The following is a 131,853-nucleotide window of genomic DNA, read 5'->3' on the forward strand; positions in this document are numbered from 1 at the left end:
TCCGCAACCGAGGCGTGGTCGCGGGAATTTTTTATCTCGAGCAATCCTATTTTCAACTTGATTACTTTTGATTTTATTGAAAAGCGAAAGCTTGGTCGAGATTTTTTTAGCACACTCTTTTTCGAATGTCATATGTTTTAGTGGTGTTAAAAGAAAATGTATTTAGTTAATCCACAGTTCCACTGAGCAAAAAATATTTTAATTAGTTTAAATTTCATAGGAGACTTAGTTAATTTAATATTTACAACTTTGCTGTTACCTTAGCCATAGCTTATGCCATGCACCTACAACAAGATCAGAAACACTTAGTATGTATTAAGAGAAACATCCACTTCTAAAATTCACATTTGAATTCCAAAAATTTTACAAAGGGAAAAGTTACAGTGCATTTGCAGGCATAATGTAATTATAAAAATAGCAATTAGATATATGTCTTTCATAATGTACCAAATTGTATGAAATGAAATGTTGCAAAAGCAACAATGTGTAGTAATACAAGTTCATATTACATTCTTGACAGTCAAGGTCAAATAATTGACTTGCTAAATTGATACAAATGTGAAGCAATATTAAAATGAGCGCTGCAACACAGTCAATAGAACTATAACTCATATATACAAACTACAGCTCATTTAATTGATCTACCTAAGGTTATGTAAGATATCAGGTGATGTTACATGACTTATTTATTTGTAAATTTTTGCCTTTTCCAGTTGTTGTTACATATAATTTCTTAATACAGTCAAAACCGTTTATAGCGACATCGTTTAGAACAACATACCGGTTAAATTGACCAAAATCAAAGGTCCTGGCTGAATGTTATTACATATCTTTCCTATTAATACCTGTCACCGGTTGTTACAACTATCGGTTTTTACGACTCAATATGAGTAGTCCCTTCGTTGTCGTTATAACAGATTTTGACTGTATATCAAATTACTTATTACTAGGATGTACTAAATTAATATATGTTATCTATTTATTGACAAAAACAAAAAGTAATTATATGTAATACATTCTTAGTAGGATTTAGTTGGAGGGTAAATTTTATTTTTAAAAAATTTCAAAGTATTCTTCTAGAGTGTAAAAACATTGCTTTATTAGAAAAGTTTTTAATTTTCTTTTAAATTTAATGAATTTCATTTCTTCTTTTATATCTTTATTATGTTACTTATGATTGTATGAATACTTATTGTATATAAGAGTAATTAACATTTTTCTTATAAACATGCAATCAAAGGATAATTAATTATTGTATTGATTTTGTTTTTAATATTAAAAGGTGGCAAGTGAGCAAGCAGCCATGAATTCGCCAAAATATCTAAGCGACCGCCAGTGGCCACCTTTCATCAACAGAGGAATGCACAGAAAGATAATATTTCCCCTTCCTATGCATCCCCTCCTCAGCCACTTCTCCTTCCCATCCTTTCCTTATACAAATGAGTGGGAAGAGAAAGAAGACTAAAATAAGACACAACAGTTTTTTACTTAATCATGTGTTAAATTGAATGTTTTCTGATGTAAAATATATCAACCAACCCACTTTATTTTTAAGTATTTGTTATATTTGATTACTTTAGCATATTTAATTTATCGGTTTAAATTCTGAGTATGTTAATCATTGTATTATAAAGACACATGAAAAATATGTTGAAGGCGACTTGGAATGATCCAATTCAAAAAAGACTCAAGAAAAATTGTGCTGGTAAAGTTATATGACAAAAAAAATAGATTGTGGGTAATATAAGTGACCAGTTAACTTGAATGACATAGCACAAGAATTCTCAACGCCAAACCTGAGTTGGTATAATCTTGGAGACAGTACAATATACGAAAAGCTATAGAAATAATAGGATCATACATGTGATCCCATAATGTTTTAACTATTTTAATATAAATAAAAATTTCTGTATGTTTATCCCCTTTGTTCCTTATCCCGTTGACAAATTTTGGTGTAACTAGATAGGATATTCCGTGGAAGATTTGCACGCCAACAAAATGATTTATGTTTTTAATGAAACTGCACTATGAAAATGTTTGTCATATATTGGCATTGCCATACAAGCAGGCTTGCTTTAAATGGCTTTTGTTTGTCAACCCTGTTGATTTACTGATTGAGTCTCACCACTAGTCTTAAAAAAACTAATTGCATTTTTAAAAATTATCTGTAAATACCTACATGTAACTTGCATGAGCTTACTTTTTTATTTTAAACTTGTTGCAAACAATGAAATTTTATAGAAACGTGTATTTTTGGTTACCACACCACCACATTTTCTAAAGAATATGCGATGTGTTTTATATTACTTCTATCTATGGTAATAAAAACGTCAAAGTAAGCTTTGCTTAGTCAAATACAGTTCGATAAAATGGTTTCTATGAGTTACATAAACTACAAATTCAAGTCATAATTTTAATCAGTCTAAACCTACAAATGAATGATTTTGTTGTATGTTTAAAAAGATCGATATAATTATTGTAACATGTTAAATTATTTCATGCATGCATGTAATATAACGTTCAAAGACAATGAGAGACCACACAAATATTTTTAAACAAAGCAAGGTAATCTGTCACTTATGGTGTGATGTGATGACGTATTACGAATAAATATTTATATTTAAAAATAATCAATATTACTAAGATTATTGCAATTGAATGTATTACGATGTATATAAATGTAAATAATTGATTAAAAAAGAGGTACTTACTAATTAATCTTCCCTTTAATGGCGTTAGGCTCAAAACCAACAAGGTCAAAGTAATTACTACTACTAAAGTTTAACTGCTGTATTAACTTCGTCATATTGGCAAATCGTAGTTAAGCCTTATTTGAACTTCGAAAACAAAACACGGTCAAAACCGTAACTTGGGCAAATTGCGCAGCACAAGCAAATCGTTTCACAACAGGATGACGAATTAAGACAAGTCGTGTCTATTGCTCTAGTCAAAGTTGTTGCTTGTTGGAATAAATAGAAAAGTATCTCACTTGCATACACAATGCACGTATACTTAGTACGTTTAAAATTAGTCGCTTAATACAATTTTTCCATAATGGCGGCCGGAAATGTGACGTTTCGTCAGAATGCTATTGCGCGTTTAGTTTTACGTTTTTATTTTAATGACATGAAGGATTCTTTAACTGTATTTCTAAAAATCTTTTTAATCAATAATCAATATATAATTCATATAACTAATGATAGGTTTCAATTTAATTAAGTTGAAATCAAAATTTGCAAATTGATTTTTAACTCTTTAAAACACACATAGATGTATAGTGTATTCAATGTCGAACATTGCAAGTCTTATTTTAAAGTAATCTTGTTCCAACTTCTCTTCTACCAACCATAACAACACCTGACAAAATAATCAATAAAGAAGGTTTAGCCGCAGTCAACTTATTGATCGAGCTTAAGCTTTACAGAAGGATGATACTTTTAAACGTAGTCTCTCCTATTAAACTTACCGATTGCGATAAATTAAAGAAGGCATACTACTTTTTGATGAATCGATTCTTTTAAAACTTTGTTCCTGTAACATGTAACTGAGTGCCGGTAAGGCATGTAACGTCATAACTTCACTTTACCTTCACACTGCACTTATAGAACAATACCACTTACAAAGTTTTGTTTAGTTTTTTCACTTCGTCATACATTAATAATTTTTTTATTGTTGAAGCTTCTACAATGATAAAAGATTTGGAAAACGACATTCAGGCTCGAAAGTAGACTGGCAACTAATGCCGCAGTCAGATGCTATATAATACAATATAAATGTAACTAAACCTCACCCCTCTATTTTTAGGGAACGTGGGAACAGTAGACACAGGGGTGGATTTTGCAAAAGCTCAATAAAATATTAGGTCCTTACATATGAAATTGGCGTTTTTCGTACTGGCTACTTTAATCACGAATTTCTCCTCTTTGGTAAGGAATTCCAAATTCAAATTTGTACAGCTATAGACTCATGTATTTGTGGTTCGATGACCGTCATTCATTTGTTTTTTTTCTTCTGTTTTTTTCTGTTTGCGTCACTCATTTGACAAAATGGAAAACTTAAAATATCGCATTATTTACGAGTACGAGTTCCGCCGTGGCACTAGTGCTGCGGAAACGACTCGAAGGGTGAATGATGTGTATGGCGGTCGTGTTGCAAAAGAAAACACAGTTCGTTTTTGGTTCCAACGTTTTCGTTCAGGAAATTTCGATCTGCAGAACGAGCCCCGTGGACGGCCTGAGACTCAAGTTGATAATGAAGAGTTGAAGGCTATTGTGGAAGCGGATCCATCGCAAACCACGTCCGAGTTAGCTGCAGGCTGCGATGTTAGTGATAAAACTGTTTTAATTCACTTGAAGCAAATTGGGAAGATTAAAAAGCTTGAAAGGTGGGTACCTCACGAATTGACTGAAGCAAACCGGCAAACGCGCGTCGACTGTTGCGTTACATTACTAAACCGGCACAATAATGAAGGTATTTTAAACCGAATCATTACCTGTGATGAAAAATGGGTTCTTTACGATAATCGGAAGCGCTCAGCGCAATGGTTGGATCCTGGCCAGCCAGCCAAATCCTGCCCCAAGCGAAAATTAACCCCAAAAAAGTTACTTGTAAGTGTTTGGTGGACTAGTGCCGGTATTGTTCATTACAGTTTTCTCAAATCTGGCCAGACTATTACGGCTGATGTCTATTGTCAGCAATTGCAAACCATGATGGAAAAGCTAGCGGCTAAACAACCTAGGCTGGTCAATCGCTCCACGCCACTGCTGCTTCACGACAACGCTAGACCACACACTGCGCAACAGACGACTACTTAATTAGAAGAGCTTCAATTGGAAAGTCTAAGACATCCTCCGTACTCCCCGGACCTTGCTCCAACAGATTACCATTTTTTTCGAAATTTGGATAACTTCTTGCAAGGGAAAAAAATCAACTCCGATGGGGCAGTCCAAATCGCCTTCAAAGATTTTATTGATTCCCGTCCAACTGGTTTTTTTAGTAAAGGGATCAATGAACTACCTATGAGATGGCAAAAGTGCATAGAAAATAATGGTTCATACTTTGATTAATTAAATATATTATATTAAAAAATATTCGACTTTTTGTTCGTCCCATACAAAACGCCAATTTCATATGTAAGGACCTAATATTACACATATGCGATAATCGAGTTAAACGATTCAATGGCATATAAAATGACTATCGAATATAATAATATCTATATTCTATAGTAACTTTTATTCGGGGCTCCGCTTTTTGGGTAGTTTGCGTTAGCCGTCAAAACCCTAAATTCTGAGTGCCCTAAATCCTGGAATACTTGGCCTGGTTTGACACTGCCATAAATTATGTAACTAACATAAAAAATGTGAGAAATGCCATGATTCCTTCAATCCATCAGTGCAAACGTGTTCCACAATGGGATTTTTCTGATCTTTCTTCCTATCTTTTCCCCCTTAGGGTGTTATTTGTTACTTGTCACAATGTTATCTGGTCACCAATGAAATAATTTTTGGTCACACACTTAATAATTTTCCCTAATTTTTATGGTATCACCCCGTGTGAATATTGGTAGCTAAAAGCCATGCGCAAAGGCGCCATTTCAATGACGTTCTTTGTTTACACCGCATTTTCTCAATTGATTGTTTTGTATGGTATTTCTAAGAATTCTATTATAAAATAAGAAAATATTTTGATCCCTCAGGACGTAAGTTCTTAGAAGTTTATTGTAAATATTTTTAATATATTATTTACCTGTTCCTAATTATAATTTTAAATTGATACATTGGTACGTTATAAATATGAATGAAGTCTGGATTCATTCATAATACCTAAGTTAATATTTTCCAACTATGTTTTAGTACTTCTTTTGAGTGCCGAATTGTCATTTGCGAGCTTGATACCTTGCAGTTTAAGTCAAACCTGGTTGTGTACTGTTGTTTGATATTAAATTATTATTTTCAAAATCATTTAAAAAACAAGCTTAAGTCCCATCAGATCTCATGTACGTATTCATAACCTTTGGTCTTAACTGTAGGACTTATGTATGAACTAACTTAACTGCCAAGATAACTCAGAGTTTAACTTCTATTGTAACAATAACTATTATACAAAATGTAAATTTTCAAATATAATTAGTTTTAATAGAATAAACACAGCATTTTTAAACGACTGAAAAAGATGATAATGATTTTCATACGTATGTAAGTTTGTTTTAATGGATGTGGTTTTGTATGTACATATGTATGTAAATTTCACTGTAACGACCTAAGGGCCTAAATGAGTGATGAGGTTTTTTTTACTTTTTAAAAGTTAGAATATCTCAATACGTTTTCGTCTAGTCATGTACATAAATGTATCTAAATATTAGTTTATATTAGTTTATGACAAAAACATAAATTATTAACTTGCTTATTTTTGTTTCATTTAAATTTTTGGATATCGACGTTTAATAGCAATTCCTTGTTTTCCTTTTTTTTATTTATCGAAAGTAAAAATTTATTTCACATATTGTTAGTAACATGATTTCTAATTGTTCCTTTGAAATGCACTATATGAATGGTTAGTTGAGTAATTTTACTAGGAATTTATAACAAAATAGTTCAACTAATTCGTGTTTCAAATGTTCACTTTTGTATTTCATTTAACAATATGTAGATAAAATATTTCCCAACAAATATTACAGCACTAATTAGGTAAATAGTTTCATATAAATTCTACAAAAAATTGTAAAACGAATTATTCTCAACAAGTATTTCAACGAAGATGAAATTCTTTACCCTTTTATTCGTTGCCGCTATTGGCTTCCAGGTAATTTTTTATTTATTTGTTTTTATATTTATGTACATTAGAAATGTTTACATCACGATTAATACGTTTGTTAATTACTTTTCATTACGTGTTAATTTTAATGTTTTACAGGATTTTATTGGTAATATTGCTTCGCTTGCTTCAATAAACAATTCAACCAAATCAAATTAGATTTAGATTATTAAAGTGTACCGAGATATATAATTATCTAGCACATAATAGAATTGTTATAGGTTGATATCGATAGCTGAAATAGAAAAACTAATCAGACCAGAAGACATAATAAATAGTCGGAGCAAAATAAGTATAGATGTTACTAAACATTTGAAATATTTTTAGGCTGTCTTCAGCCAGGCCTTGAGAGGCACCAGCGTCATCGCCGCACCAGCAACTTGTCTACCTACAACCGAAGTGGTATACTCTACTGCCGCTACTCCAGCTATCATCCAATCTAATGCCGTTGCCACCAGCTTGGCTGATACCTTATCTCTTCTTACTGTCAGCTCTTTACTCGCAGAGAAGCTGCCATTAGGAAGCCCAGCTGTAATTGCCACCGTACCTACATCCCCTGTATGCGGACCTTACAGCTACCTGATTTAATAAAATAAAATATACACACTCTAATAGACTAAAATTATATACATCATGTTCACTTTTTCCAATGTATGACGTTAACAAAGTTTACATGTATGAATTAAAGTTATATATTTAAAAATTAATTCATTCTTAATTTATCCATTCCAATTCTTAATTCACCCAAAAAAAGTACTTTCAAAAGAAGTTTTTCTAGAGGTCATCTTTCAATAACAAATTATCGCTTTCTTTCAAGACTATATTCTAACCTTATCACACAAACACGATACCAATTTCAGTTAATTTTCGTAGAAATCTAATGAGAATGAAAAAGTAGATAAAAACTTGGTGGAATCGTACCTTAACTTGAAATTTTTAAAATATATTCAGTAACTAAGAGATATTTTGTTTTTCTGTCTGAAAGCCAATTTCGCTTCCGGTTAAGAGAATAGTTAAAAATTGTTAATTTAAGATGTCATCTAAAATCTTTTTAAATTATATTAAAAACTCGCTGACGTGAAGATCTTTTGTTCGTCTGCATGGTCCGGATACTGTTCCGGCAGGGACTTGTAACAAAAGCTTTTTGTCCGTGCTATCCTACTAAGAGCATACTTAATGTAGCATTGTTTCCCCTGTCCTCTTAGTTTTCACTTAGTGTTTAAAAAAAATCATTACACTGTTATAAAATAAATATATAAATTATATAGATAAAGAGTCCAGGAGAAATCTCCTAAGATCTAAAAAATACAATAAGTTTTTAATTTTAAATTTTTCGGACGGCAAAACTTACAAACTGCGATGTAATAATGTAGGTATGTAAACTTAGATTTAAGTAGTATGTTATTATTTTATATACCAAGATATAGAATACTTAAATAAGAATAATATTTCAATTTCAATATTTTATAGAAACTAATTATTCTATTAATTATTATTATTTACATTAATTAGTTAACATAATAATATTTGATATACTTAAGACAACGTTAAGGCGATAAAACGATTGTTATAGTATAACGAAAACCTATAAATTTGCACATATATACATTGGTTATATACTTAATTATTAAATTACATAGAAGTATAGATAGACCGAAAAGTACTTATTGGTCTGCCCAAAGTGATAAATGACTAAACCAATGCAGAATAACATCGTGATAAGTCATTTGATAGGTAAAGGGATAGGTGGGGGTTTCTCATTTCTGTCGAAATCCACTATAGATATTTATGAAGACAACAACATTTTAGTTAATTATTTATTTAAATCGTATACTGAATTATAAAACGTAACTATAAAACTAGAAATAACAACATCACAATAAAGTAAGAGTAACATTATACCAACTAATACATACATTAAATCTGCATGAAAGTGGCTATAATTTACTGAGGCGAATTAACTTCGACTAACAAGTCTGAAAGTTTAAAAGTATGGACCACCACATCTGACTTCGAAAGATTGTCTACCGAATAAATCGTCTACTACAGCTGTACCAGCAGAAGGTAGTGCCCCATCTACCGCTATCATGCCATAGACTGGGAAACAACCACAGACTTTTATGGTCCCACCAATTGGTAAATCACCACCCATTGTCATATCTCCGTACTGTAAAGATGGTACTAATTCTGATATAGTTGGGGTGACTTGTATGTTGTTAATAAACGGTGTTGCGATAGGGTAAGCTTCCATTGCTGGTCCCGGTAACATTGTTGGTAATGCGTTCGCGCAACCCGGTCCTTGAAGGCCTACAGGTATGCCGAAAGCTTCCTGAAATTAAAAACATGGTTATTAAAGGTTCACCTCTAAAAATTCTGTCTAAATAAGGCATAAAATAAGAAAAAAATACAGAAATTAACGTGAAACAAGAGATTAAGACACATTATTTGTGCTAAAACAGCTCAACCGTCTAAATATACTTCTATGTGGGTTCAAACTCTTTAAACTCTAATGTTGTGACTAGAAATAGATACATATAATGTTTTTCAAATATATAAGTCTCTTGTAAAAGCATAGAAAATGTGCTAGCAGTTCTTACAATTTTACACTTACGGTTAAAAAATATGCTTGAAGACATAATATAGCGATTAGACGCACCATTTTCGAAGTATAAAAGTAAACTGATACTTTGCCTTGCGACCTGTTTATTTTTATATCATTTACCTTTTATCACTGTTACAACTAAGTTTTGTAATATGTTTTCTGTAAATATTATCAATTATTACTATAATCATATTACATCAATAGGACACGTAAGAAATAAAACATATTTAAATATATTTTTTTAATGTAATTAGGCGGAGAAATTTGGATATGCGCGTTTTGAAATTGTAATCTTTTTAAATAACTTTAATTAAGTCACGTGTAAAATGACTCCGTTTGCATCAATTAGTTTCTTGTGATCTTGCGAAGGTTTTATTTTACATTTTAAGTAATTAAAGTATATTTGACACGTGTAAAAATTTTTGATAAAAAATTCTGGTCTAGCAATAAGCCCTTAATTCACCTGTCGTCTTCATTATTTTATCATTAATGTTACAAATTGTAAATACGTTAATTCGTAACGTCGTGTATTACAATGTTTTTGGTACTATCCTATCCTCTACCTTCTTAAAATACCTATACAAATAAATACGTTCAGTTGCGTAGGTACTAAACTTTAGGCTATTACTTTTTTGTCATGTAAAGAAATTCATCTTTACCTAACATAAACGCATAACTACACATTGATACTCGCAATTAGTGAAAAATTTCACAAATAAATATTTTCGTAATGTCATACTTTTATAATTTTACTATGTATTTACCTTAAAAGGCTTTAAGGCGGAAAAAGAATATCTTGATTGATGCTTTGATATTTTTTATGATAATTTAACATCACGACATCAAATAAACAAGATTTATTATGATTTACGTGCTATTCCTCTTTCACTATAGAAGCGTTTATTAAAATACTAGCTGTCGCCCGCGCCTCCGTCCTCGTGTAGTTAAAAAAAAAAGCTTAGTAGCCTATGTGTTTTTCGAGACTATGTTCTACATCTGTGCCCAATTTCATCAAGATCCGTTGAGCCGTTCCGAAAATACCCTCAAATAAACATCCATCCATACATCCATCTAAACATTCGCATTTATAATATTAGTAAGATTATTCTTTACAGATATATAATATCTCATAGAGTTGACGTAAAGATCTGGAGAGAACTTTTATTCAATTAATTTAATAGGCGGTGTCTACAACTTTGACGGAGTATAATGTAACAGTGGTAAACGCCAGCAACAACATCTGTTGCACGAATTGGCAGTCTCGCTCGGTGCAATACTACGACCTCACAGAAGACAGGCGTGAAGTGGAAGTAATTCCGCTTTTTGTCTGAAGAGTGTGTGTTCCGGATGCCTAATTTTATTCTGTTTTCCCTTCCCATCCTTTCCTTATAAGGAAAGTGTGGAAATGGGAAAGAGATTTTATGCAGGCAATGCATAGGAAGGGGAAATATTATCTTTCTGTGCGTCTTCTCCTCCATCGATTAAATGTTGGCAACGCATCTGAAATTGCGGATGTCAATAGGCAGCAATACCTTTCGCCATTTCGGCGAATTCAAGTCGCCGCTTGCTTGTTTGCCACCTCATAATATAAAAATAAATGTCCTTAATATATACTTGTTTCGTGATTTCATTAATCGTTAACTCGTACGTTATACTGTATGCGGCATGCGGGCTCTAAAAACTTATAAAAACGGTTCTCCCATGCGGGCCCTATGGCATGCGTGAACAGAAATCTCTCGCACCCTGAACGTGGGCGTTAACTGCTTATGATATTGCGCTATTAGTTTTAGTCTTTTTTTTATTTTTTTCATCATGTTCTTCTTTCTGGTATTAAGTTACCAAAGCATTTATCGCAGGTAGACGTGTAAATATACCATCACCAAATGATAGGAAGAAGAAGAAGAGAGATAACATTTTTACTATTCTTTGATTTATGATTTCACATATTCTTTTACGATTGATTCATACTGCTTCCCATAGCTTTAACGTGGGATCTGCTCGTATTGGCAGATGAACTACCATGGTCATGATTTCACAGAGTGTCACGTTTATATGGGTTTTAGTAAATTATATTTACTGATTGTCTACGGCTACACCAAATCAATATTTAATCGATGGTATCGGTAGTTTATATTTTAAGGCATTGAAAACACATAAACTTGTAAAAAAAATAATTCGTTTAATTAACATAACATATTTATAACAAAATAATCTAATAAACGTAGCTACACGATGCGGGTGTCAGGCCGATTTGGGAATAATCCATAACAGGTGCGACATACATAAAGGAACCATCGGGAGATACCGCGCTGAAAATACCCACTTCACCATCTCCACATCCATATTCTACTGCCCCTTGTCCAGCTGCTGGTAACGGACCTTCTAATGCAGCAGTCCCTAATACTGGTAGCTGTCCACAAACAGATAAAGCGCCCTCTACAATAAGATTGTCAGAAATAATTGTAACGCCATTAGGTGCGATGGGTGACGCACTTGTAACTGCAAATCCTCCACCATGGGTCTGAGTACATCCTGGTAGTCCATGTGCTATGCCACCGCATGATAATGAATTTTCAGGGGCAAGTGCACCAATAATTCCATTGTAGACCGTGGCAGTACATTGACCTGTTATAGCCTGCAAAAGATAATAAATTGTGTTTGTATTTTTTTTTACCATCGATAGTGTCTTATTATCTGCACTCTCGCGCGATTTTCTTTTAGAGATTATGTAAAATTAGTTTGTAACTTTAATAACTTCAAAGTGGTCGAAATTTAATACTTACATTTAGTATAAATATAGATAAACAGATTATGAAGAAATTTGCTGACATTTTATTTGTTTGCCGCAAGGCTTATGTAGGAATGGTGACTTAAATTTATGTAAATGTTTTTATACTGAAATTGAAATAATGTTAAGTCACATTTCATTTTCAGATTGTAAAATATATTTTGTTTTCATGATTGTAACGAAACAAATCGACTTTTATATACATTTCACTGACACGATGCGGCTTATCTTTATTACATAAACCTATATTTCTAGTATTTCTCGCAACTTACAATATTAGAAATATTAAAGACCTTTTTATATGTAGTATTTCATTAATATATTTTTGAAAGTCTGTTATTACGATTACACATATTCGATTGATAAGTTTAGTAAGTTTAATTTAATGTTTTTATTTTTACTTCAATCTTGACTGATGTGTACAATAATCAATTTTTATAGTAACAAAACATTTTGTTTTTGTAGTATATTACAATTTTTATGACGTAAGATGTTACAGATTAAGCAATGACGTCATAGCATAAAGCCTGTTTTTACAGAATGCATACAAAGATATTTTTACTTCATAATTTTTCTATAAGAATTTTTTATCCGAAGTATTATAAATTTTTAGACATAACACGATCATACTATGATGCAGTGCGAAGATCGGACCATAGATATTTTGTTAACTTCGATAGGTAAACTACCAATGATGTAGACATTGGTTTCGTTTGCTTTATACTACTCGTATCATCAACCGCCATATGCAATACAATTGTAAGAAGTGTCTCTCGTAAATCGAGATACAATGTACATTAAATAAGTACATAATTAACTTTATATTTCATTGTAATAATATCACATTTTCCCTCTCGCAATTCTTCTCATTTATCTATGAGTATTCATCTCACCTTTCCTTGATTTCAATCAATATCAGGCTCTTTTTTACTGATGTGCCTTACGCAAATATTACACAACTCATTATACCTAAGTATAAGTACACACAAATCGGAAAAGGATCTTGGAAAAAGGAGCTATAACACCAGAACACTATGGGATATTATGCAAAACTTGTGTGTGATTACGATTTCTAGATATAAAACCATTGTGTTTCTATCATTTCCTATAGAATTAATTCAATTAAAATCATCATCAGCCTGCCCTTTTACCTCCGGAGGGTCGGCACAGTAACTATTACTTCATTATAATTCATCTAATATAAAGAACATTTTTTAAATTTGACTAACCTAATACTTTCAGACTAATATTATAAACGCGAAAGTTTGGATGTTTGTTACAACGTATCTCAAAAACGGCTTAACGGATGTCGATGAAATTTGACACAGATATAGAACATAGTTTGGAAGAACACGTAGGCTACTTAGATTTTTTTTAATTCGGCGCAGACGAAGTCGCGGGCAAAGGCTGTTTGAATAGATAATAAAAATATTGATATATTAAATTATTACAAAGACATGACAGACGATATCTTACTAATATTATAAATGCGAAAATTTGTACGTAGTCTAATCATAGTATAAAGACAACAAAGACGACGACAAAAATAACTACTACGACGACTAAAACTATAAAGGCGACGCTATGCAAATATGACAATCTAATCTACATAATTCACTGTATGTACGGGTCATTGAAGCGTTGTTTATTGAATTAGTGCTATGGTATGGTCATATGGTTCAGAGAACAGAGTCTATATAAAGAGTAATGACCATAGATAAAGTAACTTGACTATTATAACAATTAATGCACTTTTGCAGAATTATCATTTTTAAATAACTTATAAGTAAAGTAACTAATTATTAATAAATTATAAGTTGTAAAAAAATACGAGAGAAATAGAATGCAATACATTTGCAACGTTCAACGAAATGCATATGTTGTAAAAATGTAAAATTGAATAATTTTTGTTGATGTAGTGGTTATTAGTTTAATGACCTTCTTAGAGTTAGTCGTTTCTCTATAGTTTGATGATGTATACTAAAATTTAAATAAATTGCTTATCATGTATCATGCAGTATATGAAATCAATGAAAACCAATGTAATATTATTCTTATTTTATTGTAAAAAAAATACGCATACAAATACTTAAACTGTAATCTCAAGCATTTAATAGCCTCTGAAATTCGGTCCTATTGTTGGACCAAATCCGATTTCTGCAGGAAAACCGAAGTTACCATAACCGAAAGGCATAGCAGGTGGAATGACACCTTCATTGGTGATACCAACTTCCCCGTTCCCACATCCAAATGATACCGCGCCTCGTCCAGCTGCCGGTAATTCCCCTTGCACAGCTACACTGGCTAAGAAAGGTAATTGACCAGAGACAATAATTGGTCCTTCGATGACCAAATTGTCAGAAAATATAGACAAAGTCCCAGGTGGAATATGAGATAGGCTAGAGACGGGAAAGTTTTCTACAATCGATGGTCCATACGTCAATGGAGTCTCGGCTATGATCGGTGCACACGGAAGTCCTGCGAATGGTCCGTGGGTTAAGCCAGTGTTCCCCAAAATTAGATTTTCCGCAGCCAATCCGTTACCAATAAATCCATGATAAGGATTTGCTCCACATAACTGGCCGTTGATTGTCTGAAAATCAAAGAACTACTTTATAAGCTGACTTACTAAATTATTGATATCTTGATTATTACAGGGTTCTAGTTATAAACGGGTCAGATCAGCAAATGTTCATTGATTCCAGAAATAAAGAGGTTTCCATCAGGTCAATTTAAATTGTCCTGAATCATATAGTTAACCTATCAAAACTTGATGATTTACCTTTAGTAAAAGTGTTGAAACGAATAAAAATATAGTTTTTGAATACATGTTTTGTGTAAAATAAACACAACAATGATTAATATGTTAGAAATAAAAGTTTATATATCAGTTTATGTGGATTTTTAAGTAAATTAGTTTAGTGTGTAATACTGCTTTCTTAATTATTGCATTTAATTAGAATGTAATTATTATCTATATTTCACACGTTAAAAGAAATGAAATCAATACATATTTGACCGTGTTACCAATAGTATGATTGTTGCAAAATGAATAACGAAAGAATATATAAAACTATATATGATAGGTATCATGGTTTTGATTAAGGTTTAGTTTGTCTTGTAGAAACAATGTTCAATTTTCCAAGCCTGGTTTTGACGATCTGCCTGATTCAGGTATTTATTTTTCTTCCATAACTAGTACCTGGTACTATGTGTTAAAAGCGATCGATTCATTGTTGTATTCCTTCTTATGCAAAATATTGAAAACGATTTTTGGATAAAACCTATCTTCAAATCGACATATATACTATTTATATTTTCCAAACACTTTGTAATTTGTATTTTATTTAGCAGGTTGCATTCTGCCAGTATGCGGGTCCAGGATATGGATTCGGAGACTTAGCTTTTAGTACTACCGGTTTTGGAGGATGGGGCGGTTCAGGTTATCCTGGCGTGGGAACATATGGAGGCGTTGGTACAGCTGATATCGCTGTCGCAGGAGAGATTCCTGTAGCGGGTAGTACGGTAGTAGTCGGGCAAGTACCGGTCAGAGGCAGCGTGGGCTTTAGTGGCCCGATCCCTGCTGGTGGGATTCTAGCAGTGTCTGGAAGTTGCAACTGCGGTCTAAATGGAGCCATATTGAATTGATGTTACCAGTGATTGATTTTTTTTCAATAAAATATTTTTTTGTTACAATTTACCATTTTTATTTTTGGTTTATACATACTTCGACTTCACATGTTTATTTTAAAATTAAAAATTTAGTGTTCAACAAAGGTAGTTAAATCGTTTTACAACTAATGTAGGCACCAAAACATCGATATAATTTTTTTATTGTAAAGGAACCGAAAAAAAACCCTTTGTTTTTATGGTGACTGAAAAGTGCAATTATTTCATTTTTACTTGTAAAACATGAAATATTCAAATATATTATGAAATATTTTTTTAGATATATTATAATTAAATAGTGAATTTAAATGATAAAAAAGTGTCTGTTTTTAAATTCCCCCGCTAAGTTCCAAAACGTTTTTCTATTGGTGGAAAACGCAGTGTTGCCAATGTACAGAAAATCTACAGTAATTAATTGTTTTTTTAATTCACTTTTAAAGTTTTTTACTGTTATTACGATACCGCAACTAGCTTTTAAATAAAAAATATTCATTGATTACCATAATTATTTGTACAGGGAGTAATGAAAATTAAATAAAATATCACTCCTTTAAACTTTTGGAAACTTTGTGATTCAAACACATTTTTGTTACTGGCATGAATTTGACATCTGAGCGGAGTTCACTGACTGGTTTTTTTCTGGTTATATTCCCTGTTGTTATATTTAATCTCTTGGTGGCTAATAAAACTTATGTATTACTTGGAAAGACGTAACTTAGAGTTAACTTAGATTCACATACTAAGAATTTAAATATTCACAGTACTTACTCATATTTCTGTTATGCCAAGTAGTTTATATTGTAAGTAGATGGCTCTGGTAGTCGTATTTTAGTTTTCATAAAGTTTTACGTTAAACCTTTTTAAGTAATACATGAGCTTTCTTTTTATATATATTAGTTATTTTTATAAAGTCATGCCAACCATTTACTGTTACGCATGGTAAAAAATCTGTCCAAATACCCTTAAATTTCAATATAATATATTATGTGTTTGACTATTACTTAAAAAAAACTGTTTGTTCTGATTTGATGTTTTAAAACTGTGACTAATAAAAATAGGAATTTTCTGATAGTTTTTGGTAAGTACATATCGAATACTAGATGGCGCTGATAGATATTGCAATGTATTTATATTAATTGAAAACGTAAAAGCACAATTATAATAAAAAGTTAAAATAATAATATTAAAAAGTAATTAGACGGAAAACTGTAAAATAATAATTATTTAAGTTGCAATAATAATATAATATAAATGAATAGTCAATCCCGTACTGGCCACCGATAATGCAGTAGAAAAATATAAAGAAAAAATTAACAACGTCAGTGAAACAGTGCAAGATGTGAAAGCAACAATGTAACAACGTTTACATTTGTTACATAAGGCGGGTTATATTTTGAATTCCCATAGAACTACAGTCAATTTGGAGAGGAATTGTTTATTCAAAATACGAAATTAAAGATAATACTTTATTAAATTATTAATTAATTATAAATTATAAAATTTCCATCATCATCATATTATAACGGAGACAGACAGATATTTGAAATAAATAAATTACAAGAAAACTTAGGCTACAATAGGATTCACTGTTCCAACTTCATTAGGGATGCCCGCAGCGAAATTGTTGAATCCAAATCCATTGCCTCCAAATCCTGGACCCATTGGTACTCCGCCGTAAGGCATACCGGGCATGGGACCAACAGGACCTGTGTTCTCATTCACCATACCGACATTTCCATTACCACAGCCATAAGAAACCGCACCTTGACCTGTAGCCGCTAGAGGTCCTTCAAGGGATACACTGCCTAAGAAAGGCAATTGACCAGTAACCGCCAGTGGTCCTTCAACTAATAGGTTCTCAGATAGTACAGACAGGCCGTGGGGAGCGCCTGGTGATGAACTTGTAACTTGGAAGCCCCTGCTATTAGATGCTGCAATGTCACCTATTTGTAAACCGGCTAATTTCGGTTCGTATCCTAAAGGATGAGCTGCAACTGGTAATGTAGCTTCTTTAACTGCTAATGTATTAGCTACGGCTAAATTGTTTGCTGCTGCCATATTAGCGGTAGCTACATTATTAGCGGTTGCTATATTGTTAGCAGTGGCTATGTTATTAGCTGCTATATTGCTAGTAGTTGCGAGATTACTGGCTGCGATATTAGCAGCAGCAATATTGTTAGCTGCTAGAGGATTTCCAGATCCTAAAGGATGGCCTGATGCTAAACCGTTTCCGAGCATGCCATTGTTAAATGGTGATCCAAGGAATTGTCCGTGACCATTCTGTAAAAATATAATAATTATTAATGAATATGCTAATTTAAACAAATCGTTTAACAAAACTCACATAATATGAATAATAATTTAACAGTTTTACCTGGATAAGAAAACAAACGGAGATAATGAAAATTTTTAAAGACATTTTCTTGATGATTTGATTTGCAAGTATCAAGATTGTACACTGAATACCCTATGCGCTGCTTCGTATAATTTATACTGAACTTTATAAAAATGTCGTAATAACATAAAAAGATAGAACATTACCGTCGATTGTTCAAATAATCATGTATTGTATCATCTTTATCAATAATGTCTCAATTCAAATCGTGACATTTTATCAATCATTATTATGTTGGTTAATTTATAAGAATGTGGTAAAAAGCGTTTCATCCACCTTATCTCTATCTGTAAAAGTAATATAGTGGTATCTGAATAAGCGAGAGTAGAGCGATATTTTTGTCGCTTATGAGGTAGTTCATTGGTACCTGACAATGAATCTCGTTCATTTATCCAGGTTCGACTTTAATTAATAACTTTTGTATAAGTTTCTTTTAATGGTAATTTCGTATATTATATTATGGTACTTTTACCAAAATTAAATTATTTTACTACTTAATCTTACTACTATTATAAATGCTAATGTTTAGATAAATGGAATGTTGTTTGTCACGAGTTATCTTCAGAGCGGATCCATGGATTTCAATGAAATTTGGTATATATGTATAATACAGTCTGAAAGATCAAATAGGGTACTAGTTACGTTTCTTATTAATTCGGACGGGAGTCGCGGACGATAGCTAGTTATGACAAATATCAAATTAGTTTTAGAGTTCGTCGAGAGTTAGTTCTTCTTCAGATTTAAGTAAACGTAGAACGTTACACAATTTCTGCAACTAATTCTTTTTAAACATCTACAGAGGTATGAATATAATGGTATGAAAATGTTTTATGTATAGTAATGATATATGATATCATTCCTGCATAATTCTTTTACATACAACTGCGACTGTGATTTTTTGTTAGCCTTGCTTTACTTACTTATTTTATGTGAGACAATTAATTAGGCTCTGGATGACATGCACTGATGCATTCTGCAAAAAGTCTTAGCAGAATGCCTCTGATATATTACATATTATTGTAGTGTTTTTGAATAATTCGGTACAATATTTCGCCAAATACTGAAACATCTTCGTGATCATTAATAACTTTGCAGTGTAAACAAGTAACACTGTCTCCAAAGACTAGTTGAAGTCATAACAATTATTTTCTCATATTGATCAAAAGTTATGAAGTCTATACATTTTTTAATCTTTACAGAATGGGATACCTGTTAATCAGTTTCTGTAACTTATCTACATATTTAATTGTTTTCTTTGAGAAATGTTTTCTGTAATGTTTAAGAAAAATACTGTCCACCTGTAATTCACATGTTACCGCCGATTTAAAAATTACAATCTGTAAAAGATTTTTCAACGATACAGGGATCCTCGGGTTTTCAAGATTGTGATAGTTTAAGTTTAAATGTCTTGTCACTGAGTTGCAGGATGTTTTAAAATATGCTTGAAAAATAGAATTATTTTTTAAGAACCTTAAGTTCCCGTTTGTTTCCGTGTATTTTTTTTTTAAGATCCCGCAAAATATTGCTTCTCATTCAATTTAAGTTTGTTAGTTGTTTTACTTAATAGTATAACTTTAATTCTGAATGTTGTTGTAATTTAAATGTGAATTTGCATTCGCATAAAGCTTGTTAAAAATGTACTTCAACATTATTAAATTTAATTCAATAATAATAATTGTGATTCAATGTTCTTAATTCTCAAAATCAAAATAATCATACATAAAAATAAATTTTGGTAAAGAAAATATTGAAAAGAACATATTTATTTAAAACATTTTATTAACATTTATTATCTCTATAACATCTTTACATTAATTTTAACACAACATTTTAAATTGCTTCACATCTGTTAAGGCCATTCAAACCCAAACCGGCAGATCCCAAACCGTAGTTGGGTCCGGGGAATCCGGCTCCGTATCCGAAGCCGGGACCGAAACCAGGTCCAAAACCGGGTCCGAAACCGTTGGCGTATGCCATTTCAGGTGTGGGCAGTATATCTTCGCTGATCATACCAACATTTCCATTGCCGCAGCCGTATGAAACGGCACCAGAGCCGGCTGTTGGGAGAGCGCCTTCCAATTCCACGGTACCCAAGAAAGGGAGTTGACCGCCGACAGCCAATGGACCTGTATATTCGTTGTCAGAAATAATTGACACACCCATAGGAGCGATAGGAGATATACTTGATACCATAAAGCCACCACCGTTCGATGACGGTAGAGTGGCCGGCCCTAAGGGTGCAAATTCAGGGACAATCATAGGTCCTGGACCGTAGGGGGCACCGAAGGGAGCTCCGCAGCCAAATCCTGGTCCGGCCCAACCCATAGCTTCAGGCGCTAGACCTGGTGCGAGCATGTTGTTGTTTAAGGCATTGCCTAAGAACTGGCCAGCAATCATCTGTAATAAAAAATAGTGTTACTACTTTCTCATAATAAGTACTTACTAATAGAAGACATGTGCCAGATTCATCCATTATTTGTAGTGACTAGGTGAAAGAGCAAAATATATTTGATGATTTTTTGACTTACTTGGAAGAGTGCTGTTTGCACACACAGAAGGAAAGTAAAGGAAGACATGTTTGTTATGATTCGATGAACAGTCGAGTGATACTGATACTTGAGTTCTTCAGTCACTTTATATAGGTAAATAGATTATCAATTTCTCAAATTGTTTGTGTAAATGTTATGAAAATTTTTGTCGTTAACATTATGAACGATACGTGTCTTGATAAATATTTTATTAACAAATTATTATTTCTAAGGTGTATTTTATGTTGAAATAGATAAGCGCGTAAACTTGAAGAAATTATTTTTTGACCGTTTTTTTTTAATTTTGATATAAAGTTGAAAAATTGCTTTTTTTTTCCTCATGTACTTATAATTGGAGTCGAAATAATATAGTTAGATATATATCTGTAAAATTCCAAGAAAAACCAAATCAAAACTTCCTGACAAAACCATTTTTTAAACCAATACAAAGTGTTCAAACCCCTTCAAACTTGATATAAAACCATTGAACTCTTATTACATCTAAAAATATAGAAGTTAAATTTTTAAACACGTAAACTACAGAACAGCTGTGGAAAAGCTATTAGCGCCATCTATTAAAATAAAAAATACATTGAACAAAAGCATACTGGTGATGCCAGTTGCTTCAACTAAAACCATACGCATTAAAAGTTTTCGCATCCAAACTCGGGCAAATTTATGTTTTTAAGTTAGTAGCTAGGTGGCGGTATTCTTAAAACTAAACCAAGAGACCAGTAAAAGAGAATTAATGATTTTTTTAAACGTGATTAAATCTAAAATCAGCGGTATCTGGACCGCCGACGCTGGTCGCCGCCAAGGCCACTGACGAGAAGCCGTAGAGCTGAACCTGCGGGTGCTACAAGCAATGAACTGACAGGTGACGGCGCAGGTCAGGTGACTGACGATTTCTTGTTGCGAAGGCCAAGACCCGCTTTGGGTCGGTACGCCAGCGGAGTGGTAGTAAATCTAAAATCTTACTAATATTATAAATGCACAAGTTTAGATGGATGGATGGATGTTTGTTTGCAGGTGACTCCGTAACGGCTTAACGGATCTTGATGAAATTTGGCACGGATGTAGAACATAGTCTGGAAGAACATATAGACTATTTACTAAGTTTTTTTTAATTCTACACGGACGAAGTGGAGGGCGATGGCTAGTCCATAATTTATCTTGTAATTGAAAAAAAATGATTTGTAAAAATTCCTTTACGCTATGAGATACATTCATACGTGGTAATGAAATCGTTGTAATTAAAAACTTAAATCCGTTGCGTGTTATGTCTAGAAATGAAACATGTAATCTTAAGTTAATATTGAAATTATTAACATAATATTTAGTATATATAGTTGTGTTAGACTGACATTACAAAGTTTTACTTGTAAACGAATCAGTAAAAATGATTTCCCTTTCAGTCTTTCTCTTATGTATCCAAGCTTATTTATTCCAGGTATAATGGAATTTTTACCTTATTGCCCTTTCTTTTGCCTTGTTACTGATCTCTTTATTGCTTCCAGAGATCATTGAACATAACTTAAATTTAATATTAATTTTTTATTTTCAGAATGCTCTTGGTGAATGTTTAGAGCCAGCTCTCGGTCTCGCGGTGGGCTTAGCACCAGAAATGGGTCTTGGTTATGGACCGGGACTTGCTGAAGGATATGGACCAGGTTTGGCTCCAGGCTTTGGTTATGGGTATGGTTTTGGACCTGCGCCGTACGGTCCTGGTCCTTATGGCCCTGGTCCTGCTTATGGTCCCAGTTATGGAGGTGCCGGTGTAGGTGACGTGGAGATTGCTGGTGAGATGCCAGTCGCTGGTACCACAGTGGTGGCAGGACAAGTGCCGATACTTGGTGCGGTTCAGTTCGGTGGTGATATACCAGCTGGTGGCGTGGTCACTATTTCTGGAAGATGTGGTTGTGGATGCAACGGACCATATATGTATTAAGTTAGCATGTTTCATGTGTAATTTAATGTATCTTTACAAAATAAAGAGTTTTTAGTTATTTACTTTATGGATATTTTTTCATAGTGACATAAAAAAATATTACAAAGAAATCCTATGCTTTCAGTATTTACTAAATGAGAAATAATTATCATGAAACCAAAAGTTTTACACTTAATCTAAACAACAAATTAGTAACTAAAATCTAACACGTTCAGTATTTTAAGTATTTATACAATTAATAAAATTTGATTGTCTGACTAAACTATTAAAAAAACATTTTCCTCGAACATGATTTACTTAAGTTCCTTTTTTGCTCCAATTTATAAAACTTTTGTTCGTCTCTCAGTCTGTTGTACAACTTTTAAATCGCCATATTATGTGTTAGTAAAGAAATCCATGGACTTCCGTTGAAAGTAAGGTCTATTCATAAACATGTTAATTTTAGAGTATAATGAAGCATAAGTAACTATATTTTTATCTTTAAAAATTATTTAAAATATTGGTATATAATTAAAAATGTTTTTGTCACTACCCGCTATTTTAACTAAGTTCAGTGAACATCCTACTAATATTACAAATGGGAAAGTCTGTATGTTTGGATGGATGTTTTTTTTAGAAGGTATTTCCAAAACGGTTCAATGGATCTCGTTGTAATATATCATAGATGTAAACAGAAAATAGCCTGGAAAACATATAAGCTGCTAATCCAGTTTTTTTTAATACCAGGACACTAACCAGAATACTAAACTGAATGTTACTGAAGTTATTGTTATTTCGACCGCAACGGCAGATTATGGATTAAGTATTAAAATAGATCTTACAAATTTAGAAAATAAACCTAGACATTATTAATAGTCTCCTAAAGTCTATACATTCAATGCCCCATGCTTCATATTTGATTTATTAGTATTGTAAATAATGTTTTGTTTTTGCTGTTTTTTTGACTTCTATAACTCTACTATGATTACATTTTATGTAGATTAATATCGATCTTTTATTTCTCTAGGAAAATGAAATCGCTGTCGCTGTAACATCGTATTTAATAAACTATGTAAGAACTACCACTGGGAAATCTATTACTATATTCAAATTTATTGACTAAAAACAGTGTAAAACTGATATTTTAAGCAACATAGAGCAAATAAAATCAATGAAAATATAATTTAGAAACTTTCGTAGAAGAAGCATATCAGCAAGTTGTAGAATTACTTTAAGAATTATAAAAATTATTACAATCATTACAATGGGATACTTTACTGGATTTATATTGCTCGTTTTTCTGTCGTATAGTTAAGATAGTAAAGTTGAAAACAAGAAAGAATATCATAAGAAAGTATTAGTAGTAGATTCCATGTAAAGCTCATTCCAAATCGGTTCTAACCAAAAAAATCAGTAAAGACAGTAGACATAATTTTTAACAAAACTTTATTTGGCTTCTATTTAAAATATTCTATTAGTACATGTAAGGAGCACCGCAACCGCAACCGCACCGGCCAGCTATAGTAACAACACCGCCAGCAGGCACATCGCCGGCGAACTGCACAGCTCCAAGGATTGGCACTTGCCCAGCAACTAGAGTGGTGCCGGCGACCGGCATCTCTCCGGCGACGGCCACGTCACCCACGCCGGCGCCGCCGTACGCGGGGCCGACGCCGTACGCCGGGCCCACGCCGTACGCCGGGCCTACGCCGTACGCCGCGGCGGGACCGTATGGCATCGGGCCAGCAAACGCTGCCGGACCAGCGGGGCCATATCCATAGGGTCCAGGACCGAGAAGACTGGGGGCTAGGCCTGGAGCGTAAGCCACTTCTTCGGCGAGCGCGGGCCCGCAGCCGAGCTCATATTCGGCACCAATAGTCGGGGCAAGGCCCACTCCAAGTCCAGTACCTACATATTGCCCACATGCAATCTGAAAATAATCAGGGAAACATTTATTAATATTAATATTTGTAGTAAATGTGTAAATAACATGTTATAATAAATTTAATTTTACCTGAATAACACATATTTGTGCGCAGACAAACAGAAGAGTTGTGGTTGACATTATTTTTGAGTGTTTTAGGATAGAGTTAAAGAAAGAATACATTTATCGTTTTCAGTTGCGACTTTTATATGCATTTAAAACGTTCAACGAAGTTAGTTTCACAAACAACAATTATGTGCGTTAAGTTTGTTACAAATGATTGCATGGGCTTTAAATTGGTTTAGATAATGACGTTTTTTACATATGTTATTATCACTTAGTCACGTCACAGAAGAGTAAACTATAGTATGTTGTGTAAAAGTAATGAAATGTACGCTGCGTTATCTATTTTTAAAACACACCCTCGACGCCTTGCCTTGCCTCGACCAGCGGCGGTGGCTTCGCCACTTCGAGTGCCTCGCCTGTCCTTCATGGGGCTGTCTGTGGCCTTTGACAATGCTGTCGAAGGCATCCTGGCTGTCGGAGGGACCTACCTTTCTTGGACACAGTGGGTTTGGGGGGCGCTTTGCCGACAGCTGGCGCGGGGGCGGTGTGTTATGGATGTGGCAGCGGGGTAGTGGGTATGTTGGCAGATGACGTCGCGCCTTCCGTCGCTGGATGACCTCTTGCCGCTGGGCTGGGCTACGGACTGGGATGGGCTACGGACCGGCCTGGGCGGGAGGTCTCGGCTGGGCCGTTCGCGCCGCCGCTTCCTTCGGCTGAGGCTATGGAGCTTTCTAATATATTTATTTTTTAAATAAACTAAATAAAAAAGTACTTTTCTTATACTACTGAATTATCATACGTATAGTAAAAAGATATCATCATTTTCTAAGAAGAAAAAAAGGTTCAAATGATAAACCAACTTCGTCGTTCGTTGCACGTTTTTCTGTTCCGATCTTTTTTGTTCAATAAAATATTTAGGTTACATATACAAAAAAGTAATCAAGTTGTTCTGTTTTTATTATTTCACTGTAAATTACAGTTTTGAATCTAAACAAATTCTTCGCACCTAAGATTATCTTACTAATTACCTATAAATGCGAATGTTTAGATGGATGGATGGATGTTTGTTTGAAGGTATCTCCGTAACGGCTCAACGGATCTTGAAGAGCAGATATAGAACATAGTCTCGGAGAACACATAAGCTATTAATAATGTTTTTTTTTTATTTCTGCGCAGACAGAGTCACGGGCAACAGCTAGTTGTTTATACATATGGTCAAACATCCATCCATCTAAACATTCGCATTTATAATATTAGATGTTAACAGTGGTAAAACCCACAATAACATCTTGCACGAATGGGCCAGCTCCCACGGTGCAATACTACGACAATACCAGTTTCCAGTTACAGTTACAGTCACCAGTTTCTTCTTATGTGTTGCGTGGCGGAGGCGTAATTTTAGTCCTCTTCTACTTCAACCCATTTCGTACAAATGATGGGTAGGAGAAGTTGATTTGGCGGAAGAAAGAATAGATAGTTAGGATAAATCTCCTCTTTCTGTGCGTTCCCTACACTATTGATTAAAGGTAGGCAATGCATCTGTAAATGCGGATGTCTGTAAGCGGCTTTTATTTCGCTATTTTGGCGAATTCTGGTGGCAGTTTGCTTCGTTTATTACTTTATATTAGTTTTTAGCACTGTAACAGAATTTAATGTCATTGAAAGTATAAAATTACCAATTTTAATTATGTAACATTTTAATAAAAACGTCGGTAATTATTTTTATAGAGGTATCTAAATAAATTCAATTTTTAACATTTTGTATGAAAATCATAAGAGATTGAGAATTTTACCCTTATTATATATTTCAATTTTGCTTAAAATTTTATAAATCTATAGATGTCATTCAGCAACAACTCTGACTGTCGCATTAAATCAACATTAAGGCGGTACGTAAAGGTACAATTTCATGGGATGAGGCAGACGGCATATGTGCCACGAAATCGCATCTCTAGCAAAACTCTGAATAATACTCTCACATTTTCAATGTATTGTAAAACACATTGACTAATTTAAGTTATTCTACTATCTCTTTTTTAAGTTATGCTTGGATGATTCTTTCCTTAAGATGGAAAGGCAACTTAGGAACAACTGACGCTTTGCTATAGCGTCACACTGTGACCTAACCTTGGTTTATCAAATATAAATTAATAATACATGTTTAAGTTTAAAGAAGTTTATTACAAGTTTATTTACAACACATTACAATATATCAGTAAGGAGCCCCACAGCCGCATCCAAAAGGCGCCATGCCGCAACCAGCCCAACCTAGACCGCCGGCCCAATTAGGTCCGTAGCCAAAACCAGGCCCGAGTAAGCTGGTTGCGATAGGAGCAATTTCTTCAGCAACAATACCCACAGCGCCATTGCCACAGCCGAAAGATACTGCACCTGCACCGGCGGTTGGCAGGGCTCCTTCCAGTTCCACTGTACCCAAGAATGGCACTTCTCCTCCAACAGCTAAAATACCTTCGATAGCATTGTCAGAGGCTATAGACATCCCAACAGGGGGAATGGGCGATGCACTAGATACAGCGAATCCTCTGGGAGCTCCAGCGGGTCCGTAGCCAGCCCAGCCGGCCCCGAAAGCACTGCCGGCACACGGTCCCGCCTCTATTAGTGGGCCTTCAGCTAGACCTGGACCCGCCCAACTTAAACCCTCACCGGCCCACCCTGTGGGCCAAGCTGTATTGAACGCATTGCCCCAGCATGCTCCAGTGATAGCCTGCAATTATTTTTTCATTTAGCAATAGAAAAGTTATTACATAAATTTAAACTTTTATGCTATCCATTTATCTGAGGTTTGTTTAGTATTCGCTAAATTTTAGTTAGAATCTCCCAAGGACTTCTTCCTTATTGCAAGAATGACAGTAGTTATGTTTTATTCGTATGCAATATTGCAATTATTTATATAATTAGTAAAATACAATGTAATACCTGAACGAAAAAGGCGTTGATGGCAATTAGGAATACTGCTTTGGCTGACATGTTTAACTCTGTCTTGAACTAACTGGAGTATGAAAATATTGATGTTATTTTGTCTTTTTATATGTCTGTACTTAATCAATAAGTAGACATATTTGTTGCGAAAATTTCGTCTTTTTTACGTTATCAACAATGTCATATTGAAAAATAATAAAGAAAGCACATTACACAGATTGCACAGTATCATTACTTAAGTACAGTTTCATTACAATTTAGAGTTGTTTATTTAAATTTTATGAATTTTCGAATTTAAAAAATTATCTTTATTTCTAGCTATGAGTACGAATTGTTATTGGATCATATGTGAATCAAAATATGTATATCAGCCATAAACTTTTACAAAATCTTTTTAGTACAAACAAGCTTTAATCTTATCGTATCACGTTTTTATCTCTTTTTCCTTTTCTACTCTCTGTTTTTTTGCAAAATCAATAAATGTAAAACTATTACACAACAGTCGCTTATTTTAGTGAATTTAAAAATTTCTTTTTCAGATTAGATTGTTTTGCTGGTTACTCCTATGCTCAGCAAATTCAACGCAATAACAAAGGTCAGAGGGTTACATAAATGCCTATAAAACTTTAAATAATAAATGGTAAAACAAAAAAAAAAATTAAATTAAACAATTACCATGCAAGTTAGAAAATAGATAATTTTTTTATGTCTTAAAATAAAATAATATACGATAACAGAAAATTACACATTAAGTACAAATTAATTACTTATGAAACGCTTATTACAGTTTTTTGTTCAGGTATAAATACGACAAACAAAATGAAATCATACATTCAGTACTTGACTTGCACAAATCCATAAACATGTCTTCATTCACCTTCTTAGTGATCTGCTCTGCGGCCTGCTTTATTCAGGTAATAATTATTTTTCATTTGACAATTAGTAAAAGGAAGTTTTAAGATAAAAAAAAACATACTGCTTTCATCTTGTTCTCTACTTCTTGATGTAAATGACTGATATTTAAAAATAATTAAGGCAAAACTAAACATATTTAACAAAGCTTTTAGTGTTGTATTATATTAACATAATTATTTTCAGATCACATGCGGGCAGCACTTAGGCGCCGCAACCAGTTTAGGATATGCGCCCGCTCTTGGTGTTGAAGCAGAGCTCGCCTGTGGTCCCGGACCAGCCGTAGAAGTAGCTTACGGTCCAGGTTTGGCCCCTAGTCTTCTCGGCCCTGGACCCTACGGATACGGCCTCGCAGGTCCAGCAGCGTTTGGTGGTCCGGCGCAATACGGTCCTGCGCCATACGGTCCGGCAGCTGCATACGGCATAGGCCCGGCTTATGGCGGCGCCGGCGTGGGAGACGTGTCCGTCGCTGGGGAGATGCCGGTCGCTGGTACCACTGTTGTGGCGGGACAAGTGCCTATCCTTGGTGCCGTGCAGTTCGCTGGCGATGTGCCCGCTGGTGGTGTTGTCACTATAGCCGGAAGATGCGGTTGCGGTTGTGGAGGACCTTACATGTATTAATGAAACCGGTCAATTAATGTTATTTTAAATAAATTAAGCATTCATAATTACTTTCGTAGTTTTCTTTTCTGGTATTTTTAATAGACGAAATATATTATTGCAAGTTGGGCTTTTCTCGCGTCTGTTGCGCAAGTTCTTTCTAACCACTGACTTGTACCTCACATACAGTCAGATGACGTTTGAAAACATCTCTGTAACTTTAAAACTGACTTCCAGATTACTCTGTTTCAATTCATAATAAAATACAGATTAGGCAGCCTGGAGTCAGTCATAGAAACAAGATGTTTGCACCATCTCAGCTGTTTCGAGATGAGCATAGCCTCTTATTCAGACATCTTAGTCCTCTGCAGTAATTCTAAGTTCGGTTCCCGGTACATAAAGCAATGCTGCTAATGCAAACGATTTGTAAAAACTAATTGATTGATATGACTATTTAAGGAATGTCGTCAGAGAAAATTTTTAATTGCATGCAAATCGTCTTACTAATATTATAAATGCGGAAGTTTAGATGGATGGATGGATGGATGGATGTTTGTTTCAAGGTATCTCCAGAACTGCTAAAGTGATTTCGCTGAAATTTTGCATGGATGTTGAAAATAGTCAGTACGAACACATGTGCTACTAATTAAGTTTTTTAAAGTCCGCGTGGACGACGTCGCGGGCGACAGCTATTTAAAAAGTAATACCTTCGTTATCCTATAATTCAAATACATAACTACCTATTACAACGTTTCCTTTGATACATTTTTTTTTTTAAATCTTAATAGGTACTACTAAGACATTGTTCTAGGTAACCATATAGCGATTTTCAGCAACACAACAACACGACCATAACTTAATGCGAGACAGACTAACAAACAGTTTTCAAATTCCCGCCATAATCTAGTAAAGTGTAAACTAAATAAGCTGAATTACGAAGAAAATCTGTATCGATTTGATTGATTAAAATCCGAAATAAAAATAGTCTCATGATATTTAGATCAATAGCTAATTTTTAAAAACCAATTTCAAACAAAATGCACTCAAAAGTAACATAAAAAAACAATTTTAAACAAAATGCATTCAAAAGTACCATAAAAAACAATCTCAAACAAAATGCACTAAAAAGAAACAAAATAATGACATGAAAACTTCTTTTTTTCTTTCTTCTCTCTTTCAAAAACCCTCTAAACTCTAAAGAAAGTTCTCTTCTTTCTTGTAACATGTCTATATTGTATAATTATTGTTATTTCGCAGTCGGTGTCGGCCGAAGTAAATATAATATTATACATTTTATATTTGAGATGTATGAGACATACTTACGTTTATGTCCCTACTTAGGCCGAAACCGACTCCAAAATAACAATAATTATACAATATAGACATGTTACAAGAAAGAAGAGAACTTTCTTTAGAGTTTAGAGGGTTTTTGAAAGAGAGAAGAAAGAAAGAAAGAAGTTTTCATGTCATTATTTTGTTTCTTTTTAGTGCATTTTGTTTGAGATTGTTTTTTATGGTACTTTTGAATGCATTTTGTTTAAAATTGTTTTTTTTATGTTACTTTTGAGTGCATTTTGTTTGAAATTGGTTTTTTTAGGTTACTTTTGAGTGCATTTTGTTTGAAATTGGTTTATTTAGGTTACTTTTGAGTGCATTTTGTTTGAGATTGTTTTTTTTTTGAAGTCGGCTATTTTTTTTTCTTAAAATTTTTGTTTTATTTCACAATTTTTAGTGAATTTGAAGTTCAATTACAAATTTCCTTAATACATATAAAGACATAAATAAGACAAATAAAGAAAAGGACTTTCCTATTTCATATGTGTGTACTTCAATTCAAAAACTAATTTAGAATGCAGCAGATAACCACTTATCCTTTAAACAATGAAATAATTATCAAAATCGGTATACAAATTGAAAATTAACGAACTAATACATCGTAGCGTGCCTTTAATTTTGTCCAGCCGCGCGCCGCACTAGCATTTTTCGAATGCGCGTAGTTTTAAATTATTTAATATCTCCCAAACTATTGATCAGAATTAAATAGTTTAAAGGCTAATGTAATCTGCATTTAATACTCTAGCCATCAAACATATTTATTTGGATAAGGATTCATATCGAATATAATATAATAGCGCCGTAAGCTTACGACGCTGTTTTTCGTGTGCATTTTAATCGACGTTTGTTCACAATAACATGGTTTTTGTGAGACATCCATAGATGATAGATATATGCCACCGAAGACTGTTATTTAGCAAATTTAAGGATCTATAATTACTCCATACATCATTTTTATATAAGTCATATAGTTTGACCCACGTAAGCCCAGAAAGCAAAATTGTGCTTTTCGTGTAGCATTTTTCGTTTCCGCGTAATTTTATTCTTACGATATCTCCTAAACTATTAGACAGAATGATATAGTTTCAATTGCAAATATAATCTACATTAAATTCTCTTGATAATGAACATGTTTATTTACATAAGGGTTAATACTGAACTCGAATAATAGCGTCGGAAATAGGGCATGAATTTAACACATTGATGGACAGTAACGTCTGTGGGCGTTCCTATAGTAAAAAATGATACGACAGAACGCCTTTAGTCGTAATAGTTTATACTCGTGTCACGGCAGTACGGCTGAGGGCGTTTGATTTTCAATACTTTTACAAGGAAGAGAATGTTGTAGTGTCACCGCAAAAGTAATGCGGCTTTCCTACTGTCATCGTACATAGTTCTACAACACGTCAAGGGACACACACATTGACAGAATTCCGGTACCCCTCCCCCCGTACAGTACGCCCGTGGGCGTCATGTTTTCATACATTTAGTCACGTAGTGCGCGTCGGCGGTGGGCTTCGTGTCACCTCATATTTTCGCGCGCAAATAACGGCTCGAGTGGTAAGTTATTGACGTATTTTTGTGTTTTTGTTTATCGAAATATTCAAATTCAATTTTGTATAAGGTAATTGTGCTTCTAAAATTAGTGGTTGTTTGTATTGAATGCAGTTTTTTGGTATTGAATTAATAATGAATTTATCTACAGATGGCGCCTGGAGATCCGTACGAAAGGGAACAAAAACGGCTGTTAGAATTGTTCAATGAAGCTGAAACTATAGGCGTACTGTCACTAAACAACATTTTACATGCAACCGCATTGACACTACGCCCATAGGCAATGTATGAGATTAAGTAGTGTCATTTGGGAAGTAATTCTTAACATGTACTGTCCGCCAACGTGTTAATTGATGTTTCTGAAGAAAAAAATGGTTATTGTGAGAAAACTATAAAAGATAGATATATGCTATCGCTGACTTTTATTTAGCACATTTAAAGAGCTGCAATTCGCCATACATCATTTTTATGTAGGTCCTATAGTTTAGCCTACGTAAGCGCTGAAAGCAAAAATGTCCCTAATTTTCGCAACAAATTTTGAAGCTATATTCAAAATCTACTAGTCTTCTAGTTATTTAAAAAAAAAAACAAAAAAATGGGACCCACCTGCAAGCACTTCCTTTCGATTAAAATATTTTTCATCAAAATCGGACCACCAGGGGCGGAGTTTCGCGGTAACACACATAAAAAAAAAAAATACAGTCGAATTGATAACCTCCTTCTTTTTGAAGTCGGCTAAAAAGTAAAAAATTACGATAAATTAAAAAAAACAAATATCGCATATGCAAAGTTAATGTTACCGTCTTAAAAAATGTGGCGCATTCTAATTTTTTAAGTTTATTTGTAACTCTTAACTGACTTTTCATGATTTTGTAATTTTAGAGAAAAAAGTATAAATCAGTATATGTACAAATTTACATGAATTCATTATCATCTCTGGGACGTGACTTCATCGTGATATTTATTTATTCCATTGCCCTACATCAGATAATTGACCCTTATCTCACGTTTTATTATTGTACTAAAAATACTTTGCATACGTAGCATGTTACAATTAAAACAATTTACAAGAGGTTTGCTTTTTAATCAAAACCGACTGACTTGAAGTTAAACCTCTTGCCAATCGTGTAATTAAGGGATTATAAAAAATAAATATAAGATATAGTATTTTTTTATTTTTTATTACTGGAGAATTTGTTTATAAAATAAGATATTATTTAACTAGTACATATATGGTCCACCGCAACCGCATCCGCATCTTCCGGCTATAGATACAACGCCTCCAGCTGGAATTTCACCAGCGAACTGCACTGCGCCAAGGATAGGCACCTGTCCTGCTACTAGAGTGGTGCCGGCGACCGGCATCTCCCCGGCGACGGACACGTCTCCCACGCCGGCGCCGCCGTAAGCCGGACCCATGCCGTATGCAGCGGCCGGACCGTATGGCGCCGGACCAGCAAACGCAGCCGGACCTGCAAGGCCGTATCCGTAGGGTGCAGCGCCGAGAAGGCCGGGGGCTAGGCCTGGACCGTAAGCTACTTCTGCGGCTAGTCCGGAACTACAAGGAAGCTCTGCTTCAACTCCAAGAGCAGGCGCATATCCTAAACCAGGCGCGGCACCTAAATACTGGCCGTATGCGTCCTGAAATAATATTATATTCAATGAAAAAAAAATTATTTTAATATGTAAATAAAGATATAATAGAGTTAAGCTTTTCTGTATTATTGACATTTTTAATATAAAAATAAACATATTATTGTTTTACCTGAATAAAGCAGGCTACAGAGCAGAATAATAGGAAGGTGAACGAAGACATGTTTGTACAATGAACTTAGTAACTGTATGTATGCCTCAAATCTAGCAGTTGTATTTATACCTGCATAAAAATAAGTAATAAGTTGTTATACTCGTAATATTTCATAACTGACTAATGCGTTAATATGTTGTCACTACTACTTGCGAGTTATGACACATATCATGGCTCGAATAGAATGCGTCTATAATTCCAAATATCATATATCTTTTGTTTAATGAATCATATGAAAATTTTGATTTTCATTTATGAGTACCAATAGGATGGACAAAAAATAGTTGAGACAGAAAGAATGAAATTTATTGATACAAACGATATAATTTCCCATGGATTCATATTTCTTGTCACGTGAAAATTATGCCTTTAAATTTTTATATGAGTGGAGTTAAGACTTCGGAATCTCACTTATCGATCGATACAAAGAACACTCTGTTCAAATAAAGAATTATAAGATAAAAGTTAAATTTCTTGTTTATATTCTGCATGTGGTAGTAGTTCATGTCTTTCGTAAACTATTATGGGTAGAATAATCTATCTGGGGATAGGTAGATTAACGGTCTTTTTGTATAGCTCAGGTTCATTACGGTTCATCTGATCGTCATAAAATCTATTAATTTTTCACAGATTTTTGTAAAATTTTCAATCGAGGTAACTTGCGTCAACAATATCAATTCTATGCAATATTTCCAAATTAAAAAGTTACATATTAACACACTTTTCTCTTGTAATGTAATTACAAAAACATTACTTTGATATTATTTTCGTTATTATCTGTTTACTTTGCCGTAACTTTATGTAATTCTTTGCAGTAACGATGTTTGTAATTGTTTGAAATTTTGATAATGATTTTCAATTCAGTATAAATAATTCATGCCCGTGAACTGTCAATCATTCAAACGTTATTGTTTTTATAACTCCATATTACAATAAAAACAGCAATGACTTCCAAAGCCATATATCTTTTCTGTGCCCAAGTTATTCTTGTTCAGGTAATTATTTATTTGGGAAAAATTAATATTATAAGATTCTATCACACTTTTTGCATTCAAGCTAGAAAAGAACATGCACCAGTTTTTCTTGGAACTTAGTCAATATAAAAAAAACCTGTCCTTCACCGATGTGACCGTGAAATTCAATTTTTTTTTCTTTTACAGTCAATTTCTGGATACTGCATAAACGGTGCCTGGCCTAATGGTATGGCTGGAGACCTAGCCTGGGCTGGTCAGGGATACGAAGTTCCATTAATGGCTGCCCCATGCGCAGGACCCGGACCTTTCTTAGGGTCATACGATCTTGCGGCTATCCCTTCATCTTACGGTGGTGGATTTGTCATCTCCAGTGCATCACCTGTCCAACCTTACGGCGTCTCATTGATGTCAGAAAACGCAATCGATGGTATACTTGTGGTTGGTGGTGAGCTACCGTTCCTTGGTACCGTTGGTCTGGAAGGTGCTTTACCTACTGCGGGAACTGGTACCATTTCTTACGGCTGCGGTAATGGGAATGTGGGCATGATAAGTGAAGATGTCATGCCTATGGCCGCTGGTATGGGATGGGCGGCCGGTGCCTATGCTCCTATGGGCAACGGTTATGGATATGCCAATTGGGCTGGTCCAGCCGTTGAATACGGTTGTGGTGCCATTTATTAAATAGTTGTTTAAAGTTTCTTGTTAATAAAGTTGTTAATTCTTACTTCTTGTGTTATTTCTGTACCATAATTCATTTTTTATATTATAAGGTGGCAAACGATTTAGCGATCGCCTCGATTCGCTGAAATAGCGAAGCGACCGCTGACCATAGACATCTCCACTTGCAGATGCGTTGCCTACCTTTTATCGATGTAGAGGGGACGCTAAGAAAACGGATATTACCTCTTCATTCCATCATTTCCTAATAAGAAAAGGGTGGGAAGGAACGTGGCATAAGATTAGTCCTTCGACGCGAACACTCATCAGACGCATCGCGGAACTGCTTCCACTTCACGCTTCACTTCTGAGTGGTCGTGGTATTTCACCAGACAAGACAGATCAATAGATATTATTAACGTGGATTCCACCACTGTCAAAACCACCATGTTGGCAGATACTAGTTTGGTAGATGCAGCATCCTTGGTTACCCAGGTTAATGTTACGTTTCTATTAGTATTTTGACTATGTTCATAGATATGTATATCAGTGATAGATCCCGCAACAACAATATTTGTTGGGTGCACGAATTGGCCGGGTCGACCGGTGAAATATCACAACCACACAGAAGACAAGCGTCAAGTGAAAGCAATTCCGCGTTTTGTCTGATGAGTGTGGTACCGGAGGCCTAATTTTAGTCCTTTAGTCCTTTTCTTAATAGGAAAGGATGGGAAGGGAGAGTGGATTTGGCGGAAGAGGGGATGCACAGGAAGAAGAAATATCCTCTTTCTGTGCGTCCCCTTCTCCGTTAATTAAAGGAAGGCAACGCATCTGCATTTGCGGATGTCTATGGGCCATGGTCGCCTCGCTATTGCGGCGAATCAAGGTGGCCGTTTGCTCGTTTGCTTATGATATAAAAAAAAATGTATTCATCTGAATTCGCCACAGGAACATTCAGTTGAGCACGCTATGCATGCCTTTTTAATAAATGTATATTTTCTAGCAACCGGCCACTTGAATATGCCATCTGCCAATAGGGAAACTACTTTTGCCCATAGACATTTGCATTTGTAGATGCGTTGCCTTACTTCAGTACGTAGGCACAGAAAGAGATATTTCCCCTTCCTAATTGTTCCGTCCCCTGCCAAACCTATCCACTTCCTTAAAGTAAAAGGATGGAAAACCAAATAATTCGGAGACAAGCAATTTACTTTGCTCGCGTATTTTTACGTTACACTCCTAAAAAAACATATTATTATTATTACTGTTTTGTAAAGTAAATCAGAGGCATGCAAAGAGAATCAAGAATAATAGACGTGACATAGTGAACTATTTTTTTTGTCGTTGTTTCTCTATACTTCTATCGGATTTGTATTGAAATGTAATAAAATATTTAACAAAATTGTAAAAAAGCTCCCTCTATTGTTATAGTGCTATAAAATGCCCGTACAAGTTACGGATAAGAATATTTTATCGTTAGTATCAATATTTTTATAGCATTATTATATCATTATATTCTTTCCAAAGATAGTTTTTCAGATGTCATAATATTTTTAAGTCGCAATTTTGATTATTTTAAGATTAGCCATTAATTTAAATACTTTCTCATTTAAATACTTCATGTTAATATGTAGTTTTGTCTATTTATTAACAGATAGCGCTACTTTGATAGGAGAAAATTGTCTCAAGTAAAGTGCTGTCAATGCTTTGTATAATATTATATTTCAATATCTTTGAAGACATGACAATATTTTTGGTACAAGTGTTTTAAAATAAAAAAAGGTTAAGGAAATTATTGTGTTTTATAGGCGTCAGCACTAAATAAAATGTGATTCTAATAAATTGCGTAATGCAACAGTAAGTTTAGCTACCTAAAAGGATACGCTATTGACTTCATTTTAATTATGTCATAAAGTTGACCAGTTTTTGTTTTAATTTTTAAAGAAAAAAGAAAATGTTTTGAGTTAAAAATTGTATATTTTGGCATCACGTTGTTAATGAGGCGTTTTTTAGTAGATTCCGCAACCACATCCACCGAAGGCACGTCCAGCGATAGCGGGACCGTAGCCGATTCCGGCAGCGAGACCGGGTCCGTAGCCAAAACCAGCGGCAGCGGGATAGCCCCAAGCGGGAGCAGCAATGTCTTCGCTCACCATGCCCACGGCACCGTTACCGCAGCCGAAGGAGACGGCACCAGCGCCGGCGGTAGGCAGAGCACCCTCCAGACCTATAGTACCCAGGAATGGAAGCTCACCGCCGACGGCTAAGATGCCCTCGATCTCGTTCTCGGACAGAACGGACAAACCGACGGGTGGGATGGGAGAAGCACTAGAGGTGGGGAATCCACCACCGCTGGATGTTGGGACGGCGGCCAGACCGCATCCGCATCCTGCTCCATAACCAGCCAAGGAACCGGCGCCGAAGGGAGCTGCGGCCATCAAAGGCGCTTCGTAACCCAGACCTCCGGTGCAGAAGGCGGAGATAGTCTATAAAATTAGATAGAGTACATAATTAGATATTTTGTGTCCACCAATCCTTTGTTTTACTCATTTTCATTTAATTATATTTAGGTTTACTCACCTGGACCAAGAGGGCTTGGGCGCAGAAGAGGACGATAGCTTTAGCAGACATGTTTACTGTGTTTATGAGAAACAAGTGTAAACATCAATGAGATCGTTTGGTATTTATAGTGCTGGAAGTTATGCGTAAGCACACCTATTGAAATAATGAACATTGTGCAAACCCTCGTAAGGGTTTTTCAATTTTCATGTACGTGTTCAGTGTGTTTTTTTTTTTGATAAAACACAAAATATGCATTAATGTATTGGACTTATACTATTTTGAACTAATTATAAGTAACATTGTGACAATGATAATGGAGCACTGGCTCACGTTTTCTTATTTATGACGAAATTGTTTTAATTATCAAGAGAATGGTTGCCATATAGAAGACAATTTCAATATTTGACGAATCATTCAGTCGAAAAATAAGTCTCCAACATGTCTCCCTTCGCCTTCTTGCTCCTCTGCATTCAAGCTTGCTTGATCCAGGTAAGTTAGAAATTAAAATTGAAATTGAAAATATTTATTGCAACTATTTCTTGAGTTCTCTATTAACCGTAGATGTATAATTAAATGAAGGGGTTTTTTAAACATTTTGTAAATTCACAGAATGTATACAGCGAGTGCCTCGGAGCCGGCCTCGGTCTGGGCTACGCAGGTGGTTTAGCTGGTGAATGCGGACTCGGTTATGGACCTGGTTTAGCCACCGAATTCGGTTACGGACCTGGACTTGGACTCGGCTACGGAGCCGGTCTTGGACTTGGCTACGGACTCGCTGGTCCTGCCGCCGTCGCTGGTCCCGCTGCCATCGCTGGCCCGGCTTACGGAGGCACCGGCGTCGGTGACATTGCCGTCGCTGGCGAGATGGGCGTCGCCGGTACCACCGTCGTCGCTGGACAGGTTCCAATTTTGGGCGCTGTCAGATTCGGTGGTGACGTTCCAGCTGGTGGCGTTGTCTCCATTGCAGGAAATTGCGCCGGCGGCTGCGGCTGCAACGGCGCTTACAATGGCGCTTACAACGGCGCTTACAATGGCGCTTACCTCTACTAAAAACAAACTATGACCATTTGAATTTTTTTAGACTTAATAAACTACTACGATAAAACTCTTATTTCATTTACTTTATATGTAAAATGATTTCACGACCAAAAAATGTATCATGTAAAGCAATCAATGTAAAGCAACTTTAGAAGTTATGGGGGCCCTAGTTAGTAAAAATACCAGCAAGGCCTACGTATTAATATCGATAAGGTTTATGTTTTATATTAAGATAGACACCAAGAACACCGGTGATGTGACCCCCGCAGCCAAAGTATTTACTAGGTTCAATAAAATCGATAAACAAATTTCGACAGCGCTGAAAATTTTTAGGTTAGGTAAAGGCTCTTACTACCGCGGTATGCAAAATCGGCTCATTATTCCGAAGTGTGTTTTAATCGCATTTAAGTTTCATAATAATAACTTTAGCACAAAATATTTCGAATAAATCCAACCATGACTCAATGTTTACCCAATCTAAGGAAACTGGACATACCATGGAGCGAAATAATTAAAAATCTAGTCTTCTATTTATTTAAAAAAAAAAATGGGACCCGTCTGCAAGCACTTCCTTTCGATTAAAATATTTTTCATCAAAATCGCTCCACCAGGGGCGGAGTTTCGCGGTAACACACATAAAAAAAATACAGTCGAATTGATAACCTCCTTCTTTTTGAAGTCGGCTAAAAAATAAGATCCGATTGAGGATAAGTTTACCTTGACTTTGTTAGATCTTTTTCTGTGTTTTGCTACACTTTCCTTTTAATATATTGTATGAACATATAATAAAATAAAAAAAACCCGCGTTATTAGTGCTACAAAATTGCCATCGGTTCAAAATGCCGAGGCAACCCTCCGAAATATGAAAGACGTTGGTTCTAGATTTTAGCAATATTTTAATCAAAATGTCTGTCTGTATTATATAGTACGTTGGACATACGTTGAATGTTGTACGTATTTTTTAACCCGAAAACAAAAAATTCATTTTCGAGGTATACGAGTATGTAAAATCTAGTAGAACATGACATTTTCATGAAAACTTAAGTACTCTAAATTTAATTATTATATTAGTCGCGTTAAATATCAGGAAAATAAGACTAACTTTAAATTGATATTAATCTTATAAATTGGCATATATTGGAATTTTAAATAGATTTTCTTATAAATAATAAAATGGATTTCTCCAAAGTAGCAACATAAAGAATGTTATTGTTATAGGTTTGAAGTATGAAGGAAAAAACACTAATATAATCCAATTACCGCGTAATATTTGAAAAAGGGTCTTATGACTGGATTCGTTCGCTGGACTAGAATAATGTAAACTGGGAATGAATCAGCTTAATACACACGTTGTGCTGAGAAGTAGGCGCTCGCATTCTCTTACCTAACTTTTTATGTTTTCAGATAATTTAATCAACACATTTTTTAATATTCTAAATCTTTATGACAAATGCCTCGAATTACGTAAAGTAAAACGTATTAACAGGTCGTTTTTGTTTTCATTTTAAACTCAATAAGAAATGTTTAGCGTTCAAAATTGTTTATTTTAGGATCACGTTGTTAATGTAACATTTCTTAGTAGATTCCGCAACCACATCCACCGAAGGCACGTCCAGCGATAGCGGGACCATAGCCGATTCCGGCAGCGAGACCGGGTCCGTAGCCAAAACCAGCGGCAGCGGGATAGCCCCAAGCGGGAGCAGCGATGTCTTCGCTTACCATGCCCACGGCACCATTGCCGCAGCCGTAGGAGACGGCACCAGCGCCGGCGGTAGGCAGCGCACCCTCCAGACCGACGGTACCCAGGAATGGAAGCTCACCGCCGACGGCTAAGATGCCTCCGATCTCGTTCTCAGACAGAACGGACAAACCGACGGGTGGAATAGGAGAAGCACTGGAGGTGGGGAATCCACCACCGCTGGATGTTGGGACAGCGGCCAGACCGCATCCGCATCCGGCTCCATAACCAGCCAAGGGACCGGCGCCGAAGGGAGCAGCGGCCATCAAAGGCGCTTCGTAACCCAGGCCTCCGGTGCAGAAGGCGGAGATAGTCTATAAAATTAGATACAGTACATAATTAGATTTTTGGTGTCCACCAATCCTTTTGTTGACGATGGAATCAAAGCTGCCGCCGCCATCCTCTACACCTTTGTTTTACTCATTTTCATTTAATTGTATTTACTTAGGTTTACTCACCTGGACCAAGAGAGCTTGGGCGCAGAAAAGTACGACAGCTTTGGCAGACATTGTGATTGTGTTTATGGGAAACAAGTATAAACATCAATGAGATCGTTTGGTATTTATAGTGCTGGACGTTATGTGTAAGCACACCTATTGAAATAATGAACATTGTGCAAACCCTCGTAAGGTTTTTTTTCAATATTCGTGTACGTGTTCAATGTGTTTTTGCGATAAAACACAAAATAGGCAATATTGTATTAGATTTGTACTTTTTTGAACTAATTATTTAAATAAAATTGTGACAATGATAATGGAGCACTGGCTCACGTTTTCTTATTTATGACGAAATTGTTTTAATTAGTAAGAGAAAGGTTAACATATAAAAAGACACTTTGGTATTGGCGAATTATTCAGTCGAAAAACAAATCTCCAACATGTCTCCCTTCGCCTTCTTGCTCCTCTGCATTCAAGCTTGCTTGATCCAGGTAAGTTATAAATTATAATTGAAATTGAAAATATTTATTGCAACTATTTTATGATTTTTCTGTAACCGTAGATGAATAATTAAATGAAGTGGTTTTTTAAACATTTTGTAAATTCACAGAATGTATACAGCGAGTGCCTCGGAGCCGGCCTCGGTCTGGGCTACGCAGGTGGTTTAGCTGGTGAATGCGGACTCGGTTATGGACCTGGTTTAGCCACCGAATTCGGTTACGGACCCGGACTTGGACTCGGCTACGGAGCCGGTCTTGGACTTGGCTACGGACTCGCTGGTCCTGCCGCCATCGCTGGTCCCGCTGCCATCGCTGGCCCGGCTTACGGAGGCACCGGTGTCGGTGACATTGCCGTCGCTGGCGAGATGGGCGTCGCCGGTACCACCGTCGTCGCTGGACAGGTTCCAATTTTGGGCGCTGTCAGATTCGGTGGTGACGTTCCAGCTGGTGGCGTCGTCTCCATTGCAGGAAATTGCGCCGGCGGCTGCGGCTGCAACGGCGCTTACAATGGCGCTTACCTCTACTAAAAACAAACTATGACCATTTGAATTTTTGTAGACTAAATAAACTACTACGATAAAGCTTTTATTTCATTTACTTTATATGTAAAATGATTTCACGACCAAAAAATGTATCATGTAAAGCAATTAATGTAAAGCAACTTTAGAAGTTATGGGGGCCTTAGTTAGTGAAAATACCAACAATGCCTACGTATTAATATAGATAAGGTTTATGTTTTATATTAAGATAGACACCAAGAGCACCGGTGATGTGACCCCCGCAGCCAAAGTATTTACTAGGTTCAATAAAATCGATAAACAAATTTCGACAGCGCTGAAAATTTTTAGGTTAGGTAAAGGCTCTTACTACCGCGGTATGCAAAATCGGCTCTATATTCCGAAGTGTGTTTTAATCGCATTTAAGTTTCATAATAATAAGCACAAAATATTTCGACTAAATCCAACCTTAACTCAATGTTTACCTAATTTAAGGAAGCTTTGGACATACCATGGAGCGAAATAATTAAAAAAATAAACTCCGATTGAGGATAAGTTTACCTTGACTTTGTTAGATCTTTTTCTGTGTTTTGCTACACTTTCCTTTTAATATATTGTATGAACATATAATAATATAAAAAAAACCCGCGTTATTAGTGCTACAAAATTGCCATCGGTTAAAAATGCCGAGGCAACCCTCCGAAATATGAAAGACGTTGGTTCTAGATTTTAGCATTATTTTAATCAAAATGTCTGTCTGTATTATAGTACGTTGGACATACGTTGAATGTTGTACGTATTTTTTTAACCCGAAAACAAAAATTTCATTTTCGAGGTAGACGTGTATGTAAAATCTAGTAAAACATGACATTTTCATGAAAACTTAAGTACTCTAAATTTAATTTTTATACTGGTCGCCTTAAATATCAGGAAAATAAGACTAACTTTAAATTGATATTAATCTTATAAATTGGCATATATTGGAATTTTAAATAGATTTTCTTATAAATAATAAAATGGATTTCTCCAAAGTAGCAACATAAAGAATGTTATTGTTATAGGTTTGAAGTATGAAGGAAAAAACACTAATATAATTCCAATTACCGCGTAATATAGGGTTTTTCAACAAGAACTTTGTTTTTCAATTGGGGCCACAACAACAACATGACAGTTTTGCCATTTAGTTTTTTGACCTGTTCGTAGTAGATGCTTTGGCAATTGCTACAATGATTTCGCTCGAAAATCGCATTAAAATAATTAAATTCCACTATAAAAATGGTGCAATTTATTGCAAACCAAATTTCCCGATCGCATAATTTCACGAAATTCAGCTGTTATATGGCCAGCCAGATCGTGTGATTTAACATCAATGGATTATTTTTGTGGGACTATGTTAAGGACAAAGTCTATACGGAGCCAATCGAATCGATCGCGGCCTTAAAACTCAAAATCCGTGACGTGATTAACGAAATAGACCCACCATTTTGTGAAAAGTGTGTAAAAAGTGATTAAAAACTTTGATGAAAGAATCGACATCTGTCAGCGTGGTCGTGGTGGACATTTGCCAGATATCATTTTTCATTCATAATTGCCAAATTTTTCTCTTTGTAATACAATAAAAATTTGAATCATCTTCATCTAAACTCTTTGTTTTATTTTATTTTAGAAAACAAAGTTCTTGTTGAAAAACCCTTTATTTGAAAAAGGGTCTTATGACTGGATTCGTTCGCTGGACTAGAATAATGTAAACTGGGAATGAATCAGCTTAATTCACACGTTGTGCTGAGAAGTAAGCGCTCGAATTCTCTAACCTACCTTTTAATGTTTTCAGATAATTTAATCAATATATTTTTTAACATTCTAAATCTTGATGACAAATTCTTCGAATTACGTAAAGTAAAACATATTAACAGGTCGTTTTTGTTTTCATTTTAAATTCAATAAGAAATGTTTAGCGTTCAAAATTGTTTATTTTAGGATCACGTTGTTAATGAAACATTTCTTAGTAGATTCCGCAACCACATCCACCGAAGGCACGTCCAGCGATAGCGGGACCATAGCCGATTCCGGCAGCGAGACCGGGTCCGTAGCCCAAACCAGCGGCAGCGGGGTAGCCCCAAGCAGGAGCAGCGATGTCTTCGCTTACCATGCCCACGGCACCATTGCCGCAGCCGTAGGAGACGGCACCAGCGCCGGCGGTAGGCAGCGCACCCTCCAGACCAACGGTACCCAGGAATGGAAGCTCACCGCCGACAGCTAAGATGCCTCCGATCTCGTTTTCAGACTGAACGGACAAACCGACGGGTGGGATGGGAGAAGCACTGGAGGTGGGGAATCCACCACCGGTGGATGTTGGGATGGCAGCCAGACCGCATCCGCATCCGGCTCCATAACCAGCCAAGGGACCGGCGCCGAAGGGAGCTGCGGCCATCAAAGGCGCTTCGTAACCCAGACCTCCGGTGCAGAAGGCGGAGATAGTCTATAAAATTAGTTAGAGTACATCATTAGATTTTTTGTGTCCACCGATCCTTTGTTTTACTCATTTTAATTTAATTGTATTTAGGTTTACTCACCTGGACCAAGAGGGCTTGGGCGCAGAAAAGGACGATAGCTTTAGCAGACATGTTGATTGTGTTTATGAGAAACAAGTATAAACATCAATGAGATCGTTTGGTATTTATAGTGCTGGAAGTTATGTGTAAGCACACCTATTGAAATAATAAACATTGTGTAAACCCTCGTAAGACTTTTTTCAATATTCGTGTACGTGTTCAATGTGTTTTTGCGATAAAACACAAAATAGGCATTAATGTATTGGATTTGTACTATTTTGAACTAATTATTTAAGTAATATTGTGACAATGATAATGGAGCACTGGCTCACGTTTTCTTATTTATGACGAAATTGTTTTAATTAGTAAGAGAAAGGTTAACATATAAAAAGACACTTTGGTATTGACGAATCATTCAGTCGAAAAACAAATCTCCAACATGTCTCCCTTCGCCTTCTTGCTTCTGTGCATTCAAGCTTGCTTGATCCAGGTAAGTTATAAATTATAATTGAAATTGAAAATATTTATTGCAACTATTTCTTGACTTTTCTGTAACCGTAGATGAATAATTAAATGAAGTGGTTTTTTAAACATTTTGTAAATTCACAGAATGTATACAGCGAGTGCCTCGGAGCCGGCCTCGGTCTGGGCTACGCAGGCGGTTTAGCTGGTGAATGCGGACTCGGTTATGGACCTGGTTTAGCCACCGAATTCGGTTACGGACCCGGACTTGGACTCGGCTACGGAGCCGGTCTTGGACTTGGCTACGGACTCGCTGGTCCTGCCGCCATCGCTGGTCCCGCTGCCATCGCTGGCCCGGCTTACGGAGGCACCGGTGTCGGTGACATTGCCGTCGCTGGCGAGATGGGCGTCGCCGGTACCACCGTCGTCGCTGGACAGGTTCCAATTTTGGGCGCTGTCAGATTCGGTGGTGACGTTCCAGCTGGTGGCGTCGTCTCCATTGCAGGAAATTGCGCCGGCGGCTGCGGATGCAACGGCGCTTACAATGGCGCTTACAACGGCGCTTACAATGGCGCTTACCTCTACTAAAACAAACTTTGACCACTTGATTTTTTGTAGACTAAATAAACTACTACGATAAAGCTCTTATTTCATTTACTTTATATGTAAAATGATTTCACGACCAAAAAATGTATCATGTAAAGCAATCAATGTAAAGCAACTTTAGAAGTTATGGGGGCCCTAGTTAGTGAAAATACCAGCAAGGCCTACGTATTAATATCGATAAGGTTTATGTTTTATATTAAGATAGACACCAAGAACACCGGTGATGTGACCCCCGCAGCCAAAGTATTTACTAAGTTCAATAAAATGGATAAACAAATTTCGACAGCGCTGAAAATTTTTAGGTAAGGTAAAGGCTCTTACTACCGCGGTATACAAAATCGGCTCAGTATTCCGAAGTGTGTTTTAATCGCATTAAAGTTTCATAATAATAACTTTAGCACAAAATATATCGAATAAATCCAACCATAACGCAATGTTTATCTAATCTAAGGAAGCTTTGGACATACCATGGAGCGAAATAATTAAAAAAATAAGCTCCGATTGAGGATAAGTTTACCTTGACTTTGTTAGATCTTTTTCTGTGTTTTGCTACACTTTTCTTTAAATATATTGTATGAACAAATCTAAAATATAAAATTTCCATGTCACAATGTTAGTTACCGTACTCCTCAGAAACGGCTTTACCGATTTTTACCAAATTTTATATGCGTAAAAATAGATAGTAGTCTATTTTTCATACCCCTATTAAGTTTTTTTCAACTGCGCGTGGACGGAGTCGCGGGCGACAGCTAGTGATAATATTAAAAAAAACCCCGCGTTATAAGTGGTACAAAATTGCCGTCGGTTCAAAATGCCGAGGCAACCCTCCGAAATGTGAAAGACGTTGGTTCTAGATTTCAGCATTATTTTAATCAAAATGACTGTCTGTATTAGAGTAAGTTGTACATACGTTGTACGTGGTACGAGTACGTCTTTTAACCCGAAAAGAAAAATTTCATTTTCGAGGTATACGTGTATGTAAAATCTAGTAAAACATGACATTTTCATGAAAACTTAAGTACTCTAAATTTTATTTTTATACTGGTCGCCTTAAATATCAGGAAAATATGCCTAACTTTAAATTGATATTAATGTTGTTAATTGGCATATATTGGAATTTTAAATAGATTTTCTTATAAATAATAAAATGCATTTCTCCAAAGTAGCAACACAAAGATATATATGTTATTGTTATAGGTTTGAAGTATGAAGGAAAAAATACTGATTTAATTCCAATTACCTCGTAATACTTGAAAAAAAGTCTTATGACTGGATTCGTTTGCTGGACTAGAATAATGTAAACTGGGAATGCATCAGCTTAATACACACGTTGTGCTGAGAATTAGGCGCTCGCATTCTCTTACCTAACTTTTTATGTTTTCAGATAATTTAATCAATACACTTTTTAATATTCTAAATCTTGATGACAAATGCCTCGAATTACGTAAAGTAAAACATAATAACAGGTCGTTTTTGTTTTCATTTTAAATTCAATAAGAAATGTTTAGCGTTCAAAATTGTTTATTTTAGGATCACGTTGTTAATGAAACATTTCTTAGTAGATTCCGCAACCGCATCCACCGAAGGCACGTCCCGCGATAGCGGGACCATAGCCGATTCCGGCAGCGAGACCGGGTCCGTAGCCCAAACCAGCGGCAGCGGGGTAGCCCCAAGCGGGAGCAGCGATGTCTTCGCTCACCATGCCCACGGCACCGTTGCCGCAGCCGTAGGAGACGGCACCAGCGCCAGCGGTAGGCAGCGCACCCTCCAGACCGACGGTGCCTAGGAAAGGAAGCTCACCACCGACGGCTAAGATGCCTCCGATCTCGTTCTCGGACAGAACGGACAAACCGACGGGTGGGATGGGGGAAGCACTGGAAGTGGGGAATCCACCACCGCTTGAAGTTGGGACGGCGGCCAGACCACATCCGCATCCGGCTCCATAACCAGCCCAGGAAGCGGCGCCGTAGGGAGCAGCGCCCATCAAAGGAGCTTCGTAACCCAAGCCAGCGCCGCAGTATGCGGAGATGGACTGTAAAATTTAAAATGTTTGGCTAACATTAATTTTTTTATGAACCAATAAACACACATAAGATTTCTAGTTTTCTGCAATAGACCAGACTCTTCTGTTATACCTAAGACCTACTATTAGGTCATTAAAAAGAGAATATCAGATGCCTATTTTCTGCTTAAAGGCAAACCTACAAACACCAGGTAATGAAGAGTACTTACGTGAGCCAAAAAGGCCTGAAGGCAGAAGAGAAGGACGGTCTTAGCTGACATGTTGATGAATGTATGATACTGTACTGAGGTTAATTTAAAATAAGGTTATATTTATATGAAAAAAGTACCTAAATAATACAAAAATGAAATTAAGAAATAATTTAAAAACTAACATACAATACGTGACTGTTTAAATAAAAAAAAAATGTTAAGAAATATTAATCAAAAAGTTTGTTGTGTTGTTTTCTTTTGAAATTATATGAATCGGTAAGGCACGTGTTGTTTTTGGGTTTAATAACAAAAGTATGTTAATAATATGTTTTTTGTTTTACTCGTAAGTTATTGTTAATTTCTTATTACATACAAAATTTAATTGATCAAATACAGATATACTTCATTAAGCTCGGTATACAATTATGCACAACAAATAGTAAATGGCGGATTAAGGACCACGAACTCATATTTTGTAATCTATTAGTACAGGCAACACTCATACGATGTTACCCCGTACTTACTTTAAAAACCGTAAGATGTTAAGGGAATGGAAACTTGATTATTATGAGTGGAATAAATAAGAAAAATATAAGACAAACCAGCTATAAAATGTTTATAAAGTGTAAAAAATATATTTATAAATGTTTTCTTAAGTTGTTTATAAAATTTTACAAAAAGACAAGTGTTGGGTTTTATCTATTTTAATGTCAAAATAAAAAACTTCTACTGATGGTTCGGTTAATGAAATATTTGGTTAAAATAGCATACTTAAAGTGTACTACTTACTTTGTACGTAAAGAACATACATACCTATAGTTATTATTACGAAATTGTATTGTCCTCCAGATAAAGGTAAATATATAAATAGTTTGCTTCCTACTATAGAATCATTCTCGATCACACAGTCGGAAAACAAACATGTCTCCTTTCGCCTTCTTGCTGCTCTGCATCCAAGCTTGCTTGGTCCAGGTAAATATTAATATGAATGCATTTGTAAAATTGAAATATTTATTTTGTATTTTTTATAAAAGTATTTAATTATTTAATAATAATTTTAAAATGTTTTAGAATGCGTACAGCGCATGCCTTGGAGCCGGACTCGGTCTGGGCTACGCTGACGGATGGGCTGGTGAATGTGGCCGCGGCTACGGACCAGGCTTAGCCACCGAATTCGGTTACGGACCCGGACTTGGACTTGGCTACGAAACAGGACTTGGACTTGGACTTGGCTATGGACTCGCTGGCCCTGCTGCCATCGCTGGCCCGGCATACGGAGGCAATGGCGTCGGCGACATTGCCGTCGCTGGTGAGATGGGCGTCGCTGGTACCACCGTCGTCGCTGGCCAGGTGCCTATCCTGGGTGCTGTCAGATTCGGAGGTGATGTGCCTGCTGGTGGCGTCGTCTCCATCGCCGGCAGATGTGCTGGTGGATGTGGGTGCAACGGCGCTTACAACGGCGGTTACCTGTACTAAATACAAACTATGACTATTTGAATCAGTCTGTAATAAAAACATCGAATCTCTTCTCTAAAAAAAAAGCTCTTCTTTCATTCAACTATTTGATCACACATCAAAAACGTATCACATACAATTTAAGTAATAATGGAACGTAAGGTTCCTTCAGGTTTGACTATTAGAGTTATATAAAGCCATATTAAGAATAACATTTTTAATATAGCAACTAAAATTAAGGAAATAAATATTTTAAATCTCAGACATTATTATATTACACTCAAACTACAATGATTTCTTAAGCTGGGGACGGATCAACGTCTAGCTGGAACTAGGTGCAATGTTACTAGATTTAATGTAACATTCACATGGATTGTCCACCCAAACGACATGCTGCTACGGACTCAACAACTGTTGTTCAATATTCGGTCACGAACTATTTTTATTTGTGGTGTTTGTAATTAATTTCGTTTCAATATAACCGAACTAATTAAATGGATTGCGGATATTCATTTGGCTTGGTGCGGGTTTCATCATGATGTTTTCCTTCACCATAAAACATTAGATAAATATACATATTATGTAAACCGATAATCGAAAAATATTTTGGTATATGGCGGAATTCAAACCCAGGACCTGCAGCTTACAGGTCCTGTGCTTAACCCCTGAGCCACCGACGCTCAGGGGAGTGTGAAGGGTAAGAGGACCAAAATAAGGTTCCCGGCACGCACACTCTTCAGATAAAACGCGGAATTGCTTACATTACATCTTACAGAAAAATACGAACGTTAGGATGGATTATTGTTTGGTTATCTCGTAACTCCAGAAAGGCTGAACGGATCAAGATGAAAGGATCGTTTATATTACAATGTGGAATATCACATAGGCTAGTTAGGTTTTTTAATTTCACGCGGCTACAATCACGAGCGACAGCTGGCATACATGGGTTATTTTTTCAAAAACAGCTAATATAGAAAGAAATACATAGAATATGTTAAATATTTAGACATAATTTTTTTTACTCAATAATGCTAAAAAATCCTTTAAAAACATGGTCTTAATACGTTTTACAAACAAAATACGGCGAGTAATTTTATTAATGAAAATGGCTAAGCCAACGCAGGAAGAAGTGAGTGGACTGGGAAAAGGTAAATATCGTTGCGGCTTTTTATGAATAGAAATACGTTTTCGATACTAATTTGCATTTTTTATTTTATATAAATAATCAGTATCGCCAACAGGTAACACTATATTTTTTTGTAGTAGGTAATTAGAAAGTAATCGTGTAGTTATAAAAATATCAAACGTGTTTCTATGGCGAATTTCCATTGTTAAACAATTTCACAAACGCGTAGTATTTTTACCTTGTACACAGTAAAATTCAATACTTGATTTGTGATAACAATGTTTACATAAAATGCAAAAAAATTAAAAAAAAAAATTCGAATTAAAAATTGTATATTTTCAGATGACGTTGTTAATGAAACATTTCTTAGTAGATTCCGCAACCACATCCACCGAAGGCACGTCCAGCGATAGCGGGACCGTAGCCGATTCCGGCAGCGAGACCGGGTCCGTAGCCCAAACCAGCGGCGGCGGGGTAGCCCCAAGCGGGAGCAGCGATGTCTTCGCTCACCATGCCCACGGCACCGTTGCCGCAGCCGTAGGAGACGGCACCAGCGCCAGCGGTAGGCAGCGCACCCTCCAGACCGACGGTGCCCAGGAAAGGAAGCTCACCACCGACGGCTAAGATGCCTCCGATCTCGTTCTCGGACAGAACGGACAAACCGACGGGTGGGATGGGGGAAGCGCTGGAGGTGGGGAATCCACCACCGCTGGATGTTGGGACGGCGGCCAGACCGCATCCGCATCCGGCTCCATAACCGGCCAAGGGACCGGCGCCGAAGGGAGCTGCGCCCATCAAAGGAGCTTCGTAACCCAAGCCAGCGCCGCAGTATGCGGAAATAGACTGTAAAAGATTTTTAGTTGGGATACAAACGAATAATATCGATAATTTTTTTAAAGATTTTTCACCAATTCATTTTAATTTTCAGTTACGTTTATTCCTTCGGCATTTGCAGAAGATTAGGTTTATACTGTTACGATTTTCCTTTTTTGGCTTTGTTTTAGGGTTAAATTCGTAAAAGTCAAAGTTGTAACTTACGTGAGCCAAAAAGGCCTGAAGGCAGAAGAGAAGGACGGTCTTAGCTGACATGTTGATGAATGTATGATACTATACTGAGGTTAACGTATAGTAAGGTTATATTTATATGAAAAATGTGCCTAAATAATACTAAAATGAAATTAAGAAATAATTTAAAACACTAACATACAATACGTGACTGTTTAAATAAAAAAAATATTAAGAAATATTAATCAAAAAGTTTGTTGTGTTGTTGTTTTCTTTTGAAATTATATGAATCGGTAAGGTACGTGTTGTTTTTGGGTTTGATAATAAAAGTAGGAATTGTAATAATAAGTTTTTTGTTTTACTCGTAAGTGTCTTAAACTACTTATTATCATAAAAATAATACAATTGGTGAAGCCAAACTGTACAAATTATATTATATAGTAAATTACATACATACCTATATTTATTATTACGAAATTTTATAGTCCTCCGGATAATGGTAAATATATAAATAGTTTTCTTCCTACCATAGAATTATTCTCGATCACACAGTCGGAAAACAAACATGTCTCCTTTCGCCTTCTTGTTGATCTGCATCCAAGCTTGCTTGGTCCAGGTAAATATTAAAATTAATGCATTTGATAAATTGAAATATTTATTTTGATTTTTTTATTAAAACTATCTAATTGTTTAACAATAATTTTAAAACGTTTTAGAATGCGTACAGCGCATGCCTTGGAGCCGGACTCGGTCTGGGCTACGCTGACGGATGGGCTGGTGAATGTGGCCGCGGCTACGGACCCGGCTTAGCCACCGAATTCGGTTACGGACCTGGACTTGGACTTGGCTACGAAACCGGACTTGGACTTGGACTTGGCTACGGACTCGCTGGCCCTGCTGCCATCGCTGGCCCGGCTTACGGAGGCAATGGCGTCGGCGACATTGCCGTCGCTGGTGAGATGGGCGTCGCTGGTACCACCGTCGTCGCTGGCCAGGTGCCTATCCTGGGTGCTGTTAGATTCGGAGGTGATGTGCCTGCTGGCGGCGTCGTCTCCATCGCCGGCAGCTGCGCTGGTGGATGTGGTTGCAACGGAGCTTACAACGGAGCTTACAACGGCGCTTACCTGTACTAAAAACAAACTATGACTATTTGAATCAGTCTGTAATAAAAACATCGAATCTCTTCTCTAAAAAAAAAGCTCTTCTTTCATTCAACTATTTGATCACACATCAAAAACGTATCACATACAATTTAAGTAATAATGGAACGTAAGGTTCCTTCAGGTTTGACTATTAGAGTTATATAAAGCCATATTAAGAATAACATTTTTAATATAGCAACTAAAATTAAGGAAATAAATATTTTAAATCTCAGACATTATTATATTACACTCAAACTACAATGATTTCTTAAGCTGGGGACGGATCAACGTCTAGCTGGAACTAGGTGTAATGTTACTAGATTTAATGTAACATTCACATCGATTGTCCACCCAAACGACATGCTGCTACGGACTCAACAACTGTTGTTCAATATTCGGTCACGAACTATTTTTATTTGTGGTGTTTGTAATTAATTTCGTTTCAATATAACCGAACTAATTAAATGGATTGCGGATATTCATTTGGCTTGGTGCGGGTTTCATCATGATGTTTTCCTTCACCATAAAACATTAGATAAATATACATATTATGTAAACCGATAATCGAAAAATATTTTGGTATATGGCGGAATTCAAACCCAGGACCTGCAGCTTACAGGTCCTGTGCTTAACCCCTGAGCCACCGACGCTCCGTGGAGTGTGAAGGGTAAGAGGACCAAAATAAGGCTCCCGGCACACTCTTCAGATAAAACGCGGAATTTCTTACATTAAATCTTACAGAAAAATACGAACGTTAGGATGGATTATTGTTTGGTTATCTCGTAACTTCAGAACGGCTGAACGGATCAAGATCGTTTATATTACAATGTGGAATATCACATAGGCTAGTTAGGTTTTTTAATTTCACGCGGCTACAATCACGAGCGACAGCTGGCATACATGGGTTATTTTTTCATTACCAGAATAAAAATCAGCTAATGTAGAATACAAACAATGTGTTTAATATTTAGACATTATTATTTTACTCAACAATGCCAAATTAATCATAAATTAAAATTAAAAAATCCTTTAAAAACATGGTCTTAATACGTTTTACAAACAAAATACTACGAGTAATTTTATTACTGAAAATGGTTAAGCCGACGCGGGGAGAAGTGAGTGGACTGGGAATAGGTTAATGTCATTGCGGCTTTTTATGAATAGAAATACGTTTTCGATACTAATTTACATTTTTAATTATAAAAAAAATTATTAGTATCGCCAACAGGTAACACTATATTGTTTTGTAGTAGGTAGAAACTAATCGTGTAGTTATAAAAATGTCAAACGTGTTTCTATGGCGAATTTCCATTGTTAAACAATTTCACAAACGTGTAGTATTTTTACCTTGTACACAGTAAAATTCAATACTACATTTGTAATAATATTGTTTACGTAAAATAAAAAAAATAAAGCAAAATATTTCGAATTAAAAATTGTATATTTTCAGATGACGTTGTTAATGAGACATTTCTTAGTAGATTCCGCAACCACATCCACCGAAGGCACGTCCAGCGATAGCGGGACCGTAGCCGATTCCGGCAGCGAGACCGGGTCCGTAGCCCAAACCAGCGGCGGCGGGGTAGCCCCAAGCGGGAGCAGCGATGTCTTCGCTTACCATGCCCACGGCACCGTTGCCGCAGCCGTAGGAGACGGCACCAGCGCCAGCGGTAGGCAGCGCACCCTCCAGACCGACGGTGCCCAGGAAAGGAAGCTCACCACCGACGGCTAAGATGCCTCCGATCTCGTTCTCGGACAGAACGGACAAACCGACGGGTGGAATAGGGGAAGCGCTGGAGGTGGGGAATCCACCACCGCTTGAAGTCGGGACGGCGGCCAGACCACATCCGCATCCGGCTCCATAACCGGCCAAGGGACCGGCGCCGAAGGGAGCTGCACCCATCAAAGGAGCTTCGTAACCCAAACCAGCGCCGCAGTATGCGGAGATGGACTGTAAAAGATTTTTAGTTGAGATTTTTCACCAAATTATTGCAATTGTCAGTAACGTTTATTCCTTCGGCATTTACAGAAAACTTAATTATATACTGTTACGATTTTCCTTTTTGGCTTTGTTTGAGGGTTTTTGTAAAAGTCAAAATTGTAACTTACGTGAGCCAAAAAGGCTTGAAGGCAGAAGAGAAGGACGGTCTTAGCTGACATGTTGATGAATGTATGATACTATACTGAGGTTACGTATAGTAAGGTTATATTTATATGAAAAATGTGCCTAAATAATACAAATTAAAAATTAAGAAATAATTTAAAACACTAACATACAATACGTGACTGTTTAAATAAAAAAAATATTAAGAAATATTAATCAAAAAGTTTGTTGTATTGTTGTTTTCTTTTGAAATTATATGAATCGGTAAGGTACGTGTTGTTTTTGGGTTTGATAATAAAAGTAGGAATTGTAATAATAAGTTTTTTGTTTTACTCGTAAGTGTCTTAAACTACTTATTATCATAAAAATAATACAATTGGTGAAGCCAAACTGTACGTACGAGTACTATAAAAATGATACTTTAGACGTAAATTATGTACATACCTATATTTATTATTACGAAATTTTATAGTCCTCCGGATAAAGGTAAATATATAAATAGTTTTCTTCCTACCATAGAATCATTCTCGATCACACAGTCGGAAAACAAACATGTCTTCTTTCGCCTTCTTGTTGCTCTGCATCCAAGCTTGCTTGGTCCAGGTAAATATTAAAATTAATGCATTTGTTAAATTTAAATATTTATTTTGTATATTTTATAAAAGTATTTAATTGTTTAATAATAATTTTAAAACGTTTTAGAATGCGTACAGCGCATGCCTTGGAGCCGGACTCGGTCTGGGCTACGCTGACGGATGGGCTGGTGAATGTGGCCGCGGCTACGGTCCCGGCTTAGCCACCGAAATCGGTTACGGACCCGGACTTGGACTTGGCTACGAAACCGGACTTGGACTTGGACTTGGCTACGGACTCGCTGGCTCTGCTGCCATCGCTGGCCCGGCTTACGGAGGCAATGGCGTCGGCGACATTGCCGTCGCTGGTGAGATGGGCGTCGCCGGTACCACCGTCGTCGCTGGCCAGGTGCCTATCCTGGGTGCTGTCAGATTCGGAGGTGATGTTCCTGCTGGCGGCGTCGTCTCCATCGCCGGAAGCTGCGCTGGTGGATGTGGTTGCAACGGCGCTTACAACGGCGCTTACAACGGCGGTTACCTGTACTAAAAACAAACTATGACTATTTGATTCTGTCTGTAATAAAAACGTCGAATCATTACGATCAAGCTCTACTTTCATTTAACTATTTGATCACAAGTATCACATATAAATTAAGTAATACTGGAACGTTAGGTTCCTTCATGTTTGACTATTAGATTTCTATAGCCATATTAAGAATAACATTTTTAATATAGCAACTAGAACTAAGGAAATAAATATTTTAAATCTCAGAAATTATTATATTACACTCAAAATACAATGATTTTTTAAGCTGGGGACGGATCAACGTCTAGCTGGAACTAGGTGTAATGTTACTAGATTTAATGTAACATTCACATGGATTGTCCACCCAAACGACATGCTGCTACGGACTCAACAACTGTTGTTAAATATTCGCGGTCACGAACTATTTTATCTGTAGTATTTGTAATTAATTTCGTTTCAATTTTATCGAACTAATTAAATGGATTGCGGAGCTTCATTTGGCTACACCAAATGGAAGTTCGTGATCTCTGCCTACCCCTCTGGGTTACAGGCGTGAGTGTGTGGGTTAACTGAACTAAAGATCACAATAGCAATAGAAAAATATGATCTATATAGAGCAATCGAACAATTTTTTGTACTTCACTACATACAACGTGATTAAAAACATTTTTGAATCAATTCAGGAAACATTATATTTTTATTAATATAAGGTGGCAAAGGACAAACTCATAAACAACCGCAATTGCAGATGCTTTGCCTACCTATAATTGATGGAGGAGGGGACGCACAGAAGGATTACCTTTTTCCATGCGTCCCTTCATCCGTCAAATCCACTTCCCCTTTCCGTAATATCCTTATAAGAAAATGTGAAGGGTCCTCATCTTCCCAACTGAGGGGCTCGGAGCCTAAGCTAAGTTAGGGGTGACTAGGCCATAGTCAACCACACTGGTCAAGTGCGGGTTGGTTGGCATCATGCATATCTTTCAATTTCTTCGCATTTATGTGCGGGTTGCATCATGATGTTTTCCTTCACCATAAAAACATTAGATAAATTTACGAGTACATATGTAAATCGATAATCGAAAATTATATTGGCATATGGTGAGATTCGAACCCAGGACATGTGCTTAAACACGTGTGAAAACGTGTGAAGGGTAAGAGGACCAAAACAAGTCCCCCGGCATGCACACTCTTCAGATAAATCGCGGACTGGCTGACATAACATCTTACAGAAAAATACGAACGTTAGGATGGATTATTGTTTGGTTATCTCGTAACTCCAGAACGGCTGAACGGATCAAGATGAGAGGATCGTTTATATTACAATGTGGAATATCACATAGGCTGGTTAGGTTTTTTTTAATATCACGCGACTATAACCCGGGCGACAGCTGGCATACATGGGTTATTTTTTAATTACCAAAATAAAAATCAGGTAATGTAGAATACAAATAATATGTTAAACATTTTTTAATCAATAATGCTAAGTTAATAAGACATAAAAATTAAAAAAATCTTGTAAAAACATGGTCTTAATACGTTTTACAAACAAAATAATACGAGTCCTTTTATTACTGAAAATGGCTAAGCCAACGCAGGAAGAAGTGAGTGGACTGGAAATAGGTTAATGTCATTGCGGCTTTTTATGAATAGAAATAGGTTTTCGATACTAATTTACATTTTTAATTATAAAAAAAATTATTAGTATCGCCAACAGGTAACACTATATTGTTTTGTAGTAGGTAATTAGAAACTAATCGTGTAGTTATAAAAATATCAAACGTGTTTCTATGGCGAATTTCCATTGTTAAACAATTTCACAAACGCGTAGTATTTTTACCTTGTACACAGTAAAATTCAATACTACATTTGTAATAATAATGTTTACGTAAAATTAAAAAAATAATTAAAATAAAAATATTTCGAATTAAAAATTGTATATTTTCAGATGACGTTATTAATGAGACATTTCTTAGTAGATTCCGCAACCACATCCACCGAAGGCACGGCCAGCGATAGCGGGACCGTAGCCGATTCCGGCAGCGAGACCGGGTCCGTAGCCCAAACCAGCGGCAGCGGGATAGCCCCAAGCGGGAGCAGCGATGTCTTCGCTCACCATGCCCACGGCACCGTTGCCGCAGCCGTAGGAGACGGCACCAGCGCCAGCGGTAGGCAGCGCACCCTCCAGACCGACGGTGCCTAGGAAAGGAAGCTCACCACCGACGGCTAAGATGCCTCCGATCTCGTTCTCGGACAGAACGGACAAACCGACGGGTGGGATGGGGGAAGCACTGGAAGTGGGGAATCCACCACCGCTTGAAGTTGGGACGGCGGCCAGACCACATCCGCATCCGGCTCCATAACCAGCAAAGGGACCGGCGCCGAAGGGAGCTGCACCCATCAAAGGAGCTTCGTAACCCAAACCAGCGCCGCAGTATGCGGATATGGACTGTAAAAGATTTTTATTTGAAATTTTTCATCAAATTATTGCAATTGTCAGTAACGTTTATTCCTTTGGCATTTGCAGAAAATTTAGTTTTATAGTGTTACGATTTTCTTTCTTTGGCTTTGTTTTAGGGTTAAATTCGTAAAAGTCAAAATTGTAACTTACGTGAGCCAAAAAGGCCTGAAGGCAGAAGAGAAGGACGGTCTTAGCTGACATGTTGATGAATGTATAATACAATACTGAGGTTAACGTATAGTAAGGTTATATTTATATGAAAAACGGCCTAAATAATACAAAAATGAAATTAAGAAATAATTTAAAGCACTAACATACAATACGTGACTGTTTAAATGAAAAAAATGTTAAGAAATATTAATCAAAAAGTTTGTTGTGTTGTTGTTTTCTTTTGAAATTATATGAATCGGCAAGGTACGTGTTGTTTTTGGGTTTGATAATAAAAGTAGGAATTGTAATAATAAGTTTTTTGTTTTACTCGTAAGTGTCTTAAACTACTTATCATCATAAAAATAATACAATTGGTGAAGCCAAACTGTACGTAGGAGTACTATAAAAATGATACTTTAGACGTATATTACATACATACCTATATTTATTATTACGAAATTTTATTGTCCTCCGGATAAAGGTAAATATATAAATAGTTTTCTTCCTACAATAGAATCATTCTCGATTACGCAGTCGGAAAACAAACATGTCTCCTTTCGCCTTTTTGCTGCTCTGCATCCAAGCTTGCTTGGTCCAGGTAAATATTAAAATTAATGCATTTGTTATATTGAAATGTTTTTTTTTTTAATGAAACTATCTAATTATTTAACAACAATTTTAAAACGTTATAGAATGCGTACAGCGCATGCCTTGGAGCCGGACTCGGTCTAGGCTACGCTGATGGATGGGCTGGTGAATGTGGCCGCGGCTACGGACCCGGCTTAGCCACCGAATTCGGTTACGGACCCGGACTTGGACTTGGCTACGAAACCGGACTTGGACTTGGACTTGGCTACGGACTCGCTGGCCCTGCTGCCATCGCTGGCCCGGCTTACGGAGGCAATGGCGTCGGTGACATTGCCGTCGCTGGTGAGATGGGCGTCGCTGGTACCACCGTCGTCGCTGGCCAGGTGCCTATCCTGGGTGCTGTCAGATTCGGAGGTGATGTTCCTGCTGGCGGCGTCGTCTCCATCGCCGGCAGCTGCGCTGGTGGATGTGGTTGCAACGGCGCTTACAACGGCGCTTACAACGGCGCTTACAACGGCGGTTACCTGTACTAGAAACAAACTATGACTATTTGAATCTGTCTAAAATAAAAACGACGAATCATTACGACCAAGCTCTTCTTTCATTTAACTACTTGGTCACACTTCATAAACATATCACATAGAATTTATGTTATAACGAAACAGTATGGTCTATTTTGACTGCAGGCATTCCTGATGATGAATATTAAGTTTAATATGAGATTAACATTTCTAACTTTGCAAAATAATCAGAATTAAGTAAACTGTTATTTTAAATCCCAGAAATTATTACACTCAAAATATCACTATTGAATTTATATATAATATAACCTCCTATTTTTTTGAACCCAGCTAATAAATCGGTCTCATATGTACTGCAATATATGTATATAATATAAGCAATATGTATAGTAGGATTATTAGAAAATAGTGGTTTGTAAATAGTTTGAGAAAGATATCAGTATTTGATTTTAACCATATTAGCGAAATTTTAAATTAATTTTGTTTAAATTTAACCGAACTGAAGATCACAATAGCAAAAGAAATATGTTCAAACGTTAAGAGTGCATTCGTATAATTTTGTACTTCACTCCATACAAAGTGATTAAAATTTTGGGATCGATCTCAAGGATAACGTGTAAATTTCAGCAGATGGCGAATATAAACGGACAAAGTAATTCTTCTCCTTTAACTTAAAAACGACCGGAGTCCATAGTTTTTTTTTTTTTTGACGGCGCTATGCCGCCCTCTCGTTCCCCTAACATAGTCAAGGTCAGGGACCTGGGGTGCGGAATATTCTTTATTTCTTTATTTATAATATTTGACCAATTACATAAAACTTAAACTAATATCACATTCGTTTCCTTTTAAAAACTTAAAATACTAAAAACATAAATAAAAACAATAAATACTTACTATTACGAATGTGATAAAATAATAAACTACGTCTTATTTCTATTTATGGCCAAGAGGGCCGACGCTTAACAGTATTATAAGATGCAGCACAGACTCCTCGGTACCCGGATCGCAAATGCACGAGGGGCTCTCCTTGCAGCGGAACCTGCACAAGTACGAGGAGAACCCCTCGTGCCCAGTGGAGTCCGTAGTTTAGACCCCGCCCCGTTTATCCTTTATCCTTTTATTAAGTAAGAATGGTGTTATTAATAATATAAGTATTTTGGGAAGTAAAAGAGTTAGGAAGAGAGGTTAGGGTTGAGCTCTTATGAAGGGAAAGTGAAATTATTTAAATATACAGTCAAAATCTGTTATAACGACATCGAAGGGACTACTCATATTGAGTCGTAAAAACCGATAGTTGTAACAACCGGTGACAGGTATTAATAGGAAAGATATGTATATAACATTCAGCCAGGACCTTTGATTTTTGGTCAATTTAACCGGTATGTTGTTCTAAACGATGTCGCCATAAACGGTTTTGACTGTAGTATGAATAGGAAACAATATGTTTATTAAAAGGTGTAACTATATTTTGTGCCAAACCAATAAAATAAAGTACAAATAAATTTTATAAATGAGCATGTTTAGATGAATGGATGGTTTTTATTTTGTAACTCCAGAACGGCTGAACGGACCAGACTGAAATTTGGTACATACATTATTTTTTCATTTCACGCGGAGGGAGAAACGAGCTACAGCTAGTTTAATCGTAGTACATAATATGAAATTCGATTGTTATTAAATGAATTTAAAAACGAGTGGTTTTTTTAAATGCTTTACACAGGAAAATTCAATACTACATTTATAATATTATTTTCCTAAAACGAAAATAAAATTGAAATAAAAATAAAATTGACTTAAAATTATATATTTTTAAATGACGTCGTTAATGAGGCATTTCTTAGTAGATTCCGCAACCACATCCACCGAAAGCACGTCCAGCGATAGCGGGACCGTAGCCGATTCCGGCAGCGAGACCGGGTCCGTAGCCTAAACCAGCGGCAGCGGGGTAGCCCCAAGCGGGAGCAGCGATGTCTTCGCTCACCATGCCCACGGCACCATTGCCGCAGCCATAGGAGACGGCACCAGCGCCGGCGGTAGGCAGCGCTCCTTCCAGACCAACAGTACCCAGGAAAGGAAGCTCACCGCCGACGGCTAAGATGCCCCCGATCTCGTTCTCAGACAGAACGGACAAACCGACGGGTGGGATGGGGGAAGCACTGGAAGTGGGGAATCCACCACCGCTGGATGTTGGGACGGCGGCCAGACCACATCCACATCCGGCTCCATAACCAGCCCAGGAAGCGGCGCCGAAGGGAGCTGCAGCCATCAAAGGAGCATCGTAACCCAGACCACCATTGCAGAAGGCGGAGATAGTCTAAACAAATCAAAGTACATGAATATATGTTGTTACAACCAATTTTTTGTAAACTCATTTCATTGTTAAATTATTTTTTATTTTCTTACCTGGACCAAGAGAGCTTGGGCGCAGAAGAGGACGACAGCTTTGGCAGACATGTTGATTGTGTTTATGAGAAACAAGTGTAAACATCAATGAGATCGTTTGGTATTTATAGTGCTGGAAGTTATGTGTAAGCACACCTATTGAAATAATGAACATTTTGTAAACCCTCGCAAGACTTTTTTCAATATTCGTGTACGTGTTCAATGCGTTTTTGCGATAAAACACAAAATAGGCATTAATGTATTGGACTTGTACTATTTGGAATAATTTATTTAAGTAACATTATAAAAATGACAATGGTCTCACGTTTTTTTTTTTTTATTTATGACGAAATTGTTTTGGTTAGTAAGAGAATGGTTCACATATAAAAAGACCCTTTTTTGTTGAATCATACAGTCAAAAAATATATCTGCAACATGTCTTCCTTCGCCTTCTTGCTCCTGTGCATTCAAGCTTGCTTGATCCAGGTAAGTTAGAAATTAAAATTGAAATTGAAATATTTATTGCAATTATTTCTTAAGTTCTCTGTTAAACGTAGATGAATAATTCGGCGAAGGAGTTTAAAAATATTTTGTATATTCACAGAATGTATACAGCGAGTGCCTCGGAGCCGGCCTCGGCCTAGGCTATGCAGGTGGTTTGGCTGGTGAATGCGGACTCGGTTATGGACCTGGTTTAGCAACCGAATTCGGTTACGGACCCGGACTTGGACTCGGCTACGGAGCCGGTCTTGGACTTGGCTACGGACTCGCTGGTCCTGCCGCCATCGCTGGCCCCGCTGCCATCGCTGGCCCGGCTTACGGAGGCACCGGCGTCGGCGACATTGCCGTCGCTGGCGAGATGGGCGTCGCCGGTACCACCGTCGTCGCTGGACAGGTTCCAATTTTGGGCGCTGTCAGATTCGGTGGTGACGTTCCAGCTGGTGGCGTCGTCTCCATTGCAGGAAATTGCGCCGGCGGCTGCGGATGCAACGGCGCTTACAATGGCGCTTACATCTACTGAAAACAAACTATGACGATTTGAATCTGTCTTTAATAAATGCGAGAAAATATTACGATAAAGCTCTAATTTTATTTATTTTTCTTAATCTGAAACTAAAACGAAAGTATCACATATAAATTAAAATTGGGAAAATCGGGTATGTTTGGGTTGGACTACAGTCTTGCACAGCAAAATGAAATTATTTTAATAAGTAATACCTACCGCTGATACTAATGCAATCATTGACTTGACATTGACTTTAGATTAATCTTTACTCGATGTACTGTACTATTAAATTATAGTAACGCAACATAATGATCTTCGACAGAGGTGTTGTTACTATAATTGTCAGGAATCCAAGTGTTTCAAATCGCTAAGAACATCTTCTTTTATAAATTGTTTCATTTAATCAACCGTATCCATTTCTTATTCTGCATGCATTTTGCATACACCGGAAATGTCGACAGTATATAGGTACCAAGTTTAGGTATCAGACGTAATCTTTTAAAATTACATTGTGTCGTTTTTAACAATTGGTGATTAGTATCACGATAGGTTAATAAACTAATGTAATTGAACTTCAACTCGGAGTGTTATTGAATTACTAGTTTTTGAAAGATACTTTTTATTAAAATAATTGTAACACTGCGATTGAGAATGTTGCGTTTGTCGTTGTTGATTTTAATTATTCATTAAACGCGTTAGTTTAAACAACAAAATATATGAACAGACATGAATGTCTGTTGATATGTTATGAACATTTCTATTCATCGAATTTAGACTCATCATATTACTAAACTGACAAGTCAAGCTAGACTTAGCTTACATTGATTGTTTAGTTTGTTACAACACAAATTAACAATCAATATAATTTTATCTATAGTAAAGCTGTTGTAGCTTTAGATTAAGGACGCTATTGTTATAATTTAAACTGTCCACGGAGCATAAAGAATATAGGAAACTATTACATCAATGCTCAGTGACTAACACAAATAGGTCTGGGAGACTTATAATTAACAACTTTAGTCTTTCTGCTTAATAAACGTAACTTCGGCGCCAGTAAACCTGAAGAATAAAATTTCTATTCACCTGTCGTAATTTTTTTGTATTTTTGAGAATTACGGCATACATTTCGTGAAATAAAAAAAATTGTCGAATAATTTTCGCATTAAATTGTAAAAAACAAAACAAAATATATGAATGGGTCAGTTTTGAGTTTAAAGAAGAAAAAAAATCATTATGCGTTCAAAATTGTGTATTATCAGATTACATTTTAATGAGACGTTTCTTAGTAGATTCCGCAACCACATCCACCGAAGGCACGTCCAGCGATACCTGGACCGTAGCCGATTCCGGCAGCGAGACCGGGTCCGTAGCCCAAACCAGCGGCAGCGGGGTAGCCCCAAGCGGGAGCAGAGATGTCTTCGCTCACCATGCCCACGGCACCGTTGCCGCAGCCATAGGAGACGGCACCAGCGCCAGCGGTAGGCAGCGCACCCTCCAGACCGACGGTACCCAGGAAAGGAAGCTCACCGCCGACGGCTAAGATGCCTCCGATCTCGTTCTCAGACAGAACGGACAAACCGACGGGTGGGATGGGGGAAGCGCTGGAGGTGGGGAATCCACCACCGCTGGATGTTGGGACGGCGGCCAGACCGCATCCGCATCCGGCTCCATAACCAGCCCAGGAAGCAGCACCGAAGGGAGCTGAGGCCATCAAAGGAGTTTCGTAACCCAAACCAGCGCCGCAGTATGCTGAGATAGTCTAAACAAATTAGAGTTCAATAATTATATTTTGTTTATTTTTGACCATCAAAACTCTCATTTTCAATTTCAATTTCAATTTTCAAAATTTTCAACTTCTAAATTTAATTACATTTTGGTTAACTCACCTGGACCAAGAGGGCTTGGGCGCAGAAAAGAACGATAGCTTTAGCAGACATGTTTACTATGTTTATGAGAGACAAGTGTAAAAATCAATGAGATCGTTTGGTATTTATAGTGCTGGAAGTTACGTGTAAGCAAACCTATTGAAATTATAAACATTGTGAAAACCCTTGAAAGCCTATTTCAACTTACTATTAGTGTACGTGTTTGATGTGTTTTTACGATAAGACAAAAAATAGGAAAAAGTTGTCTGTACTGGAACTATTTATTTGAATGCATTTAAATAAAATTATGAAACTGACAATGGATCGCTGCCTCACGTATGATGAAATTGTTTTAATTAGTAAGAGAATGGGTAACATATAAAAGACACTTTTACTATTGACGAATCATTCAGTCGAAACACAAATCTGCAACATGTCTCCCTTCGCCTTCTTGCTCCTCTGCATTCAAGCTTGCTTGATCCAGGTAACTTATCGTTGGTTTTTGAGACCAATGATTAGGAGTTTAATTTGTCTTTAACAATACAAATCAGTATCAGTCATCAATAACAGAAGTTTTGTGTTGGCCGTATATGAATAATTTGTTGTATATACACTCTTAAAAATCACCAAATTAATTTCAATTACTTTCAATACAATTTTTAAATTCACAGATTGTATACAGTGAATGCCTGGGAGCCGGCCTCGGTCTTGGCTACGCAGGTCCTTTGACTGGTGAATACGGACTCGGCTATGGACCTGGTTTAGCCACCGAATTCGGTTACGGCCCCGGACTTGGACTCGGCTACGGAGCTGGTCTTGGACTTGGCTGCGGACTCGCTGGCCCTGCTGCCATCGCTGGTCCTGCTGCCTTCGCTGGTCCAGCTTACGGAGGCACCGGCGTCGGCGACATTGCCGTCGCTGGCGAGATGGGCGTCGCTGGTACCACAGTCGTCGCTGGACAGGTACCGATTTTGGGCGCTGTCAGATTCGGTGGAGACGTTCCAGCTGGTGGCGTTGTCTCCATTGCAGGAAACTGCGCTAGCGGCTGCGGGTGCAACAGCGCTTACAACGGCGCTTACCTGTACTAGAAACAAATTATGGCTTTTTGAATATTTGTATAATAAAAGCGACAAATCATTACAGTGCCCTCTAATTTCATTTATCTTTCCCGGCGTGAGATTTTATAAATAGAATATTAAGAATTATAGTAAAGTCAATTCTTTACTAATTGTAACTATCACAATGTTTTATGTGTTGGAGCCTATACCTATATCTGAACAGGAAAGGCATACTCAACGTGAAAGTAAGAAGAGAGCTTTAATATACTAATTAAGTCCATTGAGTGATCTGGAGCATGGATCAAGAATAATTTTTAAAAAAAACTCATGCAATGTCGAATCTGGTGATAATAATCAAGCATAAATCAGCACGGTATGATGGACGTTTTAAGTTTATTGCAGCAAGAATATGGCATGATCTCTCTCCCTCCCTTAAAAATAAAATGTCTCCCGACATCTTTAAACGGAAATACAAAATTTAGCACTGCCGATGCGCCAACTTGCTGCAGAAAACAGAAAACAGCTCGACACCGGACTTCAACCGGAGTCGGCTAAGCTGAGCCACTCCCTTTTGCTATCATTATTACATAATGTATCTATCACTCTGCTTTTGGAATTAAATTAAATTTTATTTTATTTCCTAGTGTTTAGCAGCAAAAACTAATATGGTTACGGAGTTTTCACACAAAACAAACAGACTAAATAGTATAAAGAGTAGGAATTGTCATTATTTAAGTTGACAAAGCTTTAAGAATTATATGCAGCGAGTTATTTTAGTTCATCGATATAAAATAAAAATAAATTTTAATTTTAGTTAAAATAATATACTTGCATAAAGAGTATTTTTGATAATAATCAGAATAGCTGTTGTTGATAATATTAGTATCAATCGAGATCTTTTCAGAAAAAAATAGGTTTACTACGATGTGTCCTATTGCGTACCCCTCTGGGTAACGAGCGTGAGTTACGTTGTTGTTGTTGTTATTATGACGGGATAAATAAATAAAATAAGAGCTTTATTGTTATAGTTGTTATAGCTTTTATTAAAGACAGATTCAAAGAATCATAGTTTGCTTTTAGTACAGGTAAGCGCCGTTGTAAGCGCCGTTGCACCCGCAGCCGCCGGCGCAATTTCCTGCAATGGAGACGACGCCACCAGCTGGGACATCACCACCGAATCTGACAGCGCCCAAAATTGGTACCTGTCCAGCGACGACGGTAGTACCGGCGACGCCCATCTCGCCAGCGACGGCAATGTCACCGACGCCGGTGCCTCCATAAGCCGGGCCAGCGATGGCAGCAGGGCCAGCGATGGCGGCAGGACCAGCGAGTCCGTAGCCAAGTCCAATACCGGCTCCGTAGCCGAGTCCAAGTCCGGGTCCGTAACCGAATTCGGTTGCTAAACCAGGTCCATAACCGAGTCCGCATTCACCAGCTAAACCACCTGCGTAGCCCAGACCGAGGCCGGCTCCTAGACACTCGCTGTATACATTCTGTGAATTTACAAAATGTTTTTAAACTCCTTCGCCGAATTATTCATTTACGGTTACAGAAAAATCTCAAAATAGTTGCAATAAATATTTTCAATTTCAATTATAATTACTAACTTACCTGGATCAAGCAAGCTTGAATGCAGAGGAGCAAGAAGGCGAAGGGAGACATGTTGGAGAATTGTTTTACGACTGAATGATTCGTCAAATATTGAAATTGTCTTTTATATGTCAACCATTCTCTTAATACTCGTCAATTTCGTCATAAATAAGAAAACGTGAGACAGTGCTCCATTATCATTGTCACAATGTTACTTAATTAGTTCAAAATAGTACAAATCCAATACATTAATGACTATTTTGTGTTTTATCGCAAAAACACACTGAACACGTACATGAATATTGAAAAAACCTTTACGAGGGTTTGAACAATGTTCACAATTTCAATAGGTGCGCTTACACATAACTTCCAACACTATAAATACCAAACGATCTCATTGATGTTTATACTTGTTTCTCATAAACACAATCAACATGTCTGCTAAAGCTATCGTCCTTTTCTGCGCCCAAGCCCTCTTGATCCAGGTGAGTAAACATAAATATAATAAAATTAAAATGCGTAAAACAAAGGATTGGTGTACACAAAAAATTTATAATTTTTATAGACTATCTCCGCCTTCTGTACCGGTGGTCTGGGTTACGAAGCTCCTTTGATGGCCGCAGCTCCCTTCGGCGTCGGTCCCTTGGCTGGTTATGGAGCCGGATGCGGATGCGGTCTGGCCGCTGTCCCAACATCCAGCGGTGGTGGATTCCCCACTTCCAGTGCTTCCCCCATCCCACCCGTCGGTTTGTCCGTTCTGTCTGAGAACGAGATCGCAGGCATCTTAGCTGTCGGCGGTGAGCTTCCTTTCCTGGGTACCGTTGGTCTGGAGGGAGCACTGCCTACCGCTGGCGCTGGTGCCGTCTCCTACGGCTGCGGCAATGGTGCCGTGGGTATGGTTAGCGAAGACATCGCTGCTCCTGCTTGGGGCTACCCCGCTGCCGCTGGTTTGGGCTACGGACCCGGTCTCGCTGCCGGAATCGGCTACGGTCCCTCTATCGCTGGACGTGCCTTCGGTGGATGTGGTTGCGGAATCTACTAAGAAATATCTTATTAAGGACGTCATCTGAAAATATACAATTTTGAACGCTAAATATGTTTGTTTTAATATTATAGTGAATGCAATAATTAAATTACCAAAGTTAGGACCTTCATAAATCTTCAATACTAATACTGTATATTTCCGTCGCGAGTATCGCGTAGCGCACAATCCATTCACATGATATCAAATCGTCAACATAACTCGTCATTTCGTTCAAACAGTATAACAGACAGACCAAAATTTGAATAATTGGCTTTTCGTTAAATTAACGCAAACTTTTACATCATGTGCACTAAATTTTATAATTTTTTTATTTCATACAGACCATTGAATTTTTATAATTGGCGGATGCCGAAGATTTTCGTAGCCTTGCATACGAAGGGTCTAGGAAAATCTTTGCATTTCTGAAAACACAAAGTAGCATTCAAGCTTCGCTTGAAACTTTCGTTTGATATATAACCTCTTTTTTGTGTTACAAAGAATTTTACAATATGCACTCATACATTACTATCTCAATTTGCCAGTAAACAAACTTACGCCTATTATTTAGCATGCTATTAAAGGGCAATCCTAAAAATAATACGACTCGCTCTCTTCCTAGCCACGGTGGCTTATGGTAGTGAGATCAGCTTCCTTTCCAAGTCACTTTCTCAAAACTGCAACAACATTCTCACTTAATAAATAGCTGAAAACATTTCCCCTTATATCATTTGCCCTTATATCACGGGAAAACGTCATTATTTAGGTAAGAGGAATTAGGATGTCATCTCACAGTGGTAGATCCCGCAACAACAATAATTGTTGGGTGCACGAATGGGATTTGTCGACCGGAATACCACGACTACATAGAAGACAGGCGTGAATCGACGGCATGAACGTGCGTGTCGGACGCTTAATTTAGTTCCACGTTCCCTTCCCACCCTCTTCATATAAGGAGACGAAGGAAGGGGAAGTGGATTTGATTAAGTGGTTAGTCGTTCGACTGTCCATAGGAACTGGCAGCTTTAACAGGAGTCCAGAGAATCAGAGAGAAAGAATAGATCCACTAAGCCTTAGTTACCTTTTGTGAGTGTATTAATTTCTGGGTCTTAAAATAATGCTTTAATTCCATTTTAAAATGTTAAAGATGTTGTGGTCAGAATGGATTTAGCATTCATCATTAAGAATTGCGAAGGACTACAATCTTTGAAGGCATTGGGAAAAGCAGCATTCCAGCAGTGGAGAAACAAAGGTTGATGTTTATCAAGAATTATTGTAAACCAATCTAAAGACACCTTACTTTTCCAATAGTACTTAGTTTTGTTGTGAGTAAGTTAAAAGAAATTAAAGGTTTATCTTTATGTTTCGTCGCATTTATTATGGACAGATTCAGAAGGCCAGTTTGTTTTTAGTACAGGTAACCGCCGTTATAAGCGCCGTTGCACCCACATCCACCAGCGCAGCTGCCGGCGATGGAGACAACACCTCCAGCTGGCACATCTCCTCCAAATCTGACAGCACCCAGGATAGGCACCTGTCCAGCGACAAGGGTAGTACCGGCAACACCCATCTCACCAGCGACGGCAATGTCGCCGACGCCGGTACCTCCGTAAGCTGGGCCAGCAATGGCAGCAGGGCCAGCGAGTCCGTAGCCAAGTCCAAGTCCGGTTTCGTAGCCAAGACCAAGTCCGGGTCCATAGCCGAATTCGGTCGCTAAGCCGGGTCCGTATCCGCGGCCACATTCACCGGCCCATCCATCGGCGTAACCCAAACCGAGTCCAGCTCCAAGACATGCGCTGTACGCATTCTAAAACGTTTTAAAATTCATCATCATCAGCTCACTATACGTCCCCACCGAGGGGCTCGGAACCTACCCCAATTTAGGGGTGACTAGGCCATAGTCAACCACGCTCGCCAAGTGCGGGTTGGTTGACTTCACACATATCATTGAATTTCTTCTCAGATATGTGCAGGTTGCATCACGATGTTTTCCTTCACCGTAAGAAAATTATTTTAAAATTATTTTGGAATAATTAAGTACTTTTCCTAAAAATAACAATCAATGCATAAAAAACAATATTTACCTGGACCAAGCAAGCCTGGATGCAGAGCAACAAGAAGGCGAAAGGAGACATGTTGGATGTTTGTTTTCCGACAATATGAAATCGAGAATGATTCTAACGTAGGAAGCTACATATTTATATATATATTATACCTTTATCCGGCGAACAAAACAATTTCGTAATAATAAGTAAAGGGTTTAAAAAAATTATAGTCGAGTGTATGGTAGAAGGTTTTAGTTTTAACTTCAAAATAGATAAAAAACTAAACTTTAAAATAACTAAATACCAACTTCTTTGAGGATCTACTTGTTGGTCTGAAATGCGGTCCAAGGTATCTTCAGAGCATTATATCCCGAGTACGTCCATCCTCTGTTTCTCGCTCTTTTGACCACTAACTTTCTCCAATATCTTGAGAAGCTGTTCCATTAGGCTAGCACTAGATGCAAAAAGAATGATTGAATGGCAGCAGAGATATATCCGCAATGCATCCTTAATGAACCCCTGCTCCAGTTTTAAATTGACTCGATAACTTATTGTCTATTCTTACCAACGCAGTCTCGTCCTCATACAGACGCCTGAGAACAAGGTTTTTAGGTGCGCCCATTTCTTGGAAGGCTAATAAGGCTCAATTATATTATTTTATCATGATAATAGGACAGACGAGTTAAGTTTTTGACATTTTGACATTTTCTTATTTTTGTTATCAAACCCAAAAACAACACGTCCCTTATCGATTCATATAAATTCAAAAGGGAACAACAACACAATATGCATTGTTTAATATTTCTTAACCGCTTTTTTTATTAAAATTGTCACGTATTGTATGTTAGTGTATTGTATGTAAGTAATTTCTTAATTTCAGTTTTTGTATTATATAGTTTCATCGTTTTTCATATAAATATACACTAACTTAACATTAACCTCAGTATAGTATCATACATTCATCAACATGTCAGCTAAGACCGTTCTTCTCTTCTGCCTACAGGCCTTCTTTGCTCATGTAAGTTAAAATTTTGACTTTTTCGAATTTAAACCTAAAAAAAAAAAATTAATTAAAATTTTCTACAAATGACGAAGAAATAAAATTTTTCTGACGATTACAATGAATTGATGAAAATTAAAAATCTTTTACAGTCCATCTCCGCATACTGCGGCGCTGGTTTGGGTTACGAAGCACCTTTGATGGGTGCAGCTCCCTTCGGCGCCGGTCCCTTGGGTGGTTATGGAGCCGGATGCGGATGCGGTCTCGCTGCCATCCCAACATCCACCGGTGGTGGATTCCCCACTTCCAGTGCTTCCCCCATCCCACCCGTCGGTTTGTCCGTTCTGTCCGAAAACGAGATCGGTGGCATCTTAGCCGTCGGCGGTGAGCTTCCTTTCCTGGGTACCGTTGGTCTGGAGGGTGCGCTGCCTACTGCCGGCGCTGGTGCCGTCTCTTACGGCTGCGGCAACGGTGCCGTGGGCATGGTGAGCGAAGACATCGCTGCTCCCGCTTGGGGCTACCCCGCTGCTGCTGGTTTGGGCTACGGACCCGGTCTCGCTGCCGGAATCGGCTACGGTCCCGCTATCGCTGGACGTGCCTTCGGTGGATGTGGTTGCGGAGTTTACTAAGAAATATCTTATTAACGACGTCATCTGAAAATATACAATTTTGAACGTAACATATTTTTTTCTCTTTCAAATGAAAACGAAAACGGCCTATTGATTGTTTGGTCAAACAATTTTATCTGGTCTGATGGGAGACGCTGCTATCGCGATTAGTTTTGTCACAAAAAAATATGTAAACCCAAAATGAGCAAAGAAAATAGCACAAAAAAAACAGTAAATAATAGCCATAAATCTACAAGGATATTTGACATGATGGGTATAAGCATAAAAAAAAATTAACATTTTGTAATATTTATTGTCTACTCATTGTCTTCGTACTATTGGATTTAAAAGATTTATAATTATTTTTTAACAATAAAATCTCTTAGTCCAGATTCGATCAAATTAGAGTAAGTTAAGTTACTCGCGAGTAACTACTGCTAGTATGTTATTTTTTCATTTTACCAACCACTAAACTAAGAATAATATAAATATGCGATAAGAAATATTTACACAGGCAATTTTGGCGGAATTTCTGATACTGAGAAAAATAGTTGTCAGAGCTGATATGTCATTTGTCACCTAGAAGATTTTCAAACAGTCCAAATTTTATAATTGACTGTATCATTATATAAAATTGAATTGTTATGGCATTTCACGTCCGGGTAGAAAAAACAATACATGGATTTTTGTACGTTTATACATTCATTAATTCTTCGTTCTTTTAAACTATACGATAGCAATACCGAGTAAGCTTACAACACAGGTATTGGAAATACAGAAACTAATATGTCCAAGGAGTAAAATTATCCTCCTGACGTAAGAATTCTTTCCCTTAAAATGAGCTGTTTGAGTCAATTTTAACTAATCTTGTAGGAACGTTTTTTAATTTCGTGGTATCAAAAGCTCACATAAATAAAATAAATAATTGATTTTTTAAATTTTAGATTAGAGTAAAATCTTCTTTTATTCGGTACATGTCGACAAAGCTACAGTAATAGTGTCATGTATAAGACCATTTTAAGATATTTTCATGCGAAAGGAATATTAAATGAAATAAGAGCTTTACCGTAATAGTTTGACTCTTTTATTATAAGGCATAATTAAATTGTCAAAGTTCGTTTTCAGTACAGGTAAGCGCCGTTGTAAGCGCCGTTGTAAGCACCGTTGCACCCGCAGCCGCCGGCACAATTTCCTGCAATGGAGACGACGCCACCAGCTGGAACATCACCACCGAATCTCACAGCGCCCAAAATCGGTACCTGTCCAGCGACAACGGTGGTACCAGCGACGCCCATCTCGCCAGCGACGGCAATGTCGCCGACGCCGGTGCCTCCGTAAGCCGGGCCAGCGATGGCAGCGGGGCCAGCGATGGCGGCAGGACCAGCGAGTCCGTAGCCAAGACCAAGACCGGCTCCGTAGCCTAGTCCAAGTCCGGGTCCGTAACCGAATTCGGTGGCTAAACCGGGTCCATAACCGAGTCCGCATTCACCAGCCAAACCACCTGCGTAGCCCAGACCGAGGCCGGCTCCGAGGCACTCGCTGTATACATTCTGTGAATTTACAAAATTAAAAAAAAACCCTTCATTTAATTATTCATCTACGGTTAATAGAAAACTCGCGAAATAGTTGCAATTATTTTAAGTCGCAATTTAAAATTTGGCTTACCTGGATCAAGCAAGCTTGAACGCAGAGGAGCAAGAAGGCGAAGGGAGACATGTTGCAGAATTGTTTTTCGACTGAATGATTCGTTAATATTAAAATTCTCTTTTATATGTTAACCATTCACTTACTAATTAAAATAATTTCGACATACACAAGAAAACGTGAGGCAGTCATCCATTGTGTCACAATTTGTCAACAAAATATTTTCTTTTTCAATAGTACAACAATTTAACGCCTATTTTGTGTTTTATCAAAAAAAAAAAACGCGTCTAACATATATACTAAAATTAAAAAAAGGCTTGCGAGAGTTTGCACAATGTTCATAATTTCAATAGTTGTGCTTACGCTTAATTTCCAGCGCTATAAATACCAAACGATCTCATTGATGTTTACACTTGTTTCTCATAAACAGAATCAACATGTCTGCCAAAGCTGTCGTCCTCTTCTGCGCCCAAGCTCTTTTTCCAGGTAAGAAAATAAAAAATCATTTAACAATAAAATTTAAGAGTTTAAAAAAAAATGGTGGTAACAACATGTGTTCTAATTCATGTAATTTGATTTGTTTAGACTATCTCCGCCTTCTGCAACGGTGGTCTGGGTTACGATGCTCCTTTGACGGCTGCAGCTCCCTTCGGCGCCGCTTCCTGGGCTGGTTATGGAGCCGGATGTGGATGTGGTCTGGCCGCCGTTCCAACATCCAGCGGTGGTGGATTCCCCACCTCCAGTGCTTCCCCTATCCCACCCGTCGGTTTGTCCGTTCTGTCTGAGAACGAGATCGGAGGCATCTTAGCCGTCGGCGGAGAGCTTCCTTTCTTGGGTACCGTCAGTCTGGAAGGTGCGCTGCCTACCGCTGGCGCTGGTGCCGTCTCCTACGGCTGCGGCAACGGTGCCGTGGGCATGGTGAGCGAAGACATCGCTGCTCCCGCTTGGGGCTACCCAGCTGCCGCTGGTTTTGGCTACGGACCCGGTCTCGCTGCCGGAATCGGCTACGGTCCCGCTATCGCTGGACGTGCCTTCGGTGGATGTGGTTGCGGAATCTAATAAAAATGTATCATTAACAACGTCATCTGAAAATAAACGGTTTATAATTCGAAATATTTTTTTTAAATGACATGTTACGAAAATCTATAATTATAAAAGAAAGTTGTGTTAGTTACACTATTTATAACTCAAGAACGGCTGAATCGATTTGACTGAAAATTGGTGGGCAGGTAGCTTAGAACCAGGAAACGGACATAGGATAATTTTTACCCCGTTTTCTGTTTTTTATTCCGCGCGGACGGCGTCGCGGGTAATAGCATAGTATTTTTATAAAAAATGTAATACAGTAAGTATTGAATTTTCCTGTGTACAACGTAAAAAAAACTACGTGCTTGTGAAATCTTGTAATCATTCATCAAAATTTTACTAAACAAAAATTTCTTTTAGTATTTTAGGTACATACCCAAAGGAAAGAAGGGGCTCTTGTCTCCCTTCGCGCGAAATTAAAAATCAAACTTAATAGACTGCGCTGCCAAATTTCATCCTGATCCGTTCAGCCATTCTGGAGTTATGAGAAAACAAACACCATTGTATTATAACATTTTTAAGAATTTAGACAAATAAAGTAAATCTCCGTATTGACAAAGATTTTTTTAATATATCGTATTTGGACATTATCGTTGGGGTTTGAGAGAAAATAAATTTACATCTTTTTATTAGTTACAAGCTTTTATTTAGTTTCTCCTATTTCGGATTTTTTCATCAAATCTTGAAAAACATTTAATCCACTTCTCGGTTACTGAGTGACAATGCAATATCATGACAAGATCGTTTGAGTCCTTTTGACGAATAGTTTGCCTTTTTAATTCTTAGTTCTTAAATTAATAAAAGCTAGTTTTTAAAAGGTAGTTTTTCTTTTAATTTTATTACACATACAGTTTTCGTTACAATATTTCAATTATTTCAATATAAGAACACGCCTTAAAATAATATACCGCTCCTTCTCTCTTCCTAGCTATGGCGCCTTGTGGAGGTTAGTCAGCTTTCTATCCAAGTCTCTTATAATTGCGAAAAAATACAATACCATTCGTACGTTATAAATAGCTGTAAACGCAAAGAACATCTATCTACCCGTGGATGGGTAAACGCGGCGGGTTCGATAAGGGGTCGCAGATAGCTCTGGTAGTTTTAAGTAACAGCAAGTGGTTCAGTTTGTTGAGATCGATCCGAAATTGATTTTAATAACTTTATATGAAGGTAAGTACAAAAATCATTTGATTGTCGTCTTAATGATGGCTCAGTTTTTTCTATTGCTATTGTTATCTTTAGTTCGGTTAATTTTAAATGAAATAATTAAACATGTTAATTTAAATTTCACCCCGTAGTTAAAAAAATTAAATACTTATAAAGTTCTATATTATATACACAAAATAATGTTCACAGATCATACTGACAAACCACTGTTTTCTAACAACCGTAACCCTACTTTTTGAATAACAAATAGTGTAACAGTAGTGTTAATATTTAGTAACAGTAATTTGCCTGGCACATAAGATCATGTTGAGAAATCACTTAATTTAGAGTGTAATAATTTCTGGGAGTCAAAATAACAGTTTATTTAATTCTAATTATTTTTCAATGTTAGAAATATTAATCTCATTAATTCATTCTAATTTACCCAATTTAATATTCATCATCAAGAATGCCTGCAGTTAAAAGGACCATACTTTTTCATTATTTTTTAATTTCTATGTGATACTTTTTGACGTGTGATCAAATAGTTAAAAGAAAGAAAAGCTTGATCGTAATGATTCGACGTTTTTATTACAGACAGATTCAAATAGTCATAGTTTGTTTTTAGTACAGGTAAGCGCCGTTGTAACCGCCGTTGTAAGCGCCGTTGCACCCACATCCACCAGCACATCTGCCGGCGATGGAGACGACGCCACCAGCAGGCACATCACCTCCGAATCTGACGGCACCCAGGATAGGCACCTGACCAGCGACGACAGTGGTACCGGCGACACCCATCTCACCAGCAACGGCAATGTCGCCGACGCCATTGCCTCCGTAAGCCGGACCAGCGATGGCAGCAGGGCCAGCGAGTCCGCAGCCAAGTCCAAGTCCAAGTCCGTTTTCGTAGCCAAGTCCAAGTCCAAGTCCGTTTTCGTAGCCAAGTCCAAGTCCAAGTCCGGTTTCGTAGCCAAGTCCAATTCCTGGTCCGTAGCCGCGGCCATATTCACCAGCCCATCCGTCTGCGTAGCCCAGACCGAGTCCGGCTCCAAGGCATGCGCTGTACGCATTCTAAAACGTTTAAAAAATATTGTCAAACATTTAAATACATTCAAAAATCAATATAAATATTTTAATTTTACAAATGTAACAAAAGTAATATTTACCTGGACCAAGCAAGCTTGGATGCAGAGCAACAAGAAGGCGAAAGAAGACATGTTGAAGGTTTGTTTTCCGACTGTTTGATCGAGAATGATTCTATAGTAGGAAGCAAACTATTTATATATTTACCTTTATCTGGGGGACAATACAATTTCGTAATAATAACTATAGGTAAGCACTAGACGTGAAAAGTAAATAATACACTTTGGAAATGCTAATTTGACAAAATAAGCTAGTGTTATAAAATAAAAAGGGTTCAATAGAAAATTTTATATCCGAACCACTTGTTAAAGAATTTTATTTTGCCCTTAAAATAGATAAAAAAACAAAACGTAGCCATTTTTAAAAAATCTTTTCTTAAGCTGGCTTGTATTTCTGGCTCTTATTTATTCCTCTCATTAGATCATGCTCCAATCACCCTTAACGCCTTAGGTATTAAGACTGCGGGATCTGAAAGCGGATTAGGCGATGGGAGCTGGGAAGGCTCCCGTCGGCGCTTTTCTTTAGAAGGTTGGGAAGGGTTGTCCTCCCCCAGGACAAGAGCTGCATAGACGGCTGACACACTGTTAATTTTACACAAATTAAGAAAAATTGATGCCGTCACTTAACGACCGCAAAATATGTGGACTCTAATCCGCCAATTACATTTTAATTTTAAGGTAAGCTTAAGTTTAGCTTGGTTTAATCAATTAAGTGTTTTTATGATGCGAAAAAGATTTTTACGAGTAAAACACAAAAACCTTTTACGTTTCTTACTTTTGTTATCAAAACCCAAAAACAACACGTCCCTTACCAATTCATAAAATTTCAAAACAAAACAACACAATATGCTTCGGTAATGTTTCCTAATCAATTTTTTTTTTATTAATAGTCACGTATTGTATGTTAGTGTTTTAAATAATTTATTAATTATATTTTGTATTATTTAGGAACATTTTTTCATATAAATATACCCTTACTTTACATTAACCTCAGTACAGTATCTTACATTCATCAACATGTCAGCTAAGACCGTCCTTCTCTTCTGCCTTCAGGCCTTTTTGGCTCACGTAAGTAACTTTCATTACCTGGTGTTTGTAAGCTTGCCTTTAAGCAGAAAATATGCACCTGAAGTTCGCTTCTTAAAGACCTATTAGTGAGTCTTAGATGTAACAGAATAGTATGGTCTATTGCAGAAAACTTGTAAATCTAATATGTGTTTTATTGTTCTGAAAAAAATAATAGTAGTCAAACATTTTAAATTTTACAGTCCATCTCCGCATACTGCGGCGCTGGTTTGGGTTACGAAGCTCCTTTGATGGGCGCAGCTCCCTTCGGCACCGGTTCCTGGGCTGGTTATGGAGCTGGATGTGGATGTGGTCTTGCCGCCGTCCCAACATCCAGCGGTGGTGGATTCCCCACCTCCAGTGCTTCCCCCATCCCACCTGTCGGTTTGTCCGTTCTGTCTGAGAACGAGATCGGAGGCATCTTAGCCGTCGGTGGTGAGCTTCCTTTCCTGGGTACCGTCGGTCTGGAGGGTGCGCTGCCTACTGCTGGCGCTGGTGCCGTATCCTATGGCTGTGGCAACGGTGCCGTGGGCATGGTGAGCGAAGACATCGCTGCTCCCGCTTGGGGCTACCCCGCTGCCGCTGGTTTGGGCTACGGACCCGGTCTCGCTGCCGGAATCGGCTACGGTCCCGGTATCGCTGGACGTGCCTTCGGCGGATGTGGTTGCGGAATCTATTAAGAAATGTCTCATTACCAAGGTCACGTAAAAATATACAATTGTGAACTCTAAACATTTCTTTTGATTTTTCTTTAAAATACTAACAAATATAGTGTGTATAACAAATATAGTATGTGGCCTATCCCTCAGCATTACGGGCCTGATAATACTACTACAGAAAAAATTTCCTCGACATGCTATGTTTTTTCGTATACACCTCACCAATATCCATCACAGAGCATTGCTGTAATAGATAAAGCGTCTTTAATATTCTCTATACTTTTTGGACAACTTAAATGATATCAATACCGCTGACTTTAATGTTAAGACACAATTACACTGTTCACAATGTAATGACTATATTCTGTCAGAAACAACGGGTGTTCTTTTCTTAATCTCGAGCAGAAACAATTGTGCTCAAACATATTGTCTTCTCTATAATTTAATTTTTACAAAACAAAAAAAAAAACATTTTTTCTATTGGTTATTTCTCAGTGATAATATAAGGAATATAAATTTTCTAGCTGTCGCCCGCGACTCCGTTCGAGCGCATTTGTAAAAATCTTATTAAGGGTACGAAAAATAGATAGTAGCCGATTCTCAGACCTACTGAATATGCATATAATATTTCATATATTATATATCGGTCAAGCCGTTTCGGAGGAGTTTGATAACTAACATTGTGACACGGGAACTTTATATATATAAGATTTAATTTAGTTCAAAATTTAATAATACAATTGTACCCATTCACACTGTATTTACTGAAAGTTTCTATTTGATCTGGAATTCCTTAAGGATAAGAAAATATTATTTCTTGTATCTAATTTGTAATCAACTTATCTAGAGCCCGTCTAACAAAAGGGTTTTTCGAATGAAATTAAATATCATTTTTATGTACGTACGTACATAATATAATGTACGGTGCGTCGACTTGTCAATGTGGGCGGTACAAAACCGGGCATCGTGGCAATCGATGGGGGAGGGAGACATACGTTCAGCAGTCGGCGAGTAGAATGATTGTGATGAAGACGATAAAAGTACGTCAAGTTCTAGTAAAATAAACATCATTATTTTAGTAGTCTTTAAATTGGCTGTATTTCTTTATGAACTTTCTAGTTCAGTAAAAACGTTTTTTCTTTACATATTTAATGAATCACAATGCAAAAACTACTCAGGTCATTACATGAAACTGGTAGCAATGTTATTTTTAAAAGTTTATTACCAACGAATAACCTTTTTGTTAAAAATCTTTATATTTTACAATAATCCTGGCAGGGTCGCCAGATGTTGAATAACTAAAATAAAACACTTATTTCGTCCTTGCGATCTATTCAGACTGTATTTATATTTTTTCACATATTTTAAAAGTAGACAATAGACAAAATAAATTAGAAAAAATAAAGTGTTCGATTTTTTGGTTTGAATATATATTATATTCTTTTGAATTAAGCCTCTTTGCTAATCCATGACAGAAGGAATTGTTTCTTTTTAGTAATGATATCGTTACACCCAATAAATGGTACCTTATCTATATATATATAAAAGAAAGTCGTGTTAGTTACACTATTTATAACTCAAGAACGGCTGAATCGAATTGACTGAAAATTGGTGGGCGGGTAGCTTAGAACCAGGAAAAGGACATAGGATAATTTTTACCCCGTTTTCTATTTCTTATTCCGCGCGGACGGAGTCGCGGGTAAAAGCTAGTTTTAAATAATTTTTCATTCCAATGACATAATATTTGTTTTAAAATAAAGTGTTGTGTTTGTTTTTCCAAAGACAATGAAAGTGATGACTATATGATGTAATACAAGTAGTCCGAAACTGGAAACCAACAGTAAATCTTTACTCAAAATTAAAACACCCTAATTTTCCAAAATAAATTTGTGTGTAATACTTTTTGATTACAAGATAAATCATCATCAGCTCACTATACGTCCCTACTGAGTGGCTCGGAGCTTACCCTTTACTCTCAACTTTTACTTATACTTTATTTTACTCTCAACCTAACCTAAATTCGTAATTATATGTACATCTTTTTTTTTGGATCACCTTATTTCACTTATACATGTATGAAAATTAACAATTATTTACTGCTGTAACTGACGCACTGATGCTAAGGCTTTTGCAGAATATCAGCGCTTATTTCTGAAAAGTAATAAGCACAATGCTGAGTAAAGGCCTTGTCCATTCAGCATTGCAAATCTAGTAGGAACTTTAATTTTTTATACCTGTTAATATGTACATGCCTGTTGCTTTTTATAGTATAGTTTTTGTGTTTTTCCCTCCCTTCAGCATGTTTTGTTATTTTTTTATTTTACATTATTATTGTTTACTTTCCAATTATTGTTTGCTTTCTGAATGGATTAAATGAGTTTATTATTATTACCCTAAGTTAGGGATAATTAGGCCATAGTCAACCATGGTGGTCCAGTGCGGGTTGGTTGATTTCATACATACCTTTGAATTACTTCGCAGATATGTGCAGGTTGCATAACAATGTTTTCCTGCATCGTAAGAACGACGGATAAACGATCACATGTAAATCAAAAGTCGAAAAAGATTTTGGTACATGGCGGGATTCGAACCCAGGACTACAGATTCAACTCAAGAGCTTAACACCTGAGCCACAGACGGTCCATAAGATAAATAGATTTGTTAAATAAAATTAGAGCTCTACGGTATCGATTGGTCGCTTTTATTTTAGAAATATTTATATAGTCATAGTTAGTTTTCAGTAAAGGTAAGCGCCGTTGCAGCCGCACCCGCCGGCGCAATTTCCTGCAATAGAGACGACGCCACCAGCTGGAACATCACCACCGAATCTGACAGCGCCCAAAATTGGTACCTGTCCAGCGACGACGGTGGTACCGGCCACTCCCATCTCACCAGCGACGGCAATGTCGCCGACGCCGGTGCCTCCATAAGCTGGGCCAGCGATGGCAGCGGGGCCAGCGATGGCGGCAGGGCCAGCGAGTCCGTACCCAAGTCCAAGACCGGCTCCGTAGCCTAGTCCAAGTCCGGGTCCGTAACCGAATTCGGTGGCTAAACCAGGTCCATAACCAAGTCCGTATTCACCAGCCAAACCACCTGCGTAGCCCAGACCAAGACCGAGGCCGGTTCCGAGGCATTCGCTGTATACATTCTGTAAATTTATAAAGTGGCTTAAAATGTAATTCATTTAGTTTTTTCGATTTACTACTATATGTACAATATTAATAAAATTTATTATACGTCCACTAGGAAAGACAAGTAAACTTATAATTTACCTGGATCAAGCAAGCTTGAATGCAGAGGAGCAGGAAGGCGAAGGGAGACATCTTGGAGATTTGTTTTACGACTGAATGATTCGTCAATAATAAAAGTATCTTTTATATGGTTACTATTCTAGTAGTAATTAAAACAATTTCGTCATTCATAAGAAAATGTCAGAAAGAGCTCCATTGTTTCATCATTTTTTTTATTCAATAATACAAGACTAAAATACATTAATGCCTATTTTGTGTTTTATCGCAAAAACTCATTAAACACGTACACGAATATTGAAAAAAGTCTGACGAGGGTTTACACAATAATAATTCAAATAATTTCACGTCATAATTTCAATAGGTGTCGTTATACACATAACTTCCCGCACTATAAATACCAAACAATCTCATTGATGTTTACACTTGTTTCTCATAAACACAGTAAACATGTCTGCCAAAGCTGTCGTTCTTTTCTGCGCCCAAGCACTCTTTGTCCAAGTGAGTAAACCAAAATATTAAAATGAAGTAATGATTTGGTGGTAACAACAATAAAATCTAATTTATGTACTCTCGTTGTTTTAGACTATCTCCGCATACTGCGGCGCTGGCTTGGGTTACGAAGCTCCCTTCGGCGCCGCTCCCTGGGCTGGTTATGGAGCCGGATGCGGATGCGGTCTGGCTGCCATCCCAACATCCAGCGGTGGTGGATTCCCCACTTCCAGTGCTTCCCCCATCCCACCCGTCGGTTTGTCCGTTCTGTCTGAGAACGAGATCGGAGGCATCTTAGCCGTCGGCGGTGAGCTTCCTTTCCTGGGTACCGTCGGTCTGGAGGGTGCGCTGCCTACCGCCGGCGCTGGTGCCGTCTCCTATGGCTGCGGCAACGGTGCCGTAGGCATGGTGAGCGAAGACATCGCTGCTCCCGCTTGGGGCTACCCCGCTGCCGCTGGTTTGAGCTACGGACCCGGTCTCGCTGCCGGAATCGGCTACGGTCCCGCTATCGCTGGACGTGCCTTCGGCGGATGTGGTTGCGGAATCTACTAAGAAACGTCTCATTAAAATGTAATCTGATAATACACAATTTTGAACGCATAATAATATTTTTTCTTATTTAAACTCAAAACTGACCCATTCATATATTTTGTTTTGTTTTTTACAATTTGATGCGAAAATTATTCATCGAGATTTTTAATTTCATGAAATGTCGTAATTCTCAAAAATACAAAAAACTTGCGACAGGTGAATAGAAATTCTACCCTTGAGGTTTACTGGTGCCAGAGCTATGTTTATTAAGCAGATAGACTACAATTGGTAATTATAAGTCTCGCAGACCTATTTATGTTAGTCACAGAGCATTGATGTAATGAATAAAGAGTTTCCTATATTCTCTATGCTCCGTGGACAGCTTAACTTATATCAATAGGGTCCTTAATTTAAAGCTACAGTTTCACTATAAATAAGATTACATTGACAGTTTATTTTGTGTAAGAAAAAAAAACTGAGTTTGAACTACAAAAACACTTGTGGTCAGTCAATTATGAACAACGCTAATAAAATAGTCGCAAGAGTAATAAAATATTTAAATTAATTAGAACATTTATTTTTAATAATAATACATTTACAACAACGTTATATATAAAAAAAATATTATTTAAGTATTTATGTTTAGTGTAATAACTGGCCAACGAGCACACCTTCATCTAATCAAATAAAAAAAGACATTAAAAAAGTAACAACGATAGATTTAGGCGCGAAGAGGGGGGAAAATGTGATACGAACGAGTTAACAACGAAATTTATTGTGCTATTGTAATAAATTGTAAATAGTGTATTACTAAAGAAATAAAGAAAATTATCAAACCGATGGTACTAGTTTACATTTATGCAACTTGTACTAAAACAAATTTACATCTGTATCAATTTCCTTACAGAACTAAAATCAAGATGTTTTAATACTGGATTATTATCGTCAGTGAAACTTAAGCTTGGCGCAAGGCGTAAGAACCATCGCTTGACTTGTCAGTTTAGTTGTATGATGAGTCTGAATTCGATGAATGTAAATCTTATGTTCGTACATATTATGTTTCCTTCATAAGATATAAACAAACATGAAACAAGCGCGTAATGTAAAATCTTTAATGAATAAATAAACTCAACTACGACAAATGCAACATTCTAAATCGCAGTGTTACAAATATTTTAATTCCTATCTTCCAACCGCGCCTTCGTCTGCGCAGAATTAAAAAAGAAAGAGTAAAAGTATCTCATGTGTTACTCAAGACTATGTTCTATATCTGTATCATATTTCAATAATATGTGTAGAACCGTTGCGGAGGCATCGAGTAAACATTGACCAACGTATCCCACGGGAACCGTAACTATTTCCGTGACCAAAGATAGCCTATGTGTTCTTTCAAACTATGCATTACATCTTTGCCAAATTTTCTCGAGATCCGTTGAGCCGTTTTGGAGAAATATTTTAACATTCATTCATCCATCCATCTAAACATTCGCATTTATAATAATTAGCAAGATTAAGGTTGCATAAGTTCCAGCGGTTGAAACTCGTATTACTTATATATAAAATATAACCCAAACAACCCCGACTTTTACAATTTTAATTTGTATATGATACTTTCGTTTTAGTTATGAGATCAAGAAGTATAAATAAAATTAGATCTTTATCGTAATTTTTTTTCGCATTTATTATAGAAAGATTGAAATCGCCATAGTTTGTTTTCAGTACAGATAAGCGCCATTGTAAGCGCCGTTGCAGCCGCAGCCGCCGGCGCAATTTCCTGCAATGGAGACGACGCCACCAGCTGGAACGTCACCACCGAATCTGACAGCGCCCAAAATCGGTACCTGTCCAGCAACGACGGTGGTACCGGCGACGCCCATCTCGCCAGCGACGGCAATGTCACCGACACCGGTGCCTCCGTAAGCCGGGCCAGCGATGGCAACGGGACCAGCGATGGCGGCAGGACCAGCGAGTCCGTAGCCAAGTCCAATACCGGCTCCGTAGCCGTGTCCAAGTCCGGGTCCGTAACCGAATTCAGTGGCTAAACCGGGTCCATAACCGAGTCCGCATTCACCAGCCAAACCACCTGCGTAGCCCAGACCGAGGCCGGCTCCGAGGCACTCGCTGTATACATTCTGTGAATTTACAAATTGTTTAAAAAACCCCTTTATTTAATTATACATCTACGATTAATAGAGAACTCAAGAAATAGTTGCAATAAATATTTTCAATTTCAATTTTAATTTCTAACTTACCTGGATCAAGCAAGCTTGAATGCAGAGGAGCAGGAAGGCGAAGGGAGACATGTTGGAGATTTGTTTTTCGACTGAATGATTCGTCAATATTGAAAATGTCTTTTATATATCAAACATTCTCTTAATAATTAAATCAATTTCAACACATATAAGAAAACGTGAGGCATTTATCCATTGTCATTTTGACAATGTTACTTAAATAAATAATTAAAAATAGTACAAGTCATGCCTATGTTGTGTTTTATCTCAAAAACACGTTGAACACGTAGAAAATTTCTTACGTGAGTTTGCACAATGTTCATAATTTCAATAGTTGTTCTTAAACAAAACTTCCAGTACTATAAATACCAAACAATCTCATTGATGTTTACACTTGTTTCTCATAAACACAGTAAACATGTCTGCTAAAGCTATCGTCCTTTTCTGCGCCCAAGCCCTCTTGGTCCAGGTGAGTAAACCAAAATGTAATTAAATTAAAAAGAGTATTTAAATGAGAGTATAAGTGGTAAAAAAATAAAATCTAATTATTGTACTCTAATTTGTTTAGACTATCTCCGCATACTGCGGCGCTGGTTTGGGTTACGAAGCTCCTTTGATGGCCGCAGCTCCCTTCGGCGCCGCTCCCTGGGCTGGTTATGGAGCCGGATGCGGATGCGGTCTGGCCGCCGTCCCAACATCCAGCGGTGGTGGATTCCCCACCTCCAGCGCTTCCCCCATCCCACCCGTCGGTTTGTCCGTTCTGTCTGAGAACGAGATCGGAGGCATCTTAGCCGTCGGCGGTGAGCTTCCTTTCCTGGGTACCGTCGGTCTGGAGGGTGCTCTGCCTACCGCCGGCGCTGGTGCCGTCTCCTACGGCTGCGGTAACGGTGCCGTGGGTATGGTGAGCGAAGACATCGCTGTTCCCGCTTGGAGCTACCCCGCTGCCGCTGGTTTAGGCTACGGACCCGGTCTCGCTGCCGGAATCGGCTACGGTCCCGCTATCGCTGGACGTGGCATCGGCGGATGTGGTTGCGGAATCTACTAAGATACGTCTCATTAAAATGTAATCTGATAATACACAATTTTGAACGCATAGTAATTTTTTTCTTCTTTAAACTCAAAACTGACCCATCGATATATTTTGTTTTGTTTTTTACAATTTGATGCGAAAATTAATCAACGAAATTTTTTATTTCACGAAATGTATATCGTAATTCACAAAAATACAAAAAAATTACGACAGGTGAATAGAAATTCGACCCTACATGTTTACTGGCGCCGAAGTTACGTTTATTAAGCAGAAAGACTAAAATTGTTAATTATAAGTCTCCCAGACCTTTTTGTGTTAGTCACTGAGCATTGATGTAATAGTTTCCTATATTCTTTATGCTCCGTGGACTGCTTAAATTATGGCAACAGCGTCCTTAATGTAAAGCTACAACAGCTTTACTATAGATAAAATTACATCGTTTATTTTGTGTTATGACAAAATAATTCTAACTTTGAGTTTGTTTAACTAGCTTAAGCATTTTTATGATTATTACAATAAAGACACCCAAAGTCTCTGGCTTAAAATACGCCAGGGGGAGAACAAGAGGGCGGCATAGCGCCGCCCATTAAAAAAAAAAAACTTTGAGTTTGTACCACAGAAATACTTTTACTTAAAAAAATTGTCGTATGTATCAATTTATATACAAAACAAAAATAAAATTTGTTTTTCTACTTGCTTATTATCGTCAGTGAAAGTCAAAGTTGGTGCAAAGCGTAAGAATCATCGCTCGACTTGTCAGTTTAGTAATATGATGAGTCTAATAGAAATAGAATATATAATAAATAGAAAATAGAAATGTTATGCTCGTACATGTTATCTTTCCTTCATAACATATCAACAGACATATTTTATGAATCATTGTTACAATTCATACAGTTCATTGTTACAATTATTTTAATAAAAAATTTTGGAACGAAGTTCCTTATCGCGCGTTGTGAAAGGGGGCTAGACGGAAAAAATTCTTACAAAAAGTTCTCACGACACTTTTCGCTACTTCACCATGGCAACGACGTGACAACATATAATGAAAATTCATAGAAATAAAATGTGCTTCTTGTGAAGACTTAAGTTTTTTATTCATAGAATAAACATTGGTTCCTTCACTAATTAATAGAAAGGAACTTCGTTCCATCCGGGTGTCCCTTGACACCTCTCAAGTATTTATCTTTCAAAAACTAGTAACTCAATAACAATTCGAATTTAAGTTCAACTATATTAGGTCATCAACCTATCGTGATACTAATCACCAATTGTTAAAAACGACACAATGTAATTTTAAAAGATTACGTCTGATACCTAAACTTGGTACCTATATACTGTCGACATTTCCGGTGTATGCAAAATGCATGCAGAATAAGAAATGGATACGGTTGATTAAATGAAACAATTAATTAAAAAAGATGTTCTTAGCGATGTGAAACACTTGGATTCCTGACAAGTATAGTAACAACACCTCTGTCGAAGATCATTATGTTGCGTTACTATAATTTAATAGTACAGTACATCGAGTAAAGATTAATCTAAAGTCAATGTCAAGTCAATGATTGCATTAGTATCAGCGGTAGGTATTACTTATTAAAATAATTTCATTTTGCTGTGCAAGACTGTAGTCCAACCCAAACATACCCGATTTTCCCAATTTTAATTTATATGTGATACTTTCGTTTTAGTTTCAGATTAAGAAAAATAAATAAAATTAGAGCTTTCTCGTAATGTTTTCTCGCATTTATTAAAGACAGATTCAAATCGTCATAGTTTGTTTTCAGTAGATGTAAGCGCCATTGTAAGCGCCGTTGCAGCCGCAGCCGCCGGCGCAATTTCCTGCAATGGAGACGACGCCACCAGCTGGAACGTCACCACCGAATCTGACAGCGCCCAAAATCGGTACCTGTCCAGCGACGACGGTGGTACCGGCGACGCCCATCTCGCCAGCGACGGCAATGTCGCCGACGCCGGTGCCTCCGTAAGCCGGGCCAGCGATGGCAGCGGGGCCAGCGATGGCGGCAGAACCAGCGAGTCCGTAGCCAAGTCCAAGACCGGCTCCGTAGCCGAGTCCAAGTCCGGGTCCGTAACCGAATTCGTTGGCTAAACCAGGTCCATAACCGAGTCCGCATTCACCAGCCAAACCACCTGCGTAGCCCAGACCGAGGCCGGCTCCAAGGCACTCGCTGTATACATTCTGTGAATTCACAATATTTTTTTAAACGCCTTAGCCGAATTATTCGTATAAGTTTAACAGAGAACTTAAGAAATAATTGCAATAAATATTTCAATTTCAATTTTAATTTCTAACTTACCTGGATCAAGCAAGCTTGAATGCACAGGAGCAAGAAGGCGAAGGGAGACATGTTGCAGATATGTTTTTTAACTGAATGATTCAACAAAAAAATGGTCTTTTTATACGTAAACCATTCTCTTACTGATCAAAACAATTTCGTCATAAATAAATAAAAACGTGAGGCAATGATTCATTGTCATTTTGTTATGAAATGTTATTTAAATAAATAATTCAAAATAGTAGAAGTCTACATTATTGCCTATTTTTTGTTTTATCGCAAAAACGTATTGAACACGTACACGAATATTTAAAAAAGTCCTACGAGGGTTTACACAATGGTCATAATTTCAATAGTTGTGCTTACACATAACTTCCAGTACTATAAATACCAAACTATCTCATTGATGTTTACACTTGTTTCTCATAAACACAATCAACATGTCTGCTAAAGCTATCGTTCTTTTCTGCGCCCAAGCACTCTTAGTCCAGGTGAGTTAACCAAAATATTAAAATTAAAAATGATTTGGTGGTAACAAAAATAAAATCTAATTTATTAACTCTCGTTGTTCTAGACTATCTCCGCATACTGCGGCGCTGGCTTGGGTTACGAAGCTCCTTTGATGGCCGCAGCTCCCTTCGGCGCCGCTACCTGGGCTGGTTATGGAGCCGGATGCGGATGCGGTCTAGCTGCCATCCCAACATCCAGCGGTGGTGGATTCCCCACTTCCAGTGCTTCCCCCATCCCACCCGTCGGTTTGTCCGTTCTGTCTGAGAACGAGATCGGAGGCATCTTAGCCGTCGGCGGAGAGCTTCCTTTCTTGGGTACCGTCGGTCTGGAGGGTGCGCTGCCTACTGCTGGTGCTGGTGCCGTCTCCTACGGCTGCGGCAACGGTGCCGTGGGCATGGTGAGCGAAGACATCGCTGCTCCCGCTTGGGGCTATCCCGCTGCCGCTGGTTTGGGCTACGGACCCGGTCTCGCTGCCGGAATCGGCTACGGTCCCGCTATCGCTGGACGTGCCTTCGGTGGATGTGGTTGCGGAATCTATTGATAGTTTCACTAAAAACTCCAAAAATAATTATATAATTCGCAATTATTTTGGTGTATTTTTTCTTATTTTTCATAGAACTATTGGTAATTTTGATAGAAAAGCAGAAATTGTTTTATCCTGCAGTGAAAAACTTGATTAATAATTTGATAAGATGGTGGAGATATCATTTTATAAAGATGAAGAGGAACACAAACAAATAATAGCGTTGATGATATTAGAGTAGTTGTTACAAAAGCAGCTTTTAAGAGTTTCAGAAGTTTTAACTATTTTCTAAATAATTATTAATATTAAGAGCACACAGAATAACCCCGCAATTAATTAGCTTAACTTGCAATAATTTGCAATTTTATATTTACACACCACAAAAATAAGTTCTTGATGTGTAATTTTAAATTGAACTAATTTATTAAATACTGTGTGAAAATGTTTACGCTTTTGCACGTATTTAACTTATTTTTATTCGATTTAATAATAAATATATCATTTAGTCATAAACAAGAATACTGTATTTAAAACTTATTAAAAACTATTATAATGGTGATTGCTAAGTTACTATGAACTCTGGTTCTACTTTCGATAGCTGCGTACATCAATGGATAGCTAGAATACGAAGAATGAGTAGATAGAACTGAATAAGAGTTACTATGGTGACAATGGAACACAATGATTCCGTATTTTTACACGAAACATTTTATTCCAAATCTGTGTCTATATCGCTGAAAAGTAAAGCTAGGCCTTTTTTTTGGTGTCGGGGGGGAAATCTTCGTAAGATACCCTGCCTTTAGGGGGAAAGACAAGGCCTACAAATCTCTCATGAACAGAAACGAAACCCTAAACATAGACAACTCTAAACATAGACAAGGAATACTTGTCGTAAATTATAAATTGAATAGGGATTTTTTTAGTTTTCATACACCAGTTATTGATAATGATGAATTGTTGAATTTTTACGACAGCAAAAGTGTCATTCTAAATTTTCATACATAAATTGAACCGAGAATTTAAAAACTAAAAATACTTTAAAGATGAAATTGAAATCACCGAAATAAAATGTATATAAAAAATAAACATGATCCTTACAAGATACGAAATAAAGCTTAATTTGTATTTCAATATGTTTTATTAGAAAAATACATAAGGAAGAAGAAATTATAAAAACGTATAAACATTACAATTGTTTTAAGCCAAATCGGTCAATATTTGAATCAATAACGGTAACCACCGCATCCGCAACCGCCGGCACATCTGCCTGTGATGGTAACAGAGCCGCCGGCTGGCACACGACCACCGAACTCAACAGCACCAATGATCGGCACTTGACCAGCGACCTCAGTTGTACCAGCGACCATCATTTCACCAGCCACGCCCACATTGCCCACACCCTCTCCACCATAAGCCTCACCACAACCGAGACCACCATACTCGAGACCGCCGTACCCGAGACCGCCGTATCCGAGACCTTCATATCCGAGACCGCCATATCCGAGACCGCCATACCCCAGACCGCCATACCCCAGACCGCCATACCCTAGACCGCCATACCCCAGACCGCCATACCCCAGACCGCCATACCCCAGACCAATACCAGCCCCATAGCCACAACCACGGCCTAGTACAGCGCTGTATGCATTCTGAAATTAAAATATAATTAACATAAAAGATTCTTCCTAATCATCATTAACATATATGATAATTGATCTCAATAACGGAAACAAAGATAACTAAACGATAAAGGTATATTTAACCTAGGATAAAAGACATTACATATAAAGATTTATTGTATGTTAGAAGGTGAATAAAAGAAATGGCAAAAAAAATAATGGTGAATCAAAACCTAGAATCTATGGTACTATTGACATCTAAATTATGTTTTGATTAGTTTTAAAAAGAATTTTCCTAGATTTTTACATTAAATATACATTATTTCTGAAATCAAATTAATAAAACAAAAAATACCTGAACCAAGAGAACTTGGATGCAGACGAATACAAAAGTGAAGGTAGACATGTTTGTTAACCTCAGGAAGACGTTTTCGATTTAATTTTCAGTTCGCAGCTTCCTCTATTTATACTTCTTATTTTCATTACAAACTTTTATTATCTAACAACTGTTATAAACAGCCTATTGTTTGGATTTAGGGACCCTTAATAAATTATTAACCTTATTAGAATTGGTTTATTTGGTATTTTTTTATGATTTTTAGCTTATTTTATAAACATGTAAATAATCACATTATTTTCGATTTTCTATAATTACGATTAGATAGTAACAAAGATTACTATGGCCAAGTGGATTTAATAGAAGGTTTTTTTTTTTTTAATTATTAATAACACATTTAAATGCTCTGAAAGGCATGGGTACTAATTTTCTTTCGCAGCTTCGTAGCACCGTTCGTAGTATATTTCGTAGCTTATCTCGTAGCATACTCGTAGCAGACATTGTAGCTCTATCCGCAAACATGATAAAATTAGGACATTTTATTAATTCAATTGAATGATAAATAAAAGGATTATATAAGGCTAATGTCAATTTTTTTCTTCTTCAAAATTGCGGAACCGTAGCAAGCCCTAAAATGAAAAGCATTGTAGTTACATTTCACAATCATACTGTGTTGAAAGACGTGACATTCATATTTTTAATTCAAGGTTAGTTTTGAAACATAGTTATTTGAATTGTTTTGAATTGATAAAATTCATTGTTTTAATAAAAAGGAAGTCTAGAAATATCGCGAGAAGACTCCAATTCAATTATTTAAATGCAGCCGTCTTGTGTCGAAGTTTAACATAAGGAAAGAAGGAGATTGGAAATAATAGCTGTTTAGATCGACCATGCTACTTTGAATTCAGTTATCACATAAGATAAAGGTTACAGAGATTAGCAGACACTATAGTAATACATTGAATTTTAATAGACAAGTATTAAAAGATGCTTTGTAACCTTAAGAATCCTTCCTGAACTTAAGTATAAGAGGAAATCAAAATTAATATTTATCAGAGAAAAAATCAAAGAAATCCTGTCTGATAAGTCCTTGAATATCATAGCATTAAAGCTAAAATATAGTCAAGTACCTTTTGTCGCGAGGTTATACAGATAACAAAAGAATATGCCATGTCACGTATACATTTGCTGTGTTTACGTCTGTAGTTGTATTGTTTTCTTATCCGGTTGATATTTAAGGGTTTTTTTTTCTAATTTATATAAATCTGCTTCGTATAAAAGCTTCGTCATTTGTTTTTAGGATCATTCTAGATTCTATTCTCAAACGAAAATGGCAATCAAAGGATTCCTGATCGTTATTCTTCAAGTTGTCCTTATTCTCGAGGTAAATTTATAAACAATTTATTTTAGTTACAACTTCTTTGACCTTGATTGGACCTTGAATATATGTATTCATTTTTAAGAGATGTCCAAAGCATAGGAAAACTGCATTAAGATAGTTTTGCATATTAAACCGGTTCTAATTTTTAAATCTAATCTATTCTTATCTAAGTTAATTATTGTAAAATTTACCTTTATATGAAATTCAACCTAGCAAGTAATTTATGGTAATCTTTTTTAAAAATAATCTGCTGCTTTGCTAAGCTATTGATTATGTTGGTCGTTATTTTATGCGTATGAGTCTGTTTTAGTAACATTCTTTATATTAATAGATGGCGCTAGTTGCCACATATTTCTGAATAGTTTTTGTATTTTTCTTAAATATTACAATCAAATGGAATAAGACCAGGTCATAATTTCTGTCAGAATACATCTATTAATTCTTTTTTATTATTAGGCAATTGCTGCTTTTCCATGCAGTCCCTGTGCTGACTTGCTAATAGCGGAAGAAGTGCCAAGTTCTTACGGTGGAGACTTCATTGTGACAACTGGTTCTCCTGTACCGCCAACCGGATTAACAGTATTGTCAGAGAATAGGTTCGAAGGTACATTGGCTGTGGAAGGAATATTACCCTTCGCGGGAACTGTTGGTCTTGAAGGTGAATTACCAACTGCGGGAAGAGGTACTGTTGCTTATGGATGTGGCAACGGCAATGTAGGAATTGTGGACGAGCTTGCTTCAATTGGAAACGCAAGACGTGGTGGTGCTCGCGGTTGTGGATGTCGAATTTAAGAAGAAATTATCAAATAAACACTTTTTTTTTATTTTATTCCTGTTATTTAATTTTGTATAAAAATCAGTTCTTACGATATTACTAAATTAGGAGTTTATTTGGTATTTACTTAAATGAATAATAAAAGTTTACCAAGAGAATCAATCTAACAAATACATTCGGTTAAAAAAGACAATAGTAAAGCCAACTTATCATACTCTATGATTTGTGCGAAAAAAGCCTCTATGGCGCAGTTGTTAAGTCGTGCAGGTGTTAAATGCTTGACCGGGCCGCACCAAAATATACACATACAAACCCGCCTTTTTTCAATTTTCAAATTGCACATCTTACGATGAAGTAAAACACCTGCCTGCAAAGAAATTCAAAGAACATGTGTTTACATAAATAATCCGCACTGTGCCAGCAGGTTAACTATGACCTAATCCACCCTTGTTTGGGTAGGCCCCAAAACGCTCGTTGAGTACCTACATGAGCTGATATCGACGAAAATAAAGAACGATATTGTTATCTTAGACGAATGATAAAATCTTAAAGATTTCAACATATTACGTTTACAATCTATAGTTACTTCAACATTTAACATTGTCTTACATCATATCACGTAGGGTCTGCAATATTATGCAATAAATATAATCTTCTAGATATAAAACATTTAACATGCTTCATACGATCACTTTCATTTGTGATTCCTTTGAATTAATAAATTATTTTATCAATAATTAATTTTATAATAATGACAAGAGTTGTGTCGATTTGTTTTCTTGCTTCTATAATTCAGGTAAGCATCATTTCATTCATAATAATAACATAAAAATTCTTTCATTATTTCTTTATTTATTGAAAAGACATATACGAGTACAATAGAAAAATATCAACTCAAGAAAGTTCTTCCATGAAAGAATAAGTCAGCATTTTTAATTACTCCAAATTATTTAAAGTAAAGTAGACAAATCTGAAGTTCCTAATATGTAGTATATTTACTTTTTAAATATATTTAAACAAGTACCAATTAACTCTTTTCAGATATCTCTATGCCAAGTCATTGCTAATTCTCCTTATTATACCAACATGAACAATGGATATGGACTAGCTAACACACCGATCGCAAACACAATAGCAGCCAGTCCTATAAATGGTATATCTCCTTCTATATCAATGACTAATCCAATAGCTAATGCTCCAATATATGCTTCATTACCAAGTGAAACTATTGGTATTGGCACAGCTGCTATAAATACAGCTAATGCGATTACTGCAGGAGTGACTGGTTTAGAAGGATTCTCTCTTGGTGGTATACCGATGTCCGGTGTTTCACCAATGGGCTATGGTGATGTGACTGTACTTGGTGAATTACCAGTTGGTGGATCGACAGGTGTCACGGGTAATGTTCCTGTGATAGGATATGTCACTTTTGAAGGGACTGTACCAGCAGGAGGTACAGTCACGCTAGCAAGTAACTGTGGATGTTCGAACCCAACTGTATATTAAGTATTTTTTGTTGTTTCAACGTTGTTATTTTGAAGGAGGCTGTTGTTTTCAATGTATTTGTCATTTTTAAATTTACTATTGACAAAATGTCTGTGAAATCTTAGATAGAAGGTGTTTCCTTTTAAAAGATTTATTTTAATATTCAAAAAAATTAAATTGTAACTAATATTCTATAGCTAGCTATCTAATTTATGGAATGATATGAAATGTACAGCCTTTTAAAAATAAGCAATGCTGATAATTATGTTTATAACTTAACTGTACATTCAAATAAAATATTATTTATTCTAAAAATAACTATTTTGATTTTGTTACACTCTTACACAATTTTCCGTCTTGATGGAACTTTACTCTATCTGACTGTTAATAACAAGCAAAATTTAAAAATACTTAATCGTATTCCACTTGGAATATCATTGAATTAAAAACCTATAATTGTGGCAAATACTGTATTTAAGGTAAACAAACATTGCTCTACTACGAGTCCACCCGACACCGCCCCGCATTGCAATCGCGTCAACGCCGCCATTTAAGCGGAATATAATTTTAACGGAATAATTTTAAGCGCATTAATTATAGTATAAAATTGCGACACATCATTGGGTTGGTCGGGTTGAAGACAAGTAAGAGCCTCGTGGAACGCACGCCTTCTATCCATGCAAGTGAGGATGACATAATGGATGGATGGAAGGAAGGATGTCTTGCTATTAAATTTATACCGTTATTCCAGAAGTTGATAAGTCGGCGTTGACCCAATTAATGCGTTTTTCAAAAAGTCGAATTCAAATTCATTCATTTGGAATATAAAAAACCAGTCAATATTGTCACCCAAAATATTGCTCTGATCTATACGTAAAACAATTGTTTAGTGAGATCGACGACACCAACAAGAAGAAAGCTAACTTTATAATAGTCAAATATTAGACTATTGATCGATCTTTTTAGCAGTAAGTTAAGTCCAAAACTTCGCCTTTTATGTATCGAGAATGGCCAATTCACTTAGACTCAACATTGGACTCCACTTCCAGAAATTACGACGATTTACGTAAATCTGTGAAAATAAATTACCTTAACAATAAGTGTAACTAGACAAGCAATAGTAATTAACAAATCTAAATAAAAGGCCATCCGCGGATTTAACGCTATCTGAATACTTATTTAAGATAACCAATCTATAGTTGCTTTAAATGTCAAAGTTATGTTAAGACTATTCGGGTATATTTCGCCCACACCATTTAACATCATTTAGAGTCGTGGTGAACCTTATTCTTCATAAAAGAAAAAGATAATCGGGATAATGTCGTCACTTGATCGACTTCAGTACCTCTTCTTCTGTACACTCCTCCTTCGCTGATTAAAGGTAGCCAATATATTATATTATCTGCAATTATGGATATATATGGGCAGCGGTCGCTTTGTTTTTTCGGCGTATTCAGTTGGCCGCTTGCTTGTTTGCCACTTAATATAATTAAAAATAAACCATGTGGAAGTGTAAGTAGCGACCTTAATGGTTATATAATGATTTGGAAAAATTAATTTGAATTAATTTATAGACGAAAACATAAACATAGATGGACAGGAATATGAATATATCTTTTTGAATTTTTAAATTATTTATTTAACATAAAAACACACGGTTTTAAGTCTTAAATATTTAAATTATTCTAATGCTAATAAATAAATAAATATGATAATTTTTAGTAGCTACATCTCGAATTATAATAAGGTACTAGGATTTGCACAGCTGTAGCTAACAGATGCCATTCCATCTGTTGGTATGTTTCCATTAATACCGACCATTCCGTAAATGGGTATTTTTCCGTTAACAACTACTGTTCCACCAACTTCCAACGCATCGGCCAATACTTGGACACCGATACCTTGTGTACCAGGAGAACCACTAGTAACAGTGAATCCATTACCACTGTTGCCTAAATAAAATGTAGCCATATTACCATTTAAAACAGGTGCTAAATTACTCAATTGCTTTGCTTCTTCAAGATTCGATAAAGCATCGTTAACAACAGCTGCGTTTTCAGCGGCCAGAAGAGCATTGGCTGTTTTAACAGCATTCACATTAGCTGTGTTTGCAGGTGAATTTGCTTGAGCAGCAATTCCAGCTGCAAGTTCCATATTAGCTAAATTTGTTGCAGCATTGACTGCATTGGCTAAATTTTGATTTGACATATAGCTTCCAGCCATGTTAGGAGTATAGGCATATCCATTTGTTGGACTATTAGATGATTGTAGGCCAAGGCCTGCCATAGGTCCACTGCCTATAAGGGCTGGAAGTGAAGAACCTGCTCCTATTCCACTGCCACCAGTCATTGGATAAGGGACCATTTGCGTTGCGATAACCTGTAAAATGTAAGATAAATTGGTATAAGTGTTAAGGAGCTTTTATAAAAATTTGCAATTCCGCAAATTTATAGACTTTTAGAAAAAGAGGAATTGAATTTATTCAATTGAATTTTCCTCTTTTTCTTATTCAATGTATTTAATGTCGTTTAATGAATTTAACTTACTTTCACTAAAGTGAAGAATAATATACAAAATATGTGCTTCATCTTGATAGTGACGATAAACAATAAATGAGTATGTGCCTTAAAATGATTCTTTACTTATATATAATGTTTTCTTTTATCTTTCATATACTTTTATCAATAAAATAAGAAATTCTGGTACGTGATATTTTATTAAGTTACTTTGATGAATATACTGATAAAGAATTACATGATCAAGTTAGAATTGATTACGTCAATTTTACAATATTACCAATGTGCAATAAGTAAGATCAGAAAATATACTTGGAGGCATTTTAGTTTTAGTGAACACATTCCTTTTTTGTCCAGGTCACGGATTTATTTTAAATTCGATTAGTTTCCTAATTTATTGAGATTTTACATATTGTCATAATATTAGATTTAATTTAAGTCTTATATTTTATATGAAAATTGTAAGTTATGTTTTTACTTTTGTCAATAAAAGTTTGTCGTTCAAAAGTTTGTTCTTACGCAAGAAGACTGTACTTCGTTCACTTCGTACATCTATTACAGATGATTACACGCCTATTCTTGATTTTGTGAATAATTGATAAGCAGTAATTTAAGTGCAGATATTTATTATTATTATATTTATTGGATTAAGTTACTCAAGTCCGCAATCATTTTTATACTGCAACAGCCTCCGGTTCTTTTTCATAGCCTTCATTTCCACAGCAAAAAGCTACAAATGTTAATCAAAAATTTATTCCTATTTTTGCTTTTAAGAGATTAATAGCGGTTTTTTGTAAAAAAAAATCAAGTGTACATTCATTTAAATCATTTTTAACATATTAAAAAACCTAATTCTTTAAATATTCAATGTTATGCCACTTCAATTCAAGCTCAAAATGTCACAAGATAAAAAAGCTAATTTTATTTCGTAATGTCCAAATTATATTTGTTTACTTTGCACATGTCATACATTCCAGAGGACAGTCGAGGCATGCTTTAGAATCTGGCCATAATCGTTACTTTACCGTAAGCAGGCACTTCACCATCGAAGGTAACATTACCTTCTATTGGTAACGTACCTTCAAGTAATGTTTCTCCAATCACCGACAAATCTTCACCACATGATTCACTGTTCCCATATCCCAGTGTCATATCTGGTGCGTACCAAGTATTTGGTAATAGATGATATGGTATGTAATAATTAGGCATCACCATAGGAGTTCCAACGGATTGTCCCAGTCCAAAAGGCGGTAGCATTGGTTGTGCTGAAAAATGCAAATTGATCTAAGCTAACTGAAAGATATACAGTAAAAAAGAAAACAAACCCGTAAACTTGCAGCAGCAACTTTTTACGAACGTGCCAATATAACAGATGAGTTTTTAAGAGGTGTTGAATGAATGAGATCTCAAAGCCTTTTCATTCCTCACTTTTATTTGTTTTTCCCCAACCATCCTTCGATCTTTTGTTATAGGCAATCAATAGTTAATAATGGCAGAATGACATTGATTTGCGGCAGGAATAGGTTTATACAACCATCCTACCACAAATATGTGAATTTCTTCAAATTGAAATTCGAATAACATAAAATAGAGCTAGTGTTCTTTTCCAAAAAACATTATAAAAAGAGAAATAATCCTAACATAAATCCTTACATGTTCCAACTATAGTAACAGTTCCCGAAGCACGTACAGGCCCTTCAAATACCACGTTGCCAGTCATAGGTACATTTCCTTCCACCTCCGTAACACCGTCGAAGATAACATCGTCCCCGGTCACAATGATTTCACCTTCTGGTATAAATTCTATTTCTTCACAAATCCCAAGTACATCCTACGACCCAAATTAAATTACACGGGTAATATTTATTTCAATAGTAACGTCATAATTGCAGTTGTATAATTAAACCAAAATAGAAAAAATAAGTCTTTTGTTTTTTACTTATTTAAACTTACACTGAAAAATTAGAACACTAAGTTTATATTCTTTAATTCAAATTATAAATTTATTGCCAACTTAGTTAAATTAGTAATATTTTTTTTAATAAGTAAATCAGTACAACATTTATTATTCCATTCCAATTATAATTAATAAATGTATGTATATATGTCACCTTAACAAACCGACACAATTAATTAAAGATAAAATTTTACGTTTATAATAAACTCACCCTTAATAATATCATTTGCACAAAAACGCACAAAAATCTTGTTAAACGCATTTCTCTTTAAACAATTAGTATAATACACACATAAGTACATAAGTTCGCAATTATGTTACACGATTTATTTATGACATATTTATATACTCGTATTTTCATTTATCCTTATAACCTTGAAGGATTTATTACCTACATAAACTAACATCACGTTCATCTGTCTGTGTATTCAACATACGAGTATACGGTGAATTTATTTACATAAATATATTTGTATTGCATCCACGTATTTCCATTAGAAATTAGAAAAGAGCCTGGATACATTTTAAAAAAATAAAAATCTTTCGCGTATAAGTGTAGAAAATCTATTTCAATGTATATTAAATAAATAAAAGAAGCAAAACCATAAAACGAAGCTTGTTTACTTTCAATATAAAGACGTGACTGAAAACAATAGGCTTAATAAAAATGATATCGAAATTTACCAATAAAAATAATTCCTGACTCTATCATTGTTTGTGTAAAAACATATTAGATAAAGTATATTAAGAAATATTCCTTATTGTTTTCAATATTAAATACATTTTATTTGTAATGTTTTTTTTGATAATGGAAAAGTCCACTTTTGCTACAACTACAAATGAATTGTCTTGAGTTTTTTTATAATTCAGCATCTATCGATCTGTTGATTTTAAATGCTAAAGTTTAAAAACGTTATTAAGCTATAATTTAAAGTAATCTACAATGCTTTTTCTTTGAAACTAGTCCATGAATGAAATATTTAAATAATCTAAATAAAATTATTAAAAGCATTTTGATTTAATAAATTCATATTAAAATAATATCATCTTCACAATAATATAAGCTGTCATCTGTTTTTATCGGTAAGTCAAAAAGATCAAAAACTTCATAGATTTCATCAAAATCATCACATTCGTATGTAATTTCGATTTCATCGTTCAAATCGTAATCTGTTACAACTTCTTCATTCTTATTTATTCTATGGAGAAGTTTAAATTTATTATTTTTCTTCTCAGTTTGAATTTCTTCGATCTGAAAAAAGTGATCTCACTAAGCTGTACGATAAAAATAAAAGTAATTTATTATTAAAAGCAATTTCTTACATCTGTAGTTACATTTTCTTTGATATTTAAGTAACATTTAACGTCCAGGTAATGTGGTCCTCCATACATCAAAGGTTTTGGAATAACTCTCCTTTGAAGTGGCATATTTCTAGTAAACCTCTTCTTATTTGAATGTGAATTTATTAATTTCCAGTTGTGGGCCGCCTGTTTGCAGACCCTTTTTGCCCTCTCAAGTAACGTCGTTGAAGTAATTTCCAATAACTGTATAAAAGGAATGCTTTACATTAGAAAAATGTTCTTACTAAAGTACTTACGTGAACCTCAAATAAATAGGTAGCCAAAGCGAGCAAAGTTAATATCGTTAAATAGATTTATGGCACTGCTTAAAAAAACCACTAACATAGTTAAATTAGTTTTACAATAGAATAATGAATAATGAAAACGTTTGCAAATGAAGTGATGATGTTGAAATTATTTTAGTAGTTTTTCTAATGAAGTTTGGTGCTTTAAGGATAATAATGCGGATAATAGGAATACTTGATTTGCACTTACTCACACAAGCAAATAAAAGACAAATTAAAATAAACTTAAACGTCATCATGATTAGAAATAAAACGTATACTAGGACTGGATTCCACTGTATGTTATCCTTTATATATATTCTTTATCGCTAAATATGTTTATATCACGTTGTTCTTCTTATGTTCTTTGTTTAAGAACACAATGGAATGATAAATAAGTTATAAGAACCATTTTAAAGCATAAAGTTTATTTGTTAAATATTTTTGATTAATTCATTTTAAAATAACAATTAAGGAGAAATAAAAGTTGTTAATAAGTCTTTACTTTATTCGCATACAGGGCTCATAAGTTAACGAAATTAATATCAGCGACGTTTATTATTTATATTAACAAATAGAATAAATTATATAAATAAATTACTATTTAATTAAACTAACAACACATCAGTACAGTCCTAAAAGTGTTGAATCGTATGTTATTGCGGAATTACAAAGACCACCGAAATTCTTTTGAATATTTCTTCGCAGACGAACTGGTACATTGACATTGCCAGTATTCGGTATAAACTGCAAGCCAACATTGGACATACTTCCAACATTTGCAACAGTAGCCAAGCTTCCAACATTTGCAATATTGGGTAAAGTACCAACATTTGCCATATTGGCCAAAGTACCAATATTCGCAATGTTGGCTATATTACCAAAATTACCTAAATTTATAGCCTGTAAATTCGGAGTAACAGAAACAGCTGTTCTCTCTTGGCAAATAGGCACAGATGTAGGAGTTAATTGTACATTATTTGCTATTGGCAACCTAGATAATTGAATAGCATTTAATAAAGCATTGGCAACTGGCGTATTAGGAATTTGTTGTAGATTTTGATAACCATTTGTCGCAATTAAAGATATTTGTGGATTATTTACAGCCATATCAATACATCCACATTTTCTTCCGATTGGTATTGTAGTCAGCTGAGCGAACCCCATCTAAAAATGTAACAGTTTTGAAAATTTAGAAATTATAGAAAATAAATTGTGATTGTCAATTGGTCAAAAATATTTTTCTAAATTACCTGAATTAACAGATTTATTACAATAACATTGATGAAAATTTTCATCTTTGGTATGCACGTAGTATAAAATGTATACCAACTAAATATTTAATAATAAATAATTGTAATAAAATAGTATTTTATAGTCATAATTTATCTAAAACGTTGTTTATCTTGATCTAACTATTGATAACATTACATAAATTACTTAAACAGTTATGATATTTATTAACATTTCTTTTAATGACGTGTAAGTTAGAAGTTTGTGTATATAGTTCATTGCAATAGTCGAATGCCAGGATTCGTACCCACACCCACAAGATCTGTAATCCGTACCATTAGACTGTTGCAGATTCAAAAATTCCGCACACTAAATATTTAACTAGTTTTATTATTTGGCATCAACTAGAATTATACTTTTTTTTTACTCAAATAAATTTTAATAGTCGAAAAGTATTTACGTTTTCCATACATATTGCAATATCAACATAAGTAATTAACTCACGAACGACTGGATTATATTGATTAGACAGCATAAAAATAGCTTGCCAAGTAGTATTAAACATATTTCTGCTATTGGTGTGCTACATTGCATTCTTATTTTAGCTTCATAGTTTTTTTAATTACTTTTAGGCTTTTAATACATAACGGTCATGTGAACTCCGTAGAGCCTTTTCTAATAATGAGTTTTCTTGTGTTCTCATGGATTAAAAAATATACTATCTGGCATAGAGACACGGTCGCGTTTGAGTGTTTCGGATAAAATAAAAAAATAAGTCAGTAATCAGTTGAGTTAAGCTTCAGATAGTCAATTAAGTCGCGCCCCCGACTGTTACTCTCACACGCCAAGAAGTATTTTGGATATCATCTGGTTTCCTAAATATTCCGCAAGCTAGTGACTGAACTTTCTCATTAAATATCCAGTTTTAGTAATATACAAAAATAATCAGAATTTATTAAGAAAATAACGGATACGCAAGGATATCTTTTTTAAATATTCCCTGTTTCTGCTTATAACTGTTAACTTATTAGTTTAATACTTAGATACTATTGAATGAGACTTATGTATTTAAATTAAATAAAGTGTGTGTTTCGCTTAGAGTGGGTTTCTGAAACCAAAATTCCCGTTTAAAAAATATTGTTATCACTGGTTTGTCAAAGAACGGTTAGAATGACGCAAATTGAAGAGTAAAAACTAAATATTTGTGATAAAACTTTATTTATTTTCTTAAAAATTACATTCATAAATAAATAAATACTTAAAATTAAGAAGTTTACTCTTTACATCATTATTACTATGATATTTCGATATAGTTCAACATTATTGGAAGCGTATGTTACGAAGATTTATCTGCTTTCCCGCTTTACAACCTTCAGTCGCTGCCAAAACATTCTGCAGAGCGGATAACCTCAATTTATTCGCCAATAAATCATTACTATTCGATCTACGTGTCATTCTGTTCGTTTGGCCAGAATAAATCATCCTTTTCGGTATAGATAAAATATTATACTGCGGTGCGTTTTGGGATGCTATTGCCTGTCCATTGTATGGTTTATTTGGTGACAGATTGTTAAAATTTCGTAAAATTAATCCCTCTGTATTGATGGCAGCAATCTGTAAACAAAGAGCATATTTTAGTACATTCATGTAATATCAAATAACTAGTTTGTTAGTGACTAGTGACTAAGAATATATTGAATAGCAATTGGAGCAATGATGCTTAATAATACAAAGTTTTATTTTATATACATTAAAGGAAATACATAAAAATTAAACCAATTTTACGTTATCTTTTGGTTGAAGTGAAATTTGAATTTATAGTTTGAAATAAAAAATATTCGAACTGAAAAATCTGAGGTAATTGGTAAATTAAATACGAAAGATACAAAAAAAAATCTACCATTATAACTGCGATAGTAACATATATAATTTTCAACATTTTAACATTAAAATTTGTATGTTAAACAAACAGTTTATCTTCTTTAGAGAACAAAAATCTACTAAATATATAGTTTTATATCTTCATGTTATGTACTAGATGTGTGTACATGTGTAATCAATAAAATCTAGATATTATGCAACGTATTATGTTAAGAGAGATAACATATAATGTTGTACTTAAGTAACTTTAGAGTAATCTGTTTTTCATCATTAAATAGTACATAAAATTTAACTTACGATTTACTATGGTGAAAGAATAATTAAATTTACAAAATTAATAAAAAAATGGTATTAATTTATCAAGAGTCGACATATGTACCAATGTAATTGTTAAGGTTATGCGTAAAAATATCGAATAAGCAATTTTCAGTTTAAGTCAGCATTTCAATGAAGAGTTCAAGGTCAATTACATAATATTAGCTGACGTGCAAATTTTTTTGCACATGGGAATTATTTAACACGTACGTTTTCATTACGTTTATTGAACTCTATTGTACGATTGGCATTAAACGATACGAATAATGTATCAAAATCTTTGACCGCACTGGGATACTAGGAATATGGCCATCTGGTGCGCCTATAATATTACATTTGCTGTGTAGATGAGAGAGTAGTTAACCGCATCGGGAATTATAACGAAACAATATGACATGGCATATCAAGGGCAGCGTGGCCGAGTGGTCTAAGGCGCTGGTTTTAGGCACCAGTCCGAAAGGGCGTGGGTTCGAATCCCACCGCTGTCATATTTCTGTTTTGGTTGTAAATTTACAAAAAAGGGATAAAAAAATCTAACACTAGAAGATAGGAAACTAAATAACCTCAATTCAAAGTCTGAAATGTATGCCCGTAGAACTGACGACTATTATTATTAGTACTTATATCATCAATCCTGTATGAAATATTTATAGTAGGCTATAACCTTTACACTAATCGATTACCGTACTAGTCAACTTTAGCTTCAGTAAACAATTACCTAACATAAAATATAAATTCCAGCAGTTAAGTTCTATGTCCACTTTTGGATATCCTAACTAGGGCATCTATTATTTGGTTTGGCTTTCTATTTAGAGTTAAAGAATATAAATATTTCAAAAGAACTATCAATGTCAAATAAAAAAGTTCATCAATACGTAGAATTAAAAAACACTTTTAAACCAAAACACAGAGTTTATTTAATTTATATATAATTTATTTTGTTAGCATACATAATTAATAAATAAACATTCTTAACATTTATTCTTCATATTCTTCATATAAATGGTGGTGGAATCGCTATCTTTTTGAGGAAATGGCAAGAACATTCGGAGGGTAAAGCAGGCGGCAATAATGGAGAAACAGGTGGTGCTAACGAAGAGACTGGTGATGCAGCCGGTAGAAAAGGACTGATTAAAGGATTGTGGGGTATTTCTGGTATCAAAACTTCACTTATCGTACCATAACGTGTTAGTATTGGGTCCAAACATCCTAATATATCGAAAACTGGTTCTGGTACACACAAATCATTTGTATAATCTGTTAAAATATACTCCGGATAAGTGGGTATGGATAATGGAGTATGACATGGTTCAGATATTGTTGGAGTCGGCAAAGGTAGTGTAGATAAAGATGGTCCTATGATTGAATATTCTACAGGACAAACTAATTGTTGTTTTGGGAGAACAATATTGGTGTTCGGTAACACACCACGAGGTATGGGAGCTAAAACAGAAGGTGGGACCGCTAAAGATGGGGGCGGAGCTGCACGGACTTTAGCATAAACGGGTTGTAATGCAACTGGTGAAATTCCTCCTTGACTACAAGGAATTGTGACTGGATAGAGTTGACTATTAGCCTGAAAAAAAAATCGAATTCAATACAGGTTTTTAGAAATGTTAGGAAAAATATTAATTTCCATAGTAATCGATACTCACTGTACTAATAATAGCAATAAGAGGTAAGACCTTTTCTATCATTCTTGTAATTGGATCAACAAATTAATGTTTCAAATTTAAACTATATAGCCTTATATGTAGTTATATCTAGCAATTACGTTACAGTTTACTATTGTCGTAATACTTTTGTAAGTAAACTATCTTTCTTTGATTACCAATGTACTATTATGTATTAATTTTATAGGTTTATCTATATATTGAAAGACTTGAAATTATGATGATAATTTTTAATACTTAATTCAATAATTAATTATACACTTTGAATAAATAAATACGTACATCTAATAACTTAAATCTATAGAGTTGGTGGTGGAATTGGTATTTTTCTTAAGAAATGACCTCTGGATTGCATTGGAAACGCAGAAGGTAAGAGATTTGATGTCGGTGGTGATAAAGCTGATATAGGAGAAGCTGCAGGTAAGAATGGATTTACTAAACCTTGGGAAGCACAGGGACAAAGTTCTTGAGCAAATGGTGCTTGTGGAATTTCACGTGTATCAACTAACGGCGAACTAGGCATTGTAAATTTTGACATAATCGTTGCAGGATTTTGTACTAGTAGGACATTAGAAGGTACGAATTCTATATTTTGCGGCTGATTAGGCATTTTAAATTTTGACATAATCATTGTAGGATTTTGTTCTGGCAGAATATTAGAGGGTACAACTTCTATACTTTGTGGTACTGGTACATTAGGTTGAGTATGCCGTGTTTGTTTGATGAGATACTGTTCTCCATTCGGCGTTGCAATACGTTGTAAAGCTCCAATTGGTATTATACGTCTATTCGATTGCGCTGCTGAAAGTGGTGGTATTTTTTCTTCAACACATGGTGCATTGTTCAGTTGTCGATTGGCTGCCATTTGAATTATCTGCAACGCTTTCTCTGTATTTGCTGGTGATAGAATATTTTGTAAGGCATTCGCTAATGCATATTGTTGTGGATCAAAAGCACAACTTATTAATGTTATTTGTGAAATAATTATAACTGCTTGTGTGTTTAATAACCACATTGCAATCTGAAACATAAAATTATCTTTTACTTATATTTAGCGAAGATTATCATGGAAATAATGCTGTATAAAATACAATAATTTAAAAAGCCAATGTCTAGAATTTTCGGTAATACTACACTGAAAGGTGGCTAATAGCATAGGTCAAATCTTTGCGTAAATAAATGTTAACATCCGATAGATCAATTTGAAGCAAACTATTTTTCTGATAGAGATTTATTATTTAAATTTATTATGAATATATGAGATGTATTTGCAAAAGCTACAAAAAAAGAAAACTAAGGCAATCTTACCGTTTTAGTTCAATATTATAAAATATATGCGATATGTAAAATGCATTCATTTTATAAAAGGAACTCACATTATGTGTTAAGCAATTTATATTACTTTATTATCATATAAGATTAAATACATACAGCCATGTTTATTTTTATCAAAGTTACATCTAACGAAGAACATGTCTCGTTATCGTAAGAATATTTTGTAATTCACTTTTAAGATAACAAAATCTTTAGTCAAACCTCATTGAAATACGACAATACTAATGTTTTTTTTTATTAACTAACGGTAGTTGCAATTAATAAAGGATGTCGAAGAAACCCAGTATATTTTAAAGTTTTAAAAAACAATATGCATGAACCCCTAGCACATTGACGTTTAAACGTAAGCAAAAAATAAATCGGAACAAAAAAACATGTTTACTTGATAATATTTATTAAAATTATAAGGTATTTTCCAAGAAATTAATTTCGATAACCTCTAATAAAACTTTTCAAATAACCACTATATTTTGGCAATTACATTTCGTAATGCATGTAAAATAGAAATAAAACAGAATTTTATAAAATAATATTACAATTTATTACAAACTTTAAAAGAAAGGTGGTTGAATTGTAACCTGTCGTAAATATTTACCCCGTCCCAATACGGGTGGTAAAGGTGGGATACTGCATGAATCGAATATAGATTTCTCTGGCTCTGACAAATATTCTAAATCTATAAACGTAGTCTGTGGAAAACCGTCACAACCGAAAAACATACCATTATACCCATCATCTGGTATATCTATAAGTAGGGTCTCTGTAATTGTCATAATGTAAGTATTTGGATACGCCTCACATCTTTTTAAATCAGTCTCTTGAATAGAGGGATAGGAACCTAAAAATATCGTGTCACTAACGGGATCTAAATATATCAATACTGGTGTTTCAGTAATAGTAGTATGACAAGGTGACATAAAATCTTCTTCAAAGCCATTATTTCTTAAAAATACTCCACCATTATTGACCTCAAGGATGGGAGAGAAGCTTAAATCAGGTACGGAAAATAAACGCGAATGTGTGTCATATTCCAACGGTAGACACTGGGTTTTGACCTGGAACAGTAAAGAAACTTTGTATTAAAACTGTTACTTTTTATGCCAAGGAACGTATAATACAGAACATTTTAATAGGATCGTCCTTTATATTCGAGAATCACTCATTTTGTTTTTAGATAGCAGTTAGAATAAGTAGTAAGGAATAAGTTTAAAAACCAATTAAACACTTTTTGATCCATAGCCTCATAGCCATTATAACCTTAATTTTAAGTTATTAGAAACATTATTTAAGTTTATTTTCATTTGATCTTGGAAGTTATTGTTACATACCTTATTAAAAATAAATACCATTAAAATTATTTCTTTTAACATTATAGTCGTAGTTTATAAATCTAGCAATTTTATAAACTACGCATAAAAAAAAGTTTATGTATGTTTTATTGATAAATAATTACGCCACCGTTAACTATGTTGTTAAACATTATTTCTAAGAATTATTACATAGCATCGCCTATTTATTACACATTATTATATAATAAATAATGTAATAATTGGTAACATGTAAAATAAAACAAGATTTTATTTCTTCTTCTTCATTTCTTTTAATAAAAAAAAAAACAAAAATAAATAAGGTAAAACTAGATACCGTTATCCGAAAAAGAATATATTCTATGGTTATTTATTTTTTTAAATAAGAAAATTGGAGGAATGAATTAAAAAAATAAGAGTTTACAATAAGGTCTCTGAAAAGTACCACCAGTCTCAGCTTTTCAACATTTTATTATATTTGTTTCTTCACAGAGAATAACAACATTGAACAGAATACGGGAAGGTAATAAGGGGAAGTAATGGTAAAAAAAGTCATTAAACATCAATATTGATTTAATATAAAATATATGTGTAACATCCAACCTATAAACTAAAACATCTTATATCATTTACACAAACTGCACTGTATAGTCCTGTCCAAATTAAATGCGGCTAAAATTAACCCACCATATTTCATTACACATAACATGCAACGGCAGTGGACATTGTAACCTAGACATTCTGAACTGGCGGTGGTTTTCCACTCGCCAAAACTGATTTCATTGTCTTCATCATACTCGGCAACAAATCCATGTGCTTATCTACACATCGAACTGCACACTTTTCAAAGTTAATAGTGCATTTGTCAACCTGAAATATGAAGAGAATTTTAGGAAAATTTTTGTAACATTTCCCACATTTATCATCTTAGTGTCTTAGACCATTAGGGTTGACGACAGGCAGAGGCCGGCAGTAAAAACTTAAGCCAAAACTTTAAGGTTCATAAAACCTTGTGTGCTGACCCCACCTAAGTGGGATAAGGTCTTATGAATGAATATAGAAACTTGCCTTACCATAGTTTACAACTGTCAAAATACTCATATTACTATTTCTTTAATTCTCTTTGGGTGTTTTCCATCTGCCAATCAATTGGTCTAATGGGGAGAAATAATCTATTAGGCCAATTGATCTCTTTACAATGACTGTGACAACAATATATTATTGTACAACTATTACATCAGTGATAACACTCACATTTGGCCAAGAAACAAAAATAGTATCTAGGAATGATAATTAAATAATTAAAACTAACCGTTTCTTGGCTAGGATTAGCCCCTAGTTTATCTCTTGCTGCATCATTGCAGTCCATAACACATCTCTGTAATCTATTTTGGAAGTGATTGATTTCACCCTGAAAAATATTAAATATTAAAATCCATAAATATATTCACTGATATTGGACATTACAGATCACTGTATATTGTTTAAAACTAGGTTTAAAAATATGATATTAAAGTAATACTGCAGAAATAAATTTAAAAAGGGCTTCTACTAGAACATTGGTTAAAAAAAAAATCTTTTATAGCATCCATAAAAAGCTAGGATGTTACAACTCTAAACAGTGTCACTTTTCTCTTACCTGTACATACTCGTTAGCCTGATTTAATGAAGTTGTACAGTTATCTATGCATCCGTGAACTCTTTCTAATGAAGTTTGTGGGTCATCGCAACATTTAGCTGCACATCTATGCATGTCACCCTGGAATTAGTATGAAAGTAGATACTTAATTTCAATGATTATCTTTAACTCCGCTTTGAAGTAACCTTAAATTATAAAACATTTCAGTGATTTTAACCTTAACTATGATATGACAAACATGAAATCGCAAACAATGATGAAACAATAAAAAAATTACAGACAGAATATTGTTATGTTCTTTAAATATTATATATTTATTCTTATAACTTGGAGCAATTCCTTTTTAATGTGTACTATTATCCAGGAGTATAGTGCAAATTTAATAATTTCTAGCGCTAAGCAATTTAAATAGTAGAATCCAAGGGTATACGCAAGGATTGCCAAAAAGGACATTCACGGGAAACTTTCGTTTAGTTTCATCATACAAAATCGCCATGTTTTTTTTTTAATTCAATTGTAATTTATATTTTATGCTAAATAAATTGCATAATATCATTCGATTTTGACTGAGAACATAACCTAAAATATCTTACCTGCATTTTTCTCAAATAAGTTCTATCCAATTCATTGATCAATTTGGTCATTTCCTGTTCGATTCTGTACTTTTGTGCTTCAACCATTTTTAAGGTTTTATCTCAGGTTTCAATTTAAATACAAATTCCGAAAAGAGCGGAACAACAGTTCAAAAGTTCCATAAAGGTGATTTGATTTGACAGTTCAAAATAGTGTGATCAGTATAACAGACACATAGAGTGTTGGAGTTTAGTCTTTGGTAAAAATAATTTAAAAGTCACAAAATATAAAAAAAAAATCTTTTTATTGTCCAATTATTATTTACTAATTCCTATTACATTGGTAAATATAAGTTAAAAAATATGGGAATCAATATTAATACTTTTATTTAATTAATCTTATATTATTATATTTCTGGCTCGAATTTTCTTGAACTTCTTCTATATGAGTAAACCTTTAAACATAAGTTCATAAATTATACTCTATATCCAATATCTGTTTTTTTTACAATATAATAGGATTAATTAATGGACCGAGGTGGGGACATAATGGAGAAGCTAGTGAAATGCAACTATCTGCATTAATTATGGGTATGACCATGTCATCCATTTCTTGAATTATGTTACTAAAGGAAAGACTTCTTAAATATGCAGATTTCACGTCTGGTACTGCTGCAGGAAAATAACCTAGACCGTTAGGCAATTGGACTGTTTTAGGTGGAAGAATCAGTTGCTTATTTACTTTCGATCTCTCGTGGCTCATTTCGATATATCTTCCGTCAGTTTTTGAGATCCATGGAGTACATGGAGGATTTCTTAAAACCATATTGGTCGCACAACTTTCCGTAAACTGTAATTATAATAACAAGAAATAAATTTAACATGACGTCCTTCTAAAATACGCTACATTTTGTCTCTTAGCATATACTGAGGTTTTGAGTTGGAACAACCTTTAAAAATATAATTTATAATTTACTATACCTCCCCACCGAGATGGTCGGAGCCTACCCAGTGTTACATGAATAAGGCTACTAAATAATATTAAAACTAACTTACTATTTCAGCAATAAGAGGTAACCAAACTAATAACACAGACACGAACATTTTGTTACAACTTACAATCTGCGTTTAGTACCTTGGAAAAAATTGAATAAAAAATCACCTTAAATACGTAAATTTAAGTGTTATTACGTATAACAGATGTTGTAAAAAACGGAGTGTTTTAACAAAAAATTAGATACATATAAAATTAATCCATTTTCAAATGGTCTTCCTTCGTATAAATTAAGATACTTTCGACCTTGCATATTCTTAACACGATACTTAACCAGTATTAGATATTAGATTTTATTTAGAAAAACAGTTTATCCAATTGAGTTTCGAGTTTCGAAAGTTAACGATATTGCTCTTGCACACGACGAAAGATAAATTCGCAATTGAAATACGCAAATCTTACTAATATTATAAATGCGAAAATTTAGATAGGTAGATGTTTGTTAGCAGGTATGTCGTCAGGTAGTCTGCAAGAACACATAGGCTACTTACTAAGTTTTTTTTATATCGCGCGGACGGAGTCGCGGGCTACAGCTAGTATAAGATAGTTTTTGTTTACACAATGTCTTTAGTAATATTTTATAATTTTATCAACATCAAATATTGCAATAATAGTGAAAATTTTTATCTAAAAATTTAAATGTGATTGGATAACTTCTCGATACGACACGATTGAAAGATAAGCCATGTTTAAATATTCATTTCTTTTCCATAACATAACCAAAGTACATGTAGCTTCAGTAAGAATACATAGTCAATAGAGAAAGATGAATCTTTGGTTATTGTTGTTGTGTCTCACTGTTATTTTGCTTGAGGTAGGATCTTAGAATATTCACACAGAAAATAAGTCAATTGATAAGGCGGAAAAATACCTAAAACCCTCTAGAGAGAGATCGCGCTGTTTGAGGAGTTGTGGAAATCATAGCTCTCATTTTTAAATAGTTTAATTAAAAGACCTTTTTGCTGTGCTTTCCATAGTCCGTAAAATATTCCATTGATTTGTATATTTTGTTATATTTTTGTATATTTTTTTTTTCAGTTTGCAACAGCACAATGCGTGAACCAACCACAACCATGCAATATGATGAACGAAGCTGTAATAGATGCACCTAGAAGTATTATACCCCAACCTATATCGCCATATTTTGGTCCCCAAGGTACAATAATGGAAAATCCTTGCAATATGCACAATTCCATTCACAAAATTCCAACTGCGAATTTCTTCCCGACGCCTACAACTATTATAACAGATTATTCACCGGCAATATGTAAGCATTTAGCTGATACTCTTCAATTGATGGTTGTTTGTAATCTATTACAAGGCAATAGAGGTTCTTCCGAACTGGCAATGAAAATTGCATCTCCTATTATTAAGGAAGTATTAACATCTCCGACGTTTTCACGTGCTGCTATGAATACATTTAATTCTAACACTATTCTTCCGAATATAATAACTCCACCATTGAATACTAATTTTGTGCCACCAATCACCAATTCGTTACCTCTGATGCAGCAAAGTCCATGTAACAAAGACTTATTGCCAAATATTTTAAGTTTATTACGTAATTTGAAATAAAAGTATTAATTTATAAAGTAATAGAATAATAACTTATTAAAATCATTAAATAAATTATTTATATTGTTAATTTGGTTTTTATTCTTTAGTTAAGTAGCCGTGATTTTCTGAAACCAATATTTCTGTATAAAACATATCGTCATCCCTGTCGTTATCTTTGAAAAAAAAACAGAGATAACAATATCAAATAACATAAGAAAAATCTAAAAAAAAACTTTACGATCGGGAACGTTTAAGGAACGTCGTTAAAAAACATTGTCAGCTTTAAAAGTTGGCTACATAATAAAAGCACTTTTGAATACAAATTTTACTATCAAGCTTAAGTATATTCTTTGTAGGATTTTGTTATTTCCCTTATTACTTGCTAATAAAAGTCCCACTGCATACTTTTTCATCGGAGACAAAAAATCTGGTAGCTTGCTTAGAAAAAAAACAATGCTTTATAAACTTATATTTAATTTAATGGTACAAAAATTAACAAATGAATTAATTAAATTAATAATAATACGTATTTCCTGCAATGTTGTTGCCATAACCACATCCACAGGGTAACGGATCCACGCTGACAAATGGCAGAGATGTTGGTAGATTTCCAATATTACATGTCATTTGAGCTGGAACATTTGAGGGATACAAAATCTCTGTTGCCACAGGTCCTACAGTTACTCTAGGACCTATTACTTCACTTATACCATTATAGCAATTTGGTACAGCAGGCGCCATTTGCACTGGTCCAATAATTTCTTGCATTCCATACATCGGCGTAACATATTCAGTAAATCCGCAATAGTTATTTGTCGGTATATTTACCGGGGTTGGTGTTATACATTCCCCATAGAAATTCGGCAATGGCTCTATGAAAGTTGCACAAGGAGGTGCAAAATCATAAATAGGTCCAGGCGGTGGAACAAAATCGATTACAGGTCCGTATTGTGGCACCATATCAAATACTGGAGAACACGGTTGTGCAAAATCTATAACCGGTGCGGGTAAGTAATCTATCACAGGTCCGAATTGCGATGTAAATTCTAAAGATGGATGACAAGGTGGCTTTAAATCGATAACAGTCGGACAAGGAGATGAATATTCGACTATAGGTCCTACACCATATTGTGGTATGAAATCAAAAGATGGAAGACACGGTGGTTTATAATCAACTGTTGCACATGAAGGTAAATAATCTATCACTGGACCATGACGTGGTAGAATATCAACTCTTGGTCCTAGTGATGGAACATAATCTATTATTGGAGAACAAGGTGGTGAGAAAAATTCTGTAACAGGTGTTACTTCGACTGTTGGTGTGTAGACAATCGGTTGCGGTGCAATCGGCTCACAAACAGGAGTAACAGGTACTGAATGATGTCCTAAAGCAGTATTTAAAGTGGATTCTATTAAATCACTAACAATCAATAATTGTAGAACATTTGCGAGTGCACTTGAAAGTGAAGTATCGATTATGGTCGTTCCGACTACAGGCGTAACCGGAGGTAATGGTGGGTTGGGATACACTGGTGGGTGCAATGGTGGCGGTGGTAATATCGGAGGACCACAAATCTGGGCTTGTACCTGAAATATATAAAATATACTTATATTAATGTTGTGTAAATTTATTTTAAAATTACTCTCTCTTTGAAGAGTAATATCGATAAATGTTTAAAAAGAATAAATCTTATGAGTTAAAGACCTTTTGAGTATTACTTAAATGTAACTTGTATATTTTATTACCTTGTATAGCAAAAGAGCAACAGCTACGAACACCGTCCCAATCTTCATTTTCACTGTCTAACCTTTAAAATGCATAGTGGTATTGCTTTTATATATTTGTGTTTAGTTAGAAATGCAACTCTTATTGACCTAATAATTTACAAAACTATGATAATTGTTACAATTCGAAGAATTAGTATGATAAAAATAATCGAAACACTGACACAATTATTTTATGATGTAAAAGTGTTTTATTTATGTTTGTTAAATATTTTCAAACGAAACATAAAGCACGAGGTCGTACCAACTTAATTTAAAATGAAAGTCATAAAGAAAAAGATACATTTGTTCCAAAGTTTAATTTAAAGATTACTGAACTAATTAGAAAACATTTAAAAAGATTTTCTAGCGTCAAGTAGTTCACTTATGGAATATTTTCATTGTTAAATTTGTCTATTAACAAACCTAGAAAAGTTGTTAATTTTCTCAAGCAAAGTATTAATTTTGTGTGTCTTAATAATCCCAGTAAAGAGGAACCTAAAATACATAAAAAATTGACTTCATTTCAATTAACAGCTTTTTATAAAGTATAGAATTTTTTTTCAATTTACTGAATACTTGTTTAATATTATAAGATGGCAAACGAGCAAGAGGGCACCTGAATACCACGAAATGGCGAAGCGACCCCTGCCTATAGACATCCGCAATTGCAGATTCGTTGCCTTTTGAGAAGCGCAGTAAGAGAATACTTTCCCCTTCATATGCGTCCCGTCCTTCGTGAATTCCCCTTAAGGGTGGGTAATGAAAGAGGATTATAATCAGGCATCCGGAACGCTTGCGGATCCGCTTTACGCTTGTCTTCTGTGTGGTCGTGGCATTGCATTGGGCTAACCGCCCCATTCGTGCAACAAATGTTGTTGTTGCTGGCGTTGAAGTTACCAAAGTTAAACACTTATTATTTTTATTGCAACATTTTTAATAAATTCACTCAAATGTTATTCGAATCAAATATAAAATAGTTTATCAACCAACACGTTTTAATTTAGTAAGAAATATTTTATAGTTACATAAATTGTTATTAAAATATGTCACGTACGATTATTATCGATTATTAATGATGACATTGGAGACATGAACCATTAATTACATACATTTGTATATAAGAACTTGCGACAGAAAATCTATACACAATCAAGAGTGAAGAAAGTTACAAACATGAAGATAATATTAATATATTCTTTGTGTACATTTTTTATGTTAAAGGTAATTTTTAAATCACTGACATAATAGGCAAAGATTTCTACGTATTTAGCAAGAGATCGCTTTGACTTTTTGTAATTTAATTTTTAATTTGTTATAACATATTTATACCTTAAAAATTGTTAGTGCTTTTTAGAAGAAGGTTTTTTTATAAATTTTTGCTCAGTGTGTATTTTAAAATAGTGGCGAATTAACCTATATCTACATCATTTTTAGCTCAGCCTAAATTTAATGACCTTTTGTTTTTTCAGATCGTCTCAACACAATATATCGTGCCAGCTCAAAAAACATTGACAGATTCTATTAGTCCGACTGCAACAATAATTAAGACTGCTTCACCGGAGATATTTATTAGACGAGTTTCCAAACCGATGATGATTAGTACATCCCCAACATCAGGAATTATTATACAGAAAACTTCAACTTCAATAACACCTCGTAAAGGTCAGATAGTCAGGATAAAAAAATCGGCTACACCGAATATTTTTAGTAAACCAGTAATGAAGAGCAATATGTTTTTACAAAAGCTGTAACTATTTTTGGTATAATATTTTTATATCAATTGATAGGGTTCTGTATTTATTATTCATCTGTATTATAAACGTCTCTTATTCTCTTATTGGCTAAGACTATTTTTGAGATGAAATCTGTACTAACGTAACGAAAATCGGATACAAATATTTAATTTATGTTAAACTAATTTATTTTTATTTAGGTATGAACTAGATTTTAAGTATTAAATAAATTAAAACATTGTCAAACATCTTTTTTAGTATCCCTTCTAATTATTAAACTTTATAATATAATCAAAAGAAAATTGTCAATCAAAAATATTTTCATTGCAATTATATGCATATTAGAATTAAATGTGGTTTTTAAGGATAAAATATAAAAAGAAAATAGAGGTGAAAAATGCTAATGATATCCATTTATCATTAGCACTAAAATGTAAAAAAAAGGAAACTTGACATTTTATTTATTTATTTTATTTAATAATTTACATAAACTAATCAATAACAATATAGAGGATTTAATCGTGTTAATAACATTCTAATAAAAATAATTAACACCAGCATAAGGTATTGGTTCAACATTTAGATTACCACATCCACAAGGATTAGGCGAAGAGGACCCAATATTAAGAGTCAATGCTCCCTGTATTCCTGGTGGGTATTTTAATTCTGTCCCTGGTCCTAGATTTGTAATTGGACCAATAAACTCTGTTAAACCTCCAGGTAAAGGACTCAATGTTACTCTTGGCACAGATCCTATGTCTCGAAGGCATGGACTCGTAGTTTCGAAATTAGGAAAAGCTGATATAATTTCCTGCAAACTGTAAATGTTCGAGCCTAAATTTGTGACTGGAGCATTATTGACAAGTGACTCCAAAGAAATCTGAGGTCTTAGAAATTCTACGATTGGAGAAGATGGCGAAATAAATTCAATTCTTGGTGCTATTAAATCAGGCGATGAATAAATAAGAGATGGTGGCATTTGATCGCAAGTTGTTACTGTTGGCATACATGCTGGTATCGTTGCACGAGGGTTGATAGTTGATGCAATAACATCGCTTACAATAAGTAATTGTAAAGCATTCGCTAGTGAATTTGAAACAGAATTATCAACAGGTATGGAAGTAATCTGTGGTCTGATGATTGGTGGTGATATAGCCTCTTTTATTAATTGTTGTATCGGAGTCCCGCAATTGCAAAATTGTGCCTGTGCCTGAAACAACATAAATAATAATCAATTAACAATCTTAAAATTAACTTCTAATTCCCTTTTCTATTACTTATGTCTAATTAACTCAACGGACTTTCAAATAGCTTAACTAATACGATAATTTGTTTAGATATTTTTCAATTCTACTTTAACTTTACTTACAAAAAATGTTTACCTCAGAAAAGTAGATAACACCGAAAGTGTATATAATTTCTTTCCACATTTTTCATGAATTGTATTGAATGAAGGCAAAGACTGAATGTTATATTTATACCTGCTACTTACTTGAAATATTTATTGTAATAATATTTCATCAAGTTATGATAACTTGTAATCACATACAAGCAAGATATTACAAAGAAAATTAACTATAAAGCAAAAACATCAACCTTTTAGTAATATCACTACTAATTCTGATTACTCAATCTATTCTTGGCTTTCCTAAGCTCTTCAAAAATTTGCATGCATGTTGTTTGTTCAGTTTTTGCTGACATGAGCTGTAAATAATTCATTACAATAATTTATGACAAAGCACATCGCTATAGAAAAATCGATGAAATCACTACATAATCAGTTTTTAACTTTAGCTTAAACGCTAAAGTGGAAAGTTAGGTTGAAAATGATATTAAATACAAAATTTAAGGCCTCGTAATTGAAGTATATTTTTTAACTTTAATAATTGTTACAATTTTTTTTGTGCTTTTGTTTTTTTTTTCATAAAACCAATATTACTTTATTTCATAACCAGAATTGTAAACCAAATTACGTCAGAATATCTGAAGAAAATAATGATAAAGAAGTGATAAAGATTGTTTTAATCATTACAAAGAAGTGATAACTTTATCGTTCAATTTCTTTCACATTTCTAATGTATGATAAAGATCTATTAGGAAGAAACATAATCATAAAAGATGTTAAGAAATGGTACCTTATATAAATAATACTTCTATCGATTAAAATCATTCATAGGCCTTTTGAAGTGAGATCCCACCAAAATGCTTAGATTTATCGTCACAGCTTTATTAATTAAGGTATGTTTCTTTTTATGAAATCATCAACCTTTCTACTTTTATGTCTTAAAAGGAAAGACCTTATTTTTTGGTCCTAGTTAAAAATAAAAAAATATTTACACACTTTAGTCAGCAATTCCATGTCCAAACGATTTGCTTTCACGGCTTCACTACTAGATGCAAAAGTATATGAGTATATTTAGATATTCTAATATTCTATCCACTTCGTTCTTATATGCTGCCAATTAACGAAACTCAATTTCAGTTATAATAACAGTTTTCCAGACATTTTCCTAATGCAATATTAACTTCATTTACAGATAACTGTAGCACAATGTCCGCTGCAGACTTACTCCTCAAAATCACCAATTGATATTGCAACTTCTTCAATCATAGAAGCATTAAAAGGACGGGTTTCATCACAAATTCCAGTACCAGTCACACCACTAGAAAACATTATAATGTGTAGGAATTTAGCCGAACAAATAGAATATGCATCTTTGGCTAAATTAAAAAGAAATGCAATGAGGAGACCTGTTTTTGGCCAAATAGCTGGGCCATTGATAGAAGAATTGGCCAAGATATGTCGTTGTCCTGTTTGTACTACAAATAACTATGTACCATCAAACGCTGCTCTTCCTTTAAACGTTCCAGCAATTTCGAACAATCTTAATACTTTATACGTAAATCCATCATCAGCACAAAATCCTAATTTGAATATGTTAAAATTCTTCTAGCTACGTTTATTTTCTTTTTAAGTAGTATTTATTTCTATTTATTCAGTTTTTGTAAAATTAAATAAACAATGATAAGCAAATTTCATTTATTTTTTACACGAATCAATAACAATGGTGAGTCGCTTAAAGAGTGGTTGAATACCACTCCTTAAGATTGATATTTTTATAATAATAAATTTTAATTAAGTAAGAGTAATTAAGTTTATTTTTAAAGCCATGTTTCTTACACCTTTCTTTATTGTTTTTATCTCTGTGTTTTAAGTATTACAATTAACAAAAAACAATTGCATTTTTTGCAAACTTAGGACAAAAATTATATATAAACAGTTTTATTAAAATACAATATTACTTTGTTTAGCTATTAACCTCGACTTATGTACTTATAAATTAATTACATATATTCTACCGGAAGGGGATTGCTAGTTTGTTAAAATACTCGTAAATGAATTAATTTGATATATTATATATTAAACAGTGGTAGACGCCAGCAACATCATCTGATGCTGTATAGGCCGTCTTGACCGGTAAAATGCCGGTGAATTCCGCGTTTCGTCTGATGAGTGTTTGTGCTGGAGACCTAATTTTAGTACTCTTTCCATTCCCAACCTTTTATTACTCATAGGAACGGGAAATATTCTCTCTCGGTGCGTCAATTAAAGGTAGGCAACGCATCTGCATTTGCATTCGCTATTTCGGCGAATTCAGGTGGCCACTAGCTTACCACCTTATATTATATTAAAAGTATATAAAATTGAAATCTAAAATTTTAATACCGTGTGATATGAACATGAATGTGTAGGATTCAAGAGTACAAAGAAAATTAAATTCATTTCATTTTTCATAAAAATATGTATATTTCATTTACAAAAATAAATAAACACATTTCATACATTCACAATTATTAAAAGTAAAACGGCAACACGTTAGTAGAAGTCCATAGAAAACAAATCTTTAGTGTTATCAGCAGCCAGAATCGCGGCGTAGGGTGATTGAAAGTCTCGTTTCTTCTGTTCAAACATAGGTAGATGTTCTCCAAAGCCATTAGCTAAAGCATCATATGGAGATTGTAACTTTAAACCCTGTCTTGGAGTAGCTGGTGGTACAGAGGTACCGAATAGACCTCCTAAATTATGTGAAGAACCTAAATAATTAGCATTAGGATAAGAAGGATTAGAAGGCTCGTATGGATTAGTTTCAAAATATGCTTGATAGTCTTGTGTCGATGGATATTCGGAAAGAGCTTCATTGGATGGATAAATTGAAAAAGAATTTGTAGGTTGGATTGTTTCTTGCTCTATTCTTTGTTGTATTGCGTTACGCACATTGGGTAAAGACTCTGATAAAGGTGAGTTTAATAAATTACTGACAATCAATAATTGTAATGCAATTGCTAAATTATTTAAGACATTTGAATCGAATCCTTTTGGTGATAAAGTTGGAGAAATTTTAGGCTTTGTTGGAGTTATTGGAGATACTTTCGGTGGTTCAACTGGTGTAACTGGTGCAACTGATGCCACTGGTGGAACTGGGGGTCTGTATGTTGTAATTTGTGGTGTCGCTGGGGAATATGACGAATAGTCATGGTATAGAGAAGCAGTTGGTTGGTACACTGAAGGCGCGGGAGGTACGTAAGAGTTTGCATGGGAATGTGAAACATATGAATTAGTCGTTGGATGTGAAGGAGTGCTTGGAATTTGATAGTACTGTTGTCCTGGTACTTGAAAGTATTGCGATCCTTGTTGTAGATACGAAGCAAATACCTGAGAATGAAATAATATCTAATTATGTTATTTTAAATTTCTAAAACATTATTATTCACTCATTAATTGTACGGTAAAAATAGTAAAAAAATATATAAATTTTAAAAATCATAAAGAAGACAATGTCTGGAGGGTCAACCTAAAACAACAAGGTCATTTAAAAAAAAGAGAGACTCTATCTTCATTTTTATGTTATACAATTACTTTAACGAATTAAAAGAGCAATAAAATGTAGAGACAATTTAAAACAACATACCGTACTAATTAGTCCTTCAATTACTAAAAACTCCAAAACCCGAGGAGACATTATCTCGGTTCCACTGAATTATAATAACTAAATCACAATAATTTTTTTAATATTAATACATCTGATATCTTTCATACTATAATAACACGTATTTAGTGATTTTTATCTCTTTTATCCCGATAGTTAAACGTTCAGTATCGATTTTTCAATGTTTCTTAATTATCTGCTTATCAACTCTTTTATCGGAAATAAGAATCTTTACGAAGATAATTTATAGGTTAAACTTATTCATTAATTAAAAAACTATAGCAAGATCACCGAAAAAAGCTGTTCCATCTTTTATAGTCAAAAAAATATTACGTTTTACATTTATAGCTGTTTGCGTTTTCTTCAATGTTCATTCCTATTGGAGTTTAGATATTCACAGCATCTTTGTTATATTTACATGTTTATAAATTTCAAAATTATCAAAACCCGCTACGCCCTTTTTTATTACATTTTCGTATTATATTTTGTTGAAACAATAAGAATAAAAAATGAACAAAGTCTCGTGGGATGCATGAACGCAAATCCGAGCCGCGCTTGTGTTAACAAATGTGTTTTGTTTATTTTATCTGTTTTACCGAGTTTGTTATTTTATTTGTTAACTTATATAAATTGTTCCAATTTTAATTAAACTTATCTAGAGAACATAATTTAGGATTAAAAGAAATACTTAGTAGATTTTTATATTCAACTAATTTCAAAAAAACAAATTTAAGTCCTTTTGAAAAATACTAAGATAAAATATGTTTTTGTACAAGTATTTATACAGTGGAAACTCAATAACAAACTTTTCAAATTCACCTTCATTTGAATGATTTATCAATTTTAGCCGACTATCGAAAGTAGCTTAGCTTAGTAGCTTTAGCTTTAGCTATTAAGCAAATTTTCGATTCAATAAAATGAAATGGTTATTGTTCAACGCTCTTTTATATATAAAAAGAAAAATATATGAAACAAAGTCTCGTCCCGAATAAGCCTCTCTTATCCTGAAACTCAATTTCGTACGGAGGTCTTTCTACGTGATGCGAAAATTGAACAATGAATTTTCGCACGTACTATTTATCTCTTAATATCGCTTAATATTTACTGTTTCCAATATCGAACTTGTATAAAAAAAGTAATAGATATTGATATATGAATTAATATGAACTGATTATGTTTTTCGTGATGCAACCTGCACATATCTGAGAAGAAATTCAGTGATATGTGTGAAGTCAACCAACCCGCACTTGGCCAGCGTGGTTGACTATGGCCTAGTCACCCCTAACTTGGGGTAGGCTCCGAGCCCCTCAGTGGGGATGTATAGTGAGCTGATGATGATGATTATGTTTTTTGCATAGATGCGTAAAATATTAACTTAATTTAGCCAAAATAAATTTAAATAAGCGTAAAATTAAATGTAAATTCGCTTCGTATAATACTTAAAATTTTACTCTTCGTTTTATTCTTTCAAATTAAGAACAACTCTTAGTAACTGCATCGTATTACCTCTTTGCTTGCTACTAACACCTTTTAACATATAAAAACTTATATATACATACAGTAGAAAATAGCAATACTGAATTCCATCCTCCGAAATCTTTAAGTTTCTTTCTAAAAATAAAATAGCTAGTTACATATATACTTAAACAATTCTAAAATAGACAGTCTGTTTATAAAATAAACACCAATTAGTTTAACTTTGTTTACTAGAAACCTCGTCAGTCAACCCGGCGCGGAACTGCGCTACATTTAGAGAAACGAATGACGTCAAACAGCTCTGACCTATGACTTTTATGCTTCGACATTTATCAAAGATAGTTTGAGTTTAATTTGACATCCTGTAAATTTGAGTAATTCAGTAGCTGTTTATTATACAGGCGTATACACTTTCTGTATCTAGTACAATTTAGTGAATAAAAAATGATTCAAAAATAATTAAGTTACGATCATTACCTCTATTGACATAGATATTTCTAGAGAAAAAGAGCTGCTGATTTCAATCAATTTAATGGATAGTTATCATTGCTTCCTTAAATCCCACTTGTTTGCGATGATGTTAAAGTAAAATACAAATTATTTTAAAACTTTTTTTTTATTTAAATAACCTACATATCAAGTTACAAATACGTTGCAAAAAAAATTTTGTATACGTACACAAAAATCATTGATTAATAAATGTAGTTATAACTAGGCATGCAATTGCACGGAGAGCCATAGGGACTTAACAAACCGCCGCCAATGACTTCAACAGGAGCATAATTTGGGGCCAACATTTCAATAGGGGCGAAAGCAGGGGCCAACACCTCACAGTTGGCACTTGGTAGAGTTGTGCTCAACAAATTGCTCACTACAAGCAACTGCAGAGCATTTGCCAAGCTGTTAGCGACACTGCTGTCTTGGATTATTGTGGGTGCGACTTCGTACGGTCTCTCCATAACTAGAGGCGTAACTGTAGGAGTGCCAATCATTAACTCCGGCACTATATTCTGACCGCAATTCGGTACAACACGATTCACGACCTGACTGTACACGTTCTGTAAGAAATACATCGATAAGTACAATGCAAAAGATAAACTCAAACTTTAGTAAATAAGTTTAGTATAGCAGCTTATTAATTAAACTTTACACTCAGAAATGATTAGATGTGAATGAAAGCACTCCTTAGTATAGATTTCTCATACTAATGGTACACTAAAGCACAAGACTTTGAATGTGTCAGTAATTCTTTGATATTTTGCATAGATATAAAAAAAGGAAAGAAATGCAAAAAGAATTAGTATAATATCTACTGCAAAGTAGAAAATATATTTCCGGAAAACTTTTTATCCGCCGTCACTAAGAACAAAGCTTTGCTCCCAAAGGATATATATTGCAACTTTAAGACTTTGCATATAAACTGCACATAGTAAAATATTAGTACTTAGACATTCATAGCTGTGTATTAAGTATGTAAAATACTTATCCCAGTTTTATTTAAGAAATTCATAAATTTCAAGATGAACGAATATTAAACTGTAATATTTTTGAAAAATTAAATTAAATTAAAAGATATTAAAATGGTCGAAATTTACCTGGATAACGATCAGTTGAATGACAAGAAAGGCTGCAGTGCGGTGAGACATTTTGTTAAATTATAATAGTTTACTTTAATAGTGTAACTTTATGACTGTATTATAAAAGAAATTCTACTTCTTTAAGTATACAAATGTTATCATGAGAACGTGTTTTAGGATTTTTCCAAGAAATTCTGAATGTTTTATTTTCAAGAAATTACAACAACTATTACCTTAGTATTATCTATTTCTATTACAATAGTACAAATATTACATAACAGTTATGTTACAATCGTATTTAATAATTACTAGTATTCGCCCTTTGGTCGAAACTCGACACTTTATTTTTGGTCAAAGAATTGTTTTTTTTATAAAATAGCTTTATGCAATTCTCCTCCATATTACCTTAACATCATTAAAGTTCTCGTTCATCTGTTCGCGCAATTTTCTTAAAAAGGGGTATAAAGTTTACTTCACGTATGATATTTGTATAATACTGTCTATGTAAGTGCATACAAATTTACTTTTAAGTATGCACTAGCTGTCGCCTGCTGTCTGCATCTTCGGCGCGGATAAAAAAAAAACTTAATAGTCTATGTATTCTTCCAAACTATGCTTTACATCTAAGCCAATTTTCAGGAAGATCTCTTTAGCCGTTATGGAGATACTCTCTAACAAACGTCTATCCAGTTGTCTAAAGTTCCGCATTTATAATATTAGGAAGATGTTACCACGTTTAAAAACTAATAATAACTAAACTGTGATATTTCTCTTCTCACATTTGACATTCGTTAGTTGACACGAGTACCAATGTTCGATCAATATTCCAAGTTATAAGTGAAACAACCCTACTATGAAATGTTCAATATATCAAGGATTTTCAGTTTAAATAGGACCTGAACAAACATCACCTACGTGCGCATTTGTAATGGGATTCCTTTGAATTGGAAAACACAGAAACTGAGAGCGAATTGCCTCAACATTTATGAAAATGTACTCAAACATTCATTTGATTGGAACATATATCTGCAATAAAAGTTTTATTATTATTATTATCATATTCATTTTTTAACTTATTACCTATATAATACATACACTTAATACATTTTATAAAAGAAATTAACAAAATACGAGTATACATATTATATTAAAAATAGTATAACCCCGGCTGCGGAATCCCTTGACTCAAACAACCAGTGGTGAGGGCTGCATATTTTATCTCACTAATATTATAAATGCGAATGTTTAGATGGATGGATGGATTGATGATGGCATAGATATAGATCATAGTCTGGAAGAGCACATATGCTTATTATTATGCTTTTTTTATTCCGTGCAGACAAAGTCGCTGGCGACAGCTAGTTACTTATATTTCTAAAAATCTATTAGAACCAAAGTTGTTATAAAAACTGTTATGGGCCTAAGGTTAATTTTGTATGTTCATTCGATTCGAATTTGGAATTTACTACGATGTTTGAAACATATAAAATATTTTTCCCTGGATATTTTTGTATTTTCTCGAGGTTTAAAATATTTTGCATACTTTATAAATGGGAATATTTCCAGTTGATCCTGTCGGTCTACCAATCAATCGGCCGAATTGGGATATTTTTTAGATTCTGTGGATCAGTAGGCGGATCAAATAATTTAAGGCTTTAAACTTATATATTACAAAGTAACAAAATAAAAAAATACTAAGTAAAAAAACACGCAGCAATACTTTTATTGATTCATTCACAATCAGTATTTATAAAATTAAAATTATCATTTTTTCTATTTGAAACCTTACATGTTAAATAAATTATTATAAGATATTACAATCATGTCCATTACAAAGAAAGACCATATTTTGCTAATTTTGAACGAGCGTAGACAGTTTCAACATTCGAATCCTTCATTTTCCTCCATTTTGCCAAACCATCTTCAATATCATTACAAGATTTAGATCTTACATTATTTTTTGTTGACATGGGAGTTGAATAGACCACAGCCGTATCTTCTATGTCATATTTGTTATAATCTTCTTCGGGATCTCGGTAAATATTATGATGATGGTAAGGTTCGTAGATTTCATTTGAATCTATCTTTCGTGTTCTGAAGTCCGGATTATCCAAGACATGAGGAGATTTAAATTGCGTCGTTTTCTCTTCATCTCCTTTCTCTTCCTGATTTGATGTATCTTTAGTTCCTTTTGATTCACTAAAAAACAAATTAGAATTTTTACTCATATTTTTCAATGCAATTCGTTTTCTTTTTTTTATAAAATCCCCGAAATTGAAATTTTTATTACTTACATAATGATATTTATCACCGTGGTATTTTATAGGGGTTTTTTCTTCTGTAGTTAATTGCAAAGCTTCATCGGCAGTGAAATCTGGATAATAATCATCCATGACACTATTTTCGAAAATAATTGGTACTTTATCATCCATACCAACTATGAATGATGGGTACGAATTGTATGTTTCTTCAGGCAAAGAATTGTTGATAAATGATAATTCGTCGAATATGCTTGTTACAATATTTTCTTCACTTGAAATATTATTATTCTGTTCTGAAACATTTTCCACTAATATTATAGTTTGGTTTTCTTTTTTAATTATAGCTGCATGAGGACTTTCTTTTATTTCTAAAGAATACGTTGGTGTTGTGATAAGCAAGTTATTAAGATCAGGGTTAATTTCATCAACTGATTCACTAACAACCTTTTTATCTGTTGGTTTTCTTCTAGAATAAACTCTTTTTCTGTTTTGTTTCCTTCTATAAATCTTTGGATTCTTTCGTCGCTTATACGATTTACTTCTACTAGATTTTTTACTACTTCTAGAAATCGATTGTTGTGGAAGTTGGTAAAAATTGTTAAAATTAAATGGATAATCATTTTTGTAATCACTGTTGCTCATTTGATAATTTGACATAATGGAATTTATATATTTATACATAGAATTAGAATCGTAAGGAAATTGATACTCTTGGTGAATTGGAACTGAATTAAAAGTATTTCTTGATCGACTGGTATCACTAACTTTTTGTTTATTTTTGCTATCATCTTTATTGGATTGTATTTCTTTTGATTTTTTCTTTTGGCCACCATCTGTTACTGTCTTTTGTTGTTTACCATTTACCAGATCGTCATGTCTTAGCCTAGACGAGTTAGCTTTAATCGATTTAGTGCTTTGTTGACTTATGACCGTTTTTTCATCCCTCTTTTCACCTTTATGTGAATACCCTACGTTGTTTAAGCTTTCTGACTTTTTAAATTTGTCTTTAGAGGGTGAACTTTTATTTGTTGTCTTAATTTTTAATTTTTTAGTTTTGTTTTCTCTTTGATATTCGTTTTCGGTAACCAATAAATCGAAGGAATCTTTGTTTTGGATATCTAGTTTATCTACCTTTGATTCACTTTTTGCTTGAGACGGTCGTTTTGATCTTTTTCTTGTATTTCTGTTCTGATTACTCGTTGTTTGGTTATCAGACGTATATTCATTCTTATTGATAACTAGCGGATTTTCTCCTCCTTTTGTGACATCGACTTCGGTATGTTCTGAAGTTATATTTTCTCCTAGATCATCTTGGTTTTTGTCGGCATTCTTTTTAACCCTTGTACAGATATTGGGGCTATTTAACATGCACTCTGTATAAATATCTTCTTTCATGTTTGAAACTTGTCCATTCAAATCTGGTATAATTATATAATTATTTACTATGTGTGGTGTATTCTTTGAATTTTGAATACCATTTAAATTATTGGCATTGTGGCTTCGTTGAATATCATTGATAATATTTACCAACATAGGATTATTTATAACTCTATCGTATATAATTTTCATTAAAATATCTTTTTCTTGATGATTCGGACATATTGATGCTATATTATTTATTGTGTTGTCACTTGTATGTTCCCCATTAAATAAGCCTATCAAAGAATTTCTGAAAACACTTTGGTCGCAATAAATTCCAGGATAGCTTTGAACATCTGCTTCCTGTGGTATCGGACTTGTTGAAACCTGTAATAAATATAATTTGAAAATGAATCAAAGTACAAAATGCTCTAAAATAGTAAAGTTTATTTTTCTATTATCACTAAGAGAAAAAAATAGTGCCTGCTTAGGATTTAATTTATCAGATTTAAGCCAAATGCATATAGATATGGTTGTCCAGCAAAGACGTGTACAATTGACTACCATAGATTCTTCGGTCGAAAATACGCCGCTTTGTCCCAACTTATCTTTATCAAAAATTGTTTTGTTTGGCCGCTAGAGGGCTTTAAAGTTTACAAATCTTACTAATAATATAAATACGAATGTTTATATGGATGAATGGATGGATGCATGTTTATTTGAAGGTATTTCTGGAACGGCTCAACGGATCTTGATGAAATTTGGCACAGATGTAGAATATAGTCTGAAAGAACACATAGGCTACTTATTACGTTTCTTTTTAATTGCGTGCGGAGGAAGTCGCCGGCGACAGCTATTTATTTTATATTTATTCAAATATCTCAAAAAATATTATATTAGATTTTATTCATATTGAAAACACGGTTTTTGCATCATAAAATTACAAAGTATTACATTATATTATAGATAAATTAATAATTTAGCTTACCAGTGCAATTAGTAAACAAACATTTAAAATTAAACTTCTTTCGCACATTGTGTAACATCACTATGCAATAATATTGTACATTAATCACACAACACTAAAGAAATGGAACAGTATCGATAGAAACCTTAAACTTAACTACGTGACTATTTTATACATTGCAATAATTTATAACATACGATTCCAGTGAGATAGTTCTTAATCATGATTGATCACGATTTATTAGATAAAGATTTGTTTTACTTTGAATTAATTTCGCGAGAATTACTTTTTTTAATTCAATTATTTTTACCGTTGATTATTTTAGATATTTAATTAACATATACTTACGTAATTGAATTTAATAGAAATCTTATTTAATTTGACTCACATATTTATAGGAGAGGGGTCTGCAGATGTCTGACACGGAAGTCTTCCAGTGGTATAATTTTGCCGTTTAAGTAAGTCTGAATAAGAAAAGACAGAGTGCCTTTTTTCACAAAGTAACGAACCATAAAATCTTAACGGCGGGTACTTTGCAATAAAAAATGCTCATGAATAATGGTTCCGCCTGCTTTTGTTTTATTTCTTACTTTGATAAATTTATACTTTGGACTAATGGATGTACCATTGAAACTGCTACTAGAACGATAAGAAATGAACGAATAATTCATTACAAAAATTATATTTATATCCTAGAACTTATCATAAAAATAAAACCTTTTAAAACATAACATTTTATTAAGGAATAAAATAATTTATAATTCTGAAACATAAAACGTCTTTCAATTTGCTTAACTGTAACTTAACTCTAACTTAAAGTAACATCATTATTAAATTACATTCAAAGTCTAAACTTAAATTAGAAGTTTCTCCAACTCTACTATAACGTTTGTAATTAGTTTAATCAATCCAGTTAACAAGCCAGTACCATCTGAAAGTCCTGTTAAGAGACTTAGAACTAGATTTAATACTTGTGATACAAGACCTAACAGTAATCCCGGAGCTGCTAATACATTTGACCTGAACAAAGATATTAACACACTAATATATAAAAACAAAACCGACGCTAAATCTGTCAAAGTCGCGTACAAAAGTGGTAGAGTACAACCGAAGTACGGTAGTATAGCTGGTGTTAAATTTTGTACTATGTTTGATAAATTATTAAGATTATTTATCAAGTTTATTAAGAAAGGGATAAGAAGACATGCGAGTTGGTTAGCCACTGGTAATACTGTTGATATCTCATCGAATGCAAGACGCAAGGCCGAGACTGAATAAGCCGGGATCATTGCTTCGCTGTTATTTATCTGAAAAAAAATATATCATGAAATTTAAATCAAGTATGAAAAAAGTTTGTCGTTTATAATCTGTGTAGAAAAATGGGTAGACGCTGTAAATCGTAAAGAGGTACCACAGTAAATTGAAGAACAATGTCCAAGACCAGAGCGAGACGGAAGAAACTACTCAACCAAGCCAAGACCCACAGATGACTATAGAGCTAAGAAAAACGTGCAGAATACCACTATTGTAGCTAA

The 131,853-nt window shown here is 35.2% G+C and overlaps 46 protein-coding genes and 1 non-coding gene across 48 annotated transcripts; 22 read left to right on the top strand and 25 right to left on the bottom strand.

Annotated features, from left to right (window-relative positions):
- Positions 1–3,472: 3,472 nt before the first annotated feature.
- Positions 3,473–7,416, top strand: LOC123722073. Of its 2 annotated transcripts, none has more exons than XR_006756422.1 (2): positions 3,473–3,775; positions 7,144–7,416. XR_006756422.1 is itself a non-coding variant. In XM_045682439.1 (2 exons), exons 1-2 carry the CDS (start codon positions 6,760–6,762, stop codon positions 7,402–7,404), a joined length of 306 nt encoding a protein of 101 aa, XP_045538395.1. In that variant the 5' UTR covers positions 6,752–6,759; the 3' UTR covers positions 7,405–7,416. The 2 variants fall into 2 exon arrangements, 1 of the variants encoding a protein (XP_045538395.1); XM_045682439.1 differs by lacking the exon at positions 3,473–3,775 and adding an exon at positions 6,752–6,804.
- Positions 7,417–17,441: 10,025 nt separating this feature from the next.
- Positions 17,442–18,658, bottom strand: LOC123722092 (chorion class B protein L12-like). The gene is made up of 2 exons (XM_045682624.1): positions 18,638–18,658; positions 17,442–18,155 (listed from the first exon to the last, which is right to left on the bottom strand). The coding sequence occupies exons 1-2, from the start codon at positions 18,656–18,658 to the stop codon at positions 17,442–17,444; spliced, it is 735 nt and encodes a 244-aa protein (XP_045538580.1).
- A 1,442-nt stretch (positions 18,659–20,100) lies between these two features.
- Positions 20,101–20,667, bottom strand: LOC106715152 (chorion class B protein PC10). Its single transcript, XM_014508378.2, has one exon. The coding sequence runs from the start codon at positions 20,665–20,667 to the stop codon at positions 20,101–20,103; it is 567 nt and encodes a 188-aa protein (XP_014363864.2).
- A 1,420-nt stretch (positions 20,668–22,087) lies between these two features.
- On the top strand, positions 22,088–22,746 carry LOC106715153 (chorion class A proteins Ld9). The gene is made up of 2 exons (XM_045682626.1): positions 22,088–22,096; positions 22,363–22,746. Exons 1-2 carry the CDS (start codon positions 22,088–22,090, stop codon positions 22,744–22,746), a joined length of 393 nt encoding a protein of 130 aa, XP_045538582.1.
- A 1,435-nt stretch (positions 22,747–24,181) lies between these two features.
- Positions 24,182–24,886, bottom strand: LOC123722082 (chorion class A proteins Ld24-like). Its single transcript, XM_045682561.1, has 2 exons — positions 24,740–24,886; positions 24,182–24,655 (listed from the first exon to the last, which is right to left on the bottom strand). Exons 1-2 carry the CDS (start codon positions 24,830–24,832, stop codon positions 24,200–24,202), a joined length of 549 nt encoding a protein of 182 aa, XP_045538517.1. The 5' UTR covers positions 24,833–24,886; the 3' UTR covers positions 24,182–24,199.
- Positions 24,887–26,927: 2,041 nt separating this feature from the next.
- On the bottom strand, positions 26,928–27,703 carry LOC106715154 (chorion class B protein PC10-like). The gene is made up of 2 exons (XM_014508380.2): positions 27,653–27,703; positions 26,928–27,440 (listed from the first exon to the last, which is right to left on the bottom strand). Exons 1-2 carry the CDS (start codon positions 27,701–27,703, stop codon positions 26,928–26,930), a joined length of 564 nt encoding a protein of 187 aa, XP_014363866.2.
- Positions 27,704–28,518: 815 nt separating this feature from the next.
- Positions 28,519–29,188, top strand: LOC106715155 (chorion class A proteins Ld9). The gene is made up of 2 exons (XM_014508381.2): positions 28,519–28,569; positions 28,754–29,188. Exons 1-2 carry the CDS (start codon positions 28,519–28,521, stop codon positions 29,186–29,188), a joined length of 486 nt encoding a protein of 161 aa, XP_014363867.2.
- A 4,089-nt stretch (positions 29,189–33,277) lies between these two features.
- On the bottom strand, positions 33,278–33,881 carry LOC106709356 (chorion class A protein Ld5). The gene is made up of 2 exons (XM_014501148.2): positions 33,822–33,881; positions 33,278–33,697 (listed from the first exon to the last, which is right to left on the bottom strand). The coding sequence occupies exons 1-2, from the start codon at positions 33,870–33,872 to the stop codon at positions 33,278–33,280; spliced, it is 471 nt and encodes a 156-aa protein (XP_014356634.2). The 5' UTR covers positions 33,873–33,881.
- Positions 33,882–35,065: 1,184 nt separating this feature from the next.
- On the top strand, positions 35,066–39,106 carry LOC106715176 (fibroin heavy chain). The gene is made up of 3 exons (XM_045682627.1): positions 35,066–35,414; positions 38,487–38,545; positions 38,666–39,106. Exons 1-3 carry the CDS (start codon positions 35,066–35,068, stop codon positions 39,104–39,106), a joined length of 849 nt encoding a protein of 282 aa, XP_045538583.1.
- A 1,563-nt stretch (positions 39,107–40,669) lies between these two features.
- Positions 40,670–41,341, bottom strand: LOC123722093 (chorion class B protein PC10-like). Its single transcript, XM_045682628.1, has 2 exons — positions 41,291–41,341; positions 40,670–41,146 (listed from the first exon to the last, which is right to left on the bottom strand). Exons 1-2 carry the CDS (start codon positions 41,339–41,341, stop codon positions 40,670–40,672), a joined length of 528 nt encoding a protein of 175 aa, XP_045538584.1.
- Positions 41,342–41,709: 368 nt separating this feature from the next.
- Positions 41,710–42,296, top strand: LOC106715159 (chorion class A protein L11). Its single transcript, XM_014508384.2, has 2 exons — positions 41,710–41,760; positions 41,880–42,296. The coding sequence occupies exons 1-2, from the start codon at positions 41,710–41,712 to the stop codon at positions 42,294–42,296; spliced, it is 468 nt and encodes a 155-aa protein (XP_014363870.2).
- Positions 42,297–44,268: 1,972 nt separating this feature from the next.
- On the bottom strand, positions 44,269–44,890 carry LOC106715158 (chorion class B protein PC10). The gene is made up of 2 exons (XM_014508383.2): positions 44,840–44,890; positions 44,269–44,745 (listed from the first exon to the last, which is right to left on the bottom strand). Exons 1-2 carry the CDS (start codon positions 44,888–44,890, stop codon positions 44,269–44,271), a joined length of 528 nt encoding a protein of 175 aa, XP_014363869.2.
- A 367-nt stretch (positions 44,891–45,257) lies between these two features.
- LOC106715166 (chorion class A protein L11-like) lies at positions 45,258–45,868 on the top strand. The gene is made up of 2 exons (XM_045682629.1): positions 45,258–45,308; positions 45,428–45,868. The coding sequence occupies exons 1-2, from the start codon at positions 45,258–45,260 to the stop codon at positions 45,866–45,868; spliced, it is 492 nt and encodes a 163-aa protein (XP_045538585.1).
- Positions 45,869–47,441: 1,573 nt separating this feature from the next.
- Positions 47,442–48,169, bottom strand: LOC106715160 (chorion class B protein PC10). Its single transcript, XM_014508386.2, has 2 exons — positions 48,119–48,169; positions 47,442–47,918 (listed from the first exon to the last, which is right to left on the bottom strand). The coding sequence occupies exons 1-2, from the start codon at positions 48,167–48,169 to the stop codon at positions 47,442–47,444; spliced, it is 528 nt and encodes a 175-aa protein (XP_014363872.2).
- Positions 48,170–49,021: 852 nt separating this feature from the next.
- Positions 49,022–49,576, top strand: LOC106715161 (chorion class A protein L11). Its single transcript, XM_045682630.1, has 2 exons — positions 49,022–49,072; positions 49,172–49,576. Exons 1-2 carry the CDS (start codon positions 49,022–49,024, stop codon positions 49,574–49,576), a joined length of 456 nt encoding a protein of 151 aa, XP_045538586.1.
- A 1,471-nt stretch (positions 49,577–51,047) lies between these two features.
- On the bottom strand, positions 51,048–51,770 carry LOC106713075 (chorion class B protein PC10). Its single transcript, XM_045682631.1, has 2 exons — positions 51,720–51,770; positions 51,048–51,524 (listed from the first exon to the last, which is right to left on the bottom strand). Exons 1-2 carry the CDS (start codon positions 51,768–51,770, stop codon positions 51,048–51,050), a joined length of 528 nt encoding a protein of 175 aa, XP_045538587.1.
- A 481-nt stretch (positions 51,771–52,251) lies between these two features.
- LOC123722094 (chorion class A protein L11-like) lies at positions 52,252–52,819 on the top strand. The gene is made up of 2 exons (XM_045682632.1): positions 52,252–52,302; positions 52,403–52,819. Exons 1-2 carry the CDS (start codon positions 52,252–52,254, stop codon positions 52,817–52,819), a joined length of 468 nt encoding a protein of 155 aa, XP_045538588.1.
- Positions 52,820–54,302: 1,483 nt separating this feature from the next.
- LOC106715162 (chorion class B protein PC10) lies at positions 54,303–54,988 on the bottom strand. The gene is made up of 2 exons (XM_045682633.1): positions 54,938–54,988; positions 54,303–54,779 (listed from the first exon to the last, which is right to left on the bottom strand). Exons 1-2 carry the CDS (start codon positions 54,986–54,988, stop codon positions 54,303–54,305), a joined length of 528 nt encoding a protein of 175 aa, XP_045538589.1.
- Positions 54,989–55,472: 484 nt separating this feature from the next.
- On the top strand, positions 55,473–56,051 carry LOC106715163 (chorion class A protein L11). Its single transcript, XM_014508389.2, has 2 exons — positions 55,473–55,535; positions 55,635–56,051. The coding sequence occupies exons 1-2, from the start codon at positions 55,485–55,487 to the stop codon at positions 56,049–56,051; spliced, it is 468 nt and encodes a 155-aa protein (XP_014363875.2). The 5' UTR covers positions 55,473–55,484.
- A 1,951-nt stretch (positions 56,052–58,002) lies between these two features.
- LOC123722095 (chorion class B protein PC10-like) lies at positions 58,003–58,692 on the bottom strand. Its single transcript, XM_045682634.1, has 2 exons — positions 58,642–58,692; positions 58,003–58,479 (listed from the first exon to the last, which is right to left on the bottom strand). The coding sequence occupies exons 1-2, from the start codon at positions 58,690–58,692 to the stop codon at positions 58,003–58,005; spliced, it is 528 nt and encodes a 175-aa protein (XP_045538590.1).
- A 460-nt stretch (positions 58,693–59,152) lies between these two features.
- LOC123722096 (chorion class A protein L11-like) lies at positions 59,153–59,762 on the top strand. The gene is made up of 2 exons (XM_045682635.1): positions 59,153–59,239; positions 59,334–59,762. The coding sequence occupies exons 1-2, from the start codon at positions 59,189–59,191 to the stop codon at positions 59,760–59,762; spliced, it is 480 nt and encodes a 159-aa protein (XP_045538591.1). The 5' UTR covers positions 59,153–59,188.
- Positions 59,763–61,587: 1,825 nt separating this feature from the next.
- On the bottom strand, positions 61,588–62,204 carry LOC106715164 (chorion class B protein PC10). Its single transcript, XM_014508390.2, has 2 exons — positions 62,154–62,204; positions 61,588–62,064 (listed from the first exon to the last, which is right to left on the bottom strand). Exons 1-2 carry the CDS (start codon positions 62,202–62,204, stop codon positions 61,588–61,590), a joined length of 528 nt encoding a protein of 175 aa, XP_014363876.2.
- A 363-nt stretch (positions 62,205–62,567) lies between these two features.
- Positions 62,568–63,153, top strand: LOC106715165 (chorion class A protein L11). The gene is made up of 2 exons (XM_014508391.2): positions 62,568–62,618; positions 62,737–63,153. Exons 1-2 carry the CDS (start codon positions 62,568–62,570, stop codon positions 63,151–63,153), a joined length of 468 nt encoding a protein of 155 aa, XP_014363877.1.
- A 1,267-nt stretch (positions 63,154–64,420) lies between these two features.
- LOC123722097 (chorion class B protein PC10-like) lies at positions 64,421–65,075 on the bottom strand. The gene is made up of 2 exons (XM_045682636.1): positions 65,025–65,075; positions 64,421–64,897 (listed from the first exon to the last, which is right to left on the bottom strand). Exons 1-2 carry the CDS (start codon positions 65,073–65,075, stop codon positions 64,421–64,423), a joined length of 528 nt encoding a protein of 175 aa, XP_045538592.1.
- A 353-nt stretch (positions 65,076–65,428) lies between these two features.
- Positions 65,429–66,091, top strand: LOC123722098 (chorion class A protein L11-like). Its single transcript, XM_045682637.1, has 2 exons — positions 65,429–65,487; positions 65,675–66,091. The coding sequence occupies exons 1-2, from the start codon at positions 65,437–65,439 to the stop codon at positions 66,089–66,091; spliced, it is 468 nt and encodes a 155-aa protein (XP_045538593.1). The 5' UTR covers positions 65,429–65,436.
- A 1,046-nt stretch (positions 66,092–67,137) lies between these two features.
- LOC123722080 (chorion class A protein L11-like) lies at positions 67,138–67,723 on the bottom strand. The gene is made up of 2 exons (XM_045682537.1): positions 67,673–67,723; positions 67,138–67,554 (listed from the first exon to the last, which is right to left on the bottom strand). The coding sequence occupies exons 1-2, from the start codon at positions 67,721–67,723 to the stop codon at positions 67,138–67,140; spliced, it is 468 nt and encodes a 155-aa protein (XP_045538493.1).
- A 362-nt stretch (positions 67,724–68,085) lies between these two features.
- On the top strand, positions 68,086–68,693 carry LOC106709357 (chorion class B protein PC10). The gene is made up of 2 exons (XM_014501150.2): positions 68,086–68,136; positions 68,217–68,693. The coding sequence occupies exons 1-2, from the start codon at positions 68,086–68,088 to the stop codon at positions 68,691–68,693; spliced, it is 528 nt and encodes a 175-aa protein (XP_014356636.2).
- Positions 68,694–70,080: 1,387 nt separating this feature from the next.
- Positions 70,081–70,810, bottom strand: LOC123722099 (chorion class A protein L11-like). Its single transcript, XM_045682638.1, has 2 exons — positions 70,757–70,810; positions 70,081–70,479 (listed from the first exon to the last, which is right to left on the bottom strand). Exons 1-2 carry the CDS (start codon positions 70,805–70,807, stop codon positions 70,081–70,083), a joined length of 450 nt encoding a protein of 149 aa, XP_045538594.1. The 5' UTR covers positions 70,808–70,810.
- Positions 70,811–71,684: 874 nt separating this feature from the next.
- Positions 71,685–72,346, top strand: LOC106715168 (chorion class B protein PC10). Its single transcript, XM_045682639.1, has 2 exons — positions 71,685–71,735; positions 71,870–72,346. The coding sequence occupies exons 1-2, from the start codon at positions 71,685–71,687 to the stop codon at positions 72,344–72,346; spliced, it is 528 nt and encodes a 175-aa protein (XP_045538595.1).
- A 1,100-nt stretch (positions 72,347–73,446) lies between these two features.
- LOC106715169 (chorion class A protein L11) lies at positions 73,447–74,063 on the bottom strand. The gene is made up of 2 exons (XM_014508394.2): positions 73,991–74,063; positions 73,447–73,875 (listed from the first exon to the last, which is right to left on the bottom strand). Exons 1-2 carry the CDS (start codon positions 74,039–74,041, stop codon positions 73,447–73,449), a joined length of 480 nt encoding a protein of 159 aa, XP_014363880.2. The 5' UTR covers positions 74,042–74,063.
- Positions 74,064–74,506: 443 nt separating this feature from the next.
- On the top strand, positions 74,507–75,028 carry LOC106715170 (chorion class B protein PC10). Its single transcript, XM_045682640.1, has 2 exons — positions 74,507–74,512; positions 74,555–75,028. The coding sequence occupies exons 1-2, from the start codon at positions 74,507–74,509 to the stop codon at positions 75,026–75,028; spliced, it is 480 nt and encodes a 159-aa protein (XP_045538596.1).
- Positions 75,029–76,825: 1,797 nt separating this feature from the next.
- On the bottom strand, positions 76,826–77,418 carry LOC106715171 (chorion class A protein L11). Its single transcript, XM_014508397.2, has 2 exons — positions 77,368–77,418; positions 76,826–77,272 (listed from the first exon to the last, which is right to left on the bottom strand). Exons 1-2 carry the CDS (start codon positions 77,416–77,418, stop codon positions 76,826–76,828), a joined length of 498 nt encoding a protein of 165 aa, XP_014363883.2.
- A 942-nt stretch (positions 77,419–78,360) lies between these two features.
- On the top strand, positions 78,361–79,088 carry LOC123722100 (chorion class B protein PC10-like). Its single transcript, XM_045682641.1, has 2 exons — positions 78,361–78,411; positions 78,612–79,088. Exons 1-2 carry the CDS (start codon positions 78,361–78,363, stop codon positions 79,086–79,088), a joined length of 528 nt encoding a protein of 175 aa, XP_045538597.1.
- Positions 79,089–81,804: 2,716 nt separating this feature from the next.
- On the bottom strand, positions 81,805–82,390 carry LOC106715172 (chorion class A protein L11). The gene is made up of 2 exons (XM_014508398.2): positions 82,340–82,390; positions 81,805–82,215 (listed from the first exon to the last, which is right to left on the bottom strand). Exons 1-2 carry the CDS (start codon positions 82,388–82,390, stop codon positions 81,805–81,807), a joined length of 462 nt encoding a protein of 153 aa, XP_014363884.2.
- A 368-nt stretch (positions 82,391–82,758) lies between these two features.
- On the top strand, positions 82,759–83,359 carry LOC106715173 (chorion class B protein PC10). The gene is made up of 2 exons (XM_014508399.2): positions 82,759–82,816; positions 82,901–83,359. Exons 1-2 carry the CDS (start codon positions 82,766–82,768, stop codon positions 83,357–83,359), a joined length of 510 nt encoding a protein of 169 aa, XP_014363885.2. The 5' UTR covers positions 82,759–82,765.
- A 1,694-nt stretch (positions 83,360–85,053) lies between these two features.
- LOC106709358 (chorion class A protein L11-like) lies at positions 85,054–85,641 on the bottom strand. Its single transcript, XM_045682715.1, has 2 exons — positions 85,591–85,641; positions 85,054–85,470 (listed from the first exon to the last, which is right to left on the bottom strand). Exons 1-2 carry the CDS (start codon positions 85,639–85,641, stop codon positions 85,054–85,056), a joined length of 468 nt encoding a protein of 155 aa, XP_045538671.1.
- Positions 85,642–85,987: 346 nt separating this feature from the next.
- On the top strand, positions 85,988–86,614 carry LOC106708233 (chorion class B protein PC10-like). The gene is made up of 2 exons (XM_014499713.2): positions 85,988–86,038; positions 86,138–86,614. Exons 1-2 carry the CDS (start codon positions 85,988–85,990, stop codon positions 86,612–86,614), a joined length of 528 nt encoding a protein of 175 aa, XP_014355199.2.
- Positions 86,615–88,382: 1,768 nt separating this feature from the next.
- On the bottom strand, positions 88,383–88,968 carry LOC123722112 (chorion class A protein L11-like). The gene is made up of 2 exons (XM_045682714.1): positions 88,918–88,968; positions 88,383–88,799 (listed from the first exon to the last, which is right to left on the bottom strand). Exons 1-2 carry the CDS (start codon positions 88,966–88,968, stop codon positions 88,383–88,385), a joined length of 468 nt encoding a protein of 155 aa, XP_045538670.1.
- Positions 88,969–89,336: 368 nt separating this feature from the next.
- Positions 89,337–89,947, top strand: LOC106715177 (chorion class B protein PC10). The gene is made up of 2 exons (XM_014508403.2): positions 89,337–89,387; positions 89,471–89,947. Exons 1-2 carry the CDS (start codon positions 89,337–89,339, stop codon positions 89,945–89,947), a joined length of 528 nt encoding a protein of 175 aa, XP_014363889.2.
- Positions 89,948–91,152: 1,205 nt separating this feature from the next.
- On the bottom strand, positions 91,153–91,954 carry LOC106715179 (chorion class A protein PC292). The gene is made up of 2 exons (XM_014508404.2): positions 91,904–91,954; positions 91,153–91,578 (listed from the first exon to the last, which is right to left on the bottom strand). The coding sequence occupies exons 1-2, from the start codon at positions 91,952–91,954 to the stop codon at positions 91,153–91,155; spliced, it is 477 nt and encodes a 158-aa protein (XP_014363890.2).
- A 1,261-nt stretch (positions 91,955–93,215) lies between these two features.
- Positions 93,216–94,058, top strand: LOC106715180 (chorion class B protein PC10). Its single transcript, XM_045682642.1, has 2 exons — positions 93,216–93,269; positions 93,723–94,058. The coding sequence occupies exons 1-2, from the start codon at positions 93,216–93,218 to the stop codon at positions 94,056–94,058; spliced, it is 390 nt and encodes a 129-aa protein (XP_045538598.1).
- Positions 94,059–95,127: 1,069 nt separating this feature from the next.
- Positions 95,128–95,547, top strand: LOC123722101 (chorion class A protein Ld2/Ld41-like). The gene has a single exon (XM_045682643.1). It carries the CDS (start codon positions 95,128–95,130, stop codon positions 95,545–95,547), a length of 420 nt encoding a protein of 139 aa, XP_045538599.1.
- Positions 95,548–97,263: 1,716 nt separating this feature from the next.
- Positions 97,264–97,749, bottom strand: LOC106715181. The gene has a single exon (XM_014508406.2). The coding sequence runs from the start codon at positions 97,747–97,749 to the stop codon at positions 97,264–97,266; it is 486 nt and encodes a 161-aa protein (XP_014363892.2).
- On the bottom strand, positions 97,680–100,286 carry LOC106715182. The gene is made up of 4 exons (XM_045682676.1): positions 100,211–100,286; positions 99,696–99,873; positions 99,122–99,307; positions 97,680–97,905 (listed from the first exon to the last, which is right to left on the bottom strand). The coding sequence occupies exons 1-4, from the start codon at positions 100,259–100,261 to the stop codon at positions 97,784–97,786; spliced, it is 537 nt and encodes a 178-aa protein (XP_045538632.1). The 5' UTR covers positions 100,262–100,286; the 3' UTR covers positions 97,680–97,783.
- A 5,175-nt stretch (positions 100,287–105,461) lies between these two features.
- On the top strand, positions 105,462–105,541 carry Trnal-uag. The gene has a single exon. It is a non-coding gene; the product is annotated as a tRNA-Leu (tRNA).
- Positions 105,542–109,965: 4,424 nt separating this feature from the next.
- LOC106707458 (protein FAM136A) lies at positions 109,966–111,775 on the bottom strand. Its single transcript, XM_045682532.1, has 4 exons — positions 111,601–111,775; positions 111,008–111,127; positions 110,681–110,779; positions 109,966–110,238 (listed from the first exon to the last, which is right to left on the bottom strand). The coding sequence occupies exons 1-4, from the start codon at positions 111,685–111,687 to the stop codon at positions 110,101–110,103; spliced, it is 444 nt and encodes a 147-aa protein (XP_045538488.1). The 5' UTR covers positions 111,688–111,775; the 3' UTR covers positions 109,966–110,100.
- A 2,928-nt stretch (positions 111,776–114,703) lies between these two features.
- LOC123722102 (proline-rich extensin-like protein EPR1) lies at positions 114,704–115,984 on the bottom strand. The gene is made up of 2 exons (XM_045682644.1): positions 115,937–115,984; positions 114,704–115,777 (listed from the first exon to the last, which is right to left on the bottom strand). Exons 1-2 carry the CDS (start codon positions 115,982–115,984, stop codon positions 114,704–114,706), a joined length of 1,122 nt encoding a protein of 373 aa, XP_045538600.1.
- Positions 115,985–131,853: the final 15,869 nt, after the last annotated feature.

Source organism: Papilio machaon, chromosome 19 (genome assembly GCF_912999745.1).
Source record: "Papilio machaon chromosome 19, ilPapMach1.1, whole genome shotgun sequence".
Taxonomy (NCBI): domain Eukaryota; kingdom Metazoa; phylum Arthropoda; class Insecta; order Lepidoptera; family Papilionidae; genus Papilio; species Papilio machaon.

Coding starts and splice junctions, on each gene's coding strand:
- LOC123722073 (XM_045682439.1), top strand. CDS start 6,760: ATGAAATTCTTTACCCTTTTATTCGTTGCCGCTATTGGCTTCCAG. Junction 6,805..7,143: donor TTGCCGCTATTGGCTTCCAG/GTAATTTTTTAT, acceptor AAATATTTTTAG/GCTGTCTTCAGCCAGGCCTT.
- LOC123722092 (XM_045682624.1), bottom strand. CDS start 18,658: ATGAACGAGATTCATTGTCAG. Junction 18,156..18,637: donor TGAACGAGATTCATTGTCAG/GTACCAATGAAC, acceptor ATATTTTTACAG/AATGGTCACGGACAATTCCT.
- LOC106715152 (XM_014508378.2), bottom strand. CDS start 20,667: ATGATTGCTGGCCAGTTCTTAGGCAATGCCTTAAACAACAACATGCTC.
- LOC123722082 (XM_045682561.1), bottom strand. CDS start 24,832: ATGTATTCTTTCTTTAACTCTATCCTAAAACACTCAAAAATAATGTCA. Junction 24,656..24,739: donor CACAAATATGTGTTATTCAG/GTAAAATTAAAT, acceptor GATTATTTTCAG/ATTGCATGTGGGCAATATGT.
- LOC106715154 (XM_014508380.2), bottom strand. CDS start 27,703: ATGTCAGCCAAAGCAGTATTCCTAATTGCCATCAACGCCTTTTTCGTT. Junction 27,441..27,652: donor TCAACGCCTTTTTCGTTCAG/GTATTACATTGT, acceptor AAATAATTGCAG/GCTATCACTGGAGCATGCTG.
- LOC106715155 (XM_014508381.2), top strand. CDS start 28,519: ATGTCTTCATTCACCTTCTTAGTGATCTGCTCTGCGGCCTGCTTTATT. Junction 28,570..28,753: donor CTGCGGCCTGCTTTATTCAG/GTAATAATTATT, acceptor AATTATTTTCAG/ATCACATGCGGGCAGCACTT.
- LOC106709356 (XM_014501148.2), bottom strand. CDS start 33,872: ATGTCTTCGTTCACCTTCCTATTATTCTGCTCTGTAGCCTGCTTTATT. Junction 33,698..33,821: donor CTGTAGCCTGCTTTATTCAG/GTAAAACAATAA, acceptor ATATTATTTCAG/GACGCATACGGCCAGTATTT.
- LOC106715176 (XM_045682627.1), top strand. CDS start 35,066: ATGGCTGGAGACCTAGCCTGGGCTGGTCAGGGATACGAAGTTCCATTA. Junction 35,415..38,486: donor TGTCATGCCTATGGCCGCTG/GTATGGGATGGG, acceptor TCGAAAAATAAG/TCTCCAACATGTCTCCCTTC. Junction 38,546..38,665: donor TTCAAGCTTGCTTGATCCAG/GTAAGTTAGAAA, acceptor GTAAATTCACAG/AATGTATACAGCGAGTGCCT.
- LOC123722093 (XM_045682628.1), bottom strand. CDS start 41,341: ATGTCTGCCAAAGCTGTCGTACTTTTCTGCGCCCAAGCTCTCTTGGTC. Junction 41,147..41,290: donor CCCAAGCTCTCTTGGTCCAG/GTGAGTAAACCT, acceptor CTAATTTTATAG/ACTATCTCCGCCTTCTGCAC.
- LOC106715159 (XM_014508384.2), top strand. CDS start 41,710: ATGTCTCCCTTCGCCTTCTTGCTCCTCTGCATTCAAGCTTGCTTGATC. Junction 41,761..41,879: donor TTCAAGCTTGCTTGATCCAG/GTAAGTTATAAA, acceptor GTAAATTCACAG/AATGTATACAGCGAGTGCCT.
- LOC106715158 (XM_014508383.2), bottom strand. CDS start 44,890: ATGTCTGCTAAAGCTATCGTCCTTTTCTGCGCCCAAGCCCTCTTGGTC. Junction 44,746..44,839: donor CCCAAGCCCTCTTGGTCCAG/GTGAGTAAACCT, acceptor CTAATTTTATAG/ACTATCTCCGCCTTCTGCAC.
- LOC106715166 (XM_045682629.1), top strand. CDS start 45,258: ATGTCTCCCTTCGCCTTCTTGCTTCTGTGCATTCAAGCTTGCTTGATC. Junction 45,309..45,427: donor TTCAAGCTTGCTTGATCCAG/GTAAGTTATAAA, acceptor GTAAATTCACAG/AATGTATACAGCGAGTGCCT.
- LOC106715160 (XM_014508386.2), bottom strand. CDS start 48,169: ATGTCAGCTAAGACCGTCCTTCTCTTCTGCCTTCAGGCCTTTTTGGCT. Junction 47,919..48,118: donor TTCAGGCCTTTTTGGCTCAC/GTAAGTACTCTT, acceptor TAAATTTTACAG/TCCATCTCCGCATACTGCGG.
- LOC106715161 (XM_045682630.1), top strand. CDS start 49,022: ATGTCTCCTTTCGCCTTCTTGCTGCTCTGCATCCAAGCTTGCTTGGTC. Junction 49,073..49,171: donor TCCAAGCTTGCTTGGTCCAG/GTAAATATTAAT, acceptor AAAATGTTTTAG/AATGCGTACAGCGCATGCCT.
- LOC106713075 (XM_045682631.1), bottom strand. CDS start 51,770: ATGTCAGCTAAGACCGTCCTTCTCTTCTGCCTTCAGGCCTTTTTGGCT. Junction 51,525..51,719: donor TTCAGGCCTTTTTGGCTCAC/GTAAGTTACAAC, acceptor AATCTTTTACAG/TCTATTTCCGCATACTGCGG.
- LOC123722094 (XM_045682632.1), top strand. CDS start 52,252: ATGTCTCCTTTCGCCTTCTTGTTGATCTGCATCCAAGCTTGCTTGGTC. Junction 52,303..52,402: donor TCCAAGCTTGCTTGGTCCAG/GTAAATATTAAA, acceptor AAAACGTTTTAG/AATGCGTACAGCGCATGCCT.
- LOC106715162 (XM_045682633.1), bottom strand. CDS start 54,988: ATGTCAGCTAAGACCGTCCTTCTCTTCTGCCTTCAAGCCTTTTTGGCT. Junction 54,780..54,937: donor TTCAAGCCTTTTTGGCTCAC/GTAAGTTACAAT, acceptor AATCTTTTACAG/TCCATCTCCGCATACTGCGG.
- LOC106715163 (XM_014508389.2), top strand. CDS start 55,485: ATGTCTTCTTTCGCCTTCTTGTTGCTCTGCATCCAAGCTTGCTTGGTC. Junction 55,536..55,634: donor TCCAAGCTTGCTTGGTCCAG/GTAAATATTAAA, acceptor AAAACGTTTTAG/AATGCGTACAGCGCATGCCT.
- LOC123722095 (XM_045682634.1), bottom strand. CDS start 58,692: ATGTCAGCTAAGACCGTCCTTCTCTTCTGCCTTCAGGCCTTTTTGGCT. Junction 58,480..58,641: donor TTCAGGCCTTTTTGGCTCAC/GTAAGTTACAAT, acceptor AATCTTTTACAG/TCCATATCCGCATACTGCGG.
- LOC123722096 (XM_045682635.1), top strand. CDS start 59,189: ATGTCTCCTTTCGCCTTTTTGCTGCTCTGCATCCAAGCTTGCTTGGTC. Junction 59,240..59,333: donor TCCAAGCTTGCTTGGTCCAG/GTAAATATTAAA, acceptor AAAACGTTATAG/AATGCGTACAGCGCATGCCT.
- LOC106715164 (XM_014508390.2), bottom strand. CDS start 62,204: ATGTCTGCCAAAGCTGTCGTCCTCTTCTGCGCCCAAGCTCTCTTGGTC. Junction 62,065..62,153: donor CCCAAGCTCTCTTGGTCCAG/GTAAGAAAATAA, acceptor TGATTTGTTTAG/ACTATCTCCGCCTTCTGCAA.
- LOC106715165 (XM_014508391.2), top strand. CDS start 62,568: ATGTCTTCCTTCGCCTTCTTGCTCCTGTGCATTCAAGCTTGCTTGATC. Junction 62,619..62,736: donor TTCAAGCTTGCTTGATCCAG/GTAAGTTAGAAA, acceptor GTATATTCACAG/AATGTATACAGCGAGTGCCT.
- LOC123722097 (XM_045682636.1), bottom strand. CDS start 65,075: ATGTCTGCTAAAGCTATCGTTCTTTTCTGCGCCCAAGCCCTCTTGGTC. Junction 64,898..65,024: donor CCCAAGCCCTCTTGGTCCAG/GTGAGTTAACCA, acceptor TAATTTGTTTAG/ACTATCTCAGCATACTGCGG.
- LOC123722098 (XM_045682637.1), top strand. CDS start 65,437: ATGTCTCCCTTCGCCTTCTTGCTCCTCTGCATTCAAGCTTGCTTGATC. Junction 65,488..65,674: donor TTCAAGCTTGCTTGATCCAG/GTAACTTATCGT, acceptor TTAAATTCACAG/ATTGTATACAGTGAATGCCT.
- LOC123722080 (XM_045682537.1), bottom strand. CDS start 67,723: ATGTCTCCCTTCGCCTTCTTGCTCCTCTGCATTCAAGCTTGCTTGATC. Junction 67,555..67,672: donor TTCAAGCTTGCTTGATCCAG/GTAAGTTAGTAA, acceptor GTAAATTCACAG/AATGTATACAGCGAGTGTCT.
- LOC106709357 (XM_014501150.2), top strand. CDS start 68,086: ATGTCTGCTAAAGCTATCGTCCTTTTCTGCGCCCAAGCCCTCTTGATC. Junction 68,137..68,216: donor CCCAAGCCCTCTTGATCCAG/GTGAGTAAACAT, acceptor TAATTTTTATAG/ACTATCTCCGCCTTCTGTAC.
- LOC123722099 (XM_045682638.1), bottom strand. CDS start 70,807: ATGTCTCCTTTCGCCTTCTTGTTGCTCTGCATCCAGGCTTGCTTGGTC. Junction 70,480..70,756: donor TCCAGGCTTGCTTGGTCCAG/GTAAATATTGTT, acceptor AAAACGTTTTAG/AATGCGTACAGCGCATGTCT.
- LOC106715168 (XM_045682639.1), top strand. CDS start 71,685: ATGTCAGCTAAGACCGTTCTTCTCTTCTGCCTACAGGCCTTCTTTGCT. Junction 71,736..71,869: donor TACAGGCCTTCTTTGCTCAT/GTAAGTTAAAAT, acceptor AATCTTTTACAG/TCCATCTCCGCATACTGCGG.
- LOC106715169 (XM_014508394.2), bottom strand. CDS start 74,041: ATGTCTCCCTTCGCCTTCTTGCTCCTCTGCGTTCAAGCTTGCTTGATC. Junction 73,876..73,990: donor TTCAAGCTTGCTTGATCCAG/GTAAGCCAAATT, acceptor GTAAATTCACAG/AATGTATACAGCGAGTGCCT.
- LOC106715171 (XM_014508397.2), bottom strand. CDS start 77,418: ATGTCTTCTTTCGCCTTCTTGTTGCTCTGCATCCAAGCTTGCTTGGTC. Junction 77,273..77,367: donor TCCAAGCTTGCTTGGTCCAG/GTAAATATTACT, acceptor TAAACGTTTTAG/AATGCGTACAGCGCATGCCT.
- LOC123722100 (XM_045682641.1), top strand. CDS start 78,361: ATGTCAGCTAAGACCGTCCTTCTCTTCTGCCTTCAGGCCTTTTTGGCT. Junction 78,412..78,611: donor TTCAGGCCTTTTTGGCTCAC/GTAAGTAACTTT, acceptor TAAATTTTACAG/TCCATCTCCGCATACTGCGG.
- LOC106715172 (XM_014508398.2), bottom strand. CDS start 82,390: ATGTCTCCCTTCGCCTTCCTGCTCCTCTGCATTCAAGCTTGCTTGATC. Junction 82,216..82,339: donor TTCAAGCTTGCTTGATCCAG/GTAAATTATAAG, acceptor ATAAATTTACAG/AATGTATACAGCGAATGCCT.
- LOC106715173 (XM_014508399.2), top strand. CDS start 82,766: ATGTCTGCCAAAGCTGTCGTTCTTTTCTGCGCCCAAGCACTCTTTGTC. Junction 82,817..82,900: donor CCCAAGCACTCTTTGTCCAA/GTGAGTAAACCA, acceptor TCGTTGTTTTAG/ACTATCTCCGCATACTGCGG.
- LOC106709358 (XM_045682715.1), bottom strand. CDS start 85,641: ATGTCTCCCTTCGCCTTCCTGCTCCTCTGCATTCAAGCTTGCTTGATC. Junction 85,471..85,590: donor TTCAAGCTTGCTTGATCCAG/GTAAGTTAGAAA, acceptor GTAAATTCACAG/AATGTATACAGCGAGTGCCT.
- LOC106708233 (XM_014499713.2), top strand. CDS start 85,988: ATGTCTGCTAAAGCTATCGTCCTTTTCTGCGCCCAAGCCCTCTTGGTC. Junction 86,039..86,137: donor CCCAAGCCCTCTTGGTCCAG/GTGAGTAAACCA, acceptor TAATTTGTTTAG/ACTATCTCCGCATACTGCGG.
- LOC123722112 (XM_045682714.1), bottom strand. CDS start 88,968: ATGTCTCCCTTCGCCTTCTTGCTCCTGTGCATTCAAGCTTGCTTGATC. Junction 88,800..88,917: donor TTCAAGCTTGCTTGATCCAG/GTAAGTTAGAAA, acceptor GTGAATTCACAG/AATGTATACAGCGAGTGCCT.
- LOC106715177 (XM_014508403.2), top strand. CDS start 89,337: ATGTCTGCTAAAGCTATCGTTCTTTTCTGCGCCCAAGCACTCTTAGTC. Junction 89,388..89,470: donor CCCAAGCACTCTTAGTCCAG/GTGAGTTAACCA, acceptor TCGTTGTTCTAG/ACTATCTCCGCATACTGCGG.
- LOC106715179 (XM_014508404.2), bottom strand. CDS start 91,954: ATGTCTACCTTCACTTTTGTATTCGTCTGCATCCAAGTTCTCTTGGTT. Junction 91,579..91,903: donor TCCAAGTTCTCTTGGTTCAG/GTATTTTTTGTT, acceptor TTTTAATTTCAG/AATGCATACAGCGCTGTACT.
- LOC106715180 (XM_045682642.1), top strand. CDS start 93,216: ATGGCAATCAAAGGATTCCTGATCGTTATTCTTCAAGTTGTCCTTATT. Junction 93,270..93,722: donor AAGTTGTCCTTATTCTCGAG/GTAAATTTATAA, acceptor TTTTATTATTAG/GCAATTGCTGCTTTTCCATG.
- LOC123722101 (XM_045682643.1), top strand. CDS start 95,128: ATGAACAATGGATATGGACTAGCTAACACACCGATCGCAAACACAATA.
- LOC106715181 (XM_014508406.2), bottom strand. CDS start 97,749: ATGGCTGGAAGCTATATGTCAAATCAAAATTTAGCCAATGCAGTCAAT.
- LOC106715182 (XM_045682676.1), bottom strand. CDS start 100,261: ATGCGTTTAACAAGATTTTTGTGCGTTTTTGTGCAAATGATATTATTA. Junction 99,308..99,695: donor TGTTACTATAGTTGGAACAT/GTAAGGATTTAT, acceptor TGCATTTTTCAG/CACAACCAATGCTACCGCCT. Junction 97,906..99,121: donor TGGAGAAACATTACTTGAAG/GTACGTTACCAA, acceptor TACATTTTACAG/GTTATCGCAACGCAAATGGT.
- LOC106707458 (XM_045682532.1), bottom strand. CDS start 111,687: ATGGTTGAAGCACAAAAGTACAGAATCGAACAGGAAATGACCAAATTG. Junction 111,128..111,600: donor CTTATTTGAGAAAAATGCAG/GTAAGATATTTT, acceptor TACTAATTCCAG/GGTGACATGCATAGATGTGC. Junction 110,239..110,680: donor CTAATCCTAGCCAAGAAACG/GTTAGTTTTAAT, acceptor TTCATATTTCAG/GTTGACAAATGCACTATTAA.
- LOC123722102 (XM_045682644.1), bottom strand. CDS start 115,984: ATGAAGATTGGGACGGTGTTCGTAGCTGTTGCTCTTTTGCTATACAAG. Junction 115,778..115,936: donor TTGCTCTTTTGCTATACAAG/GTAATAAAATAT, acceptor TATATATTTCAG/GTACAAGCCCAGATTTGTGG.